Here is a 144179-nt window from a genome sequence, read left to right as displayed (position 1 = left end):
CGATTCGAACAGCCGCTCACTGTTCGAGTGTTCGAATGGGTTTCGAACCCCATTATAGTCTATGGGGAACATATACTCGTTAAGGGGGAAACCCAAATTCGTGTCTGGAGGGTCACCAAGTCCACTATGACACCCCAGGAAATGATACCAACACCCTGGAATGACACTGGGACAGCAGGGGAAGCATGTCTGGGGGCATAAAAGTCACTTTGTTTCATGGAAATCCCTGTCAGTTTGCGATTTTCACAAGCTAACTTTTCCCCATAGAAATGCATTGGCCAGTGCTGATTGGCCAGAGTACGGAACTCGACCAATCAGCGCTGGCTCTGCTGGAGGAGGCGGAGTCTAAGATCGCTCCACACCAGTCTCCATTCAGGTCCGACCTTAGACTCCGCCTCCTCTGGCAGAGCCAGCGCTGATTGGCCGAAGGCTGGCCAATGCATTCCTATGCGAATGCAGAGACTTAGCAGTGCTGAGCCAGTTCTGCTCAACTACACATCTAATGCACACTTGGCACTGCTACATCAGATGTAGCAATCTGATGTAGCAGAGCCGAGGGTGCACTAGAACCCCTGTGCAAACTCAGTTCACGCTAATAGAATGCATTGGCCAGCGCTGATTGGCCAATGCATTCTATTAGCCCGATGAAGTAGAGCTGAATGTGTGTGCTAAGCACACACATTCAGCTCTACTTCATCGGGCTAATAGAATGCATTGGCCAGCGCTGATTGGCCAGAGTACGGAACTCGACCAATCAGCGCTGGCTCTGCTGGAGGAGGCGGAGTCTAAGATCGCTCCACACCAGTCTCCATTCAGGTCCGACCTTAGACTCCGCCTCCTCCAGCAGAGCCAGCGCTGATTGGCCGAATTCCGTACTCTGGCCAATCAGTGCTGGCCAATGCATTCTGTTGGCGTGATGAAGCAGTGCTGAATGTGTGTGTTTAGCTCAACTACACCGGTGGAGTAGTTGAGCTAAGCACACAGATTCAGCTCTGCTTCAATCAGCGCTGGCCAATGCATTCTATTAGCTTGATGAAGCAGAGTGTGCACAAGGGTTCAAGCGCACCCTTGGCTCTGATGCAGCAGAGCCGAGGGTGCACAAGGGTTCAAGCGCACCCTCGGCTTTGATGTAGCAGAGCCGAGGGTGCACAAGGGTTCAAGCGCACCCTCGGCTCTGATGTAGCAGAGCCGAGGGTGCACAAGGGTTCAAGCGCACCCTCGGCTCTGATGTAGCAGAGCCAAGGCTGCACAAGGGTTCAAGCGCACCCTCGGCTCTGATGTAGCAGAGCCGAGGGTGCACAAGGTTTCAAGCGCACCCTCGGCTCTGATGTAGCAGAGCCGAGGGTGCACAAGGGTTCAAGCGCACCCTCGGCTCTGATGTAGCAGAGCCGAGGCTGCACAAGGGTTCAAGCGCACCCTCGGCTCTGATGTAGCAGAGCCGAGGGTGCACAAGGGTTCAAGCGCACCCTCGGCTCTGATGTAGCAGAGCCGAGGGTGCACAAGGGTTCAAGCGCACCCTCGGCTCTGATGTAGCAGAGCCGAGGCTGCACAAGGGTTCAAGCGCACCCTCGGCTCTGATGTAGCAGAGCCGAGGCTGCACAAGGGTTCAAGTTCAAGTTCAGCACTGCTTCATCACGCCAATACAATGCATTAGCCAGTGCTGATTAGCCAGAGTACGGAACTCGACCAATCAGCGCTGGCTCTGCTGGAGGAGGCGGAGTCTAAGATCGCTCCACACCAGTCTCCATTCAGATCCGACCTTAGACTCCGCCTCCTCCAGCAGAGCCAGCGCTGATTGGCCGAATTCCGTACTCTGGCCAATCAGTGCTGGCCAATGCATTCTGTTGGCGTGATGAAGCAGTGCTGAATGTGTGTGTTTAGCTCAACTACACCGGTGGAGTAGTTGAGCTAAGCACACAGATTCAGCTCTGCTTCAATCAGCGCTGGCCAATGCATTCTATTAGCTTGATGAAGCAGAGTGTGCACAAGGGTTCAAGCGCACCCTTGGCTCTGATGCAGCAGAGCCGAGGGTGCACAAGGGTTCAAGCGCACCCTCGGCTCTGATGCAGCAGAGCCGAGGCTGCACAAGGGTTCAAGCGCACCCTCGGCTCTGATGTAGCAGAGCCGAGGGTGCACAAGGGTTCAAGCGCACCCTCGGCTCTGATGTAGCAGAGCCGAGGCTGCACAAGGGTTCAAGCGCACCCTCGGCTCTGATGTAGCAGAGCCGAGGGTGCACAAGGTTTCAAGCGCACCCTCGGCTCTGATGTAGCAGAGCCGAGGCTGCACAAGGGTTCAAGCGCACCCTCGGCTCTGATGTAGCAGAGCCGAGGCTGCACAAGGGTTCAAGCGCACCCTCGGCTCTGATGTAGCAGAGCCGAGGGTGCACAAGGGTTCAAGCGCACCCTCGGCTCTGATGTAGCAGAGCCGAGGCTGCACAAGGGTTCAAGCGCACCCTCGGCTCTGATGTAGCAGAGCCGAGGCTGCACAAGGGTTCAAGCGCACCCTCGGCTCTGATGTAGCAGAGCCGAGGGTGCACAAGGGTTCAAGCGCACCCTCGGCTCTGATGTAGCAGAGCCGATGGTGCACAAGGGTTCAAGCGCACCCTCGGCTCTGATGTAGCAGAGCCGAGGCTGCACAAGGGTTCAAGCGCACCCTCGGCTCTGATGTAGCAGAGCCGAGGGTGCACAAGGGTTCAAGCGCACCCTCGGCTCTGATGTAGCAGAGCCGAGGGTGCACAAGGGTTCAAGCGCACCCTCGGCTCTGATGTAGCAGAGCCGAGGCTGCACAAGGGTTCAAGCGCACCCTCGGCTCTGATGTAGCAGAGCCGAGGCTGCACAAGGGTTCAAGCGCACCCTCGGCTCTGATGTAGCAGAGCCGAGGGTGCACAAGGGTTCAAGCGCACCCTCGGCTCTGTAACCTCGGCTACATCAGAGCCGAGGGTGCGCTTGAACCCTTGTGCACCCTCGGCTCTGCTACATCAAAGCCGAGGGTGCGCTTGAACCCTTGTGCACACCCTGCTTCATCAAGCTAATAGAATGCATTGGCCAGCGCTGATTGAAGCAGAGCTGAATCTGTGTGCTTAGCTCAACTACTCCACCGGTGTAGTTGAGCTAAACACACACATTCAGCACTGCTTCATCACGCCAACAGAATGCATTGACCAGCACTGATTGGCCAGAGTACGGAATTCGGCCAATCAGCGCTGGCTCTGCCGGAGGAGGCGGAGTCTAAGGTCGGACCTGAATGGAGACTGGTGTGGAGCGATCTTAGACTCCGCCTCCTCCAGCAGAGCCAGCGCTGATTGGTCGAGTTCCGTACTCTGGCCAATCAGCGCTGGCCAATGCATTATATTAGCCCGATGAAGTAGAGCTGAATGTGTGTGCTTAGCACACACATTCAGCTCTACTTCATCGGGCTAATAGAATGCATTGGCCAATCAGCGCTGGCCAATGCATTCTATTAGCGTGAACTGAGTTTGCACAGGGGTTCTAGTGCACACTCGGCTCTGCTACATCAGATTGCTACATCTGATGTAGCAGTGCCGAGTGTGCATTAGATGTGTAGTTGAGCAGAACTGGCTCAGCAATGCTAAGTCTCTGCATTTGCATAGGAATGCATTGGCCAGCCTTCGGCCAATCAGCGCTGGCTCTGCCGGAGGAGGCGGAGTCTAAGGTCGGACCTGAATGGAGACTGGTGTGGAGCGATCTTAGACTCCGCCTCCTCCAGCAGAGCCAGCGCTGATTGGCCGAATTCCGTACTCTGGCCAATCAGCACTGGCTAATGCATTGTATTGGCGTGATGAAGCAGTGCTGAACTTGAACTTGAACCCTTGTGCACCCTCGGCTCTGCTACATCAGAGCCGAGGGTGCGCTTGAACCCTTGTGCAGCCTCGGCTCTGCTACATCAGAGCCGAGGGTGCGCTTGAACCCTTGTGCACCCTCGGCTCTGCTACATCAGAGCCGAGGGTGCGCTTGAACCCTTGTGCAGCCTCGGCTCTGCTACATCAGAGCCGAGGGTGCGCTTGAACCCTTGTGCACCCTCGGCTCTGCTACATCAAAGCCGAGGGTGCGCTTGAACCCTTGTGCACACTCTGCTTCATCAAGCTAATAGAATGCATTGACCAGCGCTGATTGAAGCAGAGCTGAATCTGTGTGCTTAGCTCAACTACTCCACCGGTGTAGTTGAGCTAAACACACACATTCAGCACTGCTTCATCACGCCAATAGAATGCATTGGCCAGCACTGATTGGCCAGAGTACGGAATTCGGCCAATCAGCGCTGGCCAATGCATCCCTATGGGAAAAAGTTTATCTCACAAAAATCACAATTACACACCCGATAGAGCCCCAAAAAGTTATTTTTAATAACATTCCCCCCTAAATAAAGGTTATCCCTAGCTATCCCTGCCTGTACAGCTATCCCTGTCTCTTAGTCACAAAGTTCACATTCTCATATGACCCGGATTTGAAATCCACTATTCGTCTAAAATGGAGGTCACCTGATTTCGGCAGCCAATGACTTTTTCCAATTTTTTTCAATGCCCCCGGTGTCGTAGTTCCTGTCCCACCTCCCCTGCGCTGTTATTGGTGCAAAAAAGGCGCCAGGGAAGGTGGGAGGGGAATCGAATTTTGGCGCACTTTACCACGCGGTGTTCGATTCGATTCGAACATGGCGAACACCCTGATATCCGATCGAACATGTGTTCGATAGAACACTGTTCGCTCATCTCTAAAAGTAACCTTTATTAAATATGTTTAAAACAAAAACACTTTGTTAAAATAACAGCTGTTAGCCTCCAAGGAAGCCCGGTAAATATAAATCATCCACCTGATACTGTTGAATAGCCCCTAATGCAGTGGTATACCGACCTAAACAAAGTCATATAGATGTGGTTTTTTAACCCCTTAAGGACCAGGCCATTTTTTGGTTTCGCATTTTCGTTTTTCCCTCCTCACATTTCAAGAGCCATAACTTTTTCATTTTTCAGTTCACAGAGTCACATGATAGCTTATTGTTTGCGGGACAAATTGTACTTTGTAATGGCACCATTCAATATGCTGTGCAATGTACTGGGAAGCTGGAAAAAAATTCAGAATGAGGCGCAATTGGAGAAAAAATGCATTTGCGCCATTTTCTTATGGGTTTAATTTTTACAGCATTCACTGTTTGGTACAAATGACATGTTACCTGTGTTCTACGTGTCAGTACAAACGCGGTGATACCAAATTTATATAGTATTTGAAATTTTTTGATACTTTTAAAAAAATGATAAACTTTGCAAAATAGAAAAAAAAATTTGTGTCATCATGTTCTAACACCTGTAACTTTTTCATATTTCCATGTATGGAGCTGTTTGTGGTGTCTTTTTATGCGGGACAAGATGACGTTTCTATTGATACCATTTGGGGAAAGATCCGATGGTTTGATCACTTTTTATTCAATTTTTTATAGGAGGCAAAGTGTTGAAAAAAACGCTTTTTGGCTGTTTTTATTTTCTTTTGCCGCTACGCCGTTCGCAGTACGGGATAAATGTTTTAATATTCTAATAGTTCAGGCATTTTGGAGCGCAGGGATACCTAATATGTTTATGTTTAATGTTCTTTAATTACTTTTATAGCTGATCTAGGGAAAGGGGGGTGATTTGAACTTTTATATTTTTTTTATACTTTTAAAAACTTTTTTTTTTCTTCTGTTACATTTATGATCAGACCCCTTAGGTACCTTGAAACCTAGGGAGTCTGATCGCTCATACTATTCACTGCAATACTACAGTATTGCAGTGAATAGGAAAATCGCAGCACTTCTATTAGACGATGCCTCTGGCATCGTCTAATAGATCTCGTGCAGAGACAAGCCTGGAAGCCTTCAATAGGCTTCCGGCTGTCATAGCAACCGATCACCGCCCTCTTGTGACGTTCAGGAGGGCGGCGATCGGCAAAACATGGCGGCGCCCATGCCGCCGGCGCCGTTTACACACTGCGGTCACGTTTGACCGCAGTGTGTAAAGGGTTAACAGCAGCGATCGGCTCGGGCACCGACCGCTGCTGTTAGTGGCAGGTCCTGGCTGCCACTAGCAGCCGGCATCTGCCGTGTATGGAGCGAGCTCAGCGTGTGAGCTCGCTCCATACATCCCCATGCGACCCATGACGTACAGTTACGTCAAGGGTCGCTAAGGGGTTAAAGGATAACAAAGTAGCCAAGATTGTTTCCTACTATGTAAGAGGAATAAGGATATGTATCCAATTTGATGTAATTGGTGTTCCTCCCTATAGACTACACAGAGTCCAAATGCCAGTTTGTTTCAATTTGGCTTTGCCTAAACATTAGAGATGAGCGAACAGTGTTCTATCGAACACATGTTCGATCGGATATCAGGGTGTTCGCCATGTTCGAATCGAATCGAACACCACGTGGTAAAGTGCGCCAAAATTCGATTCCCCTCCCACCTTCCCTGGCGCCTTTTTTGCACCAATAACAGCGCAGGGGAGGTGGGACAGGAACTACGACACTGGGGGCATTGAAAAAAATTGGAAAAAGTCATTGGCTGCCGAAATCAGGTGACCTCCATTTTAGACGAATAGTGGATTTCAAATCCGGGTCATATGAGAATGTGAACTTTGTGACTATGAGACAGGGATAGCTGTACAGGCAGGGATAGCTAGGGATAACCTTTATTTAGGGGGGAATGTTATTAAAAATAACTTTTTGGGGCTCTATCGGGTGTGTAATTGTGATTTTTGTGAGATAAACTTTTTCCCATAGGGATGCATTGGCCAGCGCTGATTGGCCGAATTCCGTACTCTGGCCAATCAGTGCTGGCCAATGCATTCTATTAGCTTGATGAAGCAGAGTGTGCACAAGGGTTCAAGCGCACCCTCGGCTCTGATGTAGCAGAGCCGAGGCTGCACAAGGGTTCAAGTGCACCCTCGGCTCTCCTACATCAGAGCCGAGGGTGCGCTTGAACCCTTGTGCAGCCTCGGCTCTGCTACATCAGAGCCGAGGGTGCGCTTGAACCCTTGTGCACACTCTGCTTCATCAAGCTAATAGAATGCATTGGCCAGCACTGATTGGCCAGAGTACGGAATTCGGCCAATCAGCGCTGGCCAATGCATTCTATTAGCCCGATGAAGTAGAGCTGAATGTGTGTGCTAAGCACACACATTCAGCACTGCTTCATCACGCCAATACAATGCATTAGCCAGTGCTGATTGGCCAGAGTACGGAATTCGGCCAATCAGCGCTGGCTCTGCTGGAGGAGGCGGAGTCTAAGATCGCTCCACACCAGTCTCCATTCAGGTCCGACCTTAGACTCCGCCTCCTCCAGCAGAGCCAGCGCTGATTGGCCGAATTCCGTACTCTGGCCAATCAGCACTGGCTAATGCATTGTATTGGCTTGATGAAGCAGTGCTGAATGTGTGTGCTTAGCACACACATTCAGCTCTACTTCATCGGGCTAATAGAATGCATTAGCCAATCAGCGCTGGCCAATGCATTCTATTAGCGTGAACTGAGTTTGCACAGGGGTTCTAGTGCACCCTCGGCTCTGCTACATCAGATTGCTACATCTGATGTAGCAGTGCCGAGTGTGCATCAGATGTGTAGTTGAGCAAAACTGACTCAGCACTGCTAAGTCTGCATTCGCATAGGAATGCATTGGCCAGCCTTCGGCCAATCAGCGCTGGCTCTGCCGGAGGAGGCGGAGTCTAAGGTCGGACCTGAATGGAGACTGGTGTGGAGCGACCTTAGACTCCGCCTCCTCCAGCAGAGCCAGCGCTGATTGGCCGAATTCCGTACTCTGGCCAATCAGCACTGGCTAATGCATTGTATTGGCTTGATGAAGCAGTGCTGAATGTGTGTGCTTAGCACACACATTCAGCTCTACTTCATCGGGCTAATAGAATGCATTGGCCAGCGCTGATTGGCCGAATTCCGTACTCTGGCCAATCAGCACTGGCTAATGCATTGTATTGGCTTGATGAAGCAGTGCTGAATGTGTGTGCTTAGCACACACATTCAGCTCTACTTCATCGGGCTAATAGAATGCATTGGCCAATCAGCGCTGGCCAATGCATTCTATTAGCGTGAACTGAGTTTGCACAGGGGTTCTAGTGCACCCTCGGCTCTGCTACATCAGATTGCTACATCTGATGTAGCAGTGCCGAGTGTGCATCAGATGTGTAGTTGAGCAAAACTGACTCAGCACTGCTAAGTCTGCATTCGCATAGGAATGCATTGGCCAGCCTTCGGCCAATCAGCGCTGGCTCTGCCGGAGGAGGCGGAGTCTAAGGTCGGACCTGAATGGAGACTGGTGTGGAGCGACCTTAGACTCCGCCTCCTCCAGCAGAGCCAGCGCTGATTGGCCGAATTCCGTACTCTGGCCAATCAGCACTGGCTAATGCATTGTATTGGCTTGATGAAGCAGTGCTGAATGTGTGTGCTTAGCACACACATTCAGCTCTACTTCATCGGGCTAATAGAATGCATTGGCCAGCGCTGATTGGCCGAATTCCGTACTCTGGCCAATCAGCACTGGCTAATGCATTGTATTGGCTTGATGAAGCAGTGCTGAATGTGTGTGCTTAGCACACACATTCAGCTCTACTTCATCGGGCTAATAGAATGCATTGGCCAATCAGCGCTGGCCAATGCATTCTATTAGCGTGAACTGAGTTTGCACAGGGGTTCTAGTGCACCCTCGGCTCTGCTACATCAGATTGCTACATCTGATGTAGCAGTGCCGAGTGTGCATCAGATGTGTAGTTGAGCAAAACTGACTCAGCACTGCTAAGTCTGCATTCGCATAGGAATGCATTGGCCAGCCTTCGGCCAATCAGCGCTGGCTCTGCCGGAGGAGGCGGAGTCTAAGGTCGGACCTGAATGGAGACTGGTGTGGAGCTATCTTAGACTCCGCCTCCTCCAGCAGAGCCAGCGCTGATTGGTCGAGTTCCGTACTCTGGCCAATCAGCACTGGCCAATGCATTTCTATGGGGAAAAGTTAGCTTGCGAAAATCGCAAACTGACAGGGATTTCCATGAAATAAAGTGACTTTTATGCCCCCAGACATGCTTCCCCTGCTGTCCCAGTGTCATTCCAGGGTGTTGGTATCATTTCCTGGGGTGTCATAGTGGACTTGGTGACCCTCCAGACACGAATTTGGGTTTCCCCCTTAACGAGTTTATGTTCCCCATAGACTATAATGGGGTTCGAAACCCATTCGAACACTCGAACAGTGAGCGGCTGTTCGAATCGAATTTCGAACCTCGAACATTTTAGTGTTCGCTCATCTCTAAACATTAAGGTCAGTAACCATATATTACAAAACCCACTAGCTGCCAAAATTTATGTAAATAGCAATCCCTAGCATGGCTCTCGCCCAGCTTGAGATGTTAACTACGCTATCTGAATGGCAGGTCTAGTGAAGAGGTTAGGGGCTGGTGGGAAAGATGTTAACAAGATGGCTCTAATGCTATGAAAATCACAGCGATGATAGCGTACAAGAATGGTGGAGTGAGTCTGATATTACTCCACTCCTGGCAGTTACAACGTCTCAACGCGTTTCATTACCCTAATGTAACTCATCAGGAGACTATCTTTCCTCCCTGCCTGGACTACAGATAAAGTTTTCTCTACACCCTGATTACGGTGTGCGGTCAAAACCGCATTTCCCAGGACCCAGAAGGAAGGTCCCAGTACTCAAATGGAGGCCGACGCCGCGCTCGGCACACTCCGTTCCTATATAGATTCGGAGTGTAAAGAAACCCCACCCCCTCACCACACAGCCCAATCAGCTCGCGTCAGAATCACTGACGTAACATCGCATCATAGGAAAGGGCGTGTGAAAGGTGGGGATAGTCAAAGCGCCACTCAAGCACCATGGTGTGATCCCAAAAGAAAGAAAGGTAAGTATATGATAATTCCAATAAATGTTTATGGCTAAAGATCATGTCAACAGTGTGATACTGAACATAAATTAGGCTAACAGAAAGAGCCTTAAACTCATCACAACATGACATCGCTCCGTAACATACAACGATTAACCATTATATTACCGCAACCGCAGATGCAATGTCTAAACAAGATTAACCCCTACAGAGGTAAGTTGCCCTAATAATGGTGCCGGAGCCTACAGCATGTTTCCTCAGCCTAACATGTTATACCAACATGCTCCCCAACATAACATCACTCCGTAGCACATATAGATTAACCATTGTGTTACCGCAACCACAGACGCAATGTCTGAACAAGGTCAGCCCTTAACCACATGAGGACCGCCGTACGTAAATTTACGGCCTCATGTGCTGGTACCTAAAGACCGGACTATTGTCAAAATACGTCCGGCCTTTAGGTACCTTGTTGGCGGGGGGAGGGGTGCAGAGGGGGCAAGGGTTAGGTGTTACTAACACCTAACCCCTTCCTCCATAACGTCCAGTCGGAACTGAGTCCCTGAGAAAGGGATCCGCCGACAGGTTAACCCGATCGGCACCCCCCGCGGCGAGATCGGGGGGGTGCCGATGTCTGTAAAAGGTAGTCTGGGGTCTGGCCAGTGACCCCAGACTACCGGAGCCCCCACGTACCTGGTGATCCTGCCAGGCGGTGGAGGAAGTGAGCGATGTGTCTCACTTGATCTGCAGCTTACAGGACACGAGCAGGTTCATGTCCTGCTCGTGTCCTGCAAGCTACTATACAGAATCAGATGGTGCTTTCATCAAAGCATCAACTGATTCAAGTGTCCTAAATGGACACATGAAAAAGTAAAAAAAAAAAAGTGAAAAAATAAAATAAAGTGTATAAAAAAAAGTAATAAAGTTATAAAGCCCCCAAATCTCTTTTTTTTCTATAGAGAATGAATTATATAAAAAAAACTTTAAAAATTAATAAAAACAATGCATATTTGGTATCGCCGCGTCCGTAACAATCTGTACAATAAAAGTGTAATAATATTTAATGTACACGGTGAACGTCGGAAAAAAAAACGGAAAAAACTCGCCGGAAGTAATGATTTTTCACCATCTCATCTTACAAAATATGCTATAAAAAGTGATCAAAAAGTCATATGCACCCCACAACAGTGCCAATAAAAAAGCACACATTGTCCCGCAAAAAATAAGCCCTCAACCAACACTGTCAACCGAAAAATAAAAATGTTACGCCTCTCAGAAGATGGCGATGCAAAAAACATTGATTTATATCCTCAAATGTGTTTTTGTTCTGCAGAATTAGTATCGCATAAAAAAATAACATAAATGAGGTATCGCCGTAACCGTACCGACCCGCAGAATAAAGGGAACATGTTACTGCTGCATGGCGAAAAATTAAAAAGGTAAAACTCAATACCGGAATTGATTTTTTTTTTTCTAAATCCAGCAAGAAAGAGTTAATAAAATGTATTCAGTATGTTGTAGGCACCCAAAGATGGCGTCATTACAAAATGCATCTTATCCCGCAAACAACAAGCCCTTATATGGCCACGTCACCAGAAAAATAAAGAATTTATAGCCTCTACCAACATCAAGACAAAAAAACACCAAAATCGCCAAATCATTAGAACACAACTGGCTGCGGCAGGAAGGAAATATATAAGCGGTGCGAGCATATATCAGGGGACACCCCATATTTACAGCTTATGAGCGAAAAGACACCAGTAGTGACCCCCAGAGTGACTCCCCCAATCATAGGAGCTACTGGGACATAGTAGGGAATTTGGTATTTGCAATGTCCTCCGCACAGCTTATATATTCCCTCTTCGCCATCCGCTGTGCAGTCACGTCTGGGATACTAATACTCACTACACCCCCTGAGAAATTCTTTGAGGGGTGCAGTTTTCAAATGGGGTCACTCCTTTGGGGAATCCACTTTTCTGGTACCTTTACAGGCTCTACAAACATGACATTGTGTCCAGATACCAAACATCAAAATCTGTGCTCCAAAAGCCTCATCGCGCTCCTTCCCTTCTGCGCCCTGCTGTGCGCCCAAACTGCAGTTTATGCCACATGTATGACACTGGTGTACCCAGGATAACGGACGTAATGTCATATGTGGGTATAAACTGATATTAGGCACAGCCGGACACAGAAGGGAAGAAGGGTTATTGGGTTTTTGGAGCGCAGACGGTTTGGTTTTTGGATGCCATGACACTTTTGCAGAGCTGAAACACCAGTAAAGTGGAATCCCCTGATATGTGACCTTATTTTGGAAACTACACCCCTGAAGGATTTATCCAGGGCTACAGAGAGCATTTTTAACCCCCAAGTGTTGCTATAACTTATTATCCATAAATGAATACGAAGCTGATTGTGAGAGGTGAAAATGACCATTTTTCCAGGAATACGTCATTTCAGTGCGTAATATGTTGTGCCCGCCTTGTATCAGAGATGAACGCTCTAAAAGCTGTTGTGCCCGGGATACCCCCTACCAGTTTTTGGAGTGTCTCTGCTGACATAAATCGGGCACAACATATTGGCACTGAAATGGCGAATCTCTGGAAAATTTTCATTTTTAACTTCTCATTATCAGTTGCGATTTCATTTCTGGAAACTAAATAAATGCAACACTCAAAGGTTAAAAATGCTCCCTACACCACTTGATAAATCCCATGAGTGGGGTAGTGTCCAAAATAGGGTGACATGTCTGCGGATTCCACTTTATTGGCAATTCAGGGGCTTTACAAAAGTGACGTCCAAAAAACAAACTGTGCTCTAAAAACCAAAATAGCGCTCCTTCCTTCTGTGCCCAAACAGCCATTTTTACCCACATATGGCATTAAGTCTGTTATTTGGGGTACACCAGTGTCATACATGTGGGCATACACCGCCATTTGGGTACACAGTAGGGCGTGAAGGAGCGATATGTGCTTTTGGAGTGCAGATTTATATTCTTTGTTTTTGGACACCACATCACATTTGCAGAGACCCTAAAATTGTCCCTACAAAATAGGGTCACTTCTTGGTGAATTCCAGTTTACTGTCACCTGTGTAGTTTCTAAAATGGGGTCACTTTTGAGGGGTTTCCATTGTATTGGTACTTTAGGGGCTCAGCTAATGCGACATGGCACCAGAAAACTATTCCAGCAACATCTGCTTTCCAAAAGCCAAATAGCGCTCTTTCCATTCTGAGCCCCACTATGTACCCATACAGCAGATTATGGCCACATATGGGGTATTGCCGTGTTAAGAAGAAATTGTGTAACAAACTGTGGGGGGCTTTTAATTCTTTAAGTACTTGCAAAATTAAAAATATGGCGCTAAGTGGACGATTAATTTGAAAAAAAGTAATTTTTAATTTTTATGTCCCATTGTTAATAAAATCTGTGAATCAGCTGTGAGGCCAAAATGCTCACCAAACCCCTAGATAAATTCTATGAGGGGTGTAGTTTCCAAAATGGGGTCACTTTTAGGGGGTTTCCACTGTATTGGTACTTTAGAGGCTCTACAAATGCGACATGGCACCTGAAAAATATTCCAGCAAAATCTGCCCTTCAAAAGCCAAATAGCGCTGTTTCCATTCTGCACCCCGCGATGTTCCCATACAGCAGATTATGGCCACATATGGGGCATTTCTGTGTTCAGGAGAAATTCTGTAACAAACTGTGGGGGGCTTTTTCTCCTTTATCCTCTTGTGAAAATGAAAAATTTGGGGCTAAATTGACAGTATGTTGGAAAAAAAAAGTAAAATTTCATTTTCATGCCCCAATGTTAATAAAATCTGTGAAACAGCTGTAGGGTCAAAATGCTCACTATACCCTTTGATATGTTCTGTGGGGGGTGCAGTTTCCAAAATGGGGTCACTTTTGGGGGGTTTCCACTGTATTGGTTCTCTAGGGGCTCTGCTAATGCGACATGGCACCTAAAAATTATTCCAGCAAAATCTGCCATCCAAAAGCCAAATAGCGCTCTTTCCATTCTGAGCCCCGCCATGTACCCATACAGCACACTATGGCCACATATGAGGTATTGCCGTGTTCAGGAGAAATTGTTTAACAAACTGTGGGGGGCTTTTACTCCTTTAACCCCTTTTGAAAATGAAAACCTTGGGGATAAAGTGACATTTTAGTAATTTTTCATTTACACATCCCAATGTTAGTAAAATCTGTGAAACAACTGTAGGGTCTAAATGTTGACTATACCCCTTGATGAATTCTGTGAGGGGTGTAGATTCTAAAATGGGGTCACTTTTGGGGGTTTCCATTGTTTTGGTACTCTAAGGGCACTGCAAATGAGACATGGCGCCTGAAAATTATTCCAGTAAAATCTGCTGTTCACACACCCAGTGTCGCTCCTTCCCTTCCATGCACTGCCGTGTGCCCAAAAATCAGTTTACACCCACATGTGGGGTATTTCTGTGTACGGGAGAAATTGCATAACAAAATCTGAGATGCATTTTCTCCCTTAACCCTTTGTGAATGTGTTAATTTTAGGCCTAAATGAATGTATTAGTGAAAAAAAATGAAATGTCTAATTTTCACCGCCATATTATTCTTATTCTTATGAAATGCGTAAAGAGTTAACAAACATCCCAAATGCTGTTTTGACTAATTTGAGGGGTGTAGTTTTGAAAATGGGGTGATTTATGGGGGTTTCTATTATACATGCCTTTATAATTCCTTTCAGAACTGAAGTGGTCCCTAAAAAATTAGTTTGGGGAATTTTCTTGTAAATCTGGAAAATCGCTGTTACACTTGTAAGCCTTGTAACAGCCTAAATAAATTAAAAGACAATCAAAAGATGATGCCGATATAAAGCAGAGATATGGTAGATAATATTTATTCATGTATTTGGATAGTATGACTATCTGCCTGAAAAGTAGAGAATTTCACATTTTGAAAATTGCAATTTTTTCCAAATTTCCATCAAATTTCCTAGTTTTTTTTATAAATAAATACAAAAATATTGATTAGTGTTTACCACTAACATGAAGTACAATGTGTTACGAGAAAATAATCCCAAAATCACTTGTGTAAGTTAAAGCGACTCAAAGTTATTGCTATTTAAAGTGACACTCAGTCACTGTCAGTTTTGAAAAAAGAGGCCTGGTCTTTAACGCACTTCTGGGCCTGGTCCTTAACCGGTTAAAGAGGTGAGTTACCCTCAAATTGGTACCGGAGCCGCCAGCATATTTTCTGAGCCTCACATGGTACACAACAAGCTCCCCAAATCCCACATTATGTGGTTATAATTCCCACTCCCTCTAAGGTGACCAATTGATGGAGTATATAATATGGTAGCATGTTTCTGATTATAGTGATATGCTGATGTCGAAAACATATCAAATGCTGTAGTTATATGTATCGTTAATAAACAAAATATTACTATGTAACATGACCTTTTAAGGGAACCAAAAAACATTTTTATTTTAAATAAACGGTAAGTATGAAATTCCATCGTTCAGACCTCTAGGCTTGACTGATGCGAATTTAAATATCCAAAAAGCCTCACGGCGTAGAATCTGTGCATCCCAATCACCTCCCCTCACTGACTTGGGTACCCTTTCAATAATCTGAAATTTAAGGGCAAAGGGGTCCCCCCCATGACATTCCCAGATATGTTTGGCTACGGGCGTATCAGCCCGTCTCACTACATCGCCAACATGGTCCATCACTCTACGTCTCAACTGCCTCCGAGTTTTGCCCACATAATTTTGTGGGCAGGGGCAGGTGATCACATAAATAACCCCTTCGGTTTTGCAGTTGGCGAAATCTCTGATACAAAAAGTGTGGCCAGTGGCGCAAGCCCGGACTTCGGTGCCACGCTGTATATAGGCAAAAGCCCGACAGGATCCACACTTAAAAGTTCCAACCATCTGGGATCTATTCAGCCAAGTTCCCTCATTTTGTGGGGGTGATAGGTGGCTATGAGTTATTATATCAGCCAAATTTTTCCCTCTACGGAAAGTGATGGAGGGATTTTCAGGGATGACAGAACGTAGATCCGGGTCCTGTTTGAGTATACTCCAATGCGTCCTCATGAGGTTAGTGACCTCTCTGGCGCAATCATCAAACGGCCCGATCATACGAATAAGTCTTTCATCATCTCTCCTATTTCTAGGGACCAGCAAAGATTCTCTCGGGGTTCTTCTAGCTGATTCCCTTGCTGCCCTCAATAGTGCTCTGGGATAACCACGAGAGGCAAAACGTTCTGTAAGAGCCCTACTCTCGGTGTCATAATCCTCAATATTGGAACAGTTCCTCCGCAAGCGAAGGAACTGTCCCTTGGGGATACCCCGTTTTAGGGACAGCGGATGGTGGCTGCCCCATTCAAGGAGAGAATTGGTCGCCACTGGCTTCCTGAATAAGGTTGATGTAAAACTACCATCAGCTTCCATGCACAACTGTACATCCAGGAACGGTAAGATATTGGGATGAAAGTAGGACGTGAACCTAAGGTTGAGTTCATTCACATTGAGAGCCTCCACAAACTGGTCAAACTCAGCTGACGTGCCGGACCACACCAAGAATATGTCATCAATGTACCTGAGCCACAGCACAATGTGCCGGGCCCAGGTCTCTGCGTGTTGTCCGAACACGACAACCTCTTCCCAGTGTCCTAAATAGATATTGGCGTAAGTAGGATAGTTATTAAATGTAGTTAAACGTGAGTGGTAAACTATATATATAATAATATATATACTCAATGCTATACTCAAGTACTCAATGCTCACATACTTTTAGCTTAATTGTGTGTTTGCCTTATTGCACTTTGCACTATATATACTATAGGATACATTTGGCTCCTTCTGGTAGCATATGTATAATCTGGCCTTATGCTTTAGCTTACCTTGCTGGTCCATGTGGAAATATATATATATATATATATATATATATATATATATATATATATATATATATATATTCTGTTTACCACTCACGTTTAACTACATTTAATAACTATCCTGGGCAGTATTGGACTCTTTGCTGTGCTCTTTTTTTGTACATTTATCTGTGTGTTACTCGCATCATCTATTTTGTATAACTTTTTAATGTGATACTATTAAAGTTTGTATATTCTTATTACGAGTTTTGGTCTATTTTTGACCTCACTATTTTGAGTTTCTGTATACCTATTTCTTTGTTTTGTCTAACAGCTTTCTTATGTCTGATGTCTTTGCGCGACTGGGTAGAAAAAACCCCCCACTAATTGTAACAAAAATGTCTACATGCTAAATATATATTTTTTTTTATAGTTAATCCTACTAATATCCTACTAATATTAATCCTACTAATAAAGTTTGGATGTTTGTTACTCAATCACGCAAAAACGGCTGAACGGATTTGGATGCAATTTGGCACATAGTTTGCAAATTCGATTAACACATAGGCTACTTTTTATCCCGGTAAATGACATGGCTTCACAACTGATATGAATTTACTGTATGTTCATATACTATATTAAACTGCTCTTGGCAGCAGCATTATCTCAGCTAATTGCAGATTGCTGTTAAAGCCAGTTATGTTATCTCTCTATGTAAACACACAGATAACACTATAACATTGTGTACAAGCATTTGCATATTACCTAATCTGCTCCAGTGCTGAGACACTGAGATGGAAAACCCCTTTAATTCAAATTGGCAGTTTGCCAATTTTAAACATGTCGGGAAAAAGAAAATCTAATTTGTCGCAAAATTCTAAAACAACAAGAGCTATGAAGGTAGCCAGAAGTCAACAGAATTCTCCTCAAGTGGAGCTGAGGAGGATTGAGCAAGCTAGGTGTCAAGTGGTTCTTACAGCAGCCAAAATACCGAAGCAGGTGGATCCTCGATGCCAACAACACGTTCATTATATGGCGTCTCAGCAGTGGTGTAACTAGGAATGGCGGTCCCCTGTGGCAAACTTTTGACCCCCCCCCCCCCCAAACCGACGTCGAAGACCCCGACCGACCCCCTCCTCCGCACTGTATTATGTTCCTTAGTAAGCCCTGCACACAGTATTATCCCCCATAGTGGCCTCTGCACACAGTATTATCCCCCATAGTGGCCCCTGCACACAGTATTATCCCTCATAGTGGCCCCTGCACACAGTATTATAGCCCAGAGTGGACACCCATAAACAATTATTATACTCTGGGGTCTTTTCAGACCCCAGAGTATAATAATCTGAGACCGGGGGGGAATAAAAACATAAAAAAAATTAGTTTCTTACCTGTCCCGGCTCCTAGGCTGTCTTCTCCGCTGGCGTCCTTATAAAATGACGTCAGACGTCACTGACCCGGGACGCAGGCCGGGTTCACGTGACGTCAGAGACGTCAGAAAGGAGGCCTGGCAGGATCATGGAGAGGTAAGTAACACTGTTTACATTCCCTTACCTCTCCCGATCCGCCGATCATTATACTTGAGTATAATGATAGTGTCTGTGGGGCCCGCAGTGTCAATTACTGATCCCGGCCCAGCCAGGATCGGCAAGTGAATAGGGCCCATAACGGCCTATTTAAAAAAAAAAAAAAAAAAAACGGTAGAGGCTGTCACAGGAACTGCTGAGATGGCGGAACAATCACAGGCACGGCGCAAGGAACAAGTTCAGCAGCAGGACAGCTTGAAAGTTGCCGAAATGCCGAAGCAGGCAGATCATCGATGGCAGCAATTTGCTGAATATAGACGGATCATCGACGCAAACAACACGCAGACGAAGTCGCGGGCAGTGGCTAGTGTTTATACTATTATAGTCTATGGGGTCTGTGTGCTTATACAGCACAGCACTTGCAATTGTGTTTGTATTCCTTTTGTGGGGGTCCCCATGCGGAGTCCTCTGGACAGAATACAAAAGCAGATGTGAACCAACCCTAAGGGAAGCTTTTAGGACTTTTATCATCACTTTTATCTACAAAATGTAACTCTTTATAGTGATGATAGTAAAATGAAAGAGACTTTCCATTTACTTTGTGCTAGCAGAGCTCAATCCCCTGCCAGCTCCCACCATCACCTACTTCCTGGAATTTTGCTCTGTCTCAGCAGAGAGTCTAGCTAGAGATAACATAAGCAGTTTACTAGTGGGTAATTTACACATGGACCAGGGGTCCAGAAAATAAGCCATGCTGAATATACAACCTAATTTTTTTTTGTTGAAAAACTATATAAATGTGTAGCCCCTGTGATGAGAAAAACAAGGAAAGCAAATTTTAATATCTTTACGTGCAATAGTACATATAAAAACAATTCTATTTTATTAAAATAAGCAAAATTTTAAAAAAAAAAAATCACACTTTATACCATTCATCTACTTCTAGCAAAAAAAAAAAAAAAAAGTTCAACTTATCACACAAAAACTAATTATTTCAAGCCTTATTTGTCCTGGAAAAAAACATGGTGAAAATTGTTGGGATATGCAAAGTCATTAAAAAAGATATTGCTGTGTAAAGCAATGCATACCAAAGTGCTAAATCTGACCTGAGCATTGGGGCATCAATGATGCTTGGTCCTGAAAGGGTTAAGATTCTGTTTTTTAAATAAATAAATAAATAAATAAATATATAATTTAAAAAAAAAAAAAAAAGAACCTGGTCTGGTGGACCTCACCAATTCATACTGATGTCTTCTAGGGCTTCTGTCAACGTTCCAGTTTTGCAATAAAAGGTGGAGTAAGGTTTAAGGTCCCCGTGCAGCAAATTGTTGCAAAAAAACAATGCGGAAAAGACTGCAGTGGGAATGAATCACGTCTTTTCCTGAAGCTTTTTTTTTTTTGGCAGAAAATCTACCGGATTTTCCTCATTTCTGCCCCTATTATACCTATATTGAAAATGCCAGCGTTTCCGTATGCATAATTAACATGCTGTGATTTAGAAAAACTACAATGTTTTTGAAATCACAGCATTTCCACAGCAGATTTTTTTCAGTAATATGTGAAAGGGATTAGCCACAATCGTATCCATTTTGCATGTACTGTAAAACACAGTGTTTTTTGTTGTGGTGTTTCAGTCTCTGACAAAACACTACATTTTTGCCACTTGGGGCCCTGGCCTAAGGCGCACGACTGTTGGCTAGGTCAGTGTGCTATCCATGTTTTTCCCATTCATTATTGTTGTCCCACGCACATTACCATTTATTACATGAATCAGTGTGCAAACTGACTGTCCAGGCCACAAAATTCAGGACCGGTCCTATTCTTGTCCGATTTTGTGGCCTTGCTTCCTCGACCCACATTCATTGAATGAACGGGGCTGCCAAAGCATAGCCGGTGCTGATCAATCATGGCCAGCAGCGCGCACACACGTTTGTGTGCAACGCGCCTAAATGTGGATAGATCAGAGCCCTTAGTGCACGTGTAAACAGAGACTAAGGCACGTTAGAAAAGAAATTACCTTTTAAACCATGTTTCAAGCAGTGTTCCAGTACAAAGAAAAACTGTTGTAGTGGAGGGAAATCAGAATCCAGGCTTCTGTCCAGATTTAGAGCTGACTGGATCAATACCTTTATAGTGATCTTCATCATATTCATTAAGTTAGTGCGTTCATCCATCCTGATTCTTGTATGCAAGACTGAAAGATACAAAAGAAATCATTTACATCTACTGCTTCTATCACATTAACTAAAGACTTCCTTTAATTGATAATACAAAAGGAAGCAATCGGTGGCATAGCTAGCAGTGTTAGAGGGGGCGGGTGCAACAATACCAAATATGCATTGTTTTTATTAATTTTTAGCTTTTTTTATACAATTCATTTTCTATAGAAAAAAGGGAATTTAGGGGGCTTTATACTTTATTCATTTTTCTCATACACTTTATTTTTCACTTTTTTTTTTATTTTACCTTTTTATGTGTCCCTTTAGGACACTTGAATTAGTGATGATTTGATAAAAGCATCACTAATTCTGTATTAGATGCTGCAGGACACAGTGTCTTGCATCATGTAGAGGCTGCCTATGGCTGACTTCCTTATTAACTGGCAGACTCAACCAGGTATCGGGGGTCCGTAGCAGCCTGGGGTCACTGGACAGACCCAGATCTTGTTTGATCATGGAATTCAAGGGGTTAACCCCCTCCCATGGAGCCCCCTCCAATGGGGGATTATGGAGTAGGTCTTAGGTGTCAGATACAGTTAAGATTTGCTCCAATTACGTCTGCACTGACGTAATTTTACTATAGGGCAGTCAGGAAGGACCTGTCAGTGCCGATGCAATTTTACCATGGGCCGGTCGTTAAGGGGTTAAAATTTTCTAGATCTTGCATAGCTGCTTGGTCAATATTCATTCTTGTATGAAGATTCTCTGGATCCCCATTCAAATAACAGGGACAGCTTAAATGGCAAAGCATCACTTGTTGAAGTTTCCGGATGTGTACAGTTGCTCAATTACTCATGGTACTGTGTCTGTAACAGCTATTGAAAGCCCTAATGTTTTCATAATTTGATGAATCGAAGAGAATGGTGCTTTGATCATAGTCGTTACAGCCAAGTGGATTTTCTGAATCTTCTCCTGTGGATTCCGAACCCCAGAAACAATTTTGGCATGGTTGGACGGGTGTGGGATTTCTGTCAGTTTATTTGGAAGTTAAAACTCTGTAGGAGAGATTACTATCTGAAGGTTATCCTGAAAAATAGGAATCAAAGTGGCTATTAGCCCATCACCTAAGTAAAAGCTCAATAGATAAAAGCTGTAATGCTACTACTACCACTGCCACCTTGGTGGAAAGGTCAGACCGAAGAAAAGAGTCTTGATGGATTTGTATGCGTACATAGGCATGTTTTAAATCTATGAATGCCATTACCTGATTTTTCTGAAAAGCTGCCGTGACTTTTCTTATAGTCTCCATTCTGAATGGATTTTCTTTCTGAACCGACTGAATAATCTGAGTTCTATAGTGAGTCTCTAAATACCTCCTGATTTTGCTAATCAGGAAGAGTCTTGAATAGACATAAAACTCTTCTTCTTGTTATGGCACTTCTTCTACAGATCCTTTGGTCAAGAACTCCTTGACTAGAAAAAATATAAATGGATTCCCGTCAAATGCTCAGCAGAAATCAATCTCTTGGCTTGTGATGGAACTCTATAACATAACCTTTTTTTTTATCACGCTTAGAACCCTCTTGTCAGTAGTAATTTTAGACCAAGCTAGGGCTAGCCCAAAATCGAAGATCAAAACTTCTGGAAAGACCAGTCACGATCCGACCTTATTCCATTCCCTCTTCAGGTGGAAAAAATCCTGTCTTTTTTGATAATGAAAATGAGATCTGAATTTCCTATTACGTTGGGGAAACAAAAATTACCTCCCTTTTTTATTGGTTTCCAGAATGTGATCTAACTTTTCTACAAAAAGTCTTACAGGCTCAAAAAGTATGGAATATAAATACTTTTGGAATTTGCACACTGATTTATATACCCACACGCATATACACATCCCCACAATCACACACGTGTGTATACAGTGGGGCAAAAAAGTCAGTCACCAATAGTGCAAGTTCCACCACTTAAAAAGATGAGAGGCGTCTGTAATTTACATCATAGGTAGACCTCAACTATGAGAGACAAAATGAGAAAACAAATCCAGAAAATCACATTGTCTGATTTTGTAAGAATTTATTTGCAAATTATGGTGGAAAATAAGTATTTGGTCACCTACAAACAATCAAGATTTCTGGCTCTCACAGACCTGTAAGGGGGCGTTCACACTACCGTCGGTGTCCGACATGTAGTGTCCGCTCCTAGTGTCCGCTCAAAATCTGTCACGGACACTAGGAGCGGACACTAGCTGTGTCCGTGACACCTGTCATTTATTTAAATGGACACCGGGTGCGTTCTTTTGCACTCCGTGCCCTTCCTTCACTGTCCGCATGTAAAGATGTCCGACTTTTCAAGCGGACAGAAAACCCCTACATGTCGGGTTTTTCTGTCCGCTTGAAAAGTCGGACATCTTTACATACGGACAGTGAAGGAAGGGCACGGAGTGCAAAAGAACGCACCCGGTGTCCATTTAAATAAATGACAGGTGTCACGGACACAGCTAGTGTCCGCTCCTAATGTCCGTGCCAGATTTTGAGCGGACACTACCTGTCGGACACAGCCGGTAGTGTGAACGCCCCCTTACGCTAATGGGGCCACTACACAAACAAAAAAATAAAATATACCTGTGAGAAGCTGGGTCCTTCTACTAGTATACATGTGTGTGTGTTTGTATATGTCTGTGTCTGGTTGATTATATGTGTGTCTCTCAGCAAGGGAGCCAGACAACATTTCCCATCATGTAAATGTCAGTAAGCTAATAACTAGTTGTGTAACATCTGCCTTCAGAGTATATTATATCACACAGCAAGCCCCCGGGGCCAGGATCACCCAATTTGGGACCTTGCATAATCTACATGCTAAAGACATCACGTGACACCTCAGTGACACATCATCATTTACTTTACAGATGTGACAGGGACAAATCAGCAGGAATTGAAAAGAACTATAAGTCCAGCTGTGCGAGGACAGTGTATCTGAGCCATTGTACTGACAGGTACAGGCAGATGATATAAGCATTTCTGACGCCAACTACAGACAATACCGCTACTCACACCCACTGACCTCTAGTGACGCGCAAAACTTATACAAGTGCAGAACGGAGCACTCAGCTGTTAGCCGCCATCACAGGAAAACAAGGAAGCAGCACCGCCCAGTCACAGCTACGGATCTCTGCGAGGGACATTTCTTGTTGCTAGTGGCCTAAAGGAAGTGCAATGATGTCACGGTCATATGATTAGTCAAATGCATGGGAGGAGCGGAGCTGGAAATCACCTCTCGTCTTGTACTAAGCTGGTGTACTTCACTGAGGTACACGGCAAACTAGGCCCGTTTTAACACAATAAAAAGGACACGGCATTCTCATTTCTACCACTTAAAGAGGGCCTTTCACCATTTTGCCCTTAGGCAGTTCTATATACTGCCGGAAAGCTGACAGTGCGCTGAGTTCAGCGCACTGTCGGCTTTCCCGATCTGGGCCCAGTGTGAAGAGCTTACGGTCCGGTACCGTAGCTCTTCTATGGTCAGAAGGGCGTTTCTGACACTCAGTCAGAGACGTCCTTCTTCACAGCACAGACAATCGCGCTGTGCTGTGAGAGCCGGGAGGAACGCCCCGCTCACACAGCACAGCGCGATTGTCTGTGCTGTGAAGAAGGACGTTTCTGACTGAGTGTCAGAAACGCCCTTCTGACCATAGAAGAGCTACGGTACCGGACCGTAAGCTCTTCACACTGGGCCCAGATCGGGAAAGCCGACAGTGCGCTGAACTCAGCGCACTGTCAGCTTTCCGGCAGTATATAGAACTGCCTATGGGCAAAATGGTGAAAGGTCCTCTTTAAACATACATCTTCAATATTATCACTTTTTTTTTTGTTAAGCTGTGAGACTCCACGGACTGTTATACCCCAAATCAGCCACCGCACCCCACCCCCCATACTCTCCCCGTGGACTCCAACTACACCACCACCACCACTTTACTAGCTTTGGCAATGCCAAATATCTATTCGGACGTGCCAATAAAGCCGATTTGATTTGATTTGTCCCAAACCCTGCTAATGACTTTGACTTTCCATCCATATGATTCCCTTATTTATGTAAAACTAGCATCTGCCTAGAACTTCGTCCACGGGTTGTTTGTTGGCGCCGACCCGTGGATACGTATGCAATAGGCGCTGGCAACCACCCTACCGCGTCCTCCCCTCTCCAGCGTGCAATAACCCACTGGCCGAGGCGCTGCTTCTCCCAGACCTTCCCCCCTTCTGCAGGCTCCCGGACCCCCTCCCATCTACAGCCAGCTCCCAGCACCAAACCCCCCCCTCCTCCAGCAGTCTCCCGGCCATAACCCCTTGCTTCCTTAGCAAGCTCCCAATCTGCCACCAATGCACCCCCCCCCCCACTCCCGTGCTGTCGGTTGCAGAGCCACAAAACCGGCCGTACTCACTCAGTATGCAGCGGAGACATGCCACCTGCATTTCTGCTACTGTCAGTCACTGCCGGCAGAGGCTGAATAGTGAGGAGGCACAGCAGACACACGCCGCGGGGTCCCACACCAAGGCTGCATGACGGAAGGCCGGAGCATCGCGACGCCATGTTCTTAAACCTACACACTGCTATATAGCGCCGCCCACCCAGTCGCGCGATCCTATGGTCGAACGGCTGAAGGGCCTGAGATGACGTCATCTTAGGTTCTTTAGCCCAGCATGAACATGAATTCGGCGGCTTCGGTAGCGAGGTACGAGCATTTAGCCGCATACTAAGTAGCCTATGTATTAATCGGGGTTCCTATCTATGTATGTGGCAAATGTCATGCAAATCCGTTCAGCCGTTTTTGCGTGATTGAGGAACAAACATCCAAACTCACAAACATCCAAATACACAAACTTATTAGTAGGAGGATTAGTAGGATAGTTTTGATGTCTCTCAGTTCCCCTCACATCTCCAGCCTGGTGCATCAGGTGCATGGTATGACACCTGGCTGTGCCAAATCAAACAGAAGGGTGAATGGTGGGCCGGGGTGCTGACTGCTCTCTTCTCCACCATTGAATTTAACTCTGTGTACTGAAGACAAACCTAGAATTAAAAAATTTGCTCAGTACATGCAATCCGCTCAAAGGTCCCCCTGCTGCCATAGGACCCGATGTAAGCGCATTATTTGCCGCTATGATTATACCATGATATACTACCCTGTTTCCCCGAAAATAAGTCATTCCCTGAAAGTAAGACATAGCAGAGGTTTTGTTGAATTGCCTAATATAAGGCACCCCCTGAAAGTAAGACATCCCCCAATAATAATCTTTCTGCACAAAGATTGTATGAAGAAAAACATTGCAGCCAGCTGAACACTGCGCAATATTCCGTGTGCACAGGTATGACGCCGCTGTGATACGTTGTATCCACTGTTCCTGCTGTGGACACAGCAGAGGTATTATTATTATTATTATTGTTTATTTATATAGCACCATTAAATCCATGGTACTTTACATTTGGGGGTTTACATACAATACACAAAATATACAGGTAGAAATACTAACAATGACCGACTGGCACGGTGGGGTAGAGGGCCCTGCCCGCGAGGGCTTACAATCTTTCCTGTGCACAGGGCTTTCCTGTGCACACGGGGCACCACACACAGCGTTCAGCCGGCTGCAATGTTTTTCTTCATACAGTCTTTGCGCAGCAAGCACATCTCAGCATAGCGCAGTGGTGGTAGCAGCACACAAAAATAAATTAAGACATCCCCTGAAAATAAGACAGAGCATATCTTTAGGACCGAGTCTGGCCACGAGCGCCAGTGAGCGTTTTATGCTCTCTGCGGCAAAACCGTTTTTTTTTAAACCAGACACAAAGTCCTGCATGTCCGACTCTGTGTCTGGTAAAAAAAAAAAAAAAGTTTCGCCATGGGGAGAACAAAACGCTCACAGGCGCTTACGGACGCACACTTTTCAAACCCATTCATTTGAATGGGTTTGAAAAATGCCTGCAGGTTTCCGTCTCCTGCCCAGTTTCGTGCAGGAAACGGAAACCTGAAAGCGGAGACCCCAGGTGCAGATGTGAACGAGCCCTTAAAGGGATTCTACCACTAAAACACATTTTTTTCTAGTTACCACGTCGGAATAGCCTTTAAAAAGGCTATTCGTCTCTTACCTGTGGAAGTGCTCTCCGCCGCGCCGTTCGTTCAAAATACCGGTTTGTACCGGTATGCTAATTAGTTCTCTCGCAGCGATGGGGGCGTCCCCATCGCAGGAGCAGCGATGGGGGCGTCCCCATTGCAGCTCGAAAACCGACCGCAGCGCCGCCTCTCTGGTCTTCGATGTCCTCCCCTTGCCTCTTCAGCGTACTGTCGGACGCCTGCGCAGTACGCTCTGTTCGGCGAAGATTGCCGAACGTACTGCGCAGGCGCGAAATTGCGGTCCCAGCCATAGAAAAAAATGTGTTTTAGTGGTAGAATCCCTTTAAAAACACTTTCTATTTTTTTTAAGCACACAAGCATACTCTCCTGTTCCCAGTGTCTCCCAGCGCGGTCCAGTCTGGCATGTAACTACCAGCAGAATTTCAGGACCGGAGAACTGGGAACAGATGAGTGTGGGTTTTTTTTATGTGTTCTTTGTTTTTCACCTCCCTGGACTAATTATAAACAAACAAAAAAAATATTATGCTGGACAACCTCTTTAAAGTGTGGGGCATTCGGGGGGGAAATTAAAGGGGTTGTCCAGGCATAATTTTCTATGGTTTATCGTCTGGATAGGCTATAAATGCCTGATCTGTAGGATGCCGACACCCAGCCCTCAGACCGATCAGCTGTATGGAGCCACTTCTGGCACCAGTCCTGTACACAATACGGGGCCAGAAGCAGAAAGCTCTGTCCACTGTATATCAGCCGGCACCTTCTCTGCATCTCGGCACTTATTGAAGTCAGTGGGAGCTGAGCTGCAGTGAATCTGCCAGGCAACTAAACAGTGGATGAAGCTTTCTGCTTCCAGTCCTGTATTGTGTACAAAACGAGTGCCAGAAGTGGTTCCGTACAGCTGATGGGGCCGCGTATCAGCCCCCTACTGATCAGGTAGTTATAGCCTACCCTGAGGATACGCCATAAAAATAATTAAGCCTGGACATCCCCTTTAATATGTATATGTATGAGTGTGTAGGTAACTGTTGCAGCTTTTGGAAATCGCAGCATGTCATTTATACCTACAGAAACACTTAGTGTCCCTATAGGTATAAAGGAAGCAGAAAGTCTTCAGAGGAAACCTCTGTGGAGTTTCGGCAAAAAGCACTGTAGGAAAAACTGATGTGTCGGCGCCAGGGGTTTTCCCGCAGCACTTTTTTGCTGCGGGACGCTGTGTTAGGCCTTATCCTTATAGTGTGATGTACAGTATATTGAGATGTTAAAGAGGAGCTTTCACCTCCTGGGACACATGCGGTTTAATACACTGCTAGAAAGCTGACATTGCAATAATTTCAGCACATTTTCGGCTTTCCCATTCTGTGCCCCCGGAGAAGAGCTATTGGTGCCGGTACCGTAGCTCTTCACTATCAGAAAGGCGTTTCTGACAGTCAGTCCAGAACGCCCTTCCTCACAGCAGCGCCTATAGTGCTGTACTGTGAGAGCGCTATAGGCGCTCAGCGTCATCGCTGGCTGGTAAGCAACGACCCCTCTCACAGTACAGTGCTATAGATGCTACCGTGAGGAAGGGCGTTCCTGACTGACTGTCAGAACGCCCTTCTGACGATGAAGATCTACGGTACCGACACAGAACGTGAAAGCCAATAGTTCGCTGAATTCAGCGCACTGTTGGCTTTCTAGCGGTGTATTAAACCTCATGTGCCCCAGATGGTGAAAGGTCTTCTTTAAGGATTAGGTGCAACAGCGAGATGTAGCTAAAAAAACATTGTGGGAAAAAAATTGCAGTGAATCTCAATATATTTTTTCCACAGTGTTTTTCATTGAGCTTTTGTCCCCAGCACTCCGTTGTCCCCGCCTGTGTCTGTTAAAGAGGACCTTTCACCATATCCGGGCACAGGCAGTTCTATATACTGCCAGAAAGCTGACAGTGCGCTGAACTCAGCGCACTGTCGGCTTTCCCGATCTGTGCCCGGTGTAAAGCGCTATCGGTCCCGGTACCGTAGCGCTTTACAGTCAGAAGGGCGTTTCTGACCATTAGCCAGAGACGTCCTTCTGCCTCGCGGCGCCAATCGCGCTGTACTGTGGAGCGGGGAGGAACGCCCCCTCCCTCTCCTGATAATAGGCAGAAGGACGTCTCTGGCTAATGGTCAGAAACGCCCTTCTGACCATAGAAGAGCTACGGTACCGGGCCGTAAGCTCTTCACACCGGGCACAGATCGGGAAAGCAGACAGTGCGCTGAATTCAGCGCACTGTCAGCTTTCTGGCAGTATATAGAACTGCCTGTGCCCGGATATGGTGAAAGGTCCTCTTTAAGTCTCATGGCCTCATTTCTGAAAATCCTGAATCTGATTGGTTTCAGTGGTCCCATGAGGTGCAGGACTCCCAGCAAGGAGGCACTAGCGCGAGACTGAATGGACACTGGCAGCGGACAACGGAGCAACAGGAACAGGTGAAGGTGCTTTTTATTTTTTTATTTTACACCTCCCTCCCAGCACATGGGTTGCTGCAATTCCTGGACAAATCTTTAAAGGGTTTATCCATCTTTGTAATATTGATGGTCTGTCCTTGGGATAGACCATCAATATTACATCTGTGATGACACAACAGCCAGGACCTCTGCAGATCAGCTGTTCCAGGACAGTGCGGCTATAGGTAATGGTAACATTTCTAGGAGCCGTGCTGTTCACTTTCCATACAGTATGTGGCAATAGGTTTAGGTAGTGCAGTGTTGTACATTGTATGGCGGGTGAGCAGCATGGCTCCTGATATGTTATTACCTTCAACCGCCCTGTCTTGGTATTGCTGGTTTGCAGGGATCCTAATGGTGGGCCCCTAGAAATAATTCCACTGGTGGGCCCTAGACACCCCAGTCCGACACTTCATCTCAGCACAGGAGGCGTCCCCATGAGGTTTGTGTGCTTTCACTACACATCGCTTGCAAATGCATTTGGTAGTCCGTTCGGGGGTTCCCATGCGAACTCCGTGAACGGATTACCAAATGCAGATGTGAACGAGGGGTTAGAGTTTGTATTTCATATGTATTCATGTGTTGCTGTATTGTTTACTTGCAGGAGATTAAGATATGATTGCAGGAATAAGATAAATTTAAGTAGGTCTACAAAGGTCCTAAATGAAAAACCTGCAAAATGTTGCTAGGAAATATATGCCCTTTCTCTATATGTTACTTGCTACTTTATTAAAATAGACAATACATACATAACACTTGAAATCTAGACAAATATGTTAGACTCTAATTAGCTTTGTATAAGATATGCAGTACGTGGCACATATGGAAGCCTCATTGATTCCCTGCTTTTTGTTATTTGTAAAACAATCAGAGTAATCATTGAAGAGCATGATTCATATGTAAGAACTGTAACAATGTGCAAAAATATTGTTTTTCTGTTTTCTGTAAATACCGTAATCCTTGGAATCAAAGTACTCAAACCAGAAAAACAGGAACCTAAAGTAACAATGTGTACCAAACATCCAAAAGTCCAGTTTTTATTTAGCTAAGCTAGTTTACATATTACAACTTTATGTTTATACTTAAAATAGCCCTCTGGTTACACAAATGAAGCATAAACAGTCTGAACTTACGGTCTGAACATAAATATTCATTTCAACATTATCTTCACTGAAGATGAGAGTAACAAAAAAAATAAAAAATAACTTTTATTTCTACTATTAAAACACCCTAGGACTGAAATAAATATGATGCAAAATACTGTCCTGAAAAAGAGAGCCCTGCAAAAGACATTTGGGAGCAAGATATGCCAAGCAGGCAAACCCTCGACGGCAGCAGTTTGCTGAGTATAGGTGGATCATTGACGCCAACAACACGCAGACAAAGTTGCGGGCAGAGGCTAGTACACAATAGTTTGCAGGACTATGTAACTAAGTGGGTTTAATATACAGCACATAACACATAAATAAGAACCAAGGAACTGATGACAAAGTTCCTATAGAGTATCGATATGTTGGAAAACTGACTGTGATAAAGGAAGAGATAATGCCTGGGACATAAATATAAAGCCATGAAAATCAATCTAACAAATACAGAGTTTTGCCATGTGATTAACCAAATCACTACGGGCTAGAACTCAGTGTGTGGAACATTAAAACCACTCATGCATGCACATGCATGAGTGGTGGTAATAATCCACACACTGATTTCCAGCCAGTAGTAATTTGGTTAAAGGGATTCCATCATTAAAATCAAATTATTTTTCGATCACACGTAGAAATAGTATTAAGAAAGGCTATTCTTCTCCTATCTTCAGATGTCTTCTCCACGCCGCCGTTCGGTAGAAATCCCGGTTTTCGTCTGTATGCAAATGAGTTCTAGCTGGAGATATGGCCACAAAGAAGAGTGTTTAAGTAAGGAATTTAAAAGTCCCGTTAATCAAATCTATGAGAATTATTGAGCGCTTCCAGGCAGGAACTGAAGATATCTTTATGGCCTTTCGAGAATATGCTGTATAGTGGTTGACCAGGCAGCGACCCGTCCAAGTCTACATTAAGAGTTGAAAGAGTTACCTTTACAGGGGTTGTCCAGGCTAAAAAAAATAAATAAATTAGCCCAGGGGAAATTTAAAAAAATAATTAACAAAATCCATGTAAACCTGTCCCCGATGCTCCAGTGAATCCCAGCATAATCTGGTTTTGCAACTTTGTTGTTTTCTTCTGGCGGAAGTCCCTGCCACAAGTGACTGCTCCCTTGGTCCCTTACTTAGACCGCTGACGTTACTGATTGGCCTCAGTGGTCTGAGGACAATCAGGAGCCTCAGTGGAAGGGACACAGGACGTCACAGCCAGTGATGACTTCCAAAACAGAAGATAGTCGAGCAGCAGGGCCAGACATCTCTGCCTGTTCGGGTCTCTGCGCCACCCTCTCCTCGCGTGCTGCGGCGCAGGAGGTGTGTGCAGTTTGGTTCTTGGCTTAAAGCTTTTGGTCGCATTGTGTGAACATGGCTCTAATTCTGTGATTGTATTTGCACCACACCCGTCTTCTGCCCTTGTTTGCCTCTGTTCTTGAAGTGTTAATTCATGTGATTGACAGCCTGCCTTCCTGTCAACTCCAGGGGCAGGTTCCTCCTCCCTATTTAGTCTTGACTCTCATTCACACCAATGCTTGCTATTGCCTTGTACATACTTGCTCCTTACTGTCACTATTTCTGCTTGCATTCTTATCCTTGACCTCTGGCTTTCCCTACTGACAATTCTTTGGACTCCTATTTGGCACTGCATCGCTCAACTGTTACCAAACCCTGGCTAGCTGACCTCTCTTTGTTGTTGTTTGTCTTGTCTGCGTTTTGTGTCTCACATATCCAGGAAGGGATCGTCTTCGTGGTTGCCGTCTATTACGTAGGATAGGGCCTGGCAATAGGAAGGGTCAGTTGGGGGTTTCAGCTTAGGGCTCACTGTCTCTTGTGTCCCGTTCTAGGGTTCAAACAGTTACTGGGGAGTTGCTGTCCTAGCAATTCCCTAACACCATGCTGGGAGAACACTGGAGGACCAGGGACAGCTGACTATGTTTTGGTTTTTGACCTCCCCTGGTCTTAACACCTCTGCAAATTTTCTGTTTAAAGCACTGTGGAAAGGACCACCGTGTGTTCCTGCCGTGGTTTTTCCCACAGCGCTTTATAGCTGGGGGTAGTCTCATGGGGCCTTATCCTTAGGAGGTGGAGGATTCCTTAAGGTGTTAGGTTTTAAATACTTTTAAAACATGTTTTGGAAAAAGTAAAGGATGTCTGGAAGGATGAGGTTCTGAACCACTTTGCACGTGCGCCAATCCCTGAGTTTTCCATTTACTTCCATTAGCTTTACAAGAAGATGCTTTGCAAGACTCTAGTGTGCCAGAGTCAGACAACCTTTTAGTTCTTAAAGAGTGCCTTTCACCACCTCCAACAAATCCAGATTTTTACATCATATAATAGCTGCTGCTCCACTGATTCTGGCACAGCTGGAATTTTTTTTCTGTAACCCCCACCGTTCCCGAGCAGTCAATGCTGTTATCTTTGGGGTCTGTTATGATACTTAGGCTCTGTACTGTTAGTAGGGCGGTTAAAGGCAAGAGCAGGGAAGGCGTGTGATTGCTAGCAGTAACACTGGCTGCTTCTCTTTGGAGCTCTGAATAACAGCCCCTGTCTGACACCGCACTTCCTTCTATGCAAACATTTAACAAGAAAAAGTTGCATACATATTAACAAGCCACTCAAGTAAATACAAATGAAAAAGGAATATTTTATTTTATTTTATTAAAATCAACAACACCAACTCTTCATCGGACCTTATAAACTGAGTATCATTTCATACAAAAATACATATATAAATATTTGTATATACAGTATATTAAAGTCTGGGATCAAGTATACTTGATAGAAAGGTGAGAATAAAAATATTAGGATAATTTATGTCAGTATTTATATCCTATCATTGTCCCTATACTCCGTGCATATTATGCTCCAAACAGTTGATCTGGAAAAAAAAAATACAAGTACCGTATATACTTAAGTATAAGCTGAGCTTTTCAGCCCAGTTTTTGGGCTGAAAAAGTCTGCCTTGGCTTATATTCAAGTCATTACGGTAATCATTTTAGCACAATGACGGAAGGCGGCTGCGTGGCATAATATAACATACAGAAGATTGCATCCAGCATGTACTTATAGGTTAATGCATCTGCTCATAGATTTGAAACTGCAAAAGTATTTATGGTACTTCTGCTAGCAGGCCCGGAATGCAGCCACTGCTCCCTTGATCTCCAGACCACGCCCCCCCAACGCCGATCCATCACACGCCACGTAAGCTTAGGCCCGCACCCAACGTGAGTCTGCGTTCCTGGCATGCTAGCAGCAGCGTAAGTATTTTCTGCAGTATTTCTGCAGTTTGAAATGAACAGCATCGCCAAGCTCCTGCCGCCGCTGGTTTCCTGCAGCGGCAGGAGTGTGGCGATGCTGAGGGTCCTGGCACCCACCCTGGTGTATGTATACTGGGTCTGGATCCCAGGTCAGAGATCGCAGGCATGAGCTCCGGCATCTCCACTGTAAGAGTTACAGCGGAGATGCCCTTCGGAGATGTCCGCCCCCCCCCCCCAAAAAAAAAAAAAAGTATAAAATCAGCCTTGGGGCCAGACCCAACTGGCCCCATACCTCTAAAGTTGCGGCTGCGGCTGCGTGGCATAATATAACATACAGAAGATTGCATCCAGCATGTACTTATAGGTTAATGCATCTGCTCATAGATTTGAAACTGCAAAAGTATTTATGGTACTTCTGCTAGCAGGCCCGGAATGCAGCCACTGCTCCCTTGATCTCCAGACCACGCCCCCCCAACGCCGATCCATCACACGCCACGTAAGCTTAGGCCCGCACCCAACGTGAGTCTGCGTTCCTGGCATGCTAGCAGCAGCGTAAGTATTTTCTGCAGTATTTCTGCAGTTTGAAATGAACAGCATCGCCAAGCTCCTGCCGCCGCTGGTTTCCTGCAGCGGCAGGAGTGTGGCGATGCTGAGGGTCCTGGCACCCACCCTGGTGTATGTATACTGGGTCTGGATCCCAGGTCAGAGATCGCAGGCATGAGCTCCGGCATCTCCACTGTAAGAGTTACAGCGGAGATGCCCTTCGGAGATGTCCGCCCCCCCCCCCAAAAAAAAAAAAAAAGTATAAAATCAGCCTTGGGGCCAGACCCAACTGGCCCCATACCTCTAAAGTTGCAGGCCGGCAGCCCAATGAAGGCTCCCAGGACTATCATAACAATATTACTATTGCAGCTGGTCTATGACCATCCACAATAGTAATGAATAGAATCTCCCATAGACAGCAATACACTTGTATTGCCATCTATGGGACTTGCAATCAAATATTTGCAGGTTCACGTCCCCTAGGGGGGGCTAATAAAATAATGGAAAAAAAAAAGCTTTTAAAAAATATAATAAAATAAATAAAAGTTCTAAATCACTCTTTTCCCTAGAATACATATAAGGGTGGGTTCAAAAAACTGAAAACTGCCTGCTGGTTTCTCCTGCCCAGTTTCTCGGGCAGGAAACGGAAACCTGCATAACGGAGATCGGGCGCTGGTATGAACCCGCCCTCAAAGTAGAAAATTACTGTGAAACACATACACATTAGGTATCCCTGTGTCTGAAAGTACTCGGTCTACTGAATATAGAGTATCTGATACGCTATATTCAGCCAGGCTAAGTTCCAGGTGGGGGAAAACCCTTAGTCCTCAAGCTCAGGGAAGGGGCAGACAGACAACCAAAACACCAACTCCCCTTCCCCAGCACCCAGCATCTACTGCACCTAAAAATTCCATGCATTTTAATTTTTAAAATTTTCCAATAGCTGCTGCATTTCCCCCCTCGGCTCGAGTCAATAAGTTTTCCCAGTTTTTTTGTGGTAAAATTAGGGGCCTCAGCTTATATTCGGGTCGGCTTATACTCGAGTATATACAATATATTAATAAGGTTCAAAACATATCAGGACACAAGAAAACAGCTGAGCAGTTAAGAAACTACTGCAAAAAGTATATCCAATGAAATAAAAACAAAGAATAGTGCTATGTAAACAATTACTTAGTTATCAACGTATATTTATACCATATTTTTTGGACTTAAGACGCACTTTTTCCCCCAAGTTTGGAAGGAAAATGGAGGGTACGTCTTATAGTCCGAATGCATCACCCCATTCCTGCTGCCGCCGGCTTCCTGCAGTGGCAGGAGTGTGGCGATGCTGTGGGCCCTGGGCTTGGAGGAGAGGGTATCCTGGCCCAAACCCATCCAGGCATCCGCTGGTCTGTAAAGATATTCTGGGATCAGGGCTACTTATCATATTTGAAATCTCCCCACTATGAAGTCTGAATCATTCACTTCTTTGGGGGTTCTTTCTCATTTTTAGTTGACGTCAGGTATCTCAATTGAGATTTTATTTGTATATTGAATAAGAGTTTTATTATTTTTTTGTTTTGGGAACCTATTCTCTGTGATGTTATATAATAGTTGAGGTGTCCTTATGACCTTCTGTGATTTGTCTAATAACAACAGATTAACAAATTTATATCTGGTTATTAAACTGTATTAATGAATTGCTCATAATACCATTTCCCATGTACATTATAATCTAAGAACTGTCCCAGATGCTTTCTTAAAATCATTATAATCAGTACAGTGTTGCTGAAGGAACCAGATAATGACTACAGAGTAAAAGTGGCAGTTGTTATGAGGCAAAACAATGTAGATGCTGCTTGAGAGGAAAGTAGAAAGATAGACGTGATGTAATGTATAGTAAATTTGGAGTGGATAAACATCCTTTGACCCTTAACATACTTCATATTTTAGCCAATTTACTACCGGTTCGTTGCATAGATAATGCACAAATGATGTGAATTATAACCATTCATACAGTACCAAACTTTTCTAAACTTTTATCAGTTCCTTTCTAGCATCTTTTGAATGGTAGTTTTCTATAAATGAAGTCTTGTAATATGACTTGTGTTATAAGCTGTGAAATCTGAGTCTGATAGAACAACTTAAAAAAATGAATTTATTTATTTCTATTAAAACACGCACTATGTATTCCCAGGATATAAACTAATCCCTATTAGACTGGTATTAAGGCATGTATATAAATACTAAGAGAGCTACATTTGGTGATTTACGTTAGCCTGTAGTGGTAATATCCATGCTAGGGGTGTGTTGTATATTTAAAAGCCGTTTTCCACCTACTACATGCTATATACATATAGCTGACAGGTCCCGTACATTTACTAAGCCTCCCTATATAATAATCCAAACCAAAAAAATTTTTTTGAAAGGAAAAGGCACCCTTAGGGTCCATTCACACTAAGGAAAATGGTGAGGAATTTGGTGTGGAATTTCAGCGCTGAAACAAAGCCTCCCATTGAAGTCAATGGGAGGCGCTTTTTTTTTCAGCACTTCGACTAATTATTTTTGCTGCATGAATGTAGATGCTACTTAGGAAAAGTATACAGGGGGCCCACTAATTAAAACAGGCCTGACCCCAGATAAGTTGCCTATTTTCTAAGAAAATAGTATTATAGACATGAAAGCTTCTTTTCTTTTTAATGTAGATTGTGAGCCCCATATAGGGATCACAATGTACTTTTTTTTTTCTCATTTAAGTATGTCTTTGTAAAATGGGAGGAAACCCATGCAAACACGGGGAGAACATACAAACTCCTTGCAGATGTTGCTCCTGGCGGGATTTGAACCCAGGACACAAGTGATGCAAGGCTGCCCCAATGCAACATGTTATCCACCTCTAATGTGTCATTTATAATAATGGTGTCTTGTTATGTGACAAAGGTTATTTTGGGTCCCCAAGATATTAGCTTTCATTTTTTTATTGGAAATGCTTAGAAACGACTTATACTTATTATCAGTATCAAGATTACTTTATAGAAACTAGGATTTATAAATGATGTCCATAACATTGTTTTTCTGTATATGAAGAAACTCTATACTGTATGTACTAATATGTTTTCATCAAATATAAGCCATTGTTTTGTTATTCTTGCTAGCAGCTTGTCCAGGGTTGTTAGGACAGGAAATTTCAGACCCTGGTTGTATTTCATGGCTGTGTGTGTTTAGTGTAAACATCAGGCCGTGCTTCTAAAGTATATAAAGTGAACACTTTTTTTTTACTTCAGTACTTGGATAATTTTGAGTTTTTAGCTTTTTTTCTTACTTGTTTCTAAAATGAAGCTAGAAGAAAATAATAGGTTGCATGACTATCAAGACATTGAGTTGCAGCATGTTCAAAATGGGAATTATGGAAATATTAGTGGCCTAAGAAGTCGGAGTTCTATCATTCTGTCTCAAGAACCAAGTCGCAGCATATTTCATTCAAATACAGCCCCAACAACAGGACAGACTGAGGTTAAATTTCATGTAGGTGACCAAGAAGAAGATGAAGATACCAGTGTGCTCTTTACACAACTTAATGAACTTGTTACGGAATATGAAGATGTAGTGTGGAAGGAAACAGCAAGGTATAATTGTTACTATTATCATTATAATTATATGATGTTATTACTATTTTATTATTGTTATTATTATTATTATTATTATTATTATTATTATTATTACCATTTTCTTATTTAATATACATGTATTTTCACATGTGCCAAATTTTCGGTCACAGATTTGTGGTGCAGATTTTCAATATGTGATCCAACACTTATTTTTTAACCCTTTCCTAACATGTCAGGTTTTTAAATATGGCAGTTGTTTAATAGCTATGTAGCCACCATGGCTGTGTTAGAATGTGGAGAAACTGGTGAAAATGCCAGTTATCAGTACCTGCACTGATCATAGGCATTAACCCTTCTGATGCTTTAGTCAGTTACTGAGGCGAGGCACCATTTTACCATGGGCACCGTCATTTTGGGAAGGATTGCTGTCCCCTGGAACAATATCCAGTTATCATGACAAACTTGACTTGTACAAACCACTACTCCAAGAAGTATCAAAGCTGAATACTCTTTCCCAAGAGTTTTCTATACCTACTTTCTAGGGAAGGTAGAGATGACATGAGCAGCATAGTTTACTGGAGAAGAAGACTTTGATTTGTTCTAATTTGATTAATAGAGAAAGGACAAGAAACAATTACTTTGTGTATCATATTGTTAGGCTCTACGATATGCACACAACCATGTTGCTTGTCAGTGTGCTAGTGTGTTTCATGCTAGTGGACTGACCCATTCATCTCTCCCCATACACAAGCCCATGCATTATCACGTGTATCAGTGACCAGGGTACACAGCAGTGAGCCCTTGGCAAAACTCAGGAGAGGTCTTATACCTGAATTTTTGGGGGGTCAGGCTCACTAGATGAAGTGAATGGGTCCATGGAGGCATGAATGGCACAAACATATTAAAGGAAGCTGCACCACATGCAGTGAGTGTCAGGGAGTACTTCCTACTATCATCTAATTACTGATAGCTAGATCTGTTGCTGTCAATTTGACATTACTAAGATTATGTTTGGCTTTAGGGCCCCTTCACACTGAGTTTACGCTCCGCTCATTCAGACACGTATACACGAGCGCTTCAAAACGCATCCTATTTTTCAAAACACATCCCAGTTTTTTCTGCAGCGTTTTTCACAGAAACTTTGTAGAGATTTTCCCTGCTGACCGGCTTTATGCGCGCTCCCATTGAATGAATGGGATGTGTTTTGAAGCGCTCGTGTATATGTGTCTGAATGAGCGGAGCATAAACTCTGTATGAAGGGGCCCTTAGAGAGCTAGAAAGGGGTTGCAGAAAGTCCTAGGAGCTGCTATCAGACTTTATACTATGTGAAGGGACTGCTATGCGACTTTATACTGTCTGGAGGAGCCGCTATGGGACACTATACTGTGTGGTAGGCTACAATGGGACATTATACTGCATGGAGGGCCCTTATGGGACAATATACTCGCACAGCTCCATAAAATAACATCCATGGTGTGAGTTTTTCTTTTAAAAGTTGCAAAGAATTAAAACAGTTACGGCTTCTTATGTTAGTTATGACTCTTAGTAAAGGCTATAAAAACAAAACCCCAAAACCATGGCAGATTTGTTTTTTTCAATTCTCCTCTTATCTAAATAGGGTTGTGTTCCCTATGCCTCAATACAAGTTACCATGTGAAAATGCATCCCCTTTATTGAACCCCTTCCCGACAGCATTTTTTGATTTTCGTTTTCGTTTTTTCCTAGGCGGCCGCCATAGTTAAACACCCAGCATCTGCCGTACTAGTACGGCAAATGCTTGGAAGGGGTTAAAACACTCTACTACTTGCTTGTTCTTCTTGTGCTTTGGTAAAATCAGTTGTTACAGCACAGGAAGCAATAGCAGTCAGTTCAAAGCTGCTGAGCTGCATGAGCCTGATGGTAAATATGGGCTTCAGAGGAGGATTTGCATTCACCCACAGAGTTTTGGCGCTTTTTTTGGCAGCAGTGTATACTAAAATAATAAACAAACCTTAACGCGGATTTACGAACAGATATGCTAGGTTCAGTCTTGCATTCAGCTTTCATTATTTTGGGATCACTTGAGACTTGTAAATGTTTTGAAAAATGCTCCAGAAAACGGGGAGGAACATCTGTCAAAGCTGACTGACAGGGGGTAATTGGCTTGACTATCTGAGGTGTCACATGACATGGGCGGAATCTATAAGCGCCAGAATGTTTCAATCTTACGTAACATACTTGGGGTTTATACACCCTATAGAGAATCAAACCATAAATATGTTGTATCGGAATATGACTGCTGTAACATTGCATATACTTACCGGAGAGATGTTGTTTTACTTCTCGACAGCTTGCTGCGATTGCAGCGTTCTATGTGTATATTGGGAACAGGTCTCCGCCCTCTGTGAGTGATATTTTGGAGGCCGGTCTGCAGCAAAGATGTGATTGGCGGCCGGGTGGGTCACATGACGGAGGCGGGGTTCGTTGGCGTCAGAACACTGGGTCTATATAGGGCGCAGGAGACACAGCCACAGCATATTACATTGGCGAGTACTGGCTGCTCACCATCAGAGCAACGCCAGGAATTGCAGTTATTACTGCAGCTTTTTTTATTTTTACTATCCTTACTATTGTTAGACTATATTAGTGCTTTAGTTGTGATGAACCCTCTCAATATAGGGCGAAATGCTTAGAGAAAGAGATATATTTAGTAACAATCACAGCGTTTGTTCCATCACACTATCGTCTTTATGTACCTTTTAATAGGGAATTGGAAATAGGGTCCTCTGTGCCTCGTTACTCCTTCACTGGGATACATACCTAAGTGTCGAGTTCATCAACAAAGCCTCAATACGCATGCTAGAGTGTATTGAGGCTAGAGTGTAACAACTACACACTGTAGCATTATGTCTTATTAGGATATTTAGTATCGGCTAGATTAGCGGGGTGTGCTGGAGGCTATTATGGCGGTTGATTACAATGAGCAGCTATAATTTCTGCACCGCACCTCCATATCACATCCTGGACATAAGCTAATTAACGATATAAATACATAAAGAATGAAGAGGGGATAAGTGAATTTGAGGATTATTTATTGCTCAGAGGGGAGGCTGTCATCAATTTACTCCATCTGGGTATTGGTATATAGTTAATCACCATTTGGCACGTCTGTATCCCCATGTATCCAATGTTAGATGCTCATAAAATATTTTATTTTCACACATTTTTTTAATCAGTTCTAATAAAAGTTATATTTTAGCATCAGTTTAGTGTAATACCGTTTTCTGGAGCATTGTTCTTTATTAACGGTAGTGGACCTCTGTAGACAATTGTAAATGTTTTGGATTCAACCTATTGTAGTTGGGATCTATTTGTCATACCAAATAAATTTCTGGCAAATTTGTGCACCAAAGACAACTATGGGAATGTTCCACTATATATCTGTATCTAATTTTGAAATAGAAACATACATATCTGAATGTATATTCTTGTTAGTCCTTCCACCAAATGCTGTATAAGTCATTCTAGTAATAACTTAGGAAATATAAAAACAAAAAACTTGAGTCTAAAGTAGTTGATACCTTTTTTAATGGCTAACTAATAATGATTAGAGATGAGCGAACAGTGTTCTATCGAACACATGTTCGATCGGATATCAGGGTGTTCGCCATGTTCGAATCGAATCGAACACCACGTGGTAAAGTGCGCCAAAATTCGATTCCCCTCCCACCTTCCCTGGCGCCTTTTTTGCACCAATAACAGCGCAGGGGAGGTGGGACAGGAACTACGACACTGGGGGCATTGAAAAAAATTGGAAAAAGTCATTGGCTGCCGAAATCAGGTGACCTCCATTTTAGACGAATAGTGGATTTCAAATCCGGGTCATATGAGAATGTGAACTTTGTGACTATGAGACAGGGATAGCTGTACAGGCAGGGATAGCTAGGGATAACCTTTATTTAGGGGGGAATGTTATTAAAAATAACTTTTTGGGGCTCTATCGGGTGTGTAATTGTGATTTTTGTGAGATAAACTTTTTCCCATAGGGATGCATTGGCCAGCGCTGATTGGCCGAATTCCGTACTCTGGCCAATCAGCGCTGGCCAATGCATTCTATTAGCTTGATGAAGCAGAGTGTGCACAAGGGTTCAAGCGCACCCTCGGCTCTGATGTAGCAGAGCCGAGGCTGCACAAGGGTTCAAGCGCACCCTCGGCTCTGATGTAGGAGAGCCGAGGGTGCACTTGAACCCTTGTGCACCCTCAGCTCTGCTACATCAGAGCCGAGGGTGCGCTTGAACCCTTGTGCACACTCTGCTTCATCAAGCTAATAGAATGCATTGGCCAGCGCTGATTGGCCAATGTATTCTATTAGCCTGATGAAGTAGAGCTGAATGTGTGTGCTAAGCACACACATTCAGCTCTACTTCATCGGGCTAATAGAATGCATTGGCCAGCGCTGATTGGCCAGAGTACGGAACTCGACCAATCAGCGCTGGCTCTGCTGGAGGAGGCGGAGTCTAAGATCGCTCCACACCAGTCTCCATTCAGGTCCGACCTTAGACTCCGCCTCCTCCGGCAGAGCCAGCGCTGATTGGCCGAAGGCTGGCCAATGCATTCCTATGCGAATGCAGAGACTTAGCAGTGCTGAGTCAGTTTTGCTCAACTACACATCTGATGCACACTCGGCACTGCTACATCAGATGTAGCAATCTGATGTAGCAGAGCCGAGGGTGCACTAGAACCCCTGTGCAAACTCAGTTCACACTAATAGAATGCATTGGCCAGCGCTGATTGGCCAATGCATTCTATTAGCCCGATGAAGTAGAGCTGAATGTGTGTGCTAAGCACACACATTCAGCACTGCTTCATCAAGCCAATACAATGCATTAGCCAGTGCTGATTGGCCAGAGTACGGAATTCGGCCAATCAGCGCTGGCTCTGCTGGAGGAGGCGGAGTCTAAGGTCGGACCTGAATGGAGACTGGTGTGGAGCGATCTTAGACTCCGCCTCCTCCAGCAGAGCCAGCGCTGATTGGTCGAGTTCCGTACTCTGGCCAATCAGCGCTGGCCAATGCATTCTATTAGCCCGATGAAGTAGAGCTGAATGTGTGTGCTTAGCACACACATTCAGCTCTACTTCATCAGGCTAATAGAATACATTGGCCAATCAGCGCTGGCCAATGCATTCTATTAGCTTGATGAAGCAGAGTGTGCACAAGGGTTCAAGCGCACCCTCGGCTCTGATGTAGCAGAGCCGAGGCTGCACAAGGGTTCAAGTGCACCCTCGGCTCTCCTACATCAGAGCCGAGGGTGCGCTTGAACCCTTGTGCAGCCTCGGCTCTGCTACATCAGAGCCGAGGGTGCGCTTGAACCCTTGTGCACACTCTGCTTCATCAAGCTAATAGAATGCATTGGCCAGCACTGATTGGCCAGAGTACGGAATTCGGCCAATCAGCGCTGGCCAATGCATTCTATTAGCCCGATGAAGTAGAGCTGAATGTGTGTGCTAAGCACACACATTCAGCACTGCTTCATCACGCCAATACAATGCATTAGCCAGTGCTGATTGGCCAGAGTACGGAATTCGGCCAATCAGCGCTGGCTCTGCTGGAGGAGGCGGAGTCTAAGATCGCTCCACACCAGTCTCCATTCAGGTCCGACCTTAGACTCCGCCTCCTCCAGCAGAGCCAGCGCTGATTGGCCGAATTCCGTACTCTGGCCAATCAGCACTGGCTAATGCATTGTATTGGCTTGATGAAGCAGTGCTGAATGTGTGTGCTTAGCACACACATTCAGCTCTACTTCATCGGGCTAATAGAATGCATTGGCCAATCAGCGCTGGCCAATGCATTCTATTAGCGTGAACTGAGTTTGCACAGGGGTTCTAGTGCACCCTCGGCTCTGCTACATCAGATTGCTACATCTGATGTAGCAGTGCCGAGTGTGCATCAGATGTGTAGTTGAGCAAAACTGACTCAGCACTGCTAAGTCTGCATTCGCATAGGAATGCATTGGCCAGCCTTCGGCCAATCAGCGCTGGCTCTGCCGGAGGAGGCGGAGTCTAAGGTCGGACCTGAATGGAGACTGGTGTGGAGCGATCTTAGACTCCGCCTCCTCCAGCAGAGCCAGCGCTGATTGGCCGAATTCCGTACTCTGGCCAATCAGCACTGGCTAATGCATTGTATTGGCTTGATGAAGCAGTGCTGAATGTGTGTGCTTAGCACACACATTCAGCTCTACTTCATCGGGCTAATAGAATGCATTGGCCAGCGCTGATTGGCCGAATTCCGTACTCTGGCCAATCAGCACTGGCTAATGCATTGTATTGGCTTGATGAAGCAGTGCTGAATGTGTGTGCTTAGCACACACATTCAGCTCTACTTCATCGGGCTAATAGAATGCATTGGCCAATCAGCGCTGGCCAATGCATTCTATTAGCGTGAACTGAGTTTGCACAGGGGTTCTAGTGCACCCTCGGCTCTGCTACATCAGATTGCTACATCTGATGTAGCAGTGCCGAGTGTGCATCAGATGTGTAGTTGAGCAAAACTGACTCAGCACTGCTAAGTCTGCATTCGCATAGGAATGCATTGGCCAGCCTTCGGCCAATCAGCGCTGGCTCTGCCGGAGGAGGCGGAGTCTAAGGTCGGACCTGAATGGAGACTGGTGTGGAGCGATCTTAGACTCCGCCTCCTCCAGCAGAGCCAGCGCTGATTGGCCGAATTCCGTACTCTGGCCAATCAGCACTGGCTAATGCATTGTATTGGCTTGATGAAGCAGTGCTGAATGTGTGTGCTTAGCACACACATTCAGCTCTACTTCATCGGGCTAATAGAATGCATTGGCCAATCAGCGCTGGCCAATGCATTCTATTAGCGTGAACTGAGTTTGCACAGGGGTTCTAGTGCACCCTCGGCTCTGCTACATCAGATTGCTACATCTGATGTAGCAGTGCCGAGTGTGCATCAGATGTGTAGTTGAGCAAAACTGACTCAGCACTGCTAAGTCTGCATTCGCATAGGAATGCATTGGCCAGCCTTCGGCCAATCAGCGCTGGCTCTGCCGGAGGAGGCGGAGTCTAAGGTCGGACCTGAATGGAGACTGGTGTGGAGCTATCTTAGACTCCGCCTCCTCCAGCAGAGCCAGCGCTGATTGGTCGAGTTCCGTACTCTGGCCAATCAGCACTGGCCAATGCATTTCTATGGGGAAAAGTTAGCTTGCGAAAATCGCAAACTGACAGGGATTTCCATGAAATAAAGTGACTTTTATGCCCCCAGACATGCTTCCCCTGCTGTCCCAGTGTCATTCCAGGGTGTTGGTATCATTTCCTGGGGTGTCATAGTGGACTTGGTGACCCTCCAGACACGAATTTGGGTTTCCCCCTTAACGAGTTTATGTTCCCCATAGACTATAATGGGGTTCGAAACCCATTCGAACACTCGAACAGTGAGCGGCTGTTCGAATCGAATTTCGAACCTCGAACATTTTAGTGTTCGCTCATCTCTAATAATGATGACAGATTACAACGTTCCGAAGCTCTGGGCTTCTTCTTCTGGTATATGTAAAAACAATTTCTGAAGAATGCATATTTATGTACAAAAGGACACTCAGGGATAGAATTCTAGGAGGGAGGAAGGAGATAATTGGCACTTACAAATAAACAATTCATCAGTTCAAAGAGTCGTCTTTTATGGCAGTCTCAGTTCAGTGATTTCTGTAGGCTGCCATGAACCCATGTGACAGATTTATCCCTTCTTGCAATGTTTGAAGCAAGGTCATAAACTTGTACTCATAAATCCGTCTCTCTTTTCTTGGTTTAAAATTCAAAGCCAAAGAGGTATTTCCACAAATACAACCATATTTAAAACTGTAGAAAATTGACAATTGAATATTTTTGAAAGTTTTATAGATTTTCTCAAGCCATTACAGTGGTGACAGTTGCCAATAGCTATGACCATGAATACAAGATCTATATTTGGTGGAAGGACTAACAAGAATATAAACTCTGAAAGGGCCAGGGCAAGGTACTTTGGTGGCCTAAGCAAATTAAACAATTCCTATAATTCTTCATGGAGCTATACAAAACGTTAAAACATGGGTTGTTTTCTGTTAGTTCTCTCTTTATTAAACAAAACAAAAAAAAGCATCAAGCCTGAGGCCAAAAATGTTACAGATACAACCCATCTATGTTTTTTCCTTATTATGGCCTGATTATTTTCTCATACATGTAGTGCCCCTGCCTGATAACTCATCCACAATAAGAATTTCATGACTGGGTTTCTGACATGAGCCAGACCATAGAAATTTCTTGTATTGATAAGTGTATTCATTGGCAACCGATCAAGATAAGACTGTCGAAACTAAGATATGAAATGAAAAATTTTTTTTGAGAGAAGTCCTCAGTAGTTGATACCTTTTTAAATGCTAACAAAGTTTTTTAAGTTAGCCATTAAAAAATGTATCAACTACTGAGGACTTCTCTCAAAAAATTTCTTTCATTTCATATCCACTGGCTAACACTGTTTTTCTTATACAACTAAGATAATCATAGAAAATATTTAAAAGTCTGCATATTGCCAAAATGTGTAACTTTTAAAGGGACTCTATCATTAGAGTTTGACAATTTTAGATAATATGCCTGAATAGCCTTTAAAAAGGCTAATCAGGTACTGCTAATCGTTTTAGAAAAGACCCCCCGTTTTTATGATTTACCGTTAAAACAGATATGCTAATGAGTTCCTCCGTGCACCCTGGGCATCCGTTCACCCTCAGGCCCACCTCTGTTGCTTGTACTCTATAAGTCTTCCTCCTCCTCCCTGTGAGTAACCACCTCCAGCATCTGTATTCTCGGCGGTAGGGTATTGAAATCTTGGGCATGCACAGTAAGCTTGCCTGATCGCCATTTTCTTGTTCATGCCCGCGATTTCTACAAATGTAAATATGGTTATGTTTGTTGGAAGACAAACATAACCATAAGTTAACGGAAGCCTGTCAGCAGTAACTTGATTGGGAATCTGTTCCTTTTGGATTAGAAATATTAATTTGGCAATTAAATCCGCATCATGACAGTAGACTTTTTAACTGAGTCATGCATGATGTTAAGAATGCTGCCCTCTAGAGGGTGGCATACAGAGTGCACTGTTCTCCTAATTACATCCTGGAGAATAGATTTGCATATTTATATAGTAATCATAGTACATTGTAGAGGTGTTTTCACAGTTTTCCAAATATTCAAAGCTGTTATTTAGAGCCCATTATCATGTAAATCACCATTTTATTCTTATGCAAATAATATGTAAAATGCTTTGTTTGGGAATCTAGAGCTGAGACCAATGCCCAGGTAAGTTAAGATATGCCCCCCAAGCACTTACCCCTGATTATAATATGAGTAAAACTGTGATGACATGAAAATGTGGCTCCAAAGCTAAATGAAAAGTTGGAAACTGTAGACTCAGCTCTACAAGATTCTGTGATTAAACTTATAATGAATTTACTGCTAACAGATTCTCTTTAATTTAGCTATGTTTTTACTAGTTTAAGTGGTTAAAGATAAGGCTTGTGTCCAGTAATAACCAGAAATATAAATACTGCTCAGTATTATAAAGTAGCACTAATGGGCTATAACCTTTGATACTGTGCCTTAAAATCATCTTACTGAACTATCCATTATAATGGAATCCATTGTATTAGGTTAATAATTAGAGATGAGCAAACACTATTCAAAACAGCCATTTCGAATAACACGCTGCCATAGAAATGAATGGACGTAGCCGGCACATGGGGGGTTAAGTGGCCAGCCACCGGCAAAGTCTGCATGCCGGCCGCTTCCATTCATTTCTATGGGAGCTTGCTATTCGAAACGGCTGTTTCAAATAGTGTTCGCTCATCTCTATTAATAATTTATTTATTACAGTGTTTCATATTTGTCTGCTTTTTGTACAGGTGGATTAAATTCGAAGAGAAAACTGAAGATGGTGGAGAACGATGGAGTAAACCTCATGTTACCACTCTTACCTTGCATAGTCTGTTTGAGTTAAGAACGTGTTTTGAAAGAGGGATTATTTCATTGGATACAGAACATAACACATTCAAAGAAATTGTGGGTATGAAACTGAAAAAGATTACACTGGTTACGTTAGCATCTGTTGCAAGCTGGAATCAATTGCAAACTAAGTAGAGAAACAGAACATCACACATTTTTTAAAAAAATAATGATTGTAGGTGAAATGTACTTATTGCATTCAGTATCACGGCCTACTACCCCTTCTAGCAGGAATGAACGTCAAGTTACCTTCTCTACTTGCTGTCTATGCTGTTGTGCACATACACTTCCTGATGCTTTTGCTGTTGCTAGAACTGTCCATAGGGAAAGCGTATGCATTTTTCCTACTACTTAAAGGGCTAATGTGTATGCCAGTAAATATTACCCAGCCTATCTGTCAGTCTACATATATAAATATCTGCTTCACTGGAAATACCTTGCACAAATAGGTTCCAAGCTTGCTAGAATCCAGCTATGTTTTTGTATGTACTGCTCCATTTACTGTGTTTTAACTTGTTTTTTTATCCTGACCTGATCCCTATATGCTAACACTCCATATCCTGTTCCTGACAACTGAACCTGTGCTGCCAGTCCTGACCTCCTGCCTGTATTTGCACTTATGCTTCCAGCTCTTATCTTGGTCAGTTTTTAAACTTTGCTTCTGCCTGATTCCTTGATAAGAGTATTCTCTGACTTACCTGCTCAGCTGTCACCAACATTGATACCACTCCAAGAGGTAGCAATCTAGTAGTGTGGGTAAAAATAATTGAGAAAAGTGTTAACATAGTTTTTCTGCAGTTATTAACCCCTAGACATCTCACAGGAAGAAGTGTTACGGGTAAGTATATACTATGGGCTGGGGTTGTCCTGATTAGGTAGGGAAGGGTGGGATAGCTAGAGAGACTGGGAAGGGGTGTATAGAAGGGGGGAGTAAGGTGATAGAGGTTAGTGAGGAAGTTACAATACAGGAAGCTGAAGCATGTAAACAAAAGCAGGAGATACCAGGAACTCCCAGAGACACCCAGAAATCACTGAAAACACTGCTAAAAGGTATATGGGTGCATTTATTAACCAATTAATAGCAATAACTGATACTTTAAAAAAAAAAAAATTGCCTGGAAAACTCTTTAAGGCAATTCTCTTCAAAGGAAATGTATCACCTAGATATCTATAATATGCCCGATGTTAACACATTTTTTACCTCAAATCTATTTTTATTTTCCGATTGTAGATTTATTTAATTTTATTTTCTATAGAAAATTATGAGCAGTCATGTTACCTGAGGTATTGCTCTGTTCTTTTATGTCCTCAGACAGCAAATTTCCAGGGTAAATGACATATTTACCCCTGTTCTGCATTTCCCTCTGATTGATACCATGGCAAAACATTGATGACAAGTAAAACCAAGGGGTCAGAACAAGAATGTGTTGACAATATCTTGACAAAGGGGAATTTTACAAAAAATGGTTTAGTATGCTTTTGTAATGTAACAGAAATGTAATGCTGAAATATGGGAAAACTCCTTTAGACTGGGGTCCCTCGTTGCGAAAACTGCATCGCTTTAAAAGTACAAGCAAAGTGGATAGAATTCTGGCTATTCCCATCCCACATTTCAGAAAAAATATCTGAAGTGGAAATATTGTGATTTCAAGAATCGATGCATTTTGTCAACTATAGAAATGCTGTAGTTTTCCATATGGGTATAATGGAGACAGTAAAGCTCTGGACTAAAGCGCTGATGAAAAAATCGTGATGTGTATAAACCATGGTCTTTTCCGCTGTGCTGTTTGACTGCAGCATGCTACGTGGGGCCTTAGCCTTAAGCGTGGGAGAGGCAACAAATAAGAAAATTGCTTTAATGCCGTATTTTTTTTACATAAGTTAATTGTTGTATTATCCCTAACTTTGGATGTTAATAAATATTGTATTTTTTTTTTCAGAACACATTTTAAAACAAAGGATCTCTAATATTAGAACAATAGGAGAGGAAAATGAAAACATATTACATACTCTTCTTCAAGGACATGAACACCATATAAAAAAATCATATGGGGAAATGATTAAAGACGTTATTAAATTATCACATAAGGGTAGGTTATTTGATATTTCTTAACCCCTTCCCGCCATGGGCATTTTTTGATTTTTCTTTTGTGTTTTAGTCCTCACCCCACCTCCCACCTTCCATAAAAATGAAAAAGTGCATTTGTGCAACTTTTTTACAGGCTTTTTTTTTTTTATGACGTTCACTGTGCAGCCAAAATGATAAGTCACCTGAATTCTATGTTTTGTTATGATTCTGGAGATACCAAATTTATATGGTTTTATTTATATTTTAACCCCTTAAAAATCCAAAACTGTGCCAACATTTTTTTTTTTTCTAAAAGTCGCCATATTCTGACACCCTTAACTTTTTTATACTTCCATGTACAGGGATGCATAGGACTTCTTTTTTGCAGGATCAGGTGTACTTTTTAGTTATACCATTTTGTAGAATCACTATTGCTTTGATCACTTTTTGCTCAAATTTTTATCAGAGACAAAACAATGAAAAAACAGTAGTTTGGCACTTTTGACTTTTTTTTCCCACTACAGAATTTACCATACGGGAAAAATATTTTTCTATATGTGTATGTGTTTCATAGTATTTAAAAAAAAATCACAGGGCCACAGGTAACTCAGAAAGATGGTTAAAAGGACAAATGTGCTGTAAAAATGAAATTTATCTTACCTGTTTCCCATTAAAATGAGATTTTACAGTGTAAGCTTAGCCAGTTTGTGTGGGTGGGACATCAACAAACTGAAAGTGAAACTGCTGGCCTGCATTCCAGTGCTGGAGCTGAGGCACATCACAGCGCTGCCTCTTTCCACACATAGGACATGATCACACAGCTTCATTCACTTCAGCACCTCCGTCTAACAGGATGCGCCGTTCAGAATGGCTGTCACTAGAGTTGAGTGAACAGTAAAATATTCGATATTCATTTCGAATAGCCCCTCAATATTCGACTATTTGAACGAATATCGAACCCCATTATAGTCTATGGGGGAAAAAATGCTCGTTTCAGGTGATCCCACTCTTCGACTCAGGAGAGTCACTGAGTCCACTATCACACCCCAGGAAATGATGCCAACACCCTGGAATGCAACTGGGACAACAGGGGAAGCATGTCTGGGGGCATCTAACATGCCCAAGTCACTGTATTACGTCGGGATCCCTGTCAGCCTGCGATACGCGGGAGCTGACTTTTTCCCATAGGAATGTATTGACCAGCGTTGATTGGCCGAATGCCATACAGAGTACAGCATTCGGCCAATCAACGCTGGTTCTGCTGGAGGAGGCGGAGTCTAAGATCGGTCCACAGCAGTCTCCATTCTGGTCTGATCTTAGACTCCGCCTCCTCACAGACGAGCCTCCGGCAGAACCAGCGTTGCTTGGCCAAATGCTGTACTCTGTATGGCATTTGGCCAATCAACACTGGTCAATAGATTCCTATGGGAAAAAGTCAGCTCCCACAACCATGCTGACCAACCATTTCAGGCTCCTGCATCTGCACATATGCTGGTGAACTTGGCAAGCTGTATGCTCTGTTGCTTAAAAGTATCAAGCGTGTTCCTAGCATCAAGCAAAGGGATAAGTATTGGATAGCAGTGCTCTTAGAACCTTGCTATATATGTTTCAGGAGCTCTCCTTTCCCAGTCCTCCCTTCCTAAACTACAGCATGTTATTGAGCAGGAGTAGCTTGACAAACCGATATGTACTTTTGTGAGAAAAGATTAAGTATAACTTTACATATTTAAGTTTTTTCTCTGCTTTTAAGGTGTCATTGAGTCCCGTAGGCGGTCCACACAGAGATACTGTCAATCACTGTTAGGACTGCCCACTAGACTCAATTACTCCTAATCATAGAAAGAACAGAGAAATTTATGGTAAATGACAAGTTATACTTTTCCCATAACATGATATATCAATATGTTCAGTTCCTCCTGCTCTATAACTTACTGCCTGCAGATTACATACATTTTCAGGCAGTGACAGCTTTCCTTTAACTTCCTGTGGTTTATTTACATACATTCTTATGATCTGTGTTTGAAAACATGATTTATATTGCAGGCAAGAAAATATCTCCAAAAAACACACTTCTGGATCATCCTGAAAGGCCTTTGCGTGAACAGGTATACAAACATTAATCCTATAATTAACTGCTGATAATGTTTTCATAATATACTTTTCTTTGTTTCTACACTACTTAAAGAGGACCTTGCATGTCCTCATGAAAATGCAGTTTTATATACCATTAGAAAGCTCCTTAACCAATGGCTTCCCAAATCTCTCACTAACGTTAATAAATATATGCCACATAGAAGTAGACTGCATTGGTTGTAGAATATTACATCAGTGAGCCATAGTTTCTTCCAGACCCTGGAGTCTCAGGGAGTCCAAAGACCTTTCTATAAATTATGGAGACCACCATATTATAGATATCACATGGTAAGTAGGGGCCCATAATTTTAAAATTAATCCTTTGTTTTATGTGGACCTGTAAATGGACCGTGACTGCAAATCTCCATGTAAGCAAAGTGGCAGCATCATAGTATGAGCAGTGTTTACCTGCTCCTTGCAGTTTCCCGTACCACACGGCCATTAAAAGTAAACTTAACTTCTCCAAGGATTTGACAGAATACCAAATGCATGTATGTATGTTCAATGTATACATCCAACCTAACCCTAGTAATTGATTGAGAATGAGCATTCCTTTGAACATTCATTAACCCTTTCACTGCCAAGGGTCTCTGGAAATGTTGCACCTTTAGTAGCCAGAGCCTTTTTTTTTTTTTTTTTTACAGTTTTGACATGTCTGAATAAAACGCATATTTCTAAATTAAATATTTGTCTAAGACCCCCATACCAATATATTTTCTGAAAGCAGAAAGCCAGGGCAATATAGCTTGAACAGTTCTATCTTGGAATGCTACATTATACTTGTATACATTTGAGTTAAAGTTTTTTTTTCTAAAATAAAAAACAAAATTCCAAATTTCTGACCTAAACTATACCAAATTCAGGGATATACTGTTATAATTTCTTTAGTATACTAAATTCTAACGTGCCTTTAATTCAACAATACTACATATATGTGACTAAACTCCCTTTATGACCCTAAAAAAGTGCACCTCAAAATCTTGATTTTGGCCTTAAATGTGAAAAAAAATAGTAGCATAAATTAAACATGCAATATACATTAGAATCAATGACTAAACCCCATAAACCTATATATTTCCAAACAGCAGACACCCTGACGATCATAAAAATACCATCTAGCTTATTATACTCACAGCCACCTTCATGCAACTTTTTATCAAACATTGATTTTTTTGCAAAAATTACACAAAAGTTCAGCTTTGAGACTAAATCTCTGAGACAGTTTAAACTATATTCATCTAATACTTCCTAAAACTAAAAGTCCAGGGTATGAGGAGTTTATACATACCACATGTGTATACATCCGTACACTATTTATGTTCTCATAACTGCAAAAATCACAAACACCCAAAATCTGCTTTTTGTCTTCAAATTTGAAAGCAGTAGTGACATGGATAAAACATGCCACACACACCAGAAACAATGACTAAACTGCCAAAAACTATATATTTCCAAACAGCAGACATCCTGGCGATCATAAAATTACCATCAAGCTTATTATACTCACAGCCACCTTCATGCAACTTTTTATCAAACATTGATGTTTTTGCAAAAATTACACAAAAGTTCAGGTTTGAGACTTAATCTCTGAGACTGTTTGAACTATATATACAGAAAACTGTCAAATCTGAGTTCTTTGTGCACTAAGCAATACTAACTTTTAACAGTATATAATTGCTTAAATTCAAAGAAGAATCCCTTAACTTAAAGAAGTTATAGGAAATAGGGGGTTTGGATAATAGAAGGGGAGTGGGGTCAGTATATCAGGGAGAGGGGTAAGGTGCTAAGAATTTTAAAAAGGGGTATGTACGTGTATAAATTTTATTCTGTTAGTGTAAGTGAATGGATATGTATGTGTATAAATGTTATTCTGTTAGTGTAAGTGAATGTGGTGTAAGTGCTTAGTGCTTAGTGACACTGCTTCCTGGGCTCCTCACTTTAGACAGGTAAAGACAGTTTCTATGCAGATAAGAACGATCTGGTGACCTATTGGTCACTAGATGTTACCTTACACTGAAGCTCAGATGTTTAGCTTCCAAATGAGATGAAAATTGTGAGTGTCACAATTTTCATCTCACAGTAGCACTTTATATTATCGCTGCCCATTCTTCAGCACCAGAGCTAAGAGAGTGACAGAGATAGCAGTACCTACCGCAGTCTTTTTTATGTGATATCTGTCAGTGACCTTTTGGTCCGCTTATCACTGGCTTATCTGAAAGGTAGGAACATGGGCTATAAAATAAGCCAGTGATAAGCTGAACAAAAGGTCACTGATCACAGCTATCAGATAAAAGAGACGGCAGTACGCTCCCTTTGTCCCTCTTATCTATGGTAATAGACAATAATGTCACAATTTTCATCTCATTTGGAAGCTATGAACATGGGCTATAAAATAAGCCAATGATCAGCTGACCAAGACGTTGCTGATCGCCGCTGTCTTGTGAGGGTTAAGAACGAATAACGGGGATCCCTTAGACTGTGAACTCCAGTTTAGCCTGCTCCATATAATTTCAGGTTTGATAGTCTGCATTTTGGTCTTGGGCTCGGTGCATACTTACCCGTTCTTATTGTTCTCTGATAACACAATCATTGTGACAAACCTGAACACAATGATTAATATTATATATTTTGTATAGAATTCCTATTCTGCATAGGATTTGTGCTGTGTCTTTCTCCTCCTTCACTATAATTGTTCTATGGGAAGAATATGCAAATCCGCCTTCCATGATGTAATTAGGAAGACAGTTGCTGCCTCATTGTTGCAAACCAATAGAGGGCGCTCACTGGAATGTGCAAGCCTGTCTTAAGACAGGATTCCAGTGAAATAACCCAATAATATTGTGCTAAAGGCTTAACAAATCTCCACACACCTATATGGTGGTCTCTCCCTAAGGAGTGACAATATAATTGTTCTGTAAGTGGAGAGAGATCCTGTGCTGTTATACTATGAAAAAAAGCTAATACACATTTGATCACCCCTTAATTTCCCATTGATCATGTGAGAGCACACATCATAATTGTGAATTACTGCTGTAGAGTGAAGTACATCCCACTTCAATATGTTTTTTCTGTAATAGGGCTATTACTGTAAGTAGTGCTAGTTTGTTATACAGTTTAGGCTAGGTTCACATCTGTATTAGAGTCAATATTGGCAGAGAGAAAAGTCCTGCATGGAGGTCAACCTATCAACCTTTGTAACCTTCCCAAATCCCTTTCTTTAAGCGGGTGCTGCACCGTCTACAGGCCTTCTCTGGCTCGGCCCTGCTGCTAGGGGGTGACTTTAATATGGTCTTTTCTGATTAGTCAGATAAATGAACTTTAGCTGGTAATGCTCCTAGTGCCCTGCAGCTTTGCTTAGCCAGAGACTTCTGCCGTCTGATTCGTTCTTTTTCCCTTTATGACTTCTGGCGTGTGCATAATCCTACTGACCGCTCCTTTACCTTTTACTCACACTCCCACAAAATGCACTCCAGGATAGATTACTTTTTTGGTAATACCCTGATTCTCTAGCTCTTGACAGATGCAGTTATTGGCCCCATCTTGTGATCGGACCATGCTCCTGTTCTTTTGTCACTATCCCCTACCTCTGCCCCACCAACATTGTCACTGGAGGCTGAATGAGTCTCTCCTTCACTCTCCTCCACCTGTATTTCATTTCGTAAGACCCAATATTATGCATTGGTACCACACCCCTGCCTTGCTTCATTTCCTTAAAGGGGTATTCCCATGACGCTTGTTCACTAACCTGCAGGCTGTTGTGCTCTCTTCTCTTCCTACTTCTCTCGGGACATAGGTGGGCGAGGTTTCACTTGCACGGGATTGGTTGTAAATGAATTACCACAGTGTGAAGCTGATGTAGCAGAGCTGGATTTGAGTTAGTTTGCATTACATACAGAGGTAACGGACTCCCTATCCCAGCCCTTATCAGCCAAATTCAATTAAACCGACTGATAACAGCTCAGAAATTCCAGAGCTCTCACCTCCCCTATATGTGTCATTTAAGTAGCGGAGCTTCTCAAACAGCTCAGAGCTGCTCCCAGACCCTCCCTCCCCTCTGAGAGCAGGCAGCTACATCACTTGACAAATGAGCAGATAATCCCAAGGGCCATAGAAATGGAGTGTAAACAATAAAGTGAATAAATTAACATGTTATGCCATGTTTTTTGGGACTGTTTGGGTATCCGCCCCTTTGGCTAGAGGTCCAATCCCTTTCTGATGCTCTCTTTATTTAGGGAGTCCCGCTTGATCAAAAAATTGTTTGTGAATTGAATTAAAAAGTAACGCTTTATTATGGGTACTTAACCCTAGAAATAGATATAATTTTTAAAAAAAAAAACGCTTGTGCTATGTAGTTTTTTTAAAAAAATGCTGAAGTAGGGTAGTGGTAATTGTTACTTCCTCCACCTTACATGTTCACACTTCCCACTCTACCCTCTACTCAGCCTGTCTCAACAGGGACACAAGACCAGGTAAATATTTATTGAGTTCAACAGAAAATTTCTCATTAAAAAGTTCAATAGCTTTTCAATAATCCTGTGCTCATATAAATAGCCTGTTACAATGTACACTGCCTAATTAGTGTGTCGGCAGGAGAAACAAAACAAAACAAAAAGGGGTAGGTATATCAGCTAAAATGTGGCTCAATGTTCAAAGAAAAAACTAATTCCAGGTAAAACAAAGTGCTTGTCGGTCAGACTTGGGTTTAGTTACACCTGCAGGGACGAGGATCAAGATTTCACCACTCCATCACATGCCAGGACCTAACACAAATTAACCCTTGTAGCCCTTTTGACCAGATCCACTGCACCAGCCTGGCTGTAGTTTTTCTGACCAAATGTTGCTGTTACCACATTGCTGCCTTCCCCGTACTGTACCTAGAGCCTGTTCCTACATCTATTAGACCCCCCCCCCCCCCTACGCGTTTCACCAGCCCTCCGGTCGGGTCATCAGGGGTATATTGGGTTAAGTATATTTGTTTCAGGCTATCAAGCTAGAAAGGAGACATCAGGCGGCCACCGTCTAGTGCCACCGCTCTGATCCCCCGTTCTGTACTAGTGAGACCGCTTGATCCACTTACCTTTTTGCTTATTCTCCCCCCTACTCACTTAGGTAAGCAGACCTCTAAACTGTTTTTGTAAATATGCACAGCAGCCAAAACGCTTAGATCCCTTCATCTGGTGCAGACCTAATTGCTAGGTTGAAGGACACCCACTGTATGGAATACTTGACAGCCTCCCCTCATCACATTATGGATGCTTTCTGGGCCGTGCAGTCATCTTGGGACTCATACTGCATTCTGTGTGGTCTTTGACTCCTTCCTTTTTTCCCCCTTTCCCTCTCCTTTCCTACTCCCCGTCTCATTGCCTTTTGGTTTGTTGTACTTAACTATTGATCTGACTACTGTTTTGATCTATATTTGTTTGTCTGTCTGTAAAAATTTGTTGAAAAATGTTTAATAAAAATTACAGTTTAAAAAGAGAAAAAGATATATGTCAGCCACATTGGGGATATTTCTGAACACAAGAGAAACAGTTCGATGCATTTTCTGGTGTGGTTGGGTCACAGGATGCTTGTCGTTTGATTAGACACTTAAGCATTACTGTCTTTTTGTTATAGTGTTTAAAGAAGATCTATTAAATTTCAGACCAAAACATTACACTTTATTTGGATTACTATCATTTCATCAATACGACCTGCATATTGAGATACCCAGTTAAGTGACGAGTTTATATGATCTATTGATGACACAGTAGACTCCTACTCAAGCACCACACACACAGTGGTGTGATGTGCATTATTATACTTATTATTACTTTGTATATAAATGTGTATACAAACATTACCTTTTCTGTATTATGTTTTGTTTACTTTGATTTATGTTTTATTTCAGTTAAAAAATAAATTTAGAAAAAAGATCCCTGATGGAACCGAAGCAGCAAGTATTCTTGTTGGTGAGGTGGACTTTTTGACTCAGCCATTTGCTGCTTTCATTCGATTAAAGAATGCGCCTGTTTTTGCCAATTTGACAGAAGTGCCTCTTCCCACCAGGTAAAATCTGTGGTTTTCTGATGGCAGGGCAGAAAGCATGACTAACAGCAACTAGAGCTAGGTGTTATCTTTTTCCTGCAGATTTAGGCAGGTTGCACACAACTGTGTATTTCCGACTGACCGTGAATTCAAAGCACGGGGGACACGCGGATATCACCCGCGTGCAGCCCATGCACTGGCCGTGCTTCCATAGCCTCTTTCATTAAATGAATAACAGCCATGGAAAGAGGGCCACAAAACAGTACAGGAATAGGACCTATTCTATATTTTGCGGTCTGGACTGTCGGCCCGCACATGCAACCGTGCAATTCATGGTCATGTTTACGGGCCCATAGAAATGAATGGGTCATTGTGATATTCATGAAAAACCTGGATAGCACACTGATTGTCCACATGGTCATCTGAAGGGGGCTTAACTCATTCTGCTTTTGAAGGGAGTCTGTCAGAACAAAATGACAAATAAAGATATACACAATACCTGGCAGGGCTTGAGGCAGGTATACGGCTCGGCATGAGCAGAGCTTACCGTACACGCCGGCACTTCCCATTCACTTCAATGGGACTGCTCATGGTGAAAGAAGCAGCCCATTCATTTCTATGGGGAGCGCTCGTATGCCGGCTCCCATAGAAATGAATGGAGCTGCTTTATACGCCGCTTATTCTGAACGTGTTTGACGTTCAGAATAAGCTTCAGTATACGTAGTGTGAATGCATATTTTTAAAAGTCTGAATTTCTCTGCAACACAGTCACGGACAGCAATAAAAAACGTTTTCTTCTAAACTGCATCTGAAGCCCTGCAAAGTACAATGTATATATTTATGTACTATATTGTGCTGACTCTATTTAAGGACTATAGGACAGTAACTGATAGCTTATTTGTTGCCGACAGATTAAAATACAATCATAGGACAAATGCTATAAACACAAGCTTTATTCTAAATGGAACCAGTACTTAGGTTTGGACTCCCTAAACCAGCAGCGCATTCTTATACTGCTAAAGTTCAGGTCCGTTTAAATAAATTTTACGTTCCTGGAGAAGAGTCAGTTGTCAGATCTGACAATTCACAATGCATGCACTGTGCACAGTGGAAGGTGGTGAATGTACACCTCGCTTCAATGCACAGGCACAGTAAAGCAAAGTGTACACTCACCTCAATTGTGCACTGTGTGTGTCATGAGCTGCAGGAGCTGACTCCTGGCTCTTCTCTGGCAATCTAATAAAAGGGGTTCATAGAGCAGTTGATGGGACTGGAGTCACCAGGTTTGGGACTCTGAACCCCAGCAGTATAAAGACCTGCTGCTGATGCATATATGAAAGCATATATTAAAACACAGACGCATATATTAAAACATAAAATAAATGAAAAAGATTTTGCTTTGTAAATTTCTGAGTCTGAAAATCATATCCAGTTATCAAAATGAGACATACAGAAATCTATGGGTTTGCTATTGAAACAACCCCATTTAGTCATAGAAATTTGTGCAACAAATTCTACAGATTTTGACGGCCCTCTGAAGCATCAAAACGGTTATGGCTAAGATCTCCAAAACCCTGTTTATACTGGATAGGTCATCAATATATGAATGGTGTGACAACTGAGCAGCGTATAAGCACTGCGGCCAGCCTCTTCAGTGAGTACCAAGCACAGCACTATACATATCATAGGGGTTGTGCTTGGTGTTGTAGCTCAGCCCTATTCATTGGAACATGACTAAGATGCTGCTGCATTATGAGATTGATGAACATCATATCATCATGATGTCATCAAACAAGAGGTGCAGTGTTCATGAGCACCGTGGCCTCTTCAAACAGCTGTTAAGTCAGGTTTCCAGGTTTGAAAACTCACTGATCCCATATTGATGACCTTCCAAAGGGAAGACTAACAATATAAGTTCCAGAAAAATTTATAGGTGATATTCCTGTAAAAAGATATTAACTCTTTGCAGCTGCAGCCACTTTTGACACAGCTCATTTTCCAAATGTTTCACTATATGTGGTAATAACTTATGAATTCCTTTAACTTTATGTCACGTCCTGACCCGTTCATACTCCTGCACCATCCTCTGGTCACATTGTATGGTGCAGGAGGGGTGTCCACTCCTGGACTCTTGTCATTCTGGGTTGACACTGTTATGGTTAACTTTTGTGTGTTTGTGATTGACAGCTTATCTGCCAAATCAAGCCTAGGGCGGGTTCTGGACTTCCTATAAACAAGTCATCAGCTCACACATGATTGCTGGCTATTGTGTCTCTGACCTTGCTAAGCTGTCCTTATTGTATTTACTGACCTCTGTTGTTTGGCTTTTGTCTATTCTTTTGGATTGCGATTTGGTACTGCTTTGTTTCTCTGGTTTGACATCTAATTGCTGACTCCCCTTCTGTGTTGTTTTGTCTTTTCCTGTTCTGTGTATGACTTACTTTGTAGTAAGGGACTTTCACCCAGTTGTCCTCCAATGCCTAGGATAGTTGAGGAAAATAGGTAGGGACAGGGGCTGGGTCGGGCTCTGTCATTTCCTTCCTCTGAGTTTGCAGCAGCAACTACTGGGGAATTGCTCTATTGGCAATTCCATAACACTTATTCTATTGATTCTGAGAATAATATAAGAGGATCATATACATGTAAAATCTAGAAAAAGTTTCCTTAACAAGTCAGTGTTCATTCTTGCAGATTTATTTTTATTCTTCTGGGTCCAAGAAGAAATGCAAAATCTTATCATGAAATTGGTAGAGCCATTGCCACCTTGCTAACTGATGAGGTAAAGATTTAATTTACTGTACAATATGTATAAACATTAGTATCTTAAAATTATTTATGCTTTGCTCATGAACAGTCAGAAATGGACTAAAAATGTTACTTTTTTTTTATTGTAAACCATGTAAATCCGACATCCAAACACACATGAGTTGGTAAACAAACCCCTTGAGGGTCAATAACAAGCATGAAGACACTGTGTGAGACACCCCCATTAATACTCTCAAATAGAGGTAGATGGAGAAGCAGGAATTAGGGTGGGAATGGAGCAGGAGAAGACTAGCAGTAGAGACAGAAGCAAAGAAAAAAGATGAAGGGGGAGGGAAGGGGAGAAAAAAAAGGAAGAGGGGGTAGGAGGGCGGAAGGTAGGGGCAGAAGTTCCAGAAGCCCAAACACCGGTTTCAGGGTCCAAAGAGGCACAGCCTAACACACAATGTCCTTATATTCCTGTGAGCCCTGGAAAAGGATCCATGTTGTCCAAGCCGAAATGAAGGACTCATGCGTGTTCCGAAGGTGCGCAGTAAAATCCTCCATGCCCTGGATCACCTCCATCTTGCAAACCCAATGAAGGAGCAGAAGGCCCTGGCCGCGTTAACCAAATGCTTCAGAGAAGACTTGCAGTTTGCAGTATGGTTGTAGTCAGAGAGGTGGAGCAGATAGAAAGCGGGAGTCTGGGGGTGGGGGGAAGACCTGGCATACCTTACATATCACTCATTGAATCCCATCCCAAAAGTCCCTCGGCCCAGCACAATAAGAGAAAATGTGCAGTAGTGTTCCCTCCTCTGTGGCACACCGCCAGCACATTGAAGATGCTGACAGGCAGTTTCTGTGCAGTTTGAAGGGACATGGCACTATCTGGCCAAAAATTGATAACCTGCTTCTTGATATATGTTTGCAATGGAACATTTGTGGGCAAATTTAATGATTTTAGAGCACTGAGTCGAGTAGACAGTAATTAAGTAATTTTCCCATTTACAGTATTCAGGAAAGAATGTTATATTGTTATAGAATATTATTTTGAAGTATGTCAAGCTTTGAAATAAAATTGCTTAAAAAACACAAAATTTTCTCCCTCTTATTTTCCAAAATTATTTGTAGTTGTTCCGGAAAATTGCATACAAGGCTATGAACAGAGATGAACTAATTGCAGGAATTGATGATTTTTTAGATGAAGTTGCTGTTTTACCACCTGGCAAATGGGATCCTACTGTGCGCATTCAACCTCCAAAGTTTCTGCCATCAGTACATAGAAGGTAAAATGTTTATGTGTTTATTGTGGTAAAATTTTCCTAAAACCATATTACATTTTTTTTGTACTTTCTCCAGTTCAGCAACTTATTTATCAACTTGTTTTTTAGTCTAAATTTACCATAAAGTAAAAATCAGAAAAACAGGAAAGTATTATTGTGTTCATTTAACCACTTCCTTCCTTGTATCATAAAAGTAGAGGGCTGTGATTGCATGACAGCCATTAACTGGCCACTTAACCTTTGTAATATTGTGATCAGTAGTGATCTTGCCTTCAGATCTTCAGCCTGGGCAATCACTAGAGCTGACAGTATTAACCGGTTAAGGACCGCCTATTGTAAAAATACGGCCGGTCTTCAGAGACCCACTTGGCGGGGAGCGGGTGTTAGTTGTTACTAACAGCTAACACCCGCCTCCGTAAAGTCCGGTCGAAGCTCAGTTTTAACCCACGCTCATCAAAGCATCAACTGATTCAAGTGTCCTAAAGGGACACATGAAAAAGTTTAAAAAAAAAGTGTATGAAAAAAATAATAACATTATAAAGCCCTAAAAATTCCTTTATTCTATAGAAAATAAATTATATTAAAAAAAATCACAAAAGATTTATAAAAACAATGTATATTTGGTATCGCTGCATCCGTAACAACTTCTACCTGTACAAACTGAAATAACATTTAACGTACACGGTGAACGTTGGAAAAAAAAATTGAAAAAACCCACCAAAAGTAGTGAATTTTTCCCATCTCACCTATAACACCTAAATACAAACTTCCCAAATGCTGTTTTGAATTATTTGAGGGGTGCAGTTTTAAAAATGTGGAGATTTATGGGAGTTTCTAATATGTAGGCCTTTATAATCCTCTTCAGAACTGAAGTGGTCCCTAAAAAATGAGTTTGGGAAATTTTCTTGGAAATCTGGAAAATTGTTGTTACACTTCCTAGCCTTCTAGCATCCTACTGATATCCTACTAATCCTACTAATACGCAAAAATGGCTGAATGGATTTGAATGAAATTTGGTACATAGATAGTCTGTAACCCCGATTAAAACATAGGCTTCTTCTTATGCCCGTAAATTACATGGCTTCTTCTCAGCAGGCTGATAAAGCTGGGTCTGTTATCTCTCTATGTAAACTGTAAACATACAGACACTGCTCAGACACTGAGATAAGAAGACCCCTTTCATCCAAATTGTCAGATGTAGCAGAGCTGGATATGCTCTTATATTCAACTGCTCATGGTGCCAGAAGAATATGCTAATAGTAGCTTGCTGATAAAGCCAGGTCTGATATACCTTGGTCCATTGTGTCCAAGCATCTGCATATTATCTGATCTGTGTAAGTCTTCTCTTGAGCCACAGGGAGGAAGGGAGACACAAATACACAGTCAGAAGTAGACTGTGGAGGTAAAATCTTCAGACACTCACCTGGGAAAACCACATTCATACAAATTGCCAGTTTCCCAATTTTAAACATGCCGAAGAAACTAAAATTGAATTTGTCGCAAAATTCCCAAAAACCAAAGCTATGAAGGTAGCTAGAAGTCATCTAACTTCTGCTCAAGCTGAGCTGAGGAGGATTGAGCAAGCTAGGCGTCAAGCAGCTCTTAGAGCTGCTGAAACACAAGAGCAGGCGGATCATCGACGACAACAAAACGCTCATTATATGGCGTCCCAGTGAGCTGCTGAGATGCCGGAACAATCACAGGCACGGCACAAGGAACAAGTTGAGAGGCAGGCCAGTTTGAGAGCTGTCGAAACGCAGGAGCAGGCGAATCACCGACGCCAAGAACACACTCATTATATAGCGTCCCAGCAATCTGCTGAGATGCTAGAACATTCACAGGCACGGCGCAAGGAACTGGTTGAGCAGTAGGCCGGCTTGAGACATGCCGAAATGCCAGTGCAAGTGGATCATCTACGCCAACAAAACCTTCATTATATGGCATCCCAGCAAACTGCTGAGATGCCAGAACAATGACAGGCACAGAGCCAGGAACAAGTTGAGTGGCAGGCCAGCTTGAGAGCTGCCGAAACTCCAGAGCAGGCGGATCATCGACGCCAACAAATGGCTCATGATATGGCGTCCCAGAGATCTGCTGAGACTGTGGAGGAAGCAGAAGCTCGGGATGGGCTGTTGCTGAAAGGGCGGTGCAACAGCGGCAAAAATTCAATCAAAACGCTTGGAGTGTTTTTGAACGCGCTGGATTGGAGTACGATGTCAGTCTTGACTATGGGAGCCACAGACTCATAAAAATGCACAGAATGAATAAAGCCTGTAGATTTTGTGATGCACAAAAATGGAAAGAAGAGATGGCTGGGATATGTTGTTCTGGGGGAAAAGTAGTTATCCCACAGTTAGAGGAGCCAGCGGAACCATTGAAACAATTATTTGCAGGCTCCATATTTCTGGAGTGGCAATCTTGTTGCAAATTCAGGATTTTATTATCAAATTAGTCCCCTGATGAGTTTAGTGAAGCATGCATTTTGGGATTGCATGAATGGATAATTTGGAGTTTGTTTCATTTGATTTTAATTGGGCACCTTTTTATTGCACCTGTCTTCATCACAATATAATTACTGAATAGGCTGAGAATAGTGACTACAATACTAGGGTCAGGTGTCTGACACGTGCACTTACTATTTAGGGCGGTGGCCCCAAGTTAGGATTTTAAGATTTATAAGGCCCTTCATGCTCTTATGGTTATAATAGTGATAGTATTGATTTTTGTATCATCTGGATCACGGTAAGTCCTGGTTTATAGACTATCATTGCTTCAGGCCACCGTGTTTGTATTATCCCTTGCTTTATTATTTACATCATTTTTTGCTCTTGGGTGACAATAGGTTATGGTGAATATTAGGTTGAAAATACTTTTGTATGTTGTTAACTGACGTACTAATGTTGTATTGACATACTATTAAAAGTTATGTATTAGTTAAAGGGGTTGTCCCATCTCAAGGATCCTATCTATACTTCTAGCTTATGTGGATAAATACATTGCTTCATCATAACAAGAGATGAGCGAACACTATTCGAAACAGCCGTTTCGAATAGCACGCTCCCATAGAAATGAACGGAAGCGGCCAGCACGCAGACTCTGCCGGCGGCCGGCCGCTTAACCCCCCCGCGTGTCGGCTACATCCATTCATCTCTATCGGAGTGTGCTGTTTGAAACGGCTGTTTTGAATAGTGTTCGCTCATCTCCAATCATAACTGCTTTGTTTGGCTACTATCTGAGATTATTCACTTCATTGTTTACACTGCGTTTCCATATCCACAGACCTGGGGATGATCTTATCTCTCCTCCCAGGACAAGTGAGATAGCTCCCTGCTCTTAGGAGGGGAGGGGGAGCTGAGTGCTCAGGACTTGGGAGCAAGCTTGTATTTCTGAGCTGTTTATCTCCCTCTTCCAGTTATCAGGTCGGCTAATTGAATTTTGCTGATAAGGGCTGAGACAGGGAGTCAGTTTTAGGTCTGTGTTTACATACAGAGGTAACAGAGTTTATTGCAAGCTGACTCTTGGTCCTGTAGCATGTAAATTTGGGATTCTAATCACCTATCAAATCAGGCTCTACTACAACAGCTTCATATTGTGCATCTTCCAGTGATACAGTGCTAATTTATTTACAACCATCTCTCATTACTGACTGTAAACATGTACTGCTATGAAGAGAGCTAGCAGAGCGAGTGAAACCCTGCCCACCAATTTACTGAGAAAACTAGTACAGCCTGCAAATGGGTGAGCAGGCGAGTTGGGAATAACCCTTTAACTTGGATGATTATTGATATTATCATGTTGAATTTTGTCTCCACTGATACTTCATGCAAGGTCTATTTATGGAGGTGTGAGGGTAATGCCTTCCATCCACTCTCCCTCTTTCCTCTCTAGATCCCAGCTTTTCTCCAGTCTGGGCTGGACCAAGGCTTTCGTTTTTTCTTCTCTTTGAGAAGGTTTTTTTCTGCCTTTGTCATTCCTTTTCAGAAGTCCGTGCTCTTTCGTCCTCAGGTGAAGATCTTCCTGCAGGGAGTTACACACTATGCTCCTTCCTCCCATGAAACCGTGGGATCTTCATCTCATTCTTGAGATGCTTCAGGCTTCCCCTTTTGAGCTTTTGGTGAGATCACAATTCACTTTCTGTCCTGGATAGTGTCCTTCCCTGTCCGGGATACCTCTCTTTCTGGTTCTCCATGACGGCAGGGTTGTCTTTTATCACCACCTTCTTTTTCCTCAGGTAGTTCATTCCTTGTACATCCTTGAGGATATTGTCTTACCATTTTTCTGCCTGGACCCCAGGAACCACATGAGCAATCTCTTCCTTGCCCGAATCTGGCAATTTGGGTCAATTTGTCTCTCTCTGACCTCTTCCGCCTGGCTGTTTCCACGGTTTCCATCTTCTGATGGTTTTGGTCTGATATTAGGGATCGGCCACTGCCTCTCCGTGTGATTGCTCTTTCTCGAGACTCGTAAACGCCTTCTCCCACCCAGGTCTGCCAGGCTGCAACCTGGGTCTCTGTTCATCCCTTCCCCAGGTTCTATCAGCTACTTTCTGTGCCTTCTGCCGATTCCATCTTGGGTTGTAGATTCTGCAGCTGCTGTGTGCTAGGATGCTCGCTGTGTAATTTTCACCCTCTGGGACTGCTTCAGGACATCCCATGGCGCAACATCTCCTAATGTTGTTGTTTTATATAATAATAATAATAATAATAATAATAATTTTTTATTATTATTATTATTATTATTATTATTTGAGAAAACTGGATTTTTGTACTCAAAAAACGTAAAATCCTTTTCTTGTTGTATTCAGTGAGAGACACAGATCCCACCCTTGTTTTCTTGTTGAGCTTGCTTCAGGCCTTTTTTGGTTTGTTTTCGGGATCAGGACATGTTGGTGGTTGTTGGTTCCATATTCCTTTTTTTTGGTTATTTGTGTGTTGCTCTCCTACAACTGCAGTACAAACTGACAGCATAGTGACTAAAAAGCCTGGAGGTGGAGCCAACTTCTTTTAATATTTGTAGTGTCAGCCTCATGGTGGCCAGGTCTATATCTATGGTGCTGTGTCCCCAATGATGACACCGTATTCTGAAGAGTAGCATTAGCATTTATTGAAAGGGGTTGTCCAGGTTTTAGGATTTTATAGCCTATCCTTAGGTTAGGCCAGAAATATATGATAAATGGAGGGCCAACACAAAGCAGGATCACTGCACTGATGAGCTATATACGGCTGCCTCTAATGTCCCTATTATACATGATGCAGTACCAAAAGCAGTTGACTTCGAGACTTGTATAGCGTACAGAGTATTGTATAGTGGCTGGCTGCCACTACTGCAAATCTGCACCTATTAACAACAATTGGAGTTGAAGTGAAGTAACAGCTCCCAGCCACTATACAGGGACCTGAGCTGTGGTGTTTCCAGCCCTATACTGTAGGCAGTATGGGTTCCGGAAGTGGCCATGTAGATCTAATCAGCCCCTCCGATCAGATATTCATGGCCTACCCTAAAACCTGGACGACACCTTTAATCGCTTATGGGAGTCTTTTTAAGCCATTGATTTCAGTGTGTTATGCGTGTTAAACGGAACCCATTGAAGTCAATGGGATTCTGTTTTGCAGTGCTGATCCTTACACGAGTTATTGTGCAAGAATCAGTGCCGCGTAACATCGTGTGAATGCCCCCTTAAGAACCAAGCCTTTTTTACCATTGAGGACCACAGAAAATTCAACTTTGTTATTTGCACTTTATATTGCTGATTAGAGATGAGCGAACAGCGTTACACCAGAAATGCAGCCGAGCTGAGCACACTGCCAACACTGCTGCACCGGAGATGTGAACCCTGCTGCACACTCAGCTCTGCTGCATCAGATATGCGCTGACCCCTGCTGCACACTCAGCTCTGCTGCATCAGAGATGCTCTGAACCCTGCTGCACACTCAGCTCTGCTGCATCAGAGATGTGCTGAACCCTGTTGCACACTCAGCTCTGCTGCATCAGAGATGTAGCAGTGCTGAATGTGCGCTGCACCCTGCTGCACACTCAGCTCTGCTGCATCTCAGCAGATCTGAGTGTGCAGCAGGGTTCAGCGCATCTCTGATGCAGCAGAGCTGAGTGTGCAGTAGGGTTCAGCGCATGTCTGATGAAGCAGAGCTGAGTGTGCAGCAGGGTTCAGCGCATCTCTGATGTAGCAGAGCTGAGTGTGCAGCAAGGTTCAGCGCACACTCAGCTCTGCTACATCTCTGATGCAGCAGAGCTGAGTGTGCAGCAGGGTTCACATCTCCGGTGTATCAGTTCTGGCTGTGCGCTCAGCTCGGCTGCATCTCCGAGCGCACGGCCAGCACTGCTACATCTCGGCATAGGAATGTATTGACCAGCGTTGATTGGCCGAATGCCATACAGAGTACAGCATTCGGCCAATCAACGCTGGTTCTGCCGTTGGAGGCGGAGTCTATGATCGGTCCACAGTAGTCTCCATTCTGGTCCGATATTAGACTCCACCTCCTCACAGACGAGCCTCCAGCAGAACCAGTGTTGATTGCCCGAATGCTGTACTCTGTATGGCTTTCGGCCAATCAACGCTGGTCAATGCATTCCTATGGGAAAAAATCAGCTCCCGCATATCGCAAGCTGACAGGGATCCCGACGTAATACAGTGACTTGGGCATGTTAGATGCCCCCAGACATGCTTCCCCTGCTGTCCCAGTTGCATTCCAGGGTGTTGGCATCATTTCCTGGGGTGTCATAGTGGACTTGGTAACCTTCCTGAGTCGATTAGTGGTTTCCCCCATAACGAGTATTTTTTCCCCATAGACTATAATGGGGTTTGATATTCAATCGAACAGTCGAGTATTGAGCGGCTACTGGAATCAAATTTCGAACTTCCAACATTTCACTGTTCGCTCATCTCTATTGCTGATGTTTACTAACATGTTACTATGCTTCACATTACCAAAAATGTTGTATGCTTGATTTTATGGTACGATTATAGCAAAAACAAATATGTAAAAAAAAATATATATATATACATACATATACTATTACTACTAGAGATGAGCGAGTAGTATTCGTTCCAATATCGAATACCATTATAGCCTATGGGAAAAACCGGGAATGTTGTTCCGCTTTCCATGAAAACCAAAGTTCGACACATTGGATCCTCCAAGTTGAGGACAAGGAGCACGAGGAGGTTTTTAAATTGAATTCAATGGAATTTCCTGCGTGGTATTCGACCGACACGAGTATTCGATCGAATAGTAGTATTCGATCGAATACTAGTTGCTCATCTCTAATTACTACCTTTGCACAATAGGACATATTATGAAAAAAAATGTTTTTATTTTGCTGAGCCATATTTATTACTGCAACTATTCTGAATGTTAGAAAAATTATAGACTAACCATTTTTATACCATTATTATCATTATAATAGCATATACATGTATTTTTAAAGCAATTTTGCAAAATAAAATCACTGTATATGGAAATTATAGTTGAATGGTTTTTTTTTTAATGTGAACATTTTATTTTTAAAACTTTTTGCTGAAATTAATTAGTCCCATTAGGTCACTTCCAAAATGCTCTGATATAGATAGTACTTTTGCATGCTCTCTCAGTAACAAAATGCAATCGATTTGGTCTAATATTGCCCTGGCTATCATGGCAATCCATTGGTGGATGGCTTGATACATTGTGAGTCCCACAGTTTTTGCATGGCCATAACTTTTGAACTTGAGCAATCACTATCACTTACATGTACGTCATAAATCCCTCATATTAAGGCATTCTATTGTGTACATATACTGTATGTGATTTATCATGATGCAAATTTTACCAAAAAAAAACAATAAAAGAACCTACCCCGTTACTGTAACAGTCAAGCATTTCACAACTACAGTAGTGAAAGCACACCCAGCTTTCCACCACATCTCTTCCTTTCTGGAATACTGAATGGAGAGGGAAGAGACTAAAATATTATGGTGCCATCAGACTGGCACTATGGACATCTCTGCTCTAAAGTCTATTCTTTAACAGACAAGGCCCTAAAGTACAGTATATATCTGACTACCAAATGTTTTACAAACGTTTTATCCTACTTGTTCTTTTTGTTGATTTTCAGGTAACAAGTTATTAAGTTTATGCTCTTTTTTTTACAGGCAAGCAATGCTGCAAAGAGAATCCAAAAACAACTGCAATGGAAAACCTCATGAAACAGAGAAACTGGCACACGGACATCATCATGTCAGTGAAGAACTACTAAAAACAACCAAGTAAGAGAACCAATCAGTACAATCGTAATAAAATATAATTGGATCCCAATGTGTCTATAAGCAAATAAAAATGTATTCCTTAGAGCTTGTGAACACTCTAATGCTGCCTGCATGATAATACACAGGGCCTTTATAGCTCCTTTATCTTGAAGTTAAACATGTTCTGTCTCTAGGATTTAGTATAGAATCAGATTTATCAAAATGACTGATGCTGGATGATAAATCTAGCATAAAGTTATACTTCATCTAAATTTGTTCACTCAGTGTCAGGATTAAACACATTTTGGTGAGTTTTTGGCTACCGTATATACTTGAGTTTAAGTTGACCCGAATATAAGCCGACCCCCCTAATTTTACCACAAAAAAACAGGGAAAACTTATTGACTTGAGTATAAGCCGAGGGGGGAACATGCATGACATTCTGTTTGTGTTCAAGTTAATCCTAGCAGGCTTTGGGCCTATATGATAATGTTCCAGATGTCACATGGTCTGGGATATTACCATATAGGCCAAAAGCCTGTACTAGCAGTACCATATAGGCCCAAAGCCTTATGGTAGCAGTAGCAGCCTGTTGCCATACAGGCCCAAAGTCTGTGCTAGCAGTAACAGGCTATTACTACTACCACAGGCTTTGGGCCTATATGGTAATATTCCAGACCATGTGACATCTGGGACATTACCATATACAGTCCTATGAAAAAGTTTGGGCACCCCTATTAATCTTAATCATTTTTAGTTCTAAATATTTTGGTGTTTGCAGCAGCCATTTCAGTTTGATATATCTAATAACTGATGGACACAGTAATATTTCAGGATTGAAATGAGGTTTATTGTACTAACAGAAAATGTGCAATATGCATTAAACCAAAATTTGACTGGTGCAAAAGTATGGGCACCCTTATCATTTTATTGATTTGAATACTCCTAACTACTTTTTACTGACTTACTGAAGCACAAAATTGGTTTTGTAACCTCACTGAGCTTTGAATTTCATAGCCAGGTGTATCCAATCATGAGAAAAGGTATTTAAGGTGGCCAATTGCAAGTTGTTCTACTATTTGAATCTCCTCTGAAGAGTGGCATCATGGGCTACTCAAAACAGCTCTCAAATGATCTGAAAACAAAGATTGTCCAACATAGTTGTTCAGGGGAAGGATACAAAAAGTTGTCTCAGAGATTTAACTTGTCAGTTTCCACTGTGAGGAACATAGTAAGGAAATGGAAGACCACAGGGACAGTTCTTGTTAAGCCCAGAAGTGGCAGGCCAAGAAAAATATCAGAAAGGCAGAGAAGAAGAATGGTGAGAACAGTCAAGGACAATCCACAGACCACCTCCAAAGAGCTGCAGCATCATCTTGCTGCAGATGGTGTCACTGTGCATCGGTCAACTATACAGCGCACTTTGCACAAATAGAAGCTGTATGGGAGAGTGATGAGAAAGAAGCCGTTTCTGCACGTACGCCACAAATAGAGTTGCCTGAGGTATGAAAAAGCACATTTGGACAAGGCAGCTTCATTTTGGAAACAAAAATTGAGTTGTTTGGTTATAAAAAAAAGGCGTTATGCATGGCGTCCAAAAAGAAACAGCATTCCAAGAAAAACACATGCTACCCACTGTAAAATTTGGTGGAGGTTCCATCATGCTTTGGGGCTGTGTGGCCAATGCCGGCATCGGGAATCTTGTTAAAGTTGAGGGTCGCATGGATTCCACTCAGTATCAGCAGATTCTTGAGAATAATGTTCAAGAATCAGTGACGAAGTTGAAGTTACGCCGGGGATGGATATTTCAGCAAGACAATGATCCAAAACACCGCTCCAAATCCTCAGGCATTCATGCAGAGGAACAATTACAATGTTCTGGAATGGCCATCCCAGTCCCCAGACCTGAATATCATTGAACATCTGTGGGATGATTTGAAGCGGGCTGTCCATGCTCGGCGACCATCTAACTTAACTGAACTTGAATTGTTTGTCCAAAATACCTTTATCCAGGATCCAGGAACTGATTAAAAGCTACAGGAAGCGACTAGAGGCTGTTATCTTTGCAAAAGGAGGATGTACTAAATATTAATGTCACTTTTCTGTTGAGGTGCCCATACTTTTGCACCGGTCAAATTTTGGTTTAATGCATATTGCGCATTTTCTGTTAGTACAATAAACCTCATTTCAATCCTGAAATATTACTGTGTCCATCAGTTATTAGATATATCAAACTGAAATGGCTGTTGCAAATATCAAAATATTTAGAACTAAAAATGATTAAGATTAATAGGGGTGCCCAAACTTTTTCATAGGACTGTAGGTCCAAAGCCGGCTAGGATTAACATTGGATCCCGGAGAGGTGAGTATAACTGTTTATTATTTTCTCTCACCTCCCCTGGGGCTCCGATTATTATACTCGGGGATCTGAAAAGACCGCCAAGTATAATAATAACAGCAGTGGGATCACGGCCTGGGCTCAGTCCTACTCACTGCCGGCCTCTGCGGCCTATAGTATAAGGTGAAGCGGGGGTCGGCAGTGAGCAGGCCCGACGAGGTTGGTAAATAGGCTGATACCTACTGGGAATACTCCAGCAGGTAGCGGCCTATTATAAAACAAACAAACAAACATTAAGTTCTCATACTTACCGACCTCGCGCTGCTGCTCCCGCTCCCGCCGCGGCTCCTCTTTTCCCAGTGCTGCTCCTCTTCTCCTCGCAGTACACTGCGTCTCAGTGTAGGCGGCGTGATGACCCCGCCTGCGCTGAGATGCAGTAAGATGTCATCGACACATGCCGGGTGCAGGCCTGACCCCCGAGTATAATAATCGGAGCCCCTGGGGAGGTGAGAGAAAATAATAAACAGTTTTACTCACCTCTCCGGGATCCGATGTTAATCCTAGCCGGCTTCGGGCCTATATGGTAATAATCCAGACGTCGCGTGGTCTGAGATATTACCATATAGGCCCAAAGCCTGTGGTAGTAGTAATAGCCTGTTACTGCTAGTACAGGCTTGGGCCTGTATGGCAACAGGCTGCTACTGCTACCATAAGGCTTTGGGCCTGTATGATAATGCCCCAGCACAGGCTTTGGGCCTGTATGGCAGCAGGCTGCTACTGCTACCATAAGGATTTGGGCCTGCATGATAATGCCCCAGACGACTGGGGCATTATCATACAGGCCCAAAGCCTTATGGTAGCAGTAGCAGCCTGTTGCCATACAGGCCCAAAGCCTGTGCTAGCAGTAACAGGCTATTACTACTACCACAGGCTTTGGGCCTATATGGTAATATCCCAGACCACGTGACATCTGAGATATTACCAAATAGGCCTGAAGCAGGCAAGGATTAACATGAGCACAAACAGAATGTCAAGCATTTTCCCCCCTCGGCTTATACTCAAGTCAATAAGTTTTCCCCATTTTTTGTGGTAAAAATAGGGGGTCGGCTTATATTCAGGTCGAGTATATGCGGTAATTAATAATGGAACAATTTATAATTGTAATAAGGGGAATGAAGGAGGTAACTGTCTAGAGTTATTAAAAATGTTGAAAGGAGTCTATTAGTAGATTTGGAAATAAGGGGAAGAGTGTTATGGGCATGCATTAACTTGCATGGGCTTTGGTCTCAGCTCTAGATTCCTGGGTAAAGCACTTTCCTCTTCATTTTCATATGAATAGCATGATGATTTTCATGAAAACGGGCTCCAAAGCAGGTGCAACACGGTGGCTCAGTGGTTAGCACTGCAGCCTTGCAGCGCTGGAGTCCTCGGTTTGAATCCCGCCAGGAACAATATCTGCAAAGAGTTTGTATGTTCTCCCAGTGTTTGCATGGATTTCCTCCCATTCTACTGATAGGGAAAAAAAAAGTACATTGTGATCCCTATATGGGGTACACAATCTACAAAAAAAAAAACAGTGGGCTCCAAAGCTGAGCAACAAAGACATATTTGGAAACTGTGGAATCACATCTACAAGATACTGTGATTAGGTTTATAACTAATTTACCACTGACAGACTCCCTTTAGGCTGCATGTACCAGTTGTGGGATTCAGGGCTCGTTCACATCTGCGCCCGGTGTCTGTTCATTCAGGCTTCCATTTCCTGCACAAAACTGAGCGAAACCGTTTTTTTTAAATCGGACATGCAATACTCTGTGTCCGATTTTTTAAAATGATTAAGATTAATAGGGGTGCCCAAACTTTTTCATAGGACTGTAGGTCCAAAGCCGGCTAGGATTAACATTGGATCCCGGAGAGGTGAGTATAACTGTTTATTATTTTCTCTCACCTCCCCTGGGGCTCCGATTATTATACTCGGGGATCTGAAAAGACCGCCAAGTATAATAATAACAGCAGTGGGATCACGGCCTGGGCTCAGTCCTACTCACTGCCGGCCTCTGCGGCCTATAGTATAAGGTGAAGCGGGGGTCGGCAGTGAGCAGGCCCGACGAGGTTGGTAAATAGGCTGATACCTACTGGGAATACTCCAGCAGGTAGCGGCCTATTATAAAACAAACAAACAAACATTAAGTTCTCATACTTACCGACCTCGCGCTGCTGCTCCCGCTCCCACCGCGGCTCCTCTTTTCCCAGTGCTGCTCCTCTTCTCCTCGCAGTACACTGCGTCTCAGTGTAGGCGGCGTGATGACCCCGCCTGCGCTGAGATGCAGTAAGATGTCATCGACACATGCCGGGTGCAGGCCTGACCCCCGAGTATAATAATCGGAGCCCCTGGGGAGGTGAGAGAAAATAATAAACAGTTTTACTCACCTCTCCGGGATCCGATGTTAATCCTAGCCGGCTTCGGGCCTATATGGTAATAATCCAGACGTCGCGTGGTCTGAGATATTACCATATAGGCCCAAAGCCTGTGGTAGTAGTAATAGCCTGTTACTGCTAGTACAGGCTTGGGCCTGTATGGCAACAGGCTGCTACTGCTACCATAAGGCTTTGGGCCTGTATGATAATGCCCCAGCACAGGCTTTGGGCCTGTATGGCAGCAGGCTGCTACTGCTACCATAAGGATTTGGGCCTGCATGATAATGCCCCAGACGACTGGGGCATTATCATACAGGCCCAAAGCCTTATGGTAGCAGTAGCAGCCTGTTGCCATACAGGCCCAAAGCCTGTGCTAGCAGTAACAGGCTATTACTACTACCACAGGCTTTGGGCCTATATGGTAATATCCCAGACCACGTGACATCTGAGATATTACCAAATAGGCCTGAAGCAGGCAAGGATTAACATGAGCACAAACAGAATGTCAAGCATTTTCCCCCCTCGGCTTATACTCAAGTCAATAAGTTTTCCCCATTTTTTGTGGTAAAAATAGGGGGTCGGCTTATATTCAGGTCGAGTATATGCGGTAATTAATAATGGAACAATTTATAATTGTAATAAGGGGAATGAAGGAGGTAACTGTCTAGAGTTATTAAAAATGTTGAAAGGAGTCTATTAGTAGATTTGGAAATAAGGGGAAGAGTGTTATGGGCATGCATTAACTTGCATGGGCTTTGGTCTCAGCTCTAGATTCCTGGGTAAAGCACTTTCCTCTTCATTTTCATATGAATAGCATGATGATTTTCATGAAAACGGGCTCCAAAGCAGGTGCAACACGGTGGCTCAGTGGTTAGCACTGCAGCCTTGCAGCGCTGGAGTCCTCGGTTTGAATCCCGCCAGGAACAATATCTGCAAAGAGTTTGTATGTTCTCCCAGTGTTTGCATGGATTTCCTCCCATTCTACTGATAGGGAAAAAAAAAGTACATTGTGATCCCTATATGGGGTACACAATCTACAAAAAAAAAAAACAGTGGGCTCCAAAGCTGAGCAACAAAGACATATTTGGAAACTGTGGAATCACATCTACAAGATACTGTGATTAGGTTTATAACTAATTTACCACTGACAGACTCCCTTTAGGCTGCATGTACCAGTTGTGGGATTCAGGGCTCGTTCACATCTGCGCCCGGTGTCTGTTCATTCAGGCTTCCATTTCCTGCACAAAACTGAGCGAAACCGTTTTTTTTAAATCGGACATGCAATACTCTGTGTCCGATTTTTTAAAATGATTAAGATTAATAGGGGTGCCCAAACTTTTTCATAGGACTGTAGGTCCAAAGCCGGCTAGGATTAACATTGGATCCCGGAGAGGTGAGTATAACTGTTTATTATTTTCTCTCACCTCCCCTGGGGCTCCGATTATTATACTCGGGGATCTGAAAAGACCGCCAAGTATAATAATAACAGCAGTGGGATCACGGCCTGGGCTCAGTCCTACTCACTGCCGGCCTCTGCGGCCTATAGTATAAGGTGAAGCGGGGGTCGGCAGTGAGCAGGCCCGACGAGGTTGGTAAATAGGCTGATACCTACTGGGAATACTCCAGCAGGTAGCGGCCTATTATAAAACAAACAAACAAACATTAAGTTCTCATACTTACCGACCTCGCGCTGCTGCTCCCGCTCCCACCGCGGCTCCTCTTTTCCCAGTGCTGCTCCTCTTCTCCTCGCAGTACACTGCGTCTCAGTGTAGGCGGCGTGATGACCCCGCCTGCGCTGAGATGCAGTAAGATGTCATCGACACATGCCGGGTGCAGGCCTGACCCCCGAGTATAATAATCGGAGCCCCTGGGGAGGTGAGAGAAAATAATAAACAGTTTTACTCACCTCTCCGGGATCCGATGTTAATCCTAGCCGGCTTCGGGCCTATATGGTAATAATCCAGACGTCGCGTGGTCTGAGATATTACCATATAGGCCCAAAGCCTGTGGTAGTAGTAATAGCCTGTTACTGCTAGTACAGGCTTGGGCCTGTATGGCAACAGGCTGCTACTGCTACCATAAGGCTTTGGGCCTGTATGATAATGCCCCAGCACAGGCTTTGGGCCTGTATGGCAGCAGGCTGCTACTGCTACCATAAGGATTTGGGCCTGCATGATAATGCCCCAGACGACTGGGGCATTATCATACAGGCCCAAAGCCTTATGGTAGCAGTAGCAGCCTGTTGCCATACAGGCCCAAAGCCTGTGCTAGCAGTAACAGGCTATTACTACTACCACAGGCTTTGGGCCTATATGGTAATATCCCAGACCACGTGACATCTGAGATATTACCAAATAGGCCTGAAGCAGGCAAGGATTAACATGAGCACAAACAGAATGTCAAGCATTTTCCCCCCTCGGCTTATACTCAAGTCAATAAGTTTTCCCCATTTTTTGTGGTAAAAATAGGGGGTCGGCTTATATTCAGGTCGAGTATATGCGGTAATTAATAATGGAACAATTTATAATTGTAATAAGGGGAATGAAGGAGGTAACTGTCTAGAGTTATTAAAAATGTTGAAAGGAGTCTATTAGTAGATTTGGAAATAAGGGGAAGAGTGTTATGGGCATGCATTAACTTGCATGGGCTTTGGTCTCAGCTCTAGATTCCTGGGTAAAGCACTTTCCTCTTCATTTTCATATGAATAGCATGATGATTTTCATGAAAACGGGCTCCAAAGCAGGTGCAACACGGTGGCTCAGTGGTTAGCACTGCAGCCTTGCAGCGCTGGAGTCCTCGGTTTGAATCCCGCCAGGAACAATATCTGCAAAGAGTTTGTATGTTCTCCCAGTGTTTGCATGGATTTCCTCCCATTCTACTGATAGGGAAAAAAAAAGTACATTGTGATCCCTATATGGGGTACACAATCTACAAAAAAAAAAACAGTGGGCTCCAAAGCTGAGCAACAAAGACATATTTGGAAACTGTGGAATCACATCTACAAGATACTGTGATTAGGTTTATAACTAATTTACCACTGACAGACTCCCTTTAGGCTGCATGTACCAGTTGTGGGATTCAGGGCTCGTTCACATCTGCGCCCGGTGTCTGTTCATTCAGGCTTCCATTTCCTGCACAAAACTGAGCGAAACCGTTTTTTTTAAATCGGACATGCAATACTCTGTGTCCGATTTTTTAAAAAACGGTTTCACGGCGGAGCACATAAAACGCTCACCGGCGCTCACAGCCTGTCCAGGTCTGACAGCTTTCCGTCTTCTGCATGCAGAAGATGTAAAGCTGAGAATGAACTCCGGGCGCTATTGTGAACCTAGTGTCACCAGAATCTTTTAACCTTTGTTATTTTCTTGACGGAAATTCTTCCATATTTTCATTGTCTGTCACTTTAGCTTGCAATTTTGTTTATATATGTGGAATATGTTTTGCTACAGAGACTGCAGTGCTTATTTTATTTTGTCATTAAGGTTTTTCGGTGGACTTTGTAAAGATGTACAAAGAAAGGCGCCATGGTATTGGAGTGATTTTTATGATGCTCTCAATCTTCAGTGCTTTGCATCGATTTTATTTATCTATTTAGCAACTGCAACAAATGCTATCACTTTTGGTGGTATGCTGGGAGATGCAACAGATAACATGCAGGTATTTAACAATCATATTCTATGATCTTATTTTTTTGTATGCCTTTATAGCATATATAGGAAAACCATGTGTCTGCTATGGGCTATGTTATGGGATGTGGTGGCTTCTACTTACCCATCACATAGTTGTAACATTTGCCTATGGTTCAATGTTGCTTGTAGTTCAATGTATGCAGATTTGATTTTTTAAAACTCTCATCTATCTATCTATCTATCTATCTATCTATCTATCTAATTATATATCCTAACTGGATAAATGAATAGGCACCTAGAGATGAGCGAATAGTATTCGAAACGGCCGTTTCGAATACCTCACTCCATAGGAATGAATGGGCGCAGCTGGCGCCAGCGTCCGACCGCTTAAAGGCAGAAAGGAGGCATTATTGGGGGTTGCAACTAGAAGGCGATGTTGTTTGTATATCAGCATTTAATGTTTGCATTCAATATTTTTTTTTTCTTTTTCAGGGGGTACTTGAAAATTTTCTAGGCACAGCAATTTGTGGTGGATTTTTTTGTTTATTTTCTGGACAGCCACTAACAATTCTAAGCAGCACTGGACCTGTGCTTGTGTTTGAGAGACTTTTATACAGTTTTAGCAAGTAGGTGAATTTATTTGCATGAAAATGAAGTTCAGTATGGAAGTATCATGTTATAGACAGGAGTAACTGCAGATTGATATTTACTACTGGTATAGTCTCAAAAGGCTATTGCCAAAAAATGCAGAAACTGACAGATAACAGAGAGTATTAGAACAAGCTACCTAAATCTCACACTGTGCTAGGAGATGGAGTTTAAGATTGCCCAGACATCTTCACTAGAGGTGGGCGAATCGAAGCTGACAAAGTGGAATTCGCCAAAATTTGATTCATGTCTAATCTGGATTTCCTCATGCTTCGTGGTAACAAATCACATTTTTTCTAAAATGACTGCTGCACATGTTAGGACTTGGAGCAAGGAACTCTGGGAACTCGGGATCAACCACAATGCCATGTGTGCAGCCAATCAGCAGCCAGCCTGTGATGTCACAACCCTATAAATAGCCTACAACATTTTAGGTTCAAGCATTTATCATTGTACTTAGTACAGGGAAAGATGTCAGCAAGAGCTAGGGAGAGTGGTAGAAAACACATGAAAACTGATATTTTGCTCATTGGAAATTCAGGGAAAGGATGGGGAAGAATTTATACACAGTATTGAAGCAGAACAGGGTTCATTTGGCATGTTACAATACTACTACAAGTCGCTACACTGACTGCCATTATAATAATGCCTGGCAAAATTACAGGCCTTTTTGCCATTCATTAGTGGGCAAAAAAAAAAGGATTATTCATTATTCTCTGCAGTTATCTGTTATAATGTCCTTTATTGGCATTTATTAGTGTGTGTGTGTGTGGGGGGGGAAAGATAAGTGGCTTATTCACCATTGTATGTTGAAGGGAGAAAATTATAGGCCTTTTTGATCTTATATTAACCCCTTAAGGACAGGCCATTTTTCGGTTTTGCATTTTCGTTTTTCCCTCCCCACATTTCAAGAGCATTTCAGAGTCACATGATGGCTTATTGTTTGCGGGACAAATTGTACTTTGTAATGGCACAGTTCAATATGCTGTGCAATGTACTAGGAAGCTGGAAAAAATTCAGAATGAGGTGCAATTGGAGAAAAAAAATCATTTGCGCCAATTTCATATGGGTTTAATTTTTACAGTGTTGTAATGGCATGTTACCTGTATTCAGCATGTCAGTATAAACACGGCGATACAAAATTTATACAGCATTTGAAATGTTTTGATACCTCTTTAAAAAATGAAAAACTTTGAAAACTATGTAAAAAAATTGTGTTGCCATGTTGTGACACCTGTAACTTTTTCATATTTAGATATATGGAGCCGGGTATGGCGTCTTTTTATGCGTGACAAGATGATGTTTTTATTGATACTATTTGGGGAAAGATCTGATGGTTTGATCACTTTTTATTAAATTTTTTTATTGGAGGAAAAGTGTTGAAAAAAAAATGCTATTTGGCTACCATATTTTGATTTTTTTCACCACTATGCCTTTCACAATACGGGATAAATATAATAGTTCAGACATTTTGGAGTGCGGGGATACCTAAGGTGTTTATTTTTACTTTTGTTTATTTAGTTTTATATCTGTTCTAGGGAAAGGGGGGGTGATTTGAACTTTTTTTTTTAAACACTTTTAAAAACTTTTTTTTCATCTTTTATTTTTATGATCTGACCCCCTAGAGACCTTGAAACCTAGGGAGTCTGATTGCTCTTACTATTCACTGCAATACTACTATAATAGATATATATTAACCCCTTCCCGCCGATGGCATTTTTTATGTTTGTTTTTGACTCCCCTCCTTTTAAACCCCATAACTTTTTTATTTCTTCACTCCCAGAGCCATATCTGTTGTTAATTTTTGTGGGACAATTTTTTCTTCATGATTCCACTATTAATTATACTGTATAATGTACTGGGAAGCTGGAAAAAAAATTCAGAATGGGGTGGATTTGAAGAAAAAATGCATTTCTTACAGGCTTCGGTTTTACAGAGTTCACTGTGCAGCCAAAATGACATGTCCCCTGTATTCTGTGTTTCGGTACGATTCCAAGGATACAAAATTTATATGGTTTTATTTATATTTTAACCCCTTAAAAAAATCCAAAACTGTATAAGAAATTTTTTTTTTCTAAAAGTCGCCATATTCTGACAGCCATAACTTTTTTATACATCCGTGTACGGGGATGCATAGGGCATTTTTTTTTTACGGGGCTGGGTGTACTTCTTAGTTCTACCATATTGCTTTGATCACTTTTTATTCAAATTTTTATCAGATTCAAAACAGTGAAAAAACAGCAATTTGGCACTTTTGACTATTTTTCCCGCTACAGTGTTTACCATACAGGAAAAATATTTTTATAGAATTGTAGAGCGGGTGATTTTGGACACGGGAATAGCTAACATGTATGTGTTTCATACATGGTGATTTGAATGTTTAATACTTTTAAAAAAAAAATTTATATTTTTTTTTAACTTTTTTAAAAATTTTTTTGCATTTATTAGACCCCCTAGGGGTCTTAAACCCCAGGGGGTCTGATCACTAATGGAATGCATTACAATGCTAATGCATTGCAATTCATTGCAAAATACTGGCACTTCTATTTCAGGCTATGTAGCATAGCCTGCAATAGAAGCAATGTAATGACAAGCTGGGGAGCCTTCATAAGGCTCCCGGCTGTCATAGTAACGTGACGTCGGCGCCGGAGCTTACCAAGAAAATAGCGGCGGCACACGCTGCTGGGAAAATGGCGCCTCAGTCATCTTTGACCAAGGTGCCGGAAGAGTTAATGTCTCCGATTGGTCCCCGGACCGATCGGAGACCTTAGCGCCAATTATCTACTGTGTAAAGCAGTAGACACCCGGTGGCTATGACGGCTGCCCAGCTCCCGGGCGGCCACCATAGTTACACACCCGGCATGCGCCGTACTAGTACGGCAGATGTCGGGAAAGGGTTAAAACATCACTTTTATTGATACTTCTTTAAAATGAAAAAATACAAAACAAACAGGTCACTTTTCTAGTCACTCAAAAAAATAGGATGTAATTCATCCCACTTATTAGCAAAGATGACATGCTCGAGTATAATATACAGGGCCAGGGGACTAATCCATCGATGTACAAGTAGGGACCATATATGTAAAGCAAGGATTCGCTCACTATCCTAGTACTAAGCCCTACCTCCCTTGACCATAAATAAGCATGTCAAAAACACCCAGCTGTGATGTTGTTATAAGTATGTTCTGTATGTTCTGTTCTGCTTACTTATTCTGCTTTGTCTGCCTAGCAACAGTGAGGTAGTAATGGAGGAGGAGCTGAGCTTAGGGGGAGGAATTGTTAGACAGGGAGCCATGATGGAAGCATGGAATAAAGTGTTCTGATCTACAAGAGTAACCATCTCATAGTGGAGTTATTCCAGAAGACCTGCATCCTCACTACAACACTACAATTGGCGACGAGGATTAAGAATCATCAGCTAAAGGTATTTCACTGCTACAGAAAACTGTTTGCAAGACTGCAATCCTAGCACCAGCCATGGCCTGCTTACCCTCCTTTGCTGTATTTGATGTGCACCAGCCCCAAGCAAACTTAGCAGCATGCTGGAATAAATGGCTGAAACGCTTTGAGATATTCCTGCAAGCAATGAACATTACTGATAATGCAAGAAAGAAAGCCATGTTATTACACTATGCAGGGGAGCAAGTCTATGATATCTTCACAACTCTGCCCAATACAGGGGAGGACAGTGACTATGATCTAAGCAAAGCAGCACTAACTAAGCATTTCTCTCCATACATAAATGCAGCTTTTGAAATTTTCAAGTTTAGACAGTCAAAACAGTCAGCAACAGAAACCATTGATGAATATCATGTCCGCTTAAGACAACTTGCAGCTTACTGTGAATTTGCAGATATAGACAAGGAAATTCTGATGCAAATCATACAAGGTTGTGTGTCATCTAAGTTAAGGAGACAAGCACTCAGAGATCCCACCATGACTTTAACAAAGCTACTGGACATTGCACGTATTCATGATGCAGCAGAGAATCAAGCTAAACTTATAGAGAACACAGACTATATACCAGAGCAGCCATCTTCTGTAGCAAAGCTCACTCAGAAGCCACATGTGCCTCACACACAGGCTGCAACCTGCTACAACTGTGCAGGTCCTTATCCTCATCAGAAACCATGCCCAGCAAAGGGAGTAACTTGTCATAACTGTGGGAAACAAAATCACTTTGCAAAAGTCTGCAGATCAAAATCACAATCTTCTCTCTCTGCTAAACAAGCCTTGCCACAGAAAGTTCAGGCAGTGCAGTCAGTGTCCCCTGCGGATGAGCCCAGTAACACCTACTTATTCTCAGTGACTGAGGGGTCTCGCAATGTGCATGCAATGTCTAATCCCAAACAAGTCATCTTAATACATGGCAATCCGGTGGAGACACTGGTAGATACAGGGGCGTCTGTCAATGTTATTAGTCATGCCACTTATAGCCAGCTAAAGAACAAACCTGCTTTGCAATGTACTAACCTGAAGATATATCCTTATGGTTCAGCTACTGCATTACCCCTATGTGGCAAATTTCAGGCATTACTAACGGCTGATGGGAAATCCATCACGGACACTTTCTATGTAGTGGAGTGTTCTGCAGACACTCTTCTCAGCTGCAATAGTGCGGTATCTCTGGGCCTAGTGAAACTGGCAAACAGCGTAACACACTCTTCTATCCAAAATGTTATGCAGAAATATCCTCAACTCTTTCAAGGCATAGGAAAGCTGAAAGACTTTCAAGTGAAATTACACATTGACCAGTCAGTCCAGCCGTCAGTTCAACCTCACAGGCGCATCCCATTCCATGTCCGCAAGCTAGTGGAGAAAGAGCTACAAGACCTTGAGACAGATGATGTTATTGAACGTGTCGAGGGCCCAACTCCCTGGGTCTCACCAATTGTTGTTGCGCCTAAACCTAAGCAGCCTGGTAAAATCAGGTTATGTGTGGATATGCGACATGCCAATCGAGCCATTCAAAGAGAAAGGCACATTACGCCTACCATTGATGATATTCTCACAGATCTAAATGGTGCAAAAGTATTCTCAAAAATTGATCTAAAATCTGGTTATCATCAGCTTGAATTGCATCCAGACTCCAGATATATCACAACTTTTAGCACTCATGTCGGTCTAAGAAGGTTCAAGAGGCTGAATTTTGGCATTTCATCGGCTGCAGAAATCTTTCAGAATGTTATCAGGCAGGTTCTTTCAGGAATACCTGGAGTCCTCAATGTTAGTGATGACATCCTTATCTTTGGCACAACCCAAGAGGAACATGACAATCACCTAGAACAAGTCTTTCAGAGACTGCAAACCTGCAATTTAACTGTTAATCCATCAAAATGCGAGTTCAACAAGACGTCATTGAATTTTTTTGGCTACATTTTTTCTGAAAATGGTGTTTCTGCAGACCCTGAGAAAGTAGCAGCCATAACCTCTGCTAGCCAGCCACAAAATGTCTCAGATGTTCGAAGTTTTCTTGGTCTGGTCACATACTGTGGACGATTCATACCTGATCTGGCTACTGTTTCTGAACCCCTACGACAACTCACTAAAAAGGATACTCCTTGGTCATGGACAGTTGAACATCAATCAGCATTTGACACACTAAAGTCCAGTCTTTCTAGTGACACGGTCATGGCCTATTTTGACCCACTAAAGTCTACTGAGCTCATTGTGGATGCCAGTCCTGTAGGCCTTGGTGCAATTTTAACTCAGGTGTCCAAAACTGGCAGTATCTCCACAGTCTCCTATGCGAGCAAGGCTTTAACAGAAACGGAACAGCGCTATTCTCAAACTGAGAGGGAAGCTCTCGCAGTTGTATGGGGATGCCTTCATTTTCATCTTTACCTCTTTGGTTGTCCATTCACAGTGGTCAGTGATCATAAACCACTCATTCCAATCTTCAATAAACATTCATCAAAGCCACCCCCACGACTTGAACGCTGGCTACTCCGCCTGCAGAACTATCGCTTTCACTTGAGATATGAGGCAGGAGCTGGGAACCCTGCAGACTATTTTTCAAGACACCCTTCACCACAGTCTACCAAAGATGACTTGCCTGCCACTGTCTTAGCTGAGGAGCATGTAAATTTCATTGTTACACACTCTGTGCCAAGAGCAATGACCCTCGAAGAAATTAAACATGCGGTGGATTCTGATCCCCAACTTCAGTTGGTAATTGACACTGTTCGGTCTAAGAACTGGAACTCTTTTCTAGCTGAGACTCGTCTTCAACCGCAGGGCCAAACAGCATATTTACAGGCCTTCTTTAATTTCTGTATCTGACTCAAACATACTACTACGTGACAACCGCCTGGTCATTCCTCAGAAACTTCAGAGTAGAGTGATCGATCTGGCCCATGAGGCCCATCAAGGTATAGTCAAAACAAAGCAATTACTTAGGGAGAAAGTATAGTTTCCTGGACTAGATAAACAAGTGGAAGCACTTATTGCCACATGTATACCTTGCCAAGCAACTACGGTGGACCATAGCCGAGCACCAGTACAAATGACACCTCTGCCAGACAATCCATGGACTGCTGTGAGTGTTGATTTCTGCACTTTGCCAGATCATTCCTATTTACTGGTTGTCATAGATGATTTTTCTAGGTTTCCAGTCATTGAACCCGTTTCCACCACCTCTGCAAGAGCTGTCATACCAACACTGGACAAAATCTTCTCTGCATATGGCATACCTGAAACAGTGAAGACTGACAATGGGCCACCTTTCAATAGTGCAGATTTTCAGTCTTTTGCAACTTATCTTGGTTTTAACCACAGGAAAATAACTCCTTACTGGCCTCAAGCCAATGGTGAAGTGGAGCGCTTCATGCAATCAATCAACAAAACTCTTCAGATTGCTACCATGGAACACAAGGATTTGCAGCAAGAATTGTACAGATTCCTTAGACAGTACAGAGCCACCCCACACTCTACTACAGGAACTCCGCCAGCGACTGCGCTTTTCGGCAGGCCTTTGCGCATTAAGCTTCCAAACATCCCAGTAGTTCACGTCCAGACTCCATTGGTCCTCAATGATTCCCTTGCCAAAGGCAGGATGAAAAGATATGCAGATAAGAGAAGTTGTTGCTTCAAACAGCTGGATGTGGGAGACTGGGTCCTCGTTAAAAGGCTGAGACCCAGTGACAAGTTATCATCCCCTTATCATCCAGAACCCTTTCAAGTCACACACGTCAAAGGTACCATGGTTACTGCTCAACGCCAGGGTCATCAAGTGACACGAAATGTCTCCCATTTTAAAAAGCTTTGTGACTTCAACCCAGGAGCAAGTGCAGAGGAGACAGATGATGAGGAAATTTCACCAGGTACAACTGGTTCAGCAACACCAACAAGAGATACCGAAAATTCACAGACTGTTTCTGATAACGAGATGTCTCAACGCTACCCGACAAGGATGAGTCGAAGGCCACCAACGCACCTCAGGGACTATGTTCTGCAGTAAAATTTTCTTTTCAGTTCGGACCTTTTATTTATTGTTCATTTATAATGTTTGCATTTTATTTTATTTTTTTTTATAAGAAGGGGAGAGATGTGATGTTGTTATAAGTATGTTCTGTATGTTCTGTTCTGCTTACTTATTCTGCTTTGTCTGCCTAGCAACAGTGAGGTAGTAATGGAGGAGGAGCTGAGCTTAGGGGGAGGAATTGTTAGACAGGGAGCCATGATGGAAGCATGGAATAAAGTGTTCTGATCTACAAGAGTAACCATCTCATAGTGGAGTTATTCCAGAAGACCTGCATCCTCACTACAACACTACACCAGCATCAGTCAAAATTGAAGTAATGGTTAGGCTACTTGGTGGCTCAGTGGTTAGCACTGCAGCCTTGCAGCAGCTGGAGGCCTGGTGTTCAAATCCCGCCAAGGACAAAAAAAAAAACCATCCGCAAGGAGTTTGTATGTTCTCCCTGTGTTTGCATGGATTTCCATCTCATATTCCAAAGGAATAGGGAAAAATGTACATTGTGAGCTCTACGTGGGGCTCACAATCTACATTTAAAAATAAAAATAAAAAACTTAAGTAGTGGTTCACAGTGACATGGATATATAGAGTATATCCTAATGACCTCACCCGAGGCTACTGGCCTAACGCCAAACCAATGGGGTCTGGTAACCGGGATATTTCTCTGTGAGCCACAAACGCCTAATTTCCAAGTGGTGGACTCTGAACCTTTATGATAACTGATGGCTTGTGCTGAGCCGAGGTGGAGCATCCAAAGCCATCATTTCTTTGCCAAAAAGGCAGTACCAGCCCTACAAAATATGTAGAACAGAAGGTGGGCCAGTCCTTGAGCCTGTTGGTGTCTGCCTAAGTGCATAGCAGCACCAACCTGTGTAGCTATAACTACAGTCAAGGACAATATATGTCCTTTACGGTTCACTGGCCCAGACACACCAGCAACTTGGCCAGGTGACGCTGCGCCACGTTCTGCATACAGGAACCTAGTTAGTAACAGTTCATAGCAGACTTCAAATATCCCTCCTCAGCTGCGTCCAAGTATTGCTCCCTTATGTGCCACATTTTCCCCCACAAATTCCCCACTATATGCAACTGACCAGCATGCCCAAGAAAAGGGGCGTGGGGCCCAACGGGCCTCGCTGCACTGCACATGGTTCGTGCAAGGATGGGGGGTTCGTGGACGAAGTAGCGGGTACAGCTAATTATATATGTATATATTTTATTTATTTTTTGATATAAAAGGCTTAACTTTCTCCTTTCTGCCAAAGATTAGGTATCTTAAATATTCTCACTCAAAGGGATAATAAATGTATGATGCACAGAATGCCAGTTTACAAGGGAAATCAAAAAGACGTTCAAAGAAGTTTATTCTGCCCTATCATCAGCCACCTTGGCTTTTGGGTCCAATAGCAGCTGCAACCACTGTCAACCCTATAGACACATCAATGTATATTTATCTACATGGTGGTTCAGTGGTTAGCACTGTGCAGTTTCAGACTTTGCAGTGCAAGGGTTTCCTCCTAATGCTCCATTTTTCTCCCACATGCCAAAAAATATACTGATAAGTAAACTGGCTTCCCGTAAAACAATTTACCCTAGTTGGGGATGAACGCCTATACAGTATCCTTTATCTCCCCTGCGCTTTGAGTCCTTTGTATAAGACAAGTGCAGTACAAATTTTTGTAATTGTCATCAATGTTCTCAGATCCCCCTGTTTATAACTAATCTACATTTTTATGTGACAAATGTTAATCAAGTTTTTTGATTAGATGTTATCATAATAACAAAACATACATCTTTATAATATAGGATTATACTGTGTGTGTATATATATATATGTATATATATATATATATATATATATATATATATATAGTGGGGAATCGCTCAGGTAGATGCTTGTAGCAGTACATGAAACAGGAACACAGACACTGGATTGCACACAAGTTTAGGCTTTATTTACTTGTAGCGCATACACTGCCTTTGCAGAGGCACAGAATAAACAAAACAAAACCCTTCTCGGCTGAGAAAACTAACTTAAAGGGGTTGTCCCATCACAAGGATCCTATCTATACTGCTTGTTAATGTGGATGTAAGACTTTTCCTAAATACATTGCTTCAGCAAAACTGCTTTGTTTGTCCACTATATTACTTTATTCAATTCTTTGTGGCCACAGCCCTGACTTAGCTGCTCATGAGTCAAGTGATGTATCTGCTGCTCTCAGGGGGGAGGGAGGAGGGGCTAAGTGCAGGGAGCGAGCCTGTGTATCTAGCTATTCCTGTGTCTACACCACGTGACCTAGGTTCCTGTTAGCAGATAGAGGAGAGGAGCTGTTTTCATTTCTTCTGTTCTCCCAGTTATCAGGCTAGCTAATTCAGTTATGTTCATTATGGCAGAGACAGGCAGTCTCTGTATGTAACATAGAATGGGGTTGCTGCTGCCTGTACTTCATAGTCCAATATGGGTGGGCGGAGCTACATGCTAATTTGGGGGCGGAGCTAAACGGCAGGTTGCCTGTGAAACCCCGCCCACCAAATGATGTAAGAAACCAGGAAGAAAGAAGATTTTATAGCAGTAAATACTGGTGAGTATGCGACGTGAGAATACCCCTTTAAACGCAAGGAAACTTTTCCCTGACTAAACAGGAGACTGGCTACCAGTCTCCCACCATGGCAACAACAACAGGTGGCACAGTACCTGCTTTGGAGGTCAGGTCTGGACAGATCAACTCTGTCAGTGGTGGTGCCACACTGCTAGACTATTATCAGGCCTTGATTAGTCAGCTGACCTCGCTGGTGTGGGTCTCACCATACACCCTTTAAGTGCCTGGCTGGAATATACCTGTCTTCCCAGACCACACCCATCACTCTTTCACTAATATATATATATATATATATATATATATATATATATATATATATACTAGTAGTTACCCGCAACTTCGTCTGCGGGTTGGCGGTGGCGCTGAACCGCTTATATGTGTTGTCCCCCCATCTCTGCTCCCAGCTTCTTTTCCCCCATCTCTGCGTGCAGCCTCTTGTCCTCCCATCTCTGCATGCAGCTTCTTGACCCCCCATCTCTGCCCCCAGCTTCTTGTCCCCCCATGTCTGCATGCAGCTTCTTGACCCCCCATGTCTGACCCCAGCTTCATGTCCCCTCCATCTCTGCCTCCAGCTTCTTGTCCCCCCATCTCTGACCCCAGCTTCTTGTCCCCCCATCTGTGACCGCAGCTTCATGCCCCTCTATCTCTGCCTCCAGCTTCTTGTCTCCCCATCTCTGCCTCCAGCTTCATGTCCCCCCATGTCTGCCTTCAGCTTCATGTCCCCCCATGTCTGCCTCCAGCTTCATGTCCCCCCATGTCTGCCTTCAGCTTCATGTCCCCCCATCTCTGCCCCCAGCTTCTTGTCCCCCCCACCTGTGACCCCAGCTTCATGTCCCCCCATGTCTGACCCCAGCTTCATGTCCCCTCCATCTCTGCCTGCAGCTTCATCTCCCCCCCTACATCGGCCCCCCGTGTAGTAGCATTCACCTTGGCCACGCTCCCCCGACGCTGGTCTCTCTGCTTGCTCGCTACATATAGTTGTTGTGCTGCTGCTGCCGCCTGTGTCCTATATGTAGCAGAGCGATTCCTCGGCTGGCAGGTTGCTATGACAGCCGGGCCTCGCTCTGCTACATACAGGACACAGGCAGCAGCACAACAACTATATGCAGCGAGCAGAGAGAGCAGCGTCGGGGGAGCGTGGCCAAGGTGAGTCCAAATACACTGGGGCCGATGTAGGGGGGAGATGAAGCTGTGGACACCGCCCTGGGGACACCCTCTCCCCCCGGGACAACCCCTCCCCCCGGGAAACCCCCCCCCTCCCCCGGGACACCTGTGGTGGCGTGATCGGCTGCCAGCATGCAGGACTCCTTTTTGATCAGGTGGATGCGCAGCTGGTTTGTGGTGCTCTAGCTCCGCCCCCTGAAGTCGCCTGTGCCAATGTGAGCACGCCATATGACGTTGTGATGTCATCTAAGGTCCTGCTGCCTAAACAGAGTGGGAATTCAGTGGTTGCAGCTGCCAAACGTGACTATATAGGGTGATAGTGAGGCGCCCTGTAACCCTTACCACACCCGGGGTTCCGCCTGAGTCACCGCTGCAGGGCGCGCGACGGGCTACAGCACGGGTGGCGTCTGCAGCTCTCAGCTGCCGGCTTGCAGGACGCCATTTTCTTCATGGCGATACGCGGCCAGCTTGTGCCTCTCCAGCTCTGCCCCCTGCAGTCGCCTGGGCCAATGGGAGCACGCCGTATGTGGTCGTGACGTCATCTCAGGTCCTGCTGCCTACACTGACTGTAAATTCGGTGCTCGCGGTGACCAAACGTGGCTATATACGGTGATTGTGAGGCGCCTATTGTCTATTCCTGGTGCCATTCTAGGTATGTGCGAAATTTGAGTGAAATGTGTTTGGCCGTTGCAGCGTCATTGTGGAACAAACATCCAAACACACATACTTTCACATTTATAATATTAGTAATATATATGTATATATATATATATATATATATATATATATATATATATATATACTATTAAAATATATTAGCACTTATACATACTTAAATAGCTACTGAATCATGAAAACTTGTTTTCTAACGTTTTCAAAAAACATCTTTTTTGTTAAGTCTATAACTCCACATGTGTTAATTCATAGTTTTGATGCCTTCAGTGTGAATCTACAATTATCATAGTCATGAAAATACAAAAAACTCTTTGAATGAGAGGGTGTGTCCAAACTTTTGGTCTGTACTGTACCTGAGCAGGAAGCTGTCCCCTGCAAAGAAAAACTACACCATTGTAGAGAATGAATGTTTGGATATTAAGTGGGCACTGGATGCCCTGAGGTATTACCTCCTGGGCAGAAAATTTAAATTGATCACTGACCATGCCCCCCTCACATGGATTAAAATAAATAAGGACAGAAATGCTAGGGTTACCCAATGTTTCCTGTCCTTGCAAAATTTTTGTTTCAGTGTGGAGTATAGACTCGGGAAATTATTGGGAAATGCTGATGCCCTGTCAAGAATTCATTGTAGGGTGGTCTGTACTGTATATAGAGAGGTAATCTGAATATTAGAAAGCTCCTGTGTAGCTCCAGCACCAGAGAAAATCTGTGTGTGCCTCTATCTACTTCTGCTCCCTCTTTAACAGTCTCCATAGACTACAATAGACATGTATAATCCAAGTTTGCAGGACTTCTCGGGATGGATACAGCAGGTATTTTCACAGTGAAACTCAGTATATCAAAGGGAGGGGGTCTGGGAAACTGGTAAGAACAGAAAGAATCATTTTCCTCTGATAAAAATATATATAGAGAGAGGGACAGAGTTTCTTTTAATCTTCTGTGCTATTGATTTATGCAAAGTTAGTTGAAAAGTTAGTGTTAGTGTATATATATATATATATATATATATATATATATATATATACAGTGCCTACAAGTAGTATTCAACCCCCTGCAGATTTAGCAGGTTTACACATTCGGAATTAACTTGGCATTGTGACATTTGGACTGTAGATCAGCCTGGAAGTGTGAAATGCACTGCAGCAAAAAAGAATGTTATTTCTTTGTTTAATTTTTTTTTTAATTGTGAAAAGTTTATTCAGAGGGTCATTTATTATTCAACCCCTCAAACCACCAGAATTCTGTTTGGTTCCCCTAAAGTATTAAGAAGTTGTTCAGGCACAGAACAATGAGCTTCACATGTTTGGATTAATTATCTCTTTTTCCAGCCTTTTCTGACTATTTAAGACCCTCCCCAAACTTGTGAAGAGCACTCATACATGGTCAACATGGGAAAGACAAAGGAGCATTCCAAGGCCATCAGAGACAAGACCGTGGAGGGTCACAAGGCTGGCAAGGGGTACAAAACCCTTTCCAAGGAGTTGGGCCTACCTGTCTCCACTGTTGGGAGCATCATCCGGAAGTGGAAGGCTTATGGAACTACTGTTAGCTTTCCACGGCCTGGACAGCCTTTGAAAGTTTCCTCCCGCGCCGAGGCCAGGCTTGTCCGAAGAGTCAAGGCTAACCCAAGGACAACAAGGAAGGAGCTCCCGGAAGATCTCATGGCAGTGGGGACATTGGTTTCAGTCAATACCATAAGTAACGTACTCCACCGCAATGGTCTCCGTTCCAGACAAGCCCGTAAGGTACCTTTACTTTCAAAGCGTCATGATAAGGCTTGTCTACAGTTTGCTCATGATCACTTGGAGGACTCTGAGACAGACTGGTTCAAGGTTCTCTGGTCTGATGAGACCAAGATCGAGATCTTTGGTGCCAACCACACACGTGACATTTGGAGACTGGATGGCACAGCATACGACCCCAAGAATACCATCCCTACAGTCAAGCATGGTGGTGGCAGCATCATGTTGTGGGGCTGCTTCTCAGCCAAGGGGCCTGGCCATCTGGTCCGCATCCATGGGAAGATGGATAGCACAGCCTACCTGGAGATTTTGGCCAAGAACCTCCGTCCCTCCATCAAGGATCTTAAGATGGGTCGTCATTTCATCTTCCAACAAGACAACGACCCAAAGCACACAGCCAAGAAAACCAAGGCCTGGTTCAAGAAGGAAAAAAATCAAGGTGTTGCAGTGGCCTAGTCAGTCTCCTGACCTTAACCCAATTGAAAACTTGTGGAAGGAGCTCAAGATTAAAGTCCACATGAGACACCCAAAGAACCTAGATAACTTGGAGAAGATCTGCATGGAGGAGTGGGCCAAGATAACTCCAGAGACCTGTGCCGGCCTGATCAGGTCTTATAAAAGACAATTATTAGTTGTAATTGCAAACAAGGGTTATTCCACAAAATATTAAACCTAGGGGTTGAATAATAATTGACCCACACTTTTATGTTTAAAATTTATTAAAATTTAACTTAGCAACATAACTTTTTGGTTTGTAAGATTTATGCATCTGTTAATAAATCCTGCTCGTGTTTGAAGTTTGAAGGCTCTAACTTATTTGCATCTTATCAAACCTGCTAAATCGGCAGGGGGTTGAATACTACTTGTAGGCACTGTATATATATATATATATATATATATATATATATATATATATACAGTATATATAATACTTTTCATCATTGACAGGTGAATGAGGTACTATGAGGTATTTTTTTTTTTTTGTTTTTTTTTTAGTAACCTAATGATTGGATCACTACATTTATTGGTTGTATTGGTTGTAGAGTATATAATGGTGTAAAGGTGTGACAAGATAGATAGATAGATAGATAGATAGATAGATAGATAGATAGATAGATAGATAGATAGATATTCGTGTGTATATCCATTAAAATTACCATGTCTTATATTTTTTTCCAGAGACTACAACTTTGAATATTTGGAATTTAGACTATGGATTGGACTTTGGGTAGCATTTTATTGCATAGTATTGGTGGCTACCAATGCAGCTTACTTAGTTCAATACTTCACTCGCTTTACAGAAGAAAGCTTTTGTGCATTAATAAGCTGTATCTTCATTTATGATGCTGTGAAAAAGATGTTAAACCTAGCTGATCACTTTCCAGTTAATTGGAGATATAATATAGATAATATAACCCAGTACAATTGTATGTGCAGTTTACATGAAGTGGGTAAGTACAAATATGTTTTTTTTTTATTATCGTCATCTTCATATACCAGTTTCATATGTGCTGTTATACTACTTTCCAGCAAATGTCTGACCTGATGGTCACAGAGGAGAGTAAAAGCTCACATATTTTGATATTTGCCTACCTAATCATATATAGATTATAGAATAAAAATATATACAATAAGAAAGTGAAACAGGTTAGAAAAAAATGTGCTTTAGTGTCCTATTAACAAACTGTATCACAGGTCACTGTGTCGCTGTGTTCATGAGATTCTCTGATGACTATGTCAGTAAATGGGAATGTGTTCCTATCAAGACAACAAAGGACACTTTAAGGCCAAGGCCCCATGGCCCGGAAACGTTGTGGGAAATATCACAGCGTTTTATAGTATCTGCAAAATGGATGGGATGGATGCCCATTTTGCGGTTCAAACCACAGAGCAGACACGCTCTCATTTCCAAAACCGGCATGGTTTTGGAAATCGCAGCATGTTAATTATATGTATGGAAACACCGGCAGTTTTCCCGTAGATGTAATGGTAAAAGAAAGTCCACAGAGGAAAACTATGTGAACTTTCAGTTCAAAGTACTGCGAGAAGAACCGCAATGCATTCCTGCCGCGGTTTTTCTCACAGCACTTTAGTGCAGCGTGTCATCCCGTGGGTTTCTTAAAGGGGGCTCTATCAGCAAAATCATGCTGCTAGAGCCCCACATATGCGTGAATAGCCTTTAAAAAGGCTATTCAAACACCGTAAAAGTTATATTAAACTACTCCCCAGTTTTAAAATAAAACCCTAAAAAAGAATGTTATCTACTAGCATTTAGGGTGCTCCGTCTTCTTCTTCCACGCCTCTTCTTCCTCCGATGTCCTCGGGTCCCGTCCGCCTCCGGCGCTCGCGGACTGACACTGATAAAAAAATATGGCCTGGGTGCCTGCGCAGTAGCCGTAGTAGAAGCCGCATGCTACTGCGCAGGCGCCCAGGCCATTTTTTTATATCAGTGTCAGTTCGTGAACGCCGGAGGAGGGCGGGACCGGAGGACATCGGAGGAAGAAGAGGCGTGGATGAAGAAGAAGACACACCCTGAATGCCCGCCCACAGTGCACGATCCATAAATAGATAACATTCTTTTTTAGGGTTTTATTTTAAAACGGGGGGTAGTTTAATATAACATTTACGGTGCCTGAATAGCCTTTTTAAAGGCTATTCACGCATATGTGGGGCTCTATCAACATGATTTTGCTAATAGAGCCCCTTTAATATCAATATGAACACATATGTACATATGCAACATAGTGTATACATAGACATTACAAATTTTGAACATATATCACAAGACTTATATTGAACCTATCACTGAACAGTACTTTAACTCTTTCCAGAATGGCAATCATGAAAATCATTAATAGTTTTAGCTTTAAACTTGCTATGATTATTATTATTATTATTATTATTATTATTATTATTATTATTATTCATTTATATAGCACCATTAATTCCATGGTGCTTTACATGAAGCTTTACATATGCAACACTAATACATTTTATACCTTTATAATGATTTAAAACCTGTATTGGAGCATATATGATGTATCACTGGAATTTATCTTTTTTTTTTGCTGTTCTTTTATTGCAGGAAATGAATCTTCAAGCAATGGAACATTGTATGATTCTTATTTTTTGGTAGGTTTTTTGATTTGTTTCTGCTTTTCATTAGACATGACTCTTCGTCCTCATAGGGCACTAATGCCATGGGAGCAATTATCATTTCTTACATAGATCAAGCGTAAGGAAGGTCGGACGACCGAAATGTCCCATTACCAATTGATCTATCTTTCTACTTTGCACATACAGTATATGCCTTTATGTACATGGTACATCAATTTTTGTTGTATCTACAATAAAAGACTTTGTGTTTCACTGCAAAATTAGAGTGTGCAGCAGAATTTTCTTTTTGGATGTCGAGAGGGTCGGAGGACCCTATTTTTTCTTGCACCTCCATTTCTACACAGGAGTGTGCGGTACCATTGACACTTGTGCAACCTTCTTTGAAGTTCTCTATAGATACATACCCACTTCTTCATGACATACAACTTTCTCCATACTGTGCACAAAGTCAATAAATGTCAACAGTCCACAACAAAAACTAAATCACTGTCTGCTGCTCTCCTTTTGTGCAACTCACAAGTAGAAGAAGTAATTTTAGTCACAAATGAACTGATGTAACATTTTCAATCCTGCACAGCAAAGACTAGGAAGACAGTGACCTCACCTTGCTAAAAGATGCCTATAAGATGCTTAAGATGTAGCCAACAGAAATGGAGATACTTACTTGATTAACTGTTGTACTTTGTAAAAAAAATAAAAAATAAAAATAAATATATAATATATATATATATATATATATATATATATATATACATTACAGTAATTGGTGTTCCTTTAACTTATTTCTCTTACAGTTTCTCTCTATGTATAACTGCTTTTTTTCTCCACAGAATCTGGAAAATTCTGTAAACCTGACACAAGGACAGTGTACTGAGTTGGGTGGACATCTAAAAGGAAACAGCTGTAATTACATACCTGATGTTTTTCTAATGTCAGTTATTCTGTTTGTGGGCACATTTATTTGTTCTTCATCTCTAAAGAACTTCCAAACAAGCAGATATTTATCTACATCCGTAAGTGGCATAAAAATGCTTATGTATAGAAATGTGCACATTGTCTTTAAATGAAGTTTGTCAGCAGCAAATTTGATATGAAATGAAACACATGGCCATATAGTGTTATTCACACCGAACAATATATTACCTTTGTTGTGGGAAAAAGGTCTTACATCAAGAAATGTATTTTTCTAATAATGCTATAAGACTGCTCATGTCTCTGACTTCATGAAATTCCCCTGTGCATGTACAGCTCATTCTAAAGATATAGTATGCAGGTGTGGGATCTTTTCCAACACATACGCAATCAAGTCTCCTGAGACGTTTAAGAGAGAAGCATCGAACTACATTTGCGCCAGATGAGAGATACATTGTGCGTATGCAGGATTTCAGAACTGAGGTGTGTGGCCATGTGGGACTTCACAAAGTCAGTTACAGTCAGGTTGGCAGTCTTAGACAGAAGAAGGAGGTGATATAATACTAGCAATCAGGGCTGTAAGCGCCCTGGTTACTAGTGTTATCCTCGATTATCCCTCCTTTAGCGATGTGTCTTGCCTTTGATATATGCACTAATAGCCAAGGTCCAGGGATCACATGGGTAATCCAATGAAGAGGCTTTCGTAAGCAAATGTCACACTGGTTCTGGGGGTTGTGGGGTTGGTTGCAGGGTTCCACACCTACCTTTAGTATGTAAATTGCCTCAGTGGTTTCTGAATAAGTCCGTTTTTATTCACATGCTAATGAGCTAGCAGCCAGCACAGGAAGTTCCCAGCAGCACTCCTCTCTTCTATTATCTCCATGTGTGTGTGCAGGAAGCTGAGTCATCATCAGCAGCAGCCTGTGCTGAATACATCCATAGGAAACAATAGCAAAGAGGTGCACGATGCATTGCAATTGCCTAATATAAAACACCCCCCGAAAATAAGATATCCCCCAAAAACCTTTGCAGCCGGCTGAACACTGTGTGCGATGTTCTGTGTGCACAGGAAAGCCGGCTGCTGCCTCTGCTGTGATACCATATGTTGTATGGTATCACATACAACATATGGTATCACAGCAGAGGCAGCAGACAGCTTTCCTGTGCACACAGAGCACAGCGTTCAGCTGACTGAAATGCCCACGTAGTGAGGCTCTCCAGCACACCGCTGGAAGCCTCGCTAAGCCCCGCCCAGCACTTCCGCTGCCGCAACCAACAGCAGCACCAGCACTGCTACGAAGATGGGGAAGGTAAGTAGTATACCTTCCCCCCCTCCCCTACACTACCTACCACCGGCAGTCATGCCGGTGCCCCGCTAAGGATGTGCCAGCATGACTGCCGTTTGTCAGCCGCTCCATAAGACATCCCCCGAAAATAAGACAGGTCATATATTTAGGAAGAGAATTTAACCTTTTCGCTGCCAAGGGTCTCTGGAAATTTTGCACCTCCTGTAGCCAGAGCAATTTTCACAATTTTGAGATGGATAAATCAAAGCTAAATTGCAACATTAAAAAATCATCCAACTCCCCCCCCATACTTATATTTTTTCTTAAAGTAGACACCTGCAGCATTGTCTCAATGCCACTTGGTACTGTATACGAACAGGCACCTTTATGCAATTTTGATTTAAAGTGAATGTTTTATGAAAAAATGCAACTAAATTTATATTAGCTGTTAAAAGTGGAAACCAAACAATAAATTATATGCACCAAACCTCCTAAAAATAAGAATTCAACATGTGCAGAGTTCATTCATATTACTATGTCCTGCACCCGCATGCACGTGTCTTCAGAAAATCACTAGTACTGGAAGGAACAAAAATCTGCTTTGAAGCTGGAAATGCTAAAAAGATATCATCCTATAAAATGTAGGGCATACACACCGTGAAAAGCAAGTGAACCCGTAAACCCTATATATTTTTTGAACGTAGAGAACCTGAAGATTACATATGTCTCAATGGGTCATCAATAGCCACATCCACCTTCATGCAACTTTGTGACAAAATTTTCAAAAATTTTGGAAAAAATGCACTAAAACACATATTTGCACCTAAAACTCATGTTCAATCTCAGATTCATATACAAAATACATTTAAAATAATAGCTTATGGTGTATACAATGTGTATATATACTATATGTACCGCAAACATCAACTACAACAACAGCTAGGACTCCCAAAAACCCTAATCCAGAAGAAGGGCAGGATTTTGCTGTTATTCACTAATATGTTAAAAAGCTATACTGCACCTAGCAAACTGTGACTGTGATACCAAAATCTAACATTTTTGAGATTGCACAGCATACCGTATATAAAAACACAACCACCTTCATGCAATGTTGCGGCAAATAGAGATTGCTAGCAAAAATTGCACAAAAATTCAAATTTGTCACTAAAGTGTGACTCAAGCAATCCCTTTCTGCAAACACAATGTACTTTCCAAAAAACTGCAATATGTGAGGAGTTCATACATACCACACATGTATATATTTACAGGGGCGGGTGTTAAAGAAACGCCAAAATCACAGAAATGCGCCATCCCATTTTGTGCATGCAAATTAAATAGGACTTTACATAAAAATATTATTTTTCATCCCCCTATAAAAATTTTAACAATCTATACATTCATCTCTAGTGATAATAGTTATTACTATTATTTTAGCATGTAACGGATATCGCTAGAGGCTTTTTTTACTCTAGAAAGCTCAGATATGGACAGGACAGGGTTTGGGTGAAATGTAAACTTTATTCATGACTTTGTATGTGTTGTGTAAGTGTTTGGTGAGACTTTTCTTTTTGGCGCTGCGACCTGGACAATGGTAAGCACCAATAACCTTCCTGATTGTGTTCAGGAGGTATAACAAAAGAATACCCCACTAGTAAAGCTCAGGGGGAATTATATTATACCTGTATGTGACAATCAGACAGCAAAAGTACAGTATACTCTCTGATTGACAGGAGGGTGGAAATAGGGACTAAATCCCTCCTCCCCCCCTCCTGGGGTCACATACTGGTTGTGCAAAAATCAGAGAAAATGCTTCCCTGTCTGTGTCTCTGTGCAAGTTGCAGCTGCTCCTCCTACCCCCTTCCTGTTTCACTAATGCTTCCCGAGACAGGAGTGGGGGACAATTTAAAGTCCTGTATCTCAGGACTCGTTTGGCCTATGAAGATAATTTTAGATTAATTTTAAAGATGATAATCTCTTCTTTAAAATGACACCAAGATCTTCATAACAACCCTTACAGATTTTTAGCGAATTGCTGTTAAATACGCTGTCGGGAATTGAGATCTTCAATGAGATCTAAATCCCCAATAACGTTTTCAAAAGTGAATAGCTTTGGCACAGTTAGGGTTAACGTGAAGAACTTGATATCATTTTAAAGATGAGATTATCATCTTTAAAATGTATCTAAAATTATCTTCATAGGCCAAACGAGTCCTGAGATATGGGCATTAGAATTAAGGATGTAGTAGCTACGTCCTCGGCTAGGCAAAAGACACCCTTGGAGGAGGTAGAGCTACGTGCTTGGCAGTGAAAGGGTTAATGTAAGACACGGTCATATTTTTGGGGAAACACAGTATAAACAGACAGTGTAAGATATAAACAGGCGCCATGGCACCTTCATACAGCGGATCAGTGGGGAATCACTGATTTCTTATTGATGATCTATTCTGAGGATAATCAATAAAAATGAGATGGAAAACTCCTTAATCTCTAGTGAATTCCATCCACACATTGTGGAAAAATACGCGCAGTGGACATGCTGTGATTTCCAAAATTGTTGTGGTTTTGGAAATCGCAGAATGTCAATTATACCTAGAGAAGCTGGCGCTTTCCTTATAGGTATAACGGAAGCAGAAAGTCCGCAGAGGAAACCTCTGTCGACTTTCTGTGAAAAGTGCTGTAGGAAAAACCTCGATTCGTTACCGCCATGGTTTTTCCTGCATGGTTTTTGTTTTTTGCTGCAGCCATTATGCGGGGTCTTAGCCTTAATAAAGCCCAATTGAATTGCCCCCTTATGTTATGCCCCTGATTACTGCTGACATAAATAGTGTGCCCCTAATGATCCCTTATATCAATGACCTCTTCCACTTGTAATGCCCCCTAATGGCCCTTATATAAATGACCCCACAATTGTCCTAATGCCCCCTATGAATCCTCCCTTATATTTACTCCTCCTAACAACCCCTTATACTATTAAATTACCCACAACTGCACTAAAAAAAAAAAAAGTTATACTCACCTACCTGCGATCCTTTGCTGAATGAACCCGCCGCTGTCCCCCCTTCTTCTCCCTCTTCTTACGCAGGGTCCTCGCATAGGACGTCTACATCACCACACAGGAAACTAGATGATGTCTCTCGCAGGCCTGAAGTCTCTTGCGGTTTACAAGACAAGGATGGGTTTTAACTAGATTGATGTCTGCAGACACTGATCTAGTCAGGCATTAATGGCAGCCGCCCCCTCTTGCTCCCGCCACCCTGCTAGCTACACCTCTGACAAAGTCATTGAGTCTTGAAAATAGTTTTAAATGAGTAGTAGTGTAAATGAAAAGTAGTGTAAAAAACATGAAAAAAGCCATAAATTACTTACTATATGCCCCGATATATTATTCTCATGACGGAATATATTAATTTTGGTTTATAATTTACTCCATTAAAAATATTGTATTCAGCTGATTTATTAGCGATTTCTGTATTTTTCTCCCTAGATAAGAAAGTTGACTGGAGATTTTTCGGTGATATTGACTATCGTTATTTTTTGCGCTATTGACATTATGTGTGGACTAGAGACCCCTAAACTTGTAGTTCCAAATGAATTTAAGGTAAGAAATGGTGATGGTTTCTAAAAGTCTTCATTTTTTGTGGACATAGTCCGGAGGTAGGTGTCGCGAGGTGGACGCCATGGCTGAATCAGCAGAAAGGGCAGCCTTTGCGCAAGCGGGAACAAACTGCTAGCACAAAAAAGAACGCTAGCGGTCTCCATAGACCTCTATTGTCAGGGGGTGGATTGTGAAGTGTATTCGGCATCAAAATCTGCCCCCTCTTGCCCCATGTGAACTAGCCCTAAGCCTGCCCAGCACTAACTAAACAGCAGCATGCCTCACTAACCCTAGTGTAAAATTGTGTCACCAAACGCAGTAGCAAACTGTGCAAACGTCCAGTCCAAGGGTGCTCTCTCTCCACACAGGCTGCAAAGCTGCCAGCCCTCCTTTTACTAGGGCTTCCTTCCCCAGTAAGCAACACCAGGAAGCCTCACATGGGACTAGGGAAAACCCCATAGTGGACTAGAGGTGTGGACTGGAAGACTCTCACTAACAACCTGTCCTCCAGTCCAGAAAATCTAGCCCAAGTAACTTAAATAAAGACTAAAAAAAAATACAAGAAAAGCAAAAGGTGGCACCACTGCATACACAAACAGATGATAGATGTAATCTTCAACAAGGGAAAATACTTGGTATGTGGTATAATGATGGATGCTATTCACATGAATGGGAGGTGCTCAACTGCTCACTAAACAGGTGCAGCAAAAAAGCAAAGAGAAAAAAAGCAGGGCACTCACCCAAAAGCGTCACTAAAAGGTTGCAGACTTAAATCTTCATTAAAATATCAATGTACAGCGGAGGAGGTATGCCTGGCTTTGCGTGAGCGCCTTGCTTTTTTTCTCTGCTTTTTTAACTTAAATAAAGAGCCTCAGCAGACTACATTCTACTAAAACATGGACTCTTATGGTTTTACGTTATCCCTCCTGGCTGAGGAAACCAGGTGAGATATACAGCCCGTCCACCACTTTACCACAATATATATATTTATAAACAGTGTGTGTGGGCTTCTGTGTGTAATGAAGAGAAAATGAAGGTGGGGAGATCACTTCAAACAGTTTTAGCTCAGAAAATTATAAAACTTAGAAACATTTTAGAGATTTTAAATTTATTTAATTCATTATTGTTTTTGTATTTTGCAGCCAACTAACCCAAATAGAGGTTGGTTTGTATATCCCTTTGGAGGAAATCCATGGTGGGTATGCCTTTTATCTGGCATTCCAGCAATACTGATCACAATCCTTTTATTCATGGATCAGCAAATCACTGCTGTAATCCTTAACCGAAAAGAGTACAAGTTGAAGGTAATCACTAAATAATGTTTTAATTTCTTTTCTATTCATTAACATTTCTAAAAACATGTATAGGTCATTTACTTCTCATTAACTAGTTTTATGATTGTTGTGTCCTTGCCACATGTCCCCTTGTAGTAGACATGTAGTTTGACATGCAGGTAAGCCAATCCAATTCAAACTAAACATGACTGTATGGCATACCTCCCAACTTTTGAAAAGTAGAAAAAGGGACAAAATGAGCATCCACTTTTATGTTGACTCCGCCCATTCTCATTCATTTTTCATGTGCTCCCACACAGTATAATCCTCCTACAGTCACCCGTAAATTATGTCCCCCCTCCATCTCTCCCCCAGTTTCATATACGCCCTTCATCTGCCCTTAGTTTCATGTCCCCCCTCCATCTCTGTCCCCAGTTTCATATCTCTCCAGCTTCATATCCCCTTTCTCTGGCAGTTTCATGCCATTCTCCTCCCCCCTTCATCTGCCCACAGTTTCATGTCCCCCTGTCTCTGCCCCAGTGTCATGCCGCTCTCCCCCCTTCATTTGCCCCAGTGCCATGCCGTTCTCCCCCCCTTCATCTGCCCCAGTGTCATGCTGTTCTCCCCCTCTTCATCTGTCCCAGTGTCATGCCGTTCTCCCCCCTTCATCTGCCCCAGTGTCTTGCCGTTCTCCCCCCTTCATCTTCCCCAGTGTCTTGCCATTCTCCCCCCCCTTCATCTGCCCCAGTGTCTTGCCGTTCTCCCCCCTTTCATCTGCCCCAGTGTCATGCCATTCTCCCCCCCTTCATCTGCTCCAATGTCATGCCGTTCTCCCCACCCTTTCATCTGCCCCAGTGTCATGCCCACTGAGGTGTTATTTATCCTACAGTAAGATATTATACTGCTTACTTCAGGGGGCACAGGTAGGGTCCGTCCAGGAAGGCAGCAGGCACTAAACCTGACCAGTGAGACCATTGCTGAGCGGCACAACAAACTGTAGTATGGCAGTGGCTTTGCTTACTGTAATTTGGGCTGCGTCAGATCAGGTCGCGTTGCTAGGGTGACCTGACTGACGAAGTGACGGAGGGGCACAGTTGACTATATTGGGCCAGGCCATGGAGAAAGCGCGCTTCACTTTACCTATTGGAGGGCACCACTTCTGTGCAAACTGCGCTGCTTTCGGTGTCCGCCTGTGTCCTTCTGCCACATCGCTTGTATGGGATGTAAGGAGGATACAGGAGGCACCGCTCCCGATGTCTGTGCGACCTGCTCTGCCTCCGATGTCCGCCTGTTGCATCGGATGTATGCGATGTAAGGAGGATACCAGAGGCAGGTCAGGCCACGCAGAGATAAGGAGCGGTGCCTGCTGTATCCTCCTTACATCGCATACAAGCGATGTGGCAGGAGGACACAGGTGGACACCGGAGACAGAGCAGGTCGCACAGACATCGGGAGTGGTGCTTCCTGTATCCTCCTTACATCGGATACAAGTGAGGTGACAGGAGGACACAGGCAGACACCGGAAGCAGCGCAGGTAAAGTGAAGAGCACTCCATGGCCTGGCCCAAGCTCCCCAGGAGCTCCATTATAAATGCACGCCTGCCGGCATTGTCGGCGGGCCGGACAGAACTGCTTGGTGGGCCACAGTTTGAGGACGCAGTTTGTTTACTTCGCAATGTTCCTGTTGTGTACCTTTACTACAACTCCCATGATTCCTTGGGCTGCATTCAGAGCTGACTCACTGCTCCTTCCCTGTTTGCCTAGTTATCTAGTGCCGCAAATACCCTAGAGTATACATAGTGAATTGGTTCTTGGTGTTAGAGGATGTATGTACATATATATTTAAAGAGAGAAGAGAGAGAGCAAATACTACAAAAAAATATATTGTTCTAACAGTGCAGCAGCAGTAGGTTTTATACCTTAACACCACAACGATTATACAGGGTCTATGTACCTAATAGGTATAACCAAAAAGGACATGGAAATGTAGGATACATTAAAACATAACTTATTTAACATGTAATAAAAGATCCAAGAAAAATATACTTGGATAGCCAAATATATAAATGACATGAGGGTAAAAAGTGGTTGTAGAAAATACAGCGTGATGCAAAAACTAGCGGATGAGGCTCACCCAGGGTTTAGAGTGTGCACAAACCCCTATTATGATGCCGGTAATCACTACTAGTATAATGGTATGTCCAACTAGTAAAAAATATCCCAGAGTCACCACCAATGTAGAGTATATTCAGACATCCCAAATAAATATTGAATCCAAATTGGTTGTAACATACATATACATCCACACACCACACAGAATAGGGTAGTAATTAGAGATGAGCGAGTACTGTTCAGATCAGCCGATTCGAACAGCACGCTCCATAGAAATGAATGGATGTACCTGGTACTTCCGCTTTGACGGCGGCCGGCCGCTTAACCCCCCGCATGCCGGCTACGTCCATTCATTTCAATGCGAGCGTGCTGTTCGGATCGGCTGATCCGAACACTACTCACTCATCTCTAGTAGTAATGTTTAAAATTCTAACTACCACTAACTGGAGGGCAAGATTGGTGTCCCCATCACTAATACTGACAACCACTAGATAGAAGAAAATTGAGCCACATTGGTGACGTAAACGCATCTATAACGGCCAAAAGTTATGTCTGACGCGTTTCAACTGATATCGTTCGGCCAGTTCATCAGAGGCTGAACGGCCCTAACACTCACTACGGAAGCTACAGTAATTCGCCTCCCGCAATGTTAGAGACAGCATTATGTGCATAGTATGCTGGTCGGCTGTGATTTGAAGCCACTTTATATCACAGCCAACCAGCATACTATGCACATAACACTGTCTCTAACATTGCGGGAGGACATTTTATATCTTGCTGCACACTGTTTCCTGTCCAGGAACCTTGTGGGCAACAAGGTATTTTTAATTTATTGCTTCCAAGTAACCCTCCAAAACTGCCTTTATTCTCTTACTGTTGCACATTAACTTGAGCAACAGCTGACTTTTACAATCTTGCAGAGTTAAATGTAGAGCACTAAGAAGACACATATATATATATATATATATATATATATATATATATATATATATAGTGATAATCGTATTTGATATGTAATTGATCTGCAACAGTCCCTTTTTCTATAATTATGCTGTATTTCAACATATTTATCATAAAAAAAATTATTTTGCAGAAAGGTGCAGGCCTTCATTTGGATTTCTTCTGCATATCTTTAATGATAATTGTAACATCATTCATGGGTCTTCCATGGTATGTGTCTGCAACAGTTATCTCTCTTGCACACATGAATAGTCTAAAAATGGAGACTACTATGTCTGCTCCTGGAGAGCAGCCAAAATTTCTTGGCATCAGGTAAGATTTCTTTTTTAATTTGGAGTAAAACATTTTTTTAGGCTAAGGCTCCACTGCGGAAACGCAGCATAAAAAACCGTAGAGAAAACGCTGCGTTTTCTGTCACGGAAAAAAACACGCATGTACATGCGTTTTTCAGTTTTGTGCTGCGGAAATTCATATGAGTTTTCTGTTGAGTTTTCATCACATTTTTGCTCGAGTTTCTCATGTTCAATAAAGGTAATTGAAAGGCTATGTTGAAAATCCTAAGGAATTATGGTCCTCTGCTATTTAGGCCGGGGCCCCACGGGCAGGAAACACTGTGATTTGGCCGCGGCAGAAACGCCGCGGAAAAATTGTGGCATTTTGAAGTACTTGAAAAGTTGATGGGATCCCATGTGAATCCCATGCCCACTTTGCGGGGGAAAAAAAAAATTGTAGCGCGGACATGCTGCCATTTCCAAAACAGTCACAGTTCTGAAAATCGCAGCATGTCAATTATATCTACGGAAACGCCGGCAGCTTTCCCATAGATATAATTGTAACAGAAAGTCCGCAGAGGAAAACTATGTGAACTTTCTGTTGAAAGCACTGCAGAAGAACTGCAATGTGTTCAGGCCGCGGTTGTTCCTGCAGCGCTTTAGCTTGGCTGTTCCGGCCCGTGGGGCCTTAGCCTCAACCATGCAAAACAGTGAGTTTTTTTCTGCGGATTTTGATGCTTTTCCACGGCGTTTCTGCAGAGTTTCCACAACACATTTATCATGCTGCGGTTTTCAAACTCCCCATAGAGTGTGAAAAATGCGAACATTTTGAATGCGAACATTTTTGAAAAAAAAAAAGCGAACGTTTTTGAAAACGCAGTTTTTCCACAGCGTTTTTTTTTTTTTCCGCAGTGTGGGGCTAGGATTAGACAAAATTGCATTCACTATGCTGGTACTGTAAAATGCACCATTTTTTTCTGCTGCGTTTCCGCCTAGTGGGGCTTTATACCTTGTTATAATAAACTTGAATTAAAACATGTATTTGGAATTTAAAGGTATTTTCCTTCCTTCAACCACGCTTTATATACTGAAGAGTACTCAATGTTTGATAAATTTCTGCGTTTCTCTTATGTCCTTATTTGCAATCAATCAAGCATTTAACTAGTTGTGTCTACTAGGTTTCTTGTACTGGTATCTGCTCTTCCTGTTCACTGATCATAAATAGGATGGCTACTGTAAGCCGATGGCTGGTCAGGTAATGGAGGGGGTGTACATCTCACCCAGACTACTCAGGTGGATGAGATGAGAAAACTCCAGGAATGTTTGTTCTCAGCAGACAACTTTCGTCTGCTGAGCATTTTCGTAAATGCTCAGTACTGGGCTGGATTTTTAGGAATGACAGGTAGTTTGGTAGTGGGACCTGTCATTCCACCCCCCCACCCCCCTCCAGTCCACACTTTGGGGAAGTTCCAGCAGTGATTCAGCTGCAGAGAGTCTCCTCATCAAGGAGGCTTAAGAAGCCAGCTCCAGCAGCAACACTTTGGCAGAGTTTGGCTGGAGAGCTGACAGAGAGGTCATATTTTCGAAGCTGTGTCCTGAGTGATTCAGCTGGCTTTTGGATTTCTGTCATTCTAGGTGAGGTAACCTATTCTATGTTTAGTTAGAGCCTAGCCGGGCAGGTATTTATTATTGTATTGTTTCCTTTGTTGCTGCACTACCTTTTTTGAGTGAAAATAAAACTCTACTTTTGTTTTGGACTAAACAATCTGAACTTGTGTGTCTATGCCACCCCACCTAGCAACCCCAGACCCTGACACTACTCATTAAGCAGAGATCACTGAGAAAATTTAAAAAGCCAAAAAAGATCTCTAAAACGGAACCTTTAATTAAAACAAATGATAAAAACAATGGAACAACAACCCTGTACTCGATATCCTGCCAAATATAAACATAAATCGTTAAAAAATGAGTAGCCAATGGTATTGGGCTTACTCCATCACCAATCCAGATGCACAATAGGGAGCAGTGTTGTACCCATCCCAGATAAATTCATATTAGCTGGCTGACTCAAACAATGCAGAGGGATAAATCCCAAGGCTATGGCTTAATGCCACACCAATGGGCTAAGCCTCTAAGAGAATAGTCCAGACAGATGTATCCCCAGCACTGCTATACCTAGCTAAAAAAGACCCTATGCATGTCTATAGAAATATATATCATCAGAGGTCTGATAAGCAAAACACACACCACCAGCTATGCATCCTTCTTTCCAAGGTACCTAAGCATTTGTTATTGTTGAAAGTTCATCCTATAGGGTTAGGTATTAATAGCCTGACCCAGAATGTCAGTGTACTGTATACCTAAACACTATGCTAAGACCACATGTCTATTTGTCTAATCATTAGGCCTATCTTCCTGTGTATGGGATACGGCAGATGTCCTAAATAGAATTGAAAGGCTTATCCTTGAGGATGGAGTATAATTGGCTATTCTCAGTGTGGGGGCTCTTTATTCCTTTTTTCCACTTGAGCAAGGATACAGAGCTGTCAATTGCTTCTTGAGTACTAGAGGGATGTAGTTTGGATTTCATAATCTCTTTGTCTTCAGATTTTTGAGATTTGTTCTGAAGAGAATTTTTTTTTTATTTGGAGGGCAGTACCTTCCACCAGTTAAAGGGTACAGCAATGCGAAGCCTGGTGGCCCCACGTATGTCAAGCTGGTGGTTGTGAAATAATGGTTTTTACTGATCGGCATCAGGCATGGTCTTCTAGGGTTGATCCGGGGCTGAGATATATAGAGGATGTGCTAATCTTTTGGCGTGGCAGTGAGCTCAAATTTTTGTGGAGTCCCTCAATGTCAACACCTTAGGGCCCCCAGGCCCCATCTGGTTCCTCGCAGCAGTATGATAGTGGTCAGGAAAAACCACTACATATCTTGTAAACGGAAAGGGGTCCAGTGCTATGTGATGCCTGTACATGCCGCCAGGCCCATTTCCAGTAGAAGCCTGCCCAGGGGTGGAGAGTTAAAAAAAACCTCATACCACCACCCACCTCTCCTGAGCTTCCAATGATTCCCAGATCTTCAGGCCTGTAGCCTGTTTTTGGGCCTCAGTGGAAACATGGGACCTGCCGGCATAATGACATCAGCGTGCCCCACGTGACTGCTGAGGCTCAATCACAGGCCCTAGCGGTGAAAACAGGTACACGTTGCCTCAGTCATAGGGAAAACAGGATCAAAGAGCATGCTGGAGAGAGCAGGAGCAAGGATGCCTAGGAGAGGTGAAGCAAGGTGAGTATAAAAGTGTTTGCTATGTTTATTCACCTCCCCTGAACTTCCACTTATTATACTTTGTGGTCTGCAGAGACCCTAGAGCCATGGTGGCGAACCTATGGCACGTATGTCAGAGGGACCATTCAGAGCCCTCTTTGTGGGTATGCATGCGATCATGCCAGTCAGCACTAAGATTGGTGAAAGCCTAGATTATCCAACCATTATACATATCGTTGATGGAAGGGGCCTGGTGTTATGTGATATATGTACATACTGCCGAACCCCATACCAATAGATGCATGCATGCCCATAACTAAAACAAAAAAAAAAAACACTCACCAGATCCTGTGAGATGTACAGTGTTGGCCAAAAGTATTGGCACCCCAGAAAATGATTGCAAGCACAAACTCTTTGGTATTAATATCTTCATTTATTTTGCTTGCAATGAAAAAACACAAAAGAAAATGAAAAAAAAAAAGTTAAATCATTGATCATTTTACACAAAACTCCAAAAATGGGCTGGACAAAATATTGGCACCCTCAGTCTTATTAGACTTGGTAGCACAACCTTTAGACAAAATAACTGCAAACAACCACTTCCGGTAACCATCAATGAGTTTCTTACAATGCTCTGCTGGAATTTTAGACCATTCTTCTTTGGCAAACTGCTCCAGGTCCCTGAGATTTGAAGGGTGCCTTCTCCAAACTGACATTTTGAGATCTCTCCACAGGTGTTCTATGGGATTTAGGTCTGGACTCATTGCTGGCCACTTTAGAAGTCTCCAGTGCTTTCTCTCAAACCATTTTCTGGTGCTTTTTGGAGTGTGTTTTGAGTCATTGTCCTGCTGGAAGACCCATGACCTCTGAGGGAGACCCAGCTTTCTCACACTGGGCCCTACATTATGCTGCACAATTTGTTGGTAGTCTTCAGACTTCATAATGCCATGCACACGGTCAAGCAGTCCAGTGCCAGAGGCAGCAAAGCAACCCCAAAACATCAGGGAACCTCTGCCATGTTTGACTGTAGGGACCGTGTTCTTTTCTTTGAAGGCCTCTTTTTTTTCCTGTAAACTCTATGTTGATGCCTTTTCCCAAAAAGCTCTACTTTTGTCTCATCTGACCAGAGAACATTCTTCCAAAACATTTTTGGCTTTCTCAGGTAAGTTTTGGCAAACTCCAGCCTGGCTTTTTTATGTCTCTGGGTAAGAAGTGGGGTCTTCCTGGGTATCCTACAATACAGTCCCTTTTCATTCAGACGCCGACGGATAGTACGGGTTGACACTGTTGTCACCCAATGTTCCATCCACATCTAGGGAAGTTAGCCACAGTGCCATGGGCTTTAAACTTCTTGATGACACTGCACACGGTAGACACAGGAACATTCAGGTCTTTGGAGATGAACTTGTAGCCTTGAGATTGCTCATGCTTCCTCACAATTTTGCATCTCAAGTCTTCAGACAGTTCTTTGGTCTTCTTTCTTTTCTCCATGCTCAATGTGGTACACACAAGGACACAGGACAGAGGTTGAGTCAACTTTAATCCATTTCAACTGGCTGCAAGTGTGATTTAGTTATTGCCACCACCTGTTAGGTGCCGCAGGTAAGTAACAGGTGCTGTTAATTAAACACATTAGAGAAGCATCACATGATTTTTCAAACAAAACAATACTTTTGTCCCCCCCCCCCCCCTTTTTATGTTTGCTGTGGAATTATATCCAATTTGGCTTTTTGACAATTCTTTTTGTGGTTTTCCATTGAAGACAAATTAAATGAAGATAATAATACCAAAGAATTTGTGATTGCAATCATTTTCTGGAAGAAAATGAGTATTCTCTGACAGAATTGCAGGGGTGCCAATACTTTTGGCCAACACTGTAAATAACATTAATTGTTCAAAGGTATGCCAAATGCAAACTTTACCTTTCAGTACAAAGTTGTTTGAAAGCTCTGTAGCACCCCATTCACATCACTGTATTTTGCAGGTCCATAACTATCCGCAACAACAGACAGTTTATGGACACCTTCAGTTTAATGGGGCCAAACATGTCCTATTTTTTTGTGTTTTTTGCAGGCTGTGTTTCAGACCACAAAAATTATAGAACATGTGGGGCAACATTGTGGCTCAGTGGTTAGCACTGCAGCCTTGCAGTACTAGAGTCCTGGATTCGAATCCTGCCAGGAACAACATCTGCAAGGAGTTTGTATGTTCTACCCGTGTTTGCATGGATTTCCTCCCATTCTACAAAGACATACTGATAGGACCAAAAAAAAGTACATTGTGATCCCTATGTGGAGCTCACAATCTACGTAAAATAAATAATAATAATAATAATATAATAAGACATGTCATTATGGATGGCATAATGATGTGAATGGGGCCTTATTGTGCTTTTCTTTTAAGACAGAAGATGTTAATGTATGAGTTGTTTTTTCAACTTTGCGATAAATTAGTGGGTTTTGGGTTGCAGTTTGGGCAATCAGTCTCAAAAAGTTTTTCCATCAGTGATCAGAGTATAATAATAGCATAGAAATGAACTGAAGGGCCGAACCTCATGAATATTCAGAGCTCGTTCACATCTGCGCCCGGGACTCCGGTCTGCAGGTTTCCATTTCCTGCACAAAACAGGGCTGGAGACGGAAACCCTGAATGGGTTTGAAAAGTGTCCGGCCGTGAGCACCGGTGAGCATTTTATGCTCTTCGCAGCGAAACCGTTTTTTTTAAAAAAAAAACGGACACAGAGTTGGGCATGCAGTACTCTGTGTCCGGTTTAAAAAAAAAGCGATTTCGCCGCGGAGAGCTCAAAACGCTCACCGGCGCTCATGGCCAGACTCGGCATGACAGATTTCCGTCTTCTGCCGGCAGAAAACGGAAACCTAATACGAAGTGCTGAACGCTGGTGTAATTTGCCTGATGCGGAGGGAGGGCTCTTGGGAGCATTTAATCCTGTGTAGAGCTATTGTGGAGCATATTGTACTGTGTGGGGGCCATTATAGAACAAATTGTACTGTGTGGGGCCACTGTGGAACAGATTGTATTGTGTGGGGGCCACAGTGGAGCATATTATACTGTATGGGGCCCCTTTACTAGTTACTGTATTTCATACAGTATCTGTCATATAGCAGTGTGATATTATTACAGGCTATAATTTATATTGCACGGTCACTATAAAGCAGATCCTGTGTGATGTAAATAGTGACTGTGTAACAATGCTCACAAATCACCATGGTCCATTCAAACAGCTCATCAGCAGGGTCCTCTGGCAACCCCACTGATCTATTAGACTGTTAGGACCCCACAGCTCTGCTGTTGATAACCGCAGTTGTGAGTCTTATAGTTATATCCCTTTATATCAGAGGTAACTCTGCAGTACTTATAAATGTTGCTATCATTGATATTCTGAAGGGAGGTGGCCCTGGTCAAAGTTTCTCAGCTTCTTATAAATACATGAAATTTATTGAAATTCTTCATGGAAAATATTACAGAATAATCAATGTCTATTAGACTTACATGATTGAAAAAGTTCATAGTTAGCTTTTGTTTTTTAGTATCAGCCTGGATTTCATCGTGGCTTTGTTCATTTTTGGGTTGGTCATCTGTGGTATGGTCATCTTCATATGACATCTCTCAAAACAATAGAGACAGACAGAAATAGACAGACCCATTTGTTTGTCAGTCATTAGAGGGGGTGTACCCTAGCATCACAAACACACCCATATAGAAGTGGGGGGGTTTAACAGCAAAATAGAAATAACCCACATGCCGTGAATTGTAATCTAATAATATTTAACATATAGGGCTTTTTTTTTCTGTTCCCTAACTGATGAGAGAGTAAGCATCCTTGAGAGAGGGAGTAAGTATCATTGGCTACTCATTTTTTAACCATTTATGTTTATATATGGCAATATATTGAGTATAGGTTTGTTTTCCTTTCATTTATCATTTGGTTCAATTAAAGGTTACATTTTAAATACATTTAATTCCTGCAATTTCAATGGCATTCCAAAGATTAGAAAAACAAGTATACCTAAAGTTGTTAATCCGAACTTTTGCAATTGGTTAAACTGCTGCAGTGTGATATCTTATTACATGTGGGGAATGGTGTGTAAGTTATTAAAGGGATTGCTGGAATCATAAAAGCCATTGTCCTAGGATAGATATTACTTAACAATAAAAAAGGTGCTAAGTAAAATTTGTAAAGTAATGCTTCTAACCACACCAAATCTCTGACTATGCACATCCAATGTCACCCAATCTCCTCCAGCAGACCAATGCTAAAGCAGCTCTACAGACCATCACCCTGACGCTAGGTTCACACTAGTGTTCGGGTCTCCGTTCTCAGCTTTCCGTTTTCTGCATGCAGAAGACAGAAAGCTGTCAGAGCAGGTCCGGCCGTGAGCGGCGGTGAGCGTTTTATGCTCTCCGCTGCAAAACTGTTTTTTTAAAACCGGACACAGAATACTGCATAAAAAAGATAAAATGGGAGAGACACCGAGCGCCAATATAGTGTAGTAATTATAAACACTCTTGGTGATGATATGTAGTTAGTCTCTTACCTATTGGTGTTGTGAAATAGTCACAACTCCATATGAGCATATAAAAGGTGTTATAGCAGCAGCTCTTTCCCTTACACTGTGAAACAGCGTGATGCAATGATAGGTGATTCCTCAGGCAAGCCCGACAGGAGTGGAGGACACCTTAACCCCTATGGGACTTAACGAAACCTTAGAGGATATAACAAAATATTAACTGGAAGATTTTGGAGTTTCTGCAAGTTTATTATTTATCTTTTTTTTATATCAAAATTATGGGCATTTCTATTGGATTATGTTTTAATTGATATTTAATTATACATTTTATGCAAATTTTATTAATGCATGCAAATTTTATGTATTTATGTAAATTTAATCCTCAATGGTTACCATTTGGTATTATACCTTTTAACTTATTTATTTATTGATAACCTAGTCTTCTAATTAATTCAAAACTAGTAAGATAACTTTAATTCTCAGAAAGCAGTTTTGCTATCAGACATACGCTCATATAATGTTCCTAGCATTAAGTTTACAAGTAAGCGTATAGTGTGCACCTGTGCATTGTAGATGCCAGGGGGACACGCAGAAGCGAAGCAGCATATTGGTATTCACCACTACACAGGTAAGAACTAGAAGAAGCTTTACTACAGCACTGTTTTTTATTGTACCCCGACCCTTTTTGCTTTAATAGTAAATACTATTTTGATTAGTAAGCACCTTTTGATACAGCGCTGTATTCTGCATTCTGCTCTACTCAGGATCATTTGGTTTAAGAGTAAATATTATTGTGATGAGCCAAACACCTTTTTGTTGGTAATATTGAAACCTTTAGTACATGTGTCAGTATTTATATGATTTTGGATGATCACAATGGCTAACGATGGAAATTTGTATATATTGATTGATTTTAATATGTTGCTACCATATTGGACTGTTCTTTTTATAGTTTGTATCACACTTGAGAAAGGGCAGATGCCCGAAACGCGTCGTGTTTAATAAACTGTTCAAGATCATACGTTGGTGTGCGCGCTTACTCCCTACTCCTCCACTCCTGTCGGGCTTGCCTGAGGAATCACCTATCACAGAATACTGCATGTCCGACTCTGTGTCAGATTTAAAAAAAACGGTTTCGCGGCGGAGAGCATAAAACGCTCACTGCCGCTCACGGCCAGACATCTTTCAAACCCATTCAAATGAATGGGTATGAAAGAGTCCTGCAGGTTTCCATCTCCTGCCTCTATTTTGTGCAGGAAACGAAAACCTGCAGAACGGAGACTGGGCGCAGATGTGAATGAGCCCTGATTTAATGTAGCTGGAATTCAAAAGGGTCTGCTCAGGATAAAATAAGAATTAACCCCTAAACTAAATCCCTTCCCCCTGCCTAACCTCTAATTTACTTCTACTAAAAAAAAATCTATACCCATATTCCTGGGGTGGTCATGTGACTGTCTCAGAGACACTTTCTGATAATCTGGTGATATTCTATTTCTCTTCTTCTGAAACAGAACATCACCAGTACTCTGCTAACTCCTCAACCCCATCAATACTTAAGTGTCTTCCTGTCCAGGAACAGCTCCTCCCCTCTTCCTCTCTGCAAGTGCTTGCTCTGTCTGGAGGTGCCTGCAACACATGCACAGTAGAGATGGCACGCCATATCTACTGCGCAAAAGTGCCGCAACCCAGATGAAGGAGACGAGAGGATGGAAGTTGTAGTGGCAGATGATGTGCCACCTGCTAGGCCGAGTACGCTCTTCCAAGCACTTCAGCCTTGCTCCTGTGCTGGACAACGTTGAGTGGGAACCTACAGCACTACCCTATGGTGGTGGCAGTAGTTTCCCCCGGGGTCCTTCCAGTTGGAGAGGGGACCTCTCCTTTCTGAGCCGATGTGATGTTATACGGAAGGGCCCTGATGGTAAGACAGGTACAACTCAGGAGACCAGAGATGCAGTTGAACCAGGTAACATTTTTATTCAGCACCTGGGACAGAAGTAAACGGCAGATTCCAAATGGGGTAGTAGTAGGACAGTGTCTAATCCCCAGCCTTGGTTATAGGAGGGTGCCCAAGAATGTTACAGACTCTATGGCAGACTTCTCCAACTACTTCTCCTCTCGTGCCTCTCGCAGCTATAGATATTAGGGATGGTGATACAGGGAGCCTTGACAAGGATCTGGTTACCTTTAGACTATTCCCGAACACATTCCTCCTGTCAAGGTCCTCTCCTGTTCCTCCTGGCAAGGGACATAAAATGTCGAATAATCCAGACAGCAATGCTCCCTATCTCCAGGCTTTCTCTAGATGAGCCTGGGGCAAATAACTATCCTCCTAAAGGCTGTATTGGTAGCCGTTGAGGTCCAGAGCTGGTGTCCTCTCTGTACAGTACAATATAGACTGCACAGGATTACTGCTACAACTAAACTCCACACAATGAACTGACGACCAACAGTCGTCGTGGAGACAAAGGTCTCCTAAAACCATACCCAGTGGCCTGACAAGACTTGGCTGAACCAAAGGCAAGCTTTGAAACACTGGGGAAAAAACAACAGGGAAGCTTCAAAACATGTACAAATTACATAGAACATATAACATAAAGGACAGGACATACCAACACAAACCAAAGGCACAATAGACAGACACTTAAAGAGGACCTTTGATCACTTGGGGCACATGCGGTTTTATATACTGCTAGAAAGCCGATTAAGCGCACTGTCGGCTTTCATGACCTATGCCCCAGATGAAGAGCTATCGGTGCCAGTACCGTAGCTCTTCACCGTCATAAGGGTGTTTCTAACAGTCAGTCAGGAACGCCCTTCCTCAGTGCAGTGCCTATAGCGCAGTACTGTGAAAGCGGTGAGGAACGTTACCCCCCCCCCCCCCCCCCCCCAGTACTCGACCATGGACAAGTTTTGTGAGGAGAGGGAGAAGGCATTATTTCCAGCTCTCACAGTACAGCACTATAGGCGCTGCTGTGAGGAATTTTTAAATAAATTTAAAAGTGGATCTCGGTCCATAAGTTAGAGGGGACTTGAATGAGTTGCCAGTCTGAATTACATGGATTGAACAGTCACATTAGATCATTATAAAGCATATGTGGCTTTTTACACAGTTTGAACATAGAGTATACAATAAATTAGAACCGGACAACTCTTCTAATACGGTCAGTAAACTGTCAACAAAAGTGTATCAAAGGTTTGCTCTTGAGTCCTGAATTATATACAGCTTAACATTAAAATTTTTTCTTGTTTTTTACAGGGAGCAAAGAGTGACTGGTTTAGTGGTGTTCATCCTGACTGGAGTCTCTGTGTTTCTTTCACCAGTTCTTAAGGTTTTTATTTATTTATTTATTTAAACAAACATTCTAGGCAATTGCTTCCTTAGAAAACCTCTATACTCAAGTGGCTCATTTGTTTAATTTATATATAGATAGATAGAAATATAGATATTTAATTTTATTTATTAGTTTTTTTGCCCTATTTTCTTCAGTGGAAACAGATGGAGTCTAATGCTTGTTACCAGATGTGTAGCTAAGGGTTTGGCACGGGAAGTGGATGGGGGGACAACCATATCCAAGTGGGCCCCCTACCCGTTATAACGATATTATCACTTTACAGTGACTGTATAGTATAGTACAGGATTCACAGAAGGGAGGCTGACAAAACCACACTCATTAGGAAATTCATAAAACTCTGTTGGCGTGGCGATAGAACTGTAACCTCAAAGGGAAGGGGCAGTTACCGCTGAGCCGATATATTTTGGTCCTGGTCTGTGTGTGTTCAGCCTTAAAGAAAAACTGCCTCGCCAATTATTTTTACATAGGGAGTGAGTTAAGGGCTATAGGGCCAGTTTATTGTAGTCCGCTGCTCCCAGTGTTTATAACTATCTCACTAGATTGAGACAAGTCTTGATCATTTGCAGTGTGGTTGAGAGAGACATGCTTGTTATTTTAGTCTCTTTTTTAAGGTAGTAATAATAAAAGTGAAGGTTTATGAATTTCCTAATGGGTGTGGTTTTGTCAGCCTCCCTCCTGTGTATCCTTTACGAATTAGGAATGAGATATCTTGTTTGATACACTATATATACTATATAGCATAGTGACTGTATATCCCAGCTCTACCCAGAGCTCTGCGGACAGTAATGCACTGTAATGCACTGTAATGTATTTACATTACAAGAAAAATGTTGCGACTTACAGGTGACATCACTGACTGTAATCTTTCACATTTCTCATCTCTTCCATCTGGACCACTTCTTCCAGTTGCAACCTATCTCTGTAAAGTTTGGCTCCTCCTTGCCTATACAAAGTCCCCATCCTGATGCTACCATAATTATAAAATATATGATACAGAAATTCCCTGTAAACGAATTATACCCCCAAAGGTGTATTAAGTTAACAATGCAGTGCATTTCTGTCACAGTTTTTCCTGTTGAGCTTTTTTGCTGCAGCCCACTACATGCCTCAATAATGCCTCAGTTAACAATGCCCCCATGTCCCCCCATAGTAATACCCAGTATACCCGCTTAAATCAATTATTCCTCAGTTAATAATACCTTTATGCCTTCTAATTAATAGTTCTCCTGTATATCCCCCTTTAAGTGTTGCCCATGAAATACAGAACTGGGGAACGTGAAATGTCAACAAAAAAACTCACTTCCCACATCCAGTGTTCCCTGTTCCCTGTTGTCCGGTCCAACATCCCATTGGGGCTTGCTCTGGCAGAAGTCCTTGCTGCCCGTGACTGAGGCCAATTAGTGGAAGTTACAGCAAAGGGCCAGTGACGTCACTCAAATGTATTAAGTGAGGAATTCCGCCAGAACAAGCGCCTGGGCAACGCTGGACCAGACAGAAATGGGGAAAACTGGAGTGCTGGAGACAGGTTATTATCAGAAGACATTTATGTCCTGGCTCAAGCGGCGCTATGTAGTAACGGCATCACGCCTGACTATGATGGGACGCTGACATTTTAGTTGCGGCTAGGAAGCCAGTAGGCTTCAAGCTACTACAGGCTTCTGACCTACAGGTTATAGAATGGCAGAGCAGGGAGGCATCGGTGTCCTGTAGATGCCGACGCAGTTGAAATTTTTATGTCAATGTCCGCCATTACCCCTGCTCCCTGCTAGCTATGCCTTTGCATGTCATCCAATCCCCATCAAAACCGTTCTCTGGTTCAAAACACAACACAAACCTACAGTATTTTCAACTGTGTTGTCATAGGTGCTCTCTTCTGGGCTTCCCACCAGGGATCCAAAACAAGACTCTTCAATGGTGGATCGATGGGGTTTTTTACTTCCTTAGGGATTTCATGATAGAATGAGATACCAGACCTATAGATTATATCAGGGAATCAGACTCTATCCCTGCTTCAAAGCTCTACCATTATACCCAAATTAACATTTCATACAAACTTGGAAATCTAAACATGGAGATATTTCTACATCTACTCCTGTAGAAAGAATGTGCTGGACAATGTCCATCTTTAGGAAAATCTCCTACTTGTACTACCACTTGACTACATTTTATTAGCAGCTAAAATAGCAATTGCCAGAGCCTGGAAATTGAGTACCACATAAAAAAAATACAGTAAACGTTTGTACATGCATGCATATTCCCAAACAGAAATGTAAAATACAGTACTCAAATTTTATTTATACCACGGAGAGAAGTGTAGAGGAGTATTGGGGGGGGGGGGGGGGGAGACACATGGCCAGAGATCACAGAGCGGCCAAGCAAGAGAGGCGGGTGGAGGTGTAGACGATTATGTAAAATAAATCTAAATCTGGAGCAGGTATGAGCTAACAGTAGTTGTTTCAGTGTAGCATCAAGTGGGTAGAGAGGGTTGCATGGCTATTGCTCAAGTCTGTTTAATTGATAACCATGAGATTCAAGTCTTGAGAAATGTAGGTTTGGACATGATGTTGCAGTGTACCATATATTTTCCAACAGTTTGTTGGCCATTTCTCTGGTTGTTTCCAATAATTTTTTATAGTAACAATTTAATAATAATTTAACACTTGTTGGTTGAAACTCACCAATTTCATCTGACTTTCACCTTATGTGTATGGCCAGCTTTAAGCTTCTGCCTACCAAAAAACTGATCTATTATTTAGACTAAGGCCCCATGTGGCATCCCGCAGCAAAAATGCGCTGTGGGAAAAACCGCTGCGGCAACGCATCACAGTTCTTTCCTCAGCACTTTAGACAGAACGTTTGTAGAGGTTTCCTTCGCAGACTTTCTGTTTCAATTATAACTATGTGGAATCTGCTGGCGTTTCTGTAGGTATAATTGACATGCTGTGATGTCAAAAACTGCCCCGGTTTTGGAAATCGCACCGTATCCATATCCAAAGCGCGGTTTTTACTGCAAAGTATGCATGTGATTTGCGTGACTGTAAAACACCGCAATTTTTCCTATAGCATTTATGCCACAGGCAAATCACAGTGTTTGCGCCATGTGGGGCCTTGGACTTAAAGCATCGCTAGGATCGGCACTGTGGCCTCTTTACTACATACCAAGCACACTGCTCACGTTATTGTAACTGTGCTTGGTATTAAAGTTTAAGTGATCTGATCCATACTCACCTCCTGGATACAACCTCTTGGGCCCTAGGGCGCTTACTAGAGATTTGGCGCACCTGTCTGGCTCGATTCCCTATCTCCTCCCCTACCTCTTCTATGACTGCATTTCTCTTACACCCTCATTTTCCACCTGGACTCACTGGTCCCGTGGCTGAAGGCTGGCCTTTTTCGGTAAGCTGATATTATTGATTATCGGACCTGGACTCTCTTACCGTTTGCTAAGCTCCGGTCCAGGTTTGGCATCCCCGGGTCCAGCGAGTTCACGTACTTTTAAATTTCTCACTATGCCTCTTCAGTCTTTCGAGGGTAAACTGCACCCACCCCTACGATGTTTGAGAGACTTTGCAAGGCTGGTACTGGTACACAGGGGTTAGTTTCGGACATATACCGCCTTTTAGTTGTTAGCGTTGTCATTTACCTTACCCCAGGACCGACCAGGTAGACCATATAATCAGATATTAAAGACAGACACACATGAGTTAGATTTCTGTGCGTCCAGACAGAGCTCTGCAAAGTTCTGCCCAGAATCAGTTTATTTTATAGTAAGTATTGTCATTGAGAATTAACCAATCCAAAAGTATATCGGAAATGAACCAATCAGATTAGATCAAAATTCCACCAATACAGTTATTCTGCGACTGGTCAGGCGTCATGCATAACCTGGCCAAAAATACATTCTTTTAGTATGTGATCAAGAAATTCTGGAACTTTTTCCCTACATCTGACATCCATCATTGGTCTGCTAATTGGTCTGAAAATGATAACCGTTGGCAGTTCTTTCCTGATTTCCAAGAAACCAAAGAACAACAGAACAACTGGACATCTGGTATCTTGGCTAACTAACCAGCACAAAGGTTCAGATGTGGGTTAGCTAACTTGAATATGGAGTAGAGGATACAAAATGGCTGCTGTGTGTACCAATAAGAATACACATCAATTGAACTACTCTAACAACTCCCCTCTTTTTATCATTTTCATACAAGGCACATATTTCCTAACTACCTCCCTTTCTCTCATGGATAGCAAAACAGAACCATCCTACATACTCAAAGTGTGTGAATACTAATTCCACAGATTGAGGGATGCAAGCATCCATCCGGATGGTCCCACCACCTCTATCCTTCTACCTTGAATCAAATCTGATCCACAGGACCTTGTTTAAGAAAAGGACAAAAAGATACAAACTAGAGGGAGCATTCTCCTTCACTGCTGCCCTAACTGTAATAATGAGTGTGCTACAAGATGAACAACAAATATATCAATATGGCGGAAAAGCTTCTTCTCAGCAGGCTGTGGCTGTTTCGAACTTTGTCCCACAATATATTCAGTCGGACAGGTCGTCTAGAGCCTCTTTTCCGCAATGAGTACATGTGCATTTTCGAATCATCAATATCATCATGGAATGGACGTTGGAGCTTTGTGCAAAAGTTGGTCCAATCTTAACTTTATCTGAAAAACAATTAGACTTTAGTGCTCTATTTAAAATCATCAAATCAAGTCTAAGCACAATCTACAGTATAAATATCAGAAGACATGTCTTAAGGGTAAAGTGGAAAATTCCAAAAAAATCTATCCTCCTGATCCCCTGAACCAATTCACTGGATCTGACCAGAATAGCCATCCTGGCCAGGGACATCTTTTTCTGAATGACTGTCTCTGAACTCTTCATTCAATCTCCTTGTTTCTAGTGAATTATGGGCAACCCTAAGCATACCTTGGGCATCAATGTAACGACAACAAGCTGGGACAACAATCTAACATAAGTCTTCTTGAGCTGTAGTCAAGTAATCTAATATCATAACATAATGACTAGTGTCTAGAACTAACAGCTTTATATACCAAATACTAGTATTAATAGTTTACTTTATCTGTCTGCCATCATAAGTGTCATATGTTCTAATCTAAAACATAAACAAAAACATAACATTGAATAAGAAATCAGATAATCTTTAAGACTCATGATTGAGGAATCGGCTGTAATGTGAGGCTTGAATCCAGGTCGGCTTTCCATCAGTTTCACTGAGGTGGATATGGTCAGCTAGACCTGGAATGGACCATCGAACCGCGGATCCACCAAGGATCTCCTGATGTGTCGTCTCACAGTAACCCAATCTCCAGGCTGTAGAGAATGAGTCTCCTCCAATGAGTCAGGAATCTGGAATAGAGCTGAGACCACGGTTAGGAATCTATGGGAGATTTCTTATGCATATCCCTACATATTCTGCCATGTCAGAATGTCTGATTTGAAGCTATCATGGAAAATTAGAATCTGGCGGGAAAGGGAAACTGAAAATATACATTAATCATATGCTATTAAAGATTCATCACATAGTCAGGACATCAGACTATGAACAATACAATCCAAATCTGGGGCTAAGGCTAATTTCTCCTGTCAGGAATATACACTGCAGAGAATACAAATGCATGTGCCAACCAATAAATACTTCTGGGAACAGCATGGGGGTAAGAAACACTTGTTATATCCCCATGGTATACATTTTCTTTATTACCCGTATGGTAAGTTCCATTATCACTTTGATGGTCTCGGGGATCTTACTTACACTACATCAGTCCCGTTTGTGGTGGTTTTCTTCACCAGATATGCCCCAAGCCATCCTGAAGGGAAACAACTACACACAAGCTTGTACTCATACCGTCTCACCTTTAGTAACTGTATATACTCAATCTGCAATCCCTGGAACAGGTACAAGGGCTTCAAGCCTGACTCTTTGGCCTAGCACATGCCATGCGGCTTACATATATATCTGACCGTAGTGATGCTAAATCCTGCAGCTGCCCATCCTCCGCTCACCAGGTCACACATGGCTACTACTAAACAGTACACATAATACTGCTTATACCATCAATGGGGACGATGCTGTCAGCAAAGATACTCTCTTACCACCGGACACCAGGACTTGCACATCCTCTTTCTGAGTCTCCTCTCCTCCTGGACCGTTCTCGGTGCATCAGTGTCGTAAAACCTGAGAAGAGAACTAAAACGTTTTGGGTCTAGCAGTAAAACATGTCCCCTAGGCTTGTGCAGCTGGGCTAATGGCAATGTCTGCCCACATGTTACTCTACTTTCTTCCCTATCAGCCTTGATGTGTGCCATGACTTCCAACTATACCCACCTGTGTGGGGGCAGCAGCAGAGTCTCCATCACTACCTGAATAGACTAGAAATCCTTTTAGGCTTAACATTAAGCATACTGAAAGTTCTCGCTCTCCAGATCGGACCATAATTCTACTATATCAAACACCTACCCTCAGACATTGTACCATGTTCAAGCGATGGCTTCAAGTTCAGCTAAGACCCTTGGAGTCTCATAATAGGTCTCCGGTCCCCTTACGCTTGGTTTATCTCATATTTGGTGACTGTGGCATATCTGATACAGGATACACCATCTTTCCCAAATCCAAGACCATCTATAATAGAACTCAATAAAAAAATTATCAATAGATTCTTAAGTTGTTTTAGTGAGAGAGATATACCGGTCAAAGCTAGACAATCCAAGAAGAGCCGGTATTATCTTATTATGCTGCAGCTGACATAGCTTCCTATCCCACTCACAGCTGCAGCTGGGTATCCCCCCTGTATCTCATAACTGTGTCCTGTGTAGGACTACAGACCTCAGCAATCTCTCTTAAAGAAACAGAAACACATTTGTACAATCTCATAATATCAATACAATAAGGTTAGGCAAATATTCACAATATACATATATCAGCAGAGTAAGCAGAAACATCAACTGAAGGATAAGATCAATCTCCTGATCACACAACAAAATCATACACACAGAACATTACACAGCAGATATGGGAGTGACTTCTAATTTACTTCGTATAGAACAAAATAATTTTCTTCTCTTTTTCTTTTAAAAAAACAAAACATCATTACAAAAATAATCTGTGCTACGGTTTTTTTTTTTCCCTATCGACATGCACACACACATTTTCAAATTCAGACACCTTACTGAGTTTCTAAGTTTCAATAACGGTTTTCCTGCAATGGGGAACATTCCTATTATGTGCATATTATCACATCACTTTATGTTTCAACATTCTGAGTTCCATCTTTTTGACATCCTAAACTTAGGCAACATACTTAAACCTCCTGTCTTGGATGCCAGGACTGTAATATCAAATAAATATCAAATAAATATGCTAACTAATCGAACAATCAAGCATAATACTTATCCCCTGCGTCCTCTATCCCTTGGATAGCATCAGTTAACCCAGTGATTAACACTAACTGGTTGTTCAAACTCTGTATTACTATCTGTAACCTCATAAACAACAATTCCCTCCTCTCATTCCATTCTAGTACTGGTTCTATTCATGTAGTCACATCAGTTAGAACTTTCTTAATTCTGCCTATAAATGGAACACCTCTTCCCCAGTACACAAAAATGATCAATCAAAAATCATCACAAGTCACCTATAACCTTCCCAAAATTTTCTGGAAACCTGATGGATTTTCATATTATCATATAGGAAATACATTTACTAGACTAGTCATTGCAAGCTGTTCATTCTGCAGGGTTTGTCCCCTTATATGCAGAGTACACATCTTCCTTAATGTTCACCTGGTGTACTAGACACTTGTACTATAACTCTCCTAGGTACTCTAGGAAACTTCATCTTTCAGTATCCAAGCGTCTGTTCTAGGGAGAAATTTGCACCATGCTATCACCTTCAAACTTTTTCCACCTCCAGACATCAGAGCAACCTGTGGCTGGCATACCAGCCTTCTTAAGAATCCTTGCCGAATCCTTAATGGCAGCTTTCCTTTTTCTGCTCTGACTAAATCCCTTATCGTAATCTTGGGGCCAATCCTCTCTGATTTGGCTTCCCTTCCGGATTTAGTGAGAACAGTTCCCATAGCATTCAGTCGAGGGTTGCAACCCCTGTCTCTGATTCGTTCCGCTATGGTCAGTACTAGCAAACTAAAGTTTGCTACCGTACAACTAAGTTCTGTTGGATGTCATGAGGAGGAGAAAATGTAGCAGCCTCTAAGTCTGCAACTATTCTCAACGAGGTGAGGGCAACGTCCTGTGACAAATTCTCACCCACAAGTGTGATCTGAAATTGTACTTTGAGATTCTGGACACCTGGAAATGTAGAATCCACAGCAAACAACCTTCATTTATAAACGTTCAGAACAACTTACAGCAAAACCTGCAATCCTGCACTTCTCTGCCTCAGTATAATTTTCTAGTTTATCAAGATTCTGAGGACATCTAAAATCTATCTCCACCAGATGACACAACTTATTTTTCCTCAATATCACTCAATCACAGTTTAGCATTCTTAATCCAGTACTTTCCAACTTCATCCTGGCTCTATCACTTTAACAAATCTTTCATATTCTTCTTCTAATCGGCCAGCAATAACATAGATGGTATCCCACATTGGCGTCTGCATTTTCTGGCTACACAAATGCTTAAAAATGTACTGAATAATAACAGTTCAACAATTGTTAAAGCAAAACCTTCTAGACCGGAAACAAATAATGCATATTAGTGTGTTAGTGACATGCGTTAATGTTGCTTCGACTTTAAACAGCAAGACATGAAATACAGACACAGACAAGCTGGACTGAGAGGAATCCTCCCCTCTTCTCCCCCTCTGCAGAAGTTAACTCTTCAACAAAGAGGTGAAGGAGACCCAGACAAACAGGTCAAAAAAAAAGAGGAAAACTGAATTTAATCAAAAAAACAAATATTGGAGAGTGTTCTTAATGTCTTCGTGGCAAGTTTACCCATAAAATTTTCTTTTGGCCAGATGCCAAGAGACCACACCTAAATTCAGGCGACTCTCATACACTCACATAGTCTCATTCAAGGAGTCTTAATGTCCATGAAACAAACAACATACGATCATACAATAAATAGAACAAGAAGTCAACAAGATACCTTATCTTATACAATAGCAACAACTGATTTGGAGCCTGACTATTCTCTCTTTTTTTTTTCCTAATTGGCAACAGCACAAACTAACACGCACTACTCAAGTCTGTAAGTAGAATCTTTCCAACAAAAATCAAAACAGCAATAGCCAAATCAAACAGTTAACTCCTTCCTGCTGTCAAGACACGTTAATCAATCTATATAACATAACTCTTAAACCACTTCTGATCACATACAGTACATGCAACCACATCCCACAATAACATACAATGGTAACAAAACATGTTACAGACAAACAGAAGACATAAAAGAATAAAAGAGACAGATAGAAAAGAAGACCTGAGTATACAATCCACCTGGGGTGAATGCCTTGTAGTCCCTCCAATGAACTGATAGGAGCAGTACTCTCTTCCAAAGGAAAGCACAGTGGGGCATTGCCCTCACTTACCTAGGATATATGCGTTCCTCTGACAGAAAAGCACCCCCCCAACACCCAGTCCACAAAAGGGTTAATTGGCATTATGTCCGCATTCTCCACCAAGTTGTTAGCGTTGTCATTTACCTTACCCCAGGACCGACCAGGTAGACCATATAATCAGATATTAAAGACAGACACACATGAGTTAGATTTCTGTGCGTCCGGACAGAGCTCTGCAAAGTTCCGCCCAGAATCAGTTTATTTTATAGTAAGTATTGTCATTGAGAATTAACCAATCCAAAAGTATATCGGAAATGAACCAATCAGATTAGATCAAAATTCCACCAATACAGTTATTCTGCGACTGGTCAGGCGTCATGCATAACCTGGCCAAAAATACATTCTTTTAGTATGTGATCAAGAAATTCTGGAACTTTTTCCCTACATCTGGCATCCATCATTGGTCTGCTAATTGGTCTGAAAATGATAACCGTTGGCAGTTCTTTCCTGATTTCCAAGAAACCAAAGAACAACAAAACAACTGGACATCTGGTATCTTGGCTAACTAACCAGCACAAAGGTTCAGATGTGGGTTAGCTAACTTGAATATGGAGTAGAGGATACAAAATGGCTGCTGTGTGTACCAATAAGAATACACATCAATTGAACTACTCTAACATAGTGAAAGCCACCCCTGAGGTCTTGCCCAAGCATTCTTATACGTCTCTATGGGCATTGGTACCACACACCAGCTATTCTCCATTCTTTTGACAGGTCCATCCCAGATTATGGTTGGCATTGTGGTGCCTGCCCCACCCATATTTTCCACCCATTTTGGTCCTGCCCTTCCCTCCTTTTTGGAGCGAGGTTCAGGACCTCCTGGACCGGGTGATGGGGGTGCGTTTTCCCCTTTCTCCTAGGACATTTCTCCTTCATCTCCTACCTGTCAAACTGCACAAACCTGCTCTCCGTCTCTTTTTATTTCTTTTGACACCTGCTAGGTGTCTGATAGCGGAGCATTGCCGCCAGCCAGCCCACCCATCCCTAGAGGAACTATACTGTAGGATCAGGAACGCGCGTTCTCTGGAGTATCTCACCGTTGTCCTCAGTGATGAGGAGGAGCGATTTCACGCCATTTGGAACCTGTGGGACGCATTTTGGGCAACCCAGATTATATGAAACAGTGGTCCACTGAACTCTCCCGCTCTTCCCTTACTGTTGTTCTCCCCTTGTTTCCTGTCTTGTCCTGTCTTTGTTTACTGGTGTCCTTTTTGTCTTTTTTTCTAGATTTTGGCTTGCTGTCCTTCATTCTGTTACTTCTAGAGGATAAAACTCTGACCATGGTCATGTGATTTACGGTCCATGGTCATGTGATGAGCACACGGGTGCATAGCTGATTACCAGGCAGGTGTCTGAATATTGTGCTGTGACTGTAACGAGCGGCACCTGTGTGCTAATCACATGACCATGGACCGTAAATCACATGAACATGGTCAGAGTTTTATCCTCTAGAAGTAACAGAATGAATGACAGAAAGCCGAAATCTAGAAAACTGTGAGGAATTGATACAGAAAGTATATTGGGAAATTGTATATCTTTTTATTGTACATTTGTTTGTCAATATTGGTCTGAAAGTGGCCAACCCCTTTAACATGTTAGCATTATCATTGTACTATACAGTTTTCTTCCTTATATCTCATTGTTTCAATTTCCTTACGTTTTTTAGTATATACCAATGCCAGTATTGTATGGAATCTTTCTTCAAATGGGTGTGGCTGCTTTAGGAAGTATTCAAGTAAGTGTTTGTTTAGAGATGTACTCAATATGCTGTACAGTTCATGTTTTTAGAATTTTTTTTTTCCAAATAGAAAAGTATTATTGTTAATACAAAAACTAAACACTATTTTGTTTTATTGTAGGCTAAGGCCCCACGTAGGAGGCTGCGGCCAAAAACCTCTGCAGGAAAAGCTGCAGCAGAAACGCATGGTGTTTTTTCCTACAGAACTTTTCACAGAAAGTCCACAAAGTTTTCTTTTGTGGACTATCTGCTTTAATTATACCTAGCTAGTTCTGGCGGGAACGCATTGCGGTTCTTCCCGCGGTGCTTTAAACAGAAAGTTCACTGAGTTTTCATCCATGGACTTCCTGTTTACCATTATATCTACAGGTAAGCCGCCGGCGTTTCCGTAGATACAATTGGCATGCTGCGATTTCCAAAACTGGTTTTGGAAATTTCAACGTGTCCGCGCTGCGGTTTTAAACGCAAAGTGGGCATGGGATTCGCACAAATCCAATCGACTCTATAGTTACTGTAAAAATCCCATCCACTCTATATGTACTATAAAACGCCGGCCAGAAGGTTATTTTGTGTTTCTCTACAAACATTTTAGAGTTGTGTTTGAGATACCTTTGTATGTGTGTGAGGTTTCTACTGAAACAGCCTGAATCACTATTAGTGGTGGTGGCAGCGGCGTGTATTTGGGAGAGCGTGGACTGTGTTCAAGTGTGATTTATGCTCAGTTTACTGCCTAAGAGAAGGGTGAGTGCAAGATTGAGTGAGTGGAATTAGTTCACTCCTGACAGCCGCACCCACGTCATGTGCTAGAAAGGCCCGTACATGACAGCAACAGTTTTGGAAATTGCAGCATTTCCACTGTGCGTATTTTTCTGTAATGTTTGAATGGGATTCTCTTTGGGATGACAAAAAAGAGTTGAGTATATGGTAGCACTCAACTGTCTCCCATAGTGCTATAAAGTTGAATGAAGTGGCAATGTACATGCTTGACCACTCTTTTGAAACAAGGTCCCTGCGCACATCTGTGTGGTTTCCGCTTTGTTTCCGCACGAAACATGCGGAGAGAAAAATACTGCAAGGAGCGAAAACCACATGGACCTCATTATAGTCTATGCAGTCCATGTAGTTTCCTTAGGTAACCGCTTTTTAATGCGTATAGGTTTCCGTTCGAGGGGTCTCCAAGTGGACTTTCCGAACGGAAGCCTGAACATTGATGTGAATTGTGTGTAAAAGTGATAGGTTGAGGTTGCAGTGATTGCACATCTACTGATCAGACTTTTATCACCAATCTTTCAGATAGATGATATGTTCAAATTCTAGGACAACCCCTTAACTTTTAGAATTATTCTGGTTTCTTGTATTTGCATTCTGCATGATTATTGTTGCATGAGCAGGTAGCACATCATGTTATCATGCAGTGATTTAACTACAGTGGCAGCAATAGAGGAGTGGTTAGTTGCAGAAGTATAAAATAAATTGAGAAGTTTGGGTTTAAGTTGAAATTTTTTATTCTTGAAAATCCCTTTAAGGCTTAGGTCTCATATTGAGGATCGCAGAACACATCATGTTTTTTCCTTGCGTTTTTGCTACATTTTTATCTTTGGTTCTTTTTTCCATATTAAATCTATAGAAAACCGTGAACGTTTCAACAGATGAAATTGACATGCTGAGTTTTTCAAAAATACATGCATTTTTGATAATACAGCTTTTCCCCAGTGTTTTTTTTTTTTTCCTGCAATGAGTGGATGAGATTAGCCAAAATCTCATTGCAAATTTCTTTGCTGGTACTGTAAAATGTAGCATTTTTTTCTGCTGTGCTTCCGCAACAGGAACAAATAATGTGTTACCGCAACATGGAGCTTTAACCCCTAAAGGTGGTTACATGGAAAAAAAATTAAATGTTATGTTTTTAGCTGGCCTTTTTTTTGTTTATTCTTTTGTCACAAAAAATAGCATGACCAGATGTTATAAGTAGGTTATAGGATATAACTGAGAGGTTCAGCTGGGAATTACAAAACATCCAGCAAACTCCATGAATTTCATTGCGTTTTTGTTTTTTAGTTTTATTTTTAAATCCAGAAAAAACCCTGTATGCAAGATGCCCAACTATGCATGATTTTTAATCCTGCACTAAAACAATTTATTTTTTAAGTTCACAGAACGTTTGAAATTGCTGTTCATTCCACCTAAGCATCAGCCAGACCTTATATATCTTCGCCATGTTCCATTACGGAAAATACATTTCTTTACCATAATTCAGCTATCATGTTTGATCATATTGTGGATACTAAAATCAACTGTGGCAGCAATTATCTTCCCACTGATGGTAAATACATCAAATATGTTTATACGTTTATGTTATGTTTACTGTATGTTTATCAATACAAGTTAAAGTATGATGACCATTGATTAGGTCAGAAAAAAACTAATGGCTGCATGGGCTGTATTTCATTTTTGGATTATTTACAACTAAAAATGGTGACATTGTATTTGAATGTAATTGGAAGTAACCTCATAAATTGCAGGGACCATGATAGAATTAGAATAAAAGCTCTTTTAAAGGCTCCGTTCCCACGGAGTAACGTGCCGCGCATTCAGACACGTATACACGTGTCAGTGTGAGTGCTCAAAACAGATCCCATTCACTTCAATGTGTGCCGGCTTACGGGCGCTACACATTGAAATCAATGGGAGGCCTTTTAACCCATTAATTTCAATGTGTAGCGTGTGTGAGCTGGCACACATTGAAGTGAATGGGATCTGTTTTGAGCGCTCATACTCTGACACGTGTATACGTGTCTGAATGCACGGCATGTTACTCCGTGGGAATGGAGCCAAAAGGCTAAAGCCCTACGTAACTCATTGCAGCATAAAAGTGCTGCGGGGAAAACCGCAACGGCAACACATCCTGGTATTTACCACTAAACTTATCACAGAAAGAAACCTGTGGACTTTCTGCTTCTATTATACCTATAGGGTATATGTAGATATAATTGACATGGTGCTGCAATTTCCAAAATCATGACAATTTTGGAAATTGCAGCATCTCCGCAACACGTATTTTTCTACACTGTGGGATGGGATTTGCTAGAATCCCAACCACTAGAAAATCACTGTAAAATGGCATGTTCTTTTCTGCGTAGTTTATCCCATTTCGGGCCCCAGCCAAAGGACTGCTCCAAATTACATTAACAATTTCCTGCAGGCTTTAGGCTAAGGCCTTGTTCACTTCTGCCTCGGCAATCTGTTAAGGGGAGTCCGCATGGGGATACCCCCGAATGGACTACCGAACACATTGGCAAGCGTAGACTATAATGGGGTCTGTGTGCTTTCCGCACGGTCTCCGCACGAGTCATGCGGACAGGAAAGTAGATCGTGAACTACTTTTCTGTCCGCACGTCTGTGCGGAGACCGTGTGGAAAGCACATGGACCCCAATATAGTCTATGGGGTCCGTGTGTTTTCAATGTACAACATTTGCCAAGGCGTTCGGTGGGGGGGGGGGGTTCCCATGCAAAACATGCAGATGTGAACAAGGCCTAAGGCCCCACATTGCGGAATTGCAGCTATTTGCCTGTGGCAAAGAAAAAAACACTGCTTTTTACCCACCAATCTCATCCATACTGCGGAAAAGTTTCTTTTTCAAAAATGCCATTTGTAAATTTTAGCTGTGGAAACAGAAGTGTTTTCCCTATAGATTTAATAAGAGAAGAAAGACTGTAAAGAAAAATGCACCCAAAACGCTATGAAAAACAATGCAGAAAAAGACACCGTGTGCATTCGCAGTGTGTGTGTGTGTGGGGGGGTTCCGCTGTGTTTTTTGGCTGCATTTCCCTAAGTGGAGTCTTTTTCTTATAATAATAAAAACGTTACTTTTTAGAGTTGTTAGGAAGCCCCAGCACTGGCAGCTGTTGCTGGGGCCTGATGATACAGAATTCATGGCTCACCTGCAGGAATCATTCCAGTACTACTACAACCTTCAACCTTTGCATTGCACTGCAAGTCTCTTTTATCTGTGGATTTTAGTCACAGCATATAAATGAAATTTGTTTAACCCCTAACCAACACATGATGTACTATTATGTCATGGTATTACTAAGGTGGTATGGAGAAGGATGTGGAGTTGTGCTCTTGCTTTATCTGGTAATTGCTGGCTGTAATATACCACAGTCACTACTGCTATTAACTTTTTAGCTTGGTCAACTGTGACCGAAGCACCTTAATGATTCTTCTGTACCTCCATATTGCTCCCCTTGCCACCTCCCTCGATGTCATGGAGGGCATAATAGATTGCCATGATTACTTGGGTTACCTAAAAATCAAGGTGACTAATCAACTAAGACACAGAGCTATACATAAGATGCCTAGTTATGAAAGAGGACCTTTCACGTCCCCAGGCACATGTAGTGTAATACACCGCTAGAAAGCTTTTCCGTTCTGTGCCCCTGCTGAAGAGCTATCTGTGCCAGTACCGTAGCTCTTCAGTGTCAGAAGGTTGTTTCTGACAGTCTGTCAAGAACGCCCCTCCTCATATTAGCGTCTATTGCGCTGTACTGTGAGAGGGGGCATTCCTTACCGCCCAGCGATGATGCTGAGCGGTGAGGAATGCTTCCCCTCAGTACTAGTCTATGGATGGGTACTGTCAGGAAAAGGCGGGCGTTCCTCACCGCTCAGCGTCATACAGTGCAATAGATGCTACCTTGAGGAAGGGTGTTCCTTACTAACGGTCAGAAACACCCTTCTGACACTGAAGAGCTACGGTACCGACACCAATAGCCGGGGGCACAGAATGGGAAAACCGATCAAAACTATTAAGGGATCATATGATTGGTTTTGGATAAACAATGCCATGTAAGTACAGTTAATCTGATGGGGCTGGATACTAATTACTTATTTTTGAACCATCTTGATCTTACCCCATACTCAGACACAGCTGATCTATGTTTTTTCTTTGTCCTATTTTTAAATTTATTTATTAAAGGTAAAGCTTTGGTATCATCTAAATAAATCTCTTCAAAAAAGCTCTCTTATATGTTGGTAGAAAAATAAAAAAAAGTTATAGCTTTTTAATTCCACAGATAGTAAGATGAAAAAAAAAAAGTAGCAGTTTTCATAATGGTCCGTAAAAAGCTGCAGCAGCATAAATCTCAGACGTAATTTTGATAATGCTGGTTATAATAACTGTGCTTCTGATTTAACAATTTCTTGTCAGGTATTTAAATATGGCAACTAGAATTGTTTTGAATACTAGATTCGAATAACTCGTTCCATAGGAATGCCTGGGAGCGGCCGGCGCTTAACTCCTTGCGGTACGGCCGCTCTCATGCATTCCTATGGGAGCGGAGGTATTCGAAATTATTCAAATCTAGTATTCAAATCATCTCTAATAGCAACCTCTCAGGAGCTGCCTTTTGATCAGTGCCCTAGTTTAATAGTTAAATATTTCCTAAATTTAGCAGATTATTTTGTCTTTTTCAGCTATTGGCTCTTGCTGTCATAAGGAAGGCAATGGAGTATATTTTCTCATTACATGATCTAAGCTGGCTGGATGACATTTTGCCAGAGAAAGTTGTCACTGATGAGGAGACTAAGATAGACGAATCAGATTCAACTGACAGTGAAGATGTAAGTCAATATATTATACCATGAAAATTAATTGCAAAAACTATAAGATTGAGATCCCATGTTGTGATAATGCAGCTTTTTTTGTTGTAGATTCTGCTGCGGTTTTTATTTAGCCAAAGCCAAGGGTGGCTACAAAAGGAATGGATAAAAATAACTCAGCAAAATCTACAACAAAATGTGGGGCCTCAGCCTAAGGGGGCATTCACACTACGTAACGCCAGCGTGTATCACAGCCGTACACGCCGGCGTTACAGCAGGGCTGCCGAACACTTCCCATTCATTTCTATGGGAGCCGGCATGCGAGCGCTCCCCATAGAAATGAATGGGCTGGTTCTTGCCAGTGTATACGGCAAGCTCTGCTCATGCCGAGCCGTACACGCCGGCACTTCCCATTCACTTCAATGGGACTGCTCGCAGTGAAAGAACCAGCTCATTCATTTCTATGGGGAGCGCTCGTATGTCGGCTCCCATAGAAATGAATGGGAAGTGTTTGGCAGCCCTGCTGTAACGCCGGCGTGTATGGCTGTGATACACGCTGGCGTTACGTAGTGTGAATGCCCCCTAAAAGTGGAAATTTTATAAGCTTGTAATTTATAGAGTTAAAGTACTATATATAATCTAAAAATTATGACAAGATAAATATATTCTATTAAGAAAACCTGTTTTATAGAAAAAAAACAACCAACAATGTGGACTGGATTTTAAAATCTGCACAAAATTCATAAAGTAAAATATATTTGATTCTGAATCTGCCAAAATGAACTCTGTAGCTGAAGCAGCTTAGCAAAGTCAAACTGCCTGGCTCTAGCTAAACAGCAGCATGCCTCACTAACCTAGTGCAAGTCCAAAAATGTGTCACCAAACGCAAGCTGTGCAAATGTCCAGTCCAAGGGTGCTCTCTCTCACAGAGGCTGCAAACCTGCCAGTCCTCTTTTTACTAGGCTTCCTTCCCCAGTAAGTACGTTAGGAAGCCTCACCTGGGAGCACCTGACACTAGGGAAAAAACCCATAGTGGATTAGGGGTGTGGACTGGAAGGCTCCCCCTACCAACCTGTCCTCCAGTCCGGAAAAATCAGCCCATGTAACTAAAATAAAGAGCCTCAGCAGACTACATTCTGCTAAAAGATGTATCCTTCTAGATTTTTGTTATCTCGCCTGGCTGAGGAAACCAGGTGAGATATACACCCCGTCCACAATTTTACCATACACTTTACCATAGTACTATCAGTGGCTTAAATTTAATTTTCTAATAGTAGTTTATTGAATACTTATTGTTTGTTTGTTTTTTAATTGATAGCTAATTGATAGCCATGGTTATCATTTGATTAGCCATCTTCATAGGACTGTGCAGCCAAGCCAAACAAACTTAGTAATACAGAATGAATAATAACTTTTAGTCACCTGTTAATTTCCCTGCCACTCCAGTGGTTCTGCTGGTCATGCAATAGTTCATTTGTTGGGGAGCCTATTTATATATCATGTACTGATATATATCCATTGTTCAAAGACTTGCAGAGGTGCTGGGTACACTTTTTGCACATAGTTCCAGCTGAAACCAAGACAATAACCCATACAGTTGTCATAGTACCTATGGTTGATCAACTTATAACATAACCATTTATGATACAATAGTTTAAAGTAATGTTTGGCAACTGATCAGTGACAGAAAGTAAACAGAAATACAGTGATCAGTAACAGAAATAACAGTAAGACATTTAACTATGATTTTGTGGGGAAAAAACATCCTATTACATTCACTTATTCAACAGTGATAATGTACTTTAAATACAAGTATCCGCATCTCTCTGATCCACAATTCACCTTGTGACCACTGCTGTTTGCAACTTAGTGAATTGCAGTGACTTCATAATGTCTGCTGTGCCAAGCTACAAGCAAACTCTATTAACAGACAATAAAACACCCCCTAATCAAGAAGGAGCATAATATTTGTTGGTGGGGCACTAATGGGTAGCACTAAGAGGGTAGCACTAAGAGGGGCATATTATATTGAGGCAATAAGGGGGCATCATACTAAGGAACTAAGAGGGCTTTTAAAGAGTAAATGTACTCTGTAGGAGCAGTAAAGTGGCATTTTACTGTGTGAAGACACTATGGGGCATTATACTGTAGCTTAAGGGGCTTTATACTGTTTGGGGCACTAAGGCATTATAATGTGTGGTGGCATTATACTTTTTGCTTTTTATATTAGTAATAGAATTATTTTATAATAAATTTTTTCCGTTTTGTTCTAGTCAGAATTAAAATATCAAGAAAAAGCTCCTGAAATTAACATTTCAGTAAATTAAAGTGGGAATGTGAGCCTTTTCTGCAAAGAGACATGGTAAGCTAAAGCATGTACTTACTAAGAGTTGTATATAACAGTGTATTTCCTACTGTACTGCACTTCGAATAGTTAATCTAACATTATAGTGAATAATTGTATTTAGCATTTTCCCATAGAATACATTGATTAAAATACATTTATAGGTAATAACTATATCATGGCCATTTTAATGCAATGGTGGACCCAGTTTCATAAGTGGGCCCCTCACCACTTAAGGATAAAAAGAGTGAAAAATCTGTAAAAAAACAAAAAACAAACAAGTTTCTGTTAAGCCATAACCTTAACCCTGCCCGTGCCCCTTTCTCTGCGTTGTACTATTATGTCGCACTTGGCATATAGTAATAGTACAGCATTTGAATGTCGTGGGCACAGAAATTTCCCCACAGTGGGACTATTAAAGGATTATCTTATCTTATTTTAAGGGTAACAAGTAAATTGTTAGAAGGAAAGTAAAAGACCAGGTAGATTATATGAGGACTGACAGACCCAGAATAGTTTTTAGAGAAGCCTATAAGAGTAGACCCAATTCTGACAAGGCAGTTTTTACATTATACACATAAATATATGTGGTATCCCAAGGGATGCAGGTGTTATAGTAGGACCTAATGGGGGTAGTTGTTCCTCTGATAGATAAGCTTTCGTAATGGTCACGATAGCTGTAGTGGAGGTCAAGTCAATTTTCAAAAGAAGGATAGCAAAAGGCACAATCCTTTGTTAATCAAAAGTTTATTTTCTGAGGACTCTGATAAAGTGCAGCAATACCTCACATTGATACAGTCTCATGTACAATACATGTGGGTGCATGTGATGCAGGATTCCCTTGTAAACTGACAGGTAATGGCTGATGCTGACACTTTACTCAGATTTGGTAGTTTAGAGAATTGAGGAGACACAGTCCAGATTATAGCTACAGAAGAGGGATCTTCACTAGAGATGAGCGAACAGTAAAATGGTTAATATTCAATATTTGTTTCGAATAGCCACTCAATATTCGACTATTCGAACGAATATCGAACCCCATTATAGTCTATGGGAGAAAATGCTTTGCTACAGGGGATCCCACCATTCAACTCAGGAGAGTCACCAAGTCCACTATGACACCCCAGGAAATTATGCCAACACCCTGGAATGCAACTGGGACAGCAGGGAAAGCATGTCTGGAGGCATCAAGTACCTTTATTATGTTGGGATCCCTGTCAGCTTGCGATCTATCCCATCAACCCTGGTTCTGCCTGAGGAGGTGGAGTCTAAAATCGGTCCACAGCAGTTTCCATTCTGGTCCAATTTTAGACTCCGCCTCCTCCGGCAGAACCAGCGCTGATTGGCCGAATGCTGTACACTGGCCAATCAACGCTGGTCAATGCATTCCTATGGCGAGATGAAGCAGAGCTCGCCGTGCGGTTAGCTTGACTACTCTGGACACCGGAGATGAAGCAGAGCTCAGCTCTGCTACACCCAACCATCCCTCCAACTACTCCTCCTGTCACACACACAGCTCTGCACTACTGCCAACCATCCCTCCAGCTACTCCTCCTGTCACACACATCTCTGGTGTAACAGAGCTCAGCACACACTCAGCTCTGCTACATCTCTACACTCTGTTGTACAGATGTAGTAGAGCTGAGTGTGCGCAGAGCTCTGCTACACACGAGATGTGTGTGACAGGAGGAGTATTATCCGATACTGCACACTCAGCTCAACTACTACGGAGTTGAGCAGAGCGCACAGCCTAATGTAGCAGAGCTGGCAGCAGCTCTCCTACATCGGGCCGTGTGCTCAGCTCAACTCCGGAGTAGTTGAGCTGAGTGTGCAGTATCTGATTAACCCCCACCCACCGTTGTCCACTTACCTGCAGCTCCCAGCTCCTCTTCTTGGTCTGGTTCGGTCCTCTGTCCGGTCTTCAGAGCACCCTGTCCCCCTCTCCACCGACTAGTATTTAGAGAAGGCGGGCTTAGGAGAGTGTGGGCGGGTACTCGGACGCAGACCGTCTCCCCGTGGCCTGGAAACCACGGAGCACTGGACTTGAGCGGAGGCCTTCTTTAGGTCCAGGAATGCAGAAAGGCTCCTTTATAGCTGCTCCTTTCTGTCAAGTTCTCTCCTTCTTGGAGGCAGTAGAAATATGGCTGTTACGTCCAGTCAGAACTAGGCAACCACTATCCGGACGTATGGGCAGTCCGGAAGTGGTTAAACTAGGTCACAGTACACAAATAATATATACCTTGGTATGGCAGTGATTAAAAAACAGAAAAAAAATCATTCTGAACCTACACTGATTATTAACTTTGTGATCCATCTTGTTTCTTCAGCATGAATTGAGCCTACTCTGCTTTCAGGTATAGGATGATGTGAGGTTCTGTGCATATGTGAACAAAGCTGAGTTTCCTTCCTCAGAAGGAATTATGGCAGCAGTGCAGTGCTCTTGAGGTCACTGTTGCTGGACAGAGAATTGCAATTAGAAAAAACTATTCCGATGCTCAGTTGTGGCTGGTTTAAGGGCCCCTTCACACGGAGTAAATGCGCATGTATTTTGGCAAAATACACGTGTAAAAAATACACGTGCACAATAAGACTCTCATTGACTTCAATTACATTTTTTTACATGTGTAAAAATACACGTCAAAATACACGTGTAAAATGTCATTGAAGTCAATGGGAGTCTTATTTTTACACTTGTATTTTGCCAAAATACATGCGTGTTTACACTGTGTGAACAGGCCCTAAGGCTAAGGCCTCACGTAGAAAGCCACAGCCAAAAAGTGCATTGCGGTTTTTCTTACAGCGCTTTTCACAGAAAGTCCGCAGAGTTTTCCTTTTTGGACTTAATTTACAAAAATGCAAACTTTTTCGAAATTGCAGCATTGCTGCAATGTGTAGATGACTTTAGTCACAATACCATTGACTCTGCACTAGGTGGGACCCCTTCCTAATGGTGATTTTCATGCTGACGGACTTACTTTAAAGTTATGTCTAAATATATACACTAGGGGGAATTTACTATCCATGCCATTTTTGTTTGTATAGATCGATGTAAATTTGGTGAATCTTTGGTACATGCCTGTTTCTTGTTTCCTTGCAATGCTATTACAGCCTGTTATAACAGTGCACGGCTGCTATAAACAGATGGCATGTGATGTGAATAGTGAAGAGTAGAATAAGAGGCCCAGTGGGATGTGATTAAAAATAACAAACACTTATATTCACCTTGTCTCATATCTTATTAACAATTTGTATAGTGGTCAGGGAACCAGGTTTTCCGCAACTGCTATCATGGTGGCCCGGGGCACCAGCTATCTCCAGCTGGCTGTGGGCCTTTCACCCCCTGGGTCCAGTCACCGTTGCACCCTGTGAGACCGCGATCACTACGCCATTGTTTGTAGGGGGCCGCTGGGGAACATTATTACTTGCTGGGGCCACTGGCGAGGGTTATTACTTATCTGGGGGCCACTTGGGAATATGATTACACATCTGGGGATCATTAATACCTGTCTGGCACCACTAGGGAGTATTATTTCTTATCTGGAGGCCATCAGGAAGCATTCTTTCTTATGTAAGGAACATTAGGAAGCATCATTATATTGCCTGAGAGCCAACAGGAGCATTATTTCTTGCCTGGTGCACGATGTGGAACATTATTAAGGATTTGAAGACCACTGGGGAGAAGTATACTTTGAGTTAGACCAATGGGGAGCATGATAATACTGGGGGTGGGGGTGGGAGGGGGGGTCAGAAAGAGAAAATGGTTAGGGTAAAAGCTTACTGGGGTATTCCCATGAACATAATCATATCTATACTTTTAGATAATTAAAATGTAAACATTTTTGCAACTATAAGTAGTTAAAAATTCTGCAGAGTTTTAAATATTTTCTCTAATCATCTTAGTGGTGACAATCTGTTGTTTTGATCGGTTGCCAGTGGATACGACCACCAATATAGAAACTTTCTATGGTCGGGGACTTGACAGCAACCCATCCATGATTTTCTTATTGTAGCTGGGTTATCAGGCAGAGACACTACATGTATCTGAAGATATCCCGGCCACAGTAATAAAATCATGGCAAATTTTCTGATGTTAGAAAGGTCCTGCATTCATGGTCATATCCACTGGCAACCAATCAAGACAACAACTTGTGACCAAAAGATATTTAAAGAAAAATATTTAAAATTATGAAAAATGTTTAATTACTTATATTTGCAAAAATGTTTAACTGTTAATGATCTACCATTTTGAAAAAAAAAGGTTCTGTACATGGGAATACCCCTTTAAATTTTATATGTGCTGTTGTGGGATGGTTGGGTCAGAAAAATAGGATAATGTAGCTTTGTGGATGCATTTACACAGTGAAGTTAAAACTGTATCAGAAAAAAATGCATTCAGCTTTGAAGTGGTTTTTGATGACGTTTTCTAATATTACATGTGAAAGATTTTATTTAACATATTTCGGCTATCAATTTAAGGACTGAATCTTATTATTTTTTTTTTAGTATTTAATATTATTATTTAGTCAAATATAGCGGTAGCGGTTCTTCAAGAATTTTTTTTTTACAAGGGTGCTCAAGTCCGAAAAGGTTGGAAATCTATTAGTAAATGTTGGTCACTGTGTAAATCCAGTTGCCTAGAATACTGTAGCTTGCCCAGATATTGTCATACAATGTACTCTAGAAGGAGTCTATTAGATACGTATATTAGTGCCTAAATAGAAAACTGGAAACCAAGAAAAGGAACATATAGGAAAAGTACAAAATTTTATTTCAATCACAAAAATAACACATACATGATCTGTGAAGTTGAGAGAGGTATAGTGTGGGAGAACCGCTATTTTTCCCCAAGACTGTTGCAGTATGCACAGGCATTTAGCTTTTAGGTCTGGAGTATGGGTTCGGGTCAGTCCTGCAGGACAATCCACTCCAGGCTTGGAAACAGACCAGCAGGGCTTTGTATGTAGCACAGGTGTGCTGTTTAGTTGGAGAGAGATTGAAACACTGACACAGTCAATCAGTCTGTGAGAAAGCTCTGCCAAAGAAGACACTGCTAAAGAGCTGGGTATGTGCACCTCTTGTTGATCTGGAAAATGTTGTTTATTGGGAGGTCAGTGAGGGAACTGCCGGAGAGGCGTAGGGTTTTATTTTCTTTTGTTTGTTTTTGATATGCTGAGCAGCACAATCTGTACATTTAAACTTGTCTGCTGCCATAAAGCCTGATTTGAAGAGGAAACCAGAGCGTCTGAATTAACCGTACGTCACAGATCATGTATGTCCAAGGACAGACACAACGGTGCAAAATAACCATAGGGTCAGCAAAACAAACCGCCTGCAAACTTGACCATGACTCCCTGTCTAATCAAGTGAAATTCACTTAGCCAGTATATATTTACATATAAGAGTATGTATCAGTGTCTGCATCTCATATGACTAAGAATGCATAAAACATGATAGAAAAGTGTACAGCATGATAAGTAGATCTCACATAGACTACTGCACAAGCAAAGTATAATAACATGTAGCAAGTGGTTAAAAATGTGTACTAAGTTCACAGAGTCTTTTGGCAGCGGATTTTGACGCGGAATCCATCTTAAAATCCGCTGCCAAAACCGTCTCCAATTGACTTCAATGGGAGCCGCTAGCTTCTTTTTGCTGCTACCTATTAGTGGAAAAATGAAGCGACATGACCCTTCTTGCTGCAAATTCCACGGCTGAATTAGCCACGGCATGAGGCTCCTTCCCGATTAGGCCCATTCATTTGAGCCTAATCCAGAGCAGAATACCGCGATGGGATGCCGGCATCCCATCGCTGCTAGCCGCGTGTAATGTCCACACACGGAATGCAAATTCCGCCATGTGAACTTACCCTAACAGTGCCAACTATAAGTCAGAACAAGAAACATACCCATAATGGTGTAGGTAACTGGAGACAGAAGGGAGAAGCTACGTCCTGAAAGTCTTATATTAATTTTATTAATGGGAAACTTTAGGCAGTAATCTTGCTAATCGGCATGAGGGATTCTATTTGATTATTTGAGGCCTACCATTGAGGACGGTCTTCTGATCTTTCGTCTGTTGCTGTGTACAAAAGATTTAGGATACTGCAAATCTTACAGCATACTACAAAAAAAGTAATGTATTTATATCTACTTCTGGCATCTTATGTGTTTATAGATGGAATATTATTCACAGACTGGAATCAGCTTTATGTATGTGCTCATAGATTTTTATTTTTTTTTCCTCGAGTTTCATACGCATGATTGCATGTATTTGCAGTTTTAGGGACCATTCACATGTAGGAAAATGGCGCTTTATTTGGTGCTGATTTTTCCACGCTGAAAAAAAGCCTCCCATTGATTTCAATGGGTTCCACTAACTTTTTTCCACTAGCAGAAAGTTCCATTATTCTGCGCCTGACTTCTGCGTGGGTCTTCAGCCTTCCTCAATGATGTCACGTGGGTCACACAATTAGTTTTTTTTTAGGCCAGGCAACTAATTTTTCCTTAATTGAATGACACCATCTCTATATTGAACATTGGATTGGGTGTATGAACTATTGTCATATAAGACATTTGAGAAATTAGTATTCCTGCATTGTGAGGTTGAATTATTATACAGTATTGTCTAGAACCTGTGGTTTTACTCCTACTGCACAAATGCCTTGTAGTTACTTTTTGTGTTGTTCTTCTATTATACATGTCCCTTGGTGTGTTGTGTACAGGGGAAGGGGCCTTAGTGACGCCCCACCGCTCACTAGGTGTATGTAAGAGCTTTTATTATTTCCCTTGTCAAGTGATTTGTTTATTTTTTTTTCATTTAATTAGTTTCATATATATATATTTTTTTAAAGTTATTCCCTTTGATTGTAGCTTATGTTATTTCATCTCAGCGTATTTAATATTGAGTATACTTTCAATATGCCTATTCTTTGGATCAAGCCCAAACGGACATTTATGGGCATTGATACCCAATTGGTTTTATTATACTTGATTTATGCACCCTATTTTCTATATTTCAGATGTACTGCCTCTTTATCTGCTCATTGAAAGCTTTTCTGAAGTAAAAATCTAAAAAATACACTGCTATCTGTAGCACCATATTTCTGTATCTGTTTCTCTCTCACTTTATTTCCTTCTCCATCCTCCTCTATAACCAGATCTGTCTGTAAGCTGAATCTTTCATTATTGAAAATTGATCTTCTAGTAAATTGAACAGTTTATATTTAAACCGTACCTGCTCCATGATGTACTATTTCATAAGAAGGGTATGCTTATTCCCTCAAATAGATGTAATTGTATGTCATGGTAATGGCACCCACTCAGAAGCCGAGTGGGTGGCATTCAGAGCCTGTGAGGCCCGTTCCCACGGAGTAACGCGCCACTCATTTAGACACGTAAACACGTGCCAGAGCGAGGCGCTTCAAAACAGATCCCATTGACTTCAATGGATGCTGGCTTACGTGT

At 42.5% G+C, this 144179-nt stretch overlaps 2 protein-coding genes across 2 annotated transcripts in view; one reads left to right on the top strand and one right to left on the bottom strand.

The window, feature by feature from the left end:
• The window catches only part of LOC142203811 (RUN and FYVE domain-containing protein 1-like), a 172743-nt gene extending 149102 nt beyond the window's left edge, over positions 1–23641 (bottom strand). The window contains exons 1-2 of the mRNA XM_075274873.1: positions 23488–23641; positions 20286–20462 (exon numbers count right to left, since the gene is read on the bottom strand). Of these exons, the coding sequence (XP_075130974.1) occupies positions 20286–20442 (157 nt within the window). The 5' untranslated portion in view covers positions 20443–20462; positions 23488–23641. The remainder of the gene's footprint in view (positions 1–20285; positions 20463–23487) is intronic.
• Positions 23642–37263: 13622 nt separating this feature from the next.
• LOC142203800 (electrogenic sodium bicarbonate cotransporter 1-like) lies at positions 37264–136734 on the top strand. The gene is made up of 21 exons (XM_075274849.1): positions 37264–37556; positions 47459–47619; positions 49499–49648; positions 51670–51731; positions 57650–57807; positions 60478–60565; positions 61660–61814; positions 69958–70071; positions 78289–78463; positions 78928–79061; positions 93924–94195; positions 95830–95876; positions 96692–96874; positions 101544–101657; positions 102797–102958; positions 106133–106311; positions 117324–117396; positions 128701–128769; positions 130922–131095; positions 134247–134393; positions 136646–136734. The coding sequence occupies exons 1-21, from the start codon at positions 37264–37266 to the stop codon at positions 136697–136699; spliced, it is 2964 nt and encodes a 987-aa protein (XP_075130950.1). The 3' UTR covers positions 136700–136734.
• Positions 136735–144179: the final 7445 nt, after the last annotated feature.

The sequence above is a fragment of the Leptodactylus fuscus genome, chromosome 5 (assembly GCF_031893055.1).
Source record: "Leptodactylus fuscus isolate aLepFus1 chromosome 5, aLepFus1.hap2, whole genome shotgun sequence".
In the NCBI taxonomy this organism is placed as follows: Eukaryota; Metazoa; Chordata; class Amphibia; order Anura; family Leptodactylidae; genus Leptodactylus; species Leptodactylus fuscus.
Note: the sequence above shows the minus strand (reverse complement) of the source record. Positions and strands in the feature narration are given on the sequence as shown.

Excerpts from the sequence above, each read along its gene's own strand:
- LOC142203800 (XM_075274849.1), top strand. The coding sequence starts at position 37,264 with ATGAAGCTAGAAGAAAATAATAGGTTGCATGACTATCAAGACATTGAG. Across the intron at positions 60,566-61,659 it reads CCACCTTGCTAACTGATGAG|TTGTTCCGGAAAATTGCATA; the intron begins GTAAAGATTTAA and ends AATTATTTGTAG. Across the intron at positions 78,464-78,927 it reads ATGCAACAGATAACATGCAG|GGGGTACTTGAAAATTTTCT; the intron begins GTATTTAACAAT and ends TTTCTTTTTCAG.